Here is a 144,179-nt window from a genome sequence, read left to right on the forward strand (position 1 = left end):
TCATTGGCTAAATCTGATAACTCTACTTGGAGGGCAGAGGGAACAATCTGAGAGTTGTTTGTGGTGCTGTGTGCTGAGCCTCCGGCCCTTTAATTATCTCAGGAAAACTCAAGGGAGTGCTAGTAATGACCATGAATATTCCTATACCATGTGCTGCTGATATTCATCAGAGCAAAGCCTGCTGTTCCCTAATAGGCATACTTTTTAATGTCCCCCTTACTTTAGAAAAGTGAATATCAATAGGCATAACATTTTCTGAGGGTTAGAAGACCCTAGGCTAATCAGTCTTTCTCACTGAGCATCTTAGTTATATGAGATCCTAATCTGGGAACAGCAAAACACTAGGAGCCAGGGCAGTTGTCTTGAGCTTTAACTGGGTGAAATGGATGTTAAATAAAATTTTGTTTAACTTGTTCAGACATCCAGTGAAGAGGCCAGTGTGAAACTTGACTTGCATTTTTCATGACCTGATTATAGAACTAGAGAAATTAAAGGAGGTGGGAGTATCTATTTGTTTTAAATGTTGTTGCAGTAAATAGACCACATCAAAGCCTATATTTTTGGTGATCTTGAGGAATTTATACCTAGGATTTCTTTGTACTTTCAGCAATGTCTAGAGGTGTTCCTTTTCCTTCCTTACAGCACATGTTGATTTTTGTAGTATATGTAAATCTGAAATAGGGAGACCAGCCATTATCTGTATGTGATGTTGAATAATTCTCAAAGAGGAGCCTTACTTGTAAGATAAAGAACTTGGGGCGCCAGGGTGGCTCAGTTGATTAGGTGTCCGACTTCCGCTCAGGTCATGATCTTGCAATTTGTAAGTTCGAACCTCTCATAGGGGTGTGTGCTGACAGCTCAGAGGCTGCTTCAGATTCTGTCTCTCCCCTCTCTGTGCCCTTCCCCCACTCGCACTCTGTCTCTCTCTCTCAAAAATAAATACACATTAAAAAAAGAGAACTAAAAGTTTACACAGTTGAGCATGCAGGACTTAATGGTTTTATCTGTCTTTTTGTAAATGGTGTTTCCTTTATTTCAACCTTCTGTCTATAAGCTGCCATTTTTGTAAAATGTGTCTGCAGGTTCAGCTTCTATTGATTGGTCCAGGGATGTTACTTGATTAAAAACTGGACCAGTCATAATAGACCTTTGTCCTTAACCCTTTCTGTGATCACCTGAGGTGTCTCCAGTATTCTTCCAAAAAAAAAAAAAACCCCAATAAATTTCTGTTTTACTCTAAACCAAAATATTCAAGTTGGATTTGTAAAATTTGCAACCAAAGGAGTCCCAACTAATAAAACCCAGAACTAAATTTTTACAAAATACAGCGTATAAGCCTTTTGGTTGCTTTAAAAAAATAAACAAAAACAAAAAAAATTAAAGCCCAGCCTCCCCTCAGTCTACTCTTGAAAACATTCTGTTTACATTTATTTTAATGCTGGCCCACCCCCAGGAATTTTTTTTTATCATTTTTTTGGAGTTCTTTTTCTTTCAGTAAACTATCAGATTTCACTATTTGTACTAGTCTCATCACACTTAATTCATATTGTATTATATCACAGTTATTTTTGTTCACCTTTTTCTTTTGTACTTGTGAGTAGGGACCAATCTTTTATTCATTTTAGTAGTGCTTGCAATATCTACATTGTAAGGCAAAAAATTATTCATCCATTTGTTAAATGGATGAATAAATATTCTATTGGTTATTTGTTCTTAAGGGAATGTAATAGAGGTTTGGGTTGTTCTATATCCCAGAAAAGCTACTTATGATAAAATTTTTTTTTTGTTACTTAGAGATGTACACATATGCATGTGAATGGTGTATTTAATACAAAATAGAAAAACTCATTTTTAAAAATCTGATTCAAAAGGCAGTAGAAAGATATGTCTGGCTTGTGGAGAAAGGGAGTATTGCTCATCTACGTTCTCTGTATGCTCTGAGAAGGCCAACCTCCATCAGTGACAGAAGACACAGAGGGGCAGAGGGAACTTAATTGTCATGGGCCATTAGAGACAGTGAAAAAGATTCCCAGCCACATCCTTGAGTTGTTTCTGGGAGGAAAGCAGAATGAGGCTCATCAATAAAGTTGGGCTGTGGAATGGATTGGATTCCTAAAGGAAGCCATACTGGAGGGAGGCACAGGAGGGACTTAAGTGAAATCACCCAGAGGGAAGACATCTGGAGATTATCCAGAATACAGTGGCTGGAATGTCAGAGAGAGCATGGCTCCAGGTATAATACCCTGATGGTCTCTAACCCAAGCCACTCATGCTGGCATATTGTGGTGTATAGGGAAGAATTGTGTCTCTGGGGCCTGTGAACTATTCTGTGGGAAAACCCTTAAATAGCTTTTTATGGGAAGTAGAAGGAACTGTTTTCTTGGCCAGAGATGAATGCTAGAAGTTGGCCTTTCTCAAGAGGCCGGCAGAGGTGAGGATAGCTGTAGGAAAGCTCTGGATGGAGATAAGGAGAGTGAGGTGAGGAGGAGAGGGGCTGTGGGGCTCATTTCCATGGCCATCTTCCTTCCAGTTCTCCTCTTCCGTCCATCCTAGAATCAAAGAGAGGACAATTGGGAGAGTGATTCCTGGAAAAGTCTAGACTTAGTAATAATGAAGCCAGCGAAGCTTTATAGGCTAGTTTATGGTAAACATGAGATAGTATACACCACTTATATAGTATTACAGTATATAATATTGTAGCATATAGTATTATAGTATATAGTGTTATCATATTATAATAAATACAGTAAACACATGTTTGTATTCACTGGATGAAGTTAAAGGACATTAGAGTGGCATGTATATGAACCATTAACTATTTCCAATTATCTGACAGTTTGTAATTTTTCATTGTCATCAATAATAAGGCTATGAATTCATTGTATATGTAAATCTCTGTCCTTATCTGATTATTTGCTTAGGATAAGTTCCTGGAAGTAAAGTTAAATCTAACAGTATAAATAATTTTGTGGGTCTTGATACTCACTACAAAGTTACTCTTTAGGAAGGGTGTACTAATTTATATATCAACCCAAAGTATATAACAGTTCCTATTTCAATGATAGCATTATGACCCTCAAGGGTTATCATGAAAATACAAATCTTTGCACAGGTGAAAAATGCGTATGTTATGAATTTCCTGTATGCTTTTTGCTCTATTAATATTTTGGGGAAGGAAAAATATTTCCTCCACCATTCTAGGTTCTTTTGGCTAGCCTGTTAATTAAATTGACATAGATTAACAAGAGAAAAACACATTTAGTTATGTATGTATGGGAGCCACCTAAGAATATGAGACCCACATATGGTCAAGCAGTTGAGGCTTGTATGCCATCATGTGCTGGAGAAGCAGGTAGGGATCTGAGGCTTCAAAGGGGAGGAAGGCAATTTACAGAAATATGAGAAGAGAAAATATTTGGTAGCAAATTTTTGCCATGCAATACAGACACAGTGGGACACAGAGAGGAATTTGATCTCCGAGCCCTGCCAAACTCCCTACAGTTGACCACATCTAGCATATATTCTTTATAGTTATCTGTGGTAATGGTTTTCTTTCTGGACCAGGCCCTCTATCTAAATTCCTCTAAGAAGTTGAAGGGAGGTAAAATCTCTTTCTGAGTCTTTGAGCCTTGATTGACTTCAGCTCAAAGTAATCTATGTGCCAAAGTAACACATTTTGGGAAAGCTTGTTCTGAACCCCTTCAGTATGATGTATTATATTAATAAAATTTCCTTTATTGTACTTCTTAGATAAACCGTATTTGTTTGTGGTAGAATTGTTTTTAAAAAAGAGAAACTTGATTTCCTTTTTATAAAAGAAGTATGTTGAGGATAGAAAATACAGGCAAGCAGAAAGGAGAAAATAAAGATTACCTATAATCCTACCTCCTGGAGATAACCACTATTAAAGTTTAGGTATGTACAGTTGATTCTTGAACAATGAAGGGCTTAGGGCTGCTGACCCCCTACACAGTTGAAAATCCACATATAACTTTTGAGTCTTCAGAAACTTAACTACTAATACCTTACTGTTGACTGGAAGCCTTACTGATAACATAAACATTTGACACATATTTTGTACATATGTATTATATCCTGTATCCTTACAGTAAAGTAAGCTAGAGAAAAGGAAATGTTATTAAGAAAATCATGGGAAAAGAAAATACATTTATAGTGCTGTATTGTGTTTAATGAAAAAAAAATCTGTATGTAAGTGGACCAGTGAAATCCAAACCTGTTTTGTTCAAAGGTCAACTGTATATGTTTAGTCTGTTTTTTAATGAATACATCTCAATGGTTTTCAAGCCTGGTTTCACATCATAATCACCTGTGTTGCTTTAAAAAAAATACAGATGACCAGACCTCATGTGTGGAGATTCACATTCAGTAGGTACTTTCTTAAAACACTTTCTACCACTGTGTTTAATGGTATTGCACTCACCATGCCTTAGAGTTTTATTTACCCACCTTCTCTGGGTCATGTCATCAACTGTCAACTTTTTGATAATCTGTTGAGAAGTAACAATTCCTACCCTTACTCCAGATGGGTCTACCAAGTATGAGAACCCTATATCCCAGCAAGTATTCCCCAACTCAACATGGTGTGCTACAGGTCCCCCAAACTCAAAATATCCAAAACTCATCTCATTACCTAAGAGCAAAAACTGGTCATTACTTCAGTAGTCCCGGTAATTCAACTGTCTACCCTCTAATTCATCTCAATCCACACAGCCAGTCAGACTCAAAGATAGTTCCAATTATCCTTGAATTCTGTCCTTGTGTAATCCATGTCCTTGTAGAATTCCCTCCCCTTGAGTATGAGCTTGCCTAGCAACTTGCTTGTGCCCAATAGATAGCATGTCATTTCCATGATTAAGTTATAAAAATACATTGTGTCTTCTTTCATGCCAGCACAGTCTATCCTTGCCAGCTTTACTGAAGCAAGCTGCTATGTTGCAGAGGAATGTTCTGTATTGCAAGGAACAAAGACCCTCAGTCCAACTGCTGCTAGGAACTAAATCCTGTCAAAACTGCATGAGCTTGAAAGCAGACTCTTGTCCAGTTGGAACCTTCAGATGGGACTCTTGCCCTGGCCAACACTTTGACTGTAGCCTTGTGTGAGACTGTGAAGCAGAAGACATGCCTGGATTCCTGAACCATTGAAACTGAGATAAAAAATGTGTTTGTACTAGATTGGTGGTAATTTGTTATACAGCAATAGATAACTAATATACAATTAATCCCCATGTCCTGTTGTTTCAGTCTCCTTGATATCTCTCAAATATGATGTACTTTTCAAGTCTACAGCCAGCTGTCTAGGTCAGTCATGATCTTGAATCCCCTGAATTGTTATACCACCTTCTCACCCTGTTATTAATCTTGTGGCCTCCATTCTTTCTTTTTTTTTCCCTCTTCATTTTTTCTTTTCAAAATCATCTTTCACAATGGGAATTGGATCATATTCCACTGCTTAAAAATCCTTCAGTACTCTTTGATTGTTCTTGGGTTGAAGTTCAGAGTTTTAAGCATGAGTCACAAGGTTCTCTATGACTTGGGCCCCTGCTTGCCTGTTTTTCAAGTCCTAACTGCATCATGTTCCCTTGGTTCTTGGCTTAACCTTGCTGCTTTCTCTGCTTGAAGTGCTCTCTTACATACTTCCCCCCTTGCCCTGACTCCAGATCTTTCATGTATTGCAACTAATTTTTCACATGCAAACAATTTCCTTTAGTAAGTCTTTCCCAATTGTGGAAATCTGATCTGGATGCCTATGTGGATTATCTGCTGGCTCCATGTTTTTCACCTATTTATCTATCATTGCCATCACCTATTTATTTGTCTCATGTTCCCTATAGACTAAGCTTTGGAGCACAAGGATCAGGCTATTTAATTTCCTAGTTGGTTGGTAATAAATATTTGTTGAATAGATAGATAGATAGATAGATAGATAGATAGATAGATAGATAGATACCAGTAGAGGATCTTTGTTCTCTAGGTTTGGTGAAACCTAGAAACAGAGACCAGTTTTCTATATGCACCATGTCTGGATCAAGCTATGACTTGATACTTACAACCAGTATCCAGCCCACCAGATCTCTGACACTGTGTCAGCTTTCTGCTTTTGTTGTTAAATGGATCCTGGGGCCACATTCTTTCCAGTGTTAATGCTCATGAGGGATGAAATGGAGTGCATTTGGCTCAAGGTTGTCCTAAATCCAGCCCAGGCCTCCAGCTTAGGAATGTCAATAAGCTTCAGCTGGGGCTTCCTTCACTTACATCCTGGGTTTGCTGCTCTTTCTTAGGTAGGGGCTGTGTGAATGGAACACATTCTGGACCTTCTCTCAATATCTTTATCTTTATTAGATGAGAATGTTTTTAAAGTTTTGCCTTATGAATGCTATTCTTCCCTTCCAGGGCTTACTGATAAAGGATGTCCCCTGATTTCATTGGGGAAGTAGGGAGTAAGAAATTAAATGACTGTGCTCAATGCCATTTGACCTGAAAAGAAATTGCAATTATTTAAGCTTTACTTTTTAACTCTGGAATGCTCACCAAAGTCTTCTTATACATGATTACCTGATTTCTAGGTTCCTATTTTTAATTCATCTTTCTTCGTAGGAATGTATCTTCAGTGTAGCTTTAGATTTCTTCCATTTCTGAGAATGTTTTTAACTTTGCTTCAGACATGGATAACAAGTCAGTGGAATAGAAAATATTTAAGGTAGTAACTTTTTCTGTTCGAAGTCTGTAGCTATTCATCTGTAGTCATCTGACCTTTGCCATAAAGAGGAGAAGTCTGAAGCCAGCCCAATATTTTTCCCTTGTGGATCACCTTTTTCTTTTTTTTTCTATCTGGTGGCTAATGTGATTTTTTTATTTATTATTGTAATTAAACTTTTTATTCTAAAACATAATATCAAGGAAGCCTGGGTGGCTCAGTCAGTTAAGTATCTGACTCTTGATATCAGCTCAGGTAGTGATCTTGCGGTCATGAGATCAAGCCCTGCATCAGGCTCTGCGCTAAGCATGGAGCCTGCTTGGGATTCTCTCTCTCTCCTCTTTCTGCCTCTCCCCCACTTGCTCTCTCTTTCTTTTTCTCTCTCAAAAAATAAATAAGTAAACATTAAAGACTTTAAAATGTAATATCAGTTCTTCATTTTTTTCTAGAATGTAGTAAGCCCACTTGGTCTGTATAGGCGTATTTCAGAGATATTGTGGGTTCAGTTCCAAACCTCCGCAGTAAAATGAATATCCCAATGAAGTGAGTCAAATGAATTTTTTGGTTTCCCAGTGCATATAAAAGTTATGTTTATACTACACTGTAGTCTATTAAGTATTTAATATCATTATGTCTAAAAAAAAGCACATACCTTCGTTAGAAAATACTTTAGTGCTAAAAATGCTAAGCATCATCTGAACTTTCAGTGAGTCATAATATTTTTGCTGGTAGAGGATCTTGCCTCAGTGTTGATAGTTACTAACTGATCAGCGTGGTGGTTGTAGAAAGTTGGGGTGGCTGTGTCAATTTCTTAAAATTAGACAACAGTTAAGTTTGTTGCATTGATTGACTCCTCCTTTCATCAATTATTTCTCTGTAGCATGTGATGCTGTTTGATAGCATTTTACCCACAGTAGAACTTATTTCAAAATTGGAGTCAGTCCTCTCAAACCCTGCCATTGTTTCTTTAACGAAGTTTATATGATATTCTAAATCCTTAGTTGTCAATACTCTTTACACCATCTCCACCAGGAGTAGATACTATCTCAAGAAACCACTTTGCTCATTCATAATAAGCAACTCTTCATCCATTAAAGTTTTACCATGAGATTTTAGCAATTCAATCACATCTTCATGCTCCACTTATAATTGTAGTTCTCTTGCTGTTTCCACCACATTTTTGCAGTTACTTTCTCCACTGAAGTCTTGAATCCCTCGAGGTCAGGTCATCCATGAGGGTTAGAACCAACTTCTTCCAAACTCCTGTTAATGCTGATAATTTTGATCTCTTCCTAGAATCACAGATGTTTTTAATGGCATCTCCAATGGTGAATCCTTTCCAGATTTTCAATTTATTTTGCCCACATCCATCAGAGGAATCACTATTGATAGCAGCTATTGCCTTACAAAATGTGTCACTTAAAGAGTAAGACTTGAAAGTTGAAATTACTCCTTGATTGATGGGCTGCAGAATGAATGTTGTGTTGGCAAGCATGAAAACATCCATCTTGTTGTCCATCTCCATCAGAACTCTCAGGTGATCAGGTACATTGTCAGTAAGCAGGAATATTTTGAAAGAAATCTTTTCTGAGCAGTAGGTCTCAACAGTGGGTTTAAAATATTTGGTAAGCCGTGTTGTAAACAGATGTGCTGTTGTCCAGGCCTTGTTGTTGCATTGATAGAACACAAGCAGAATAGATTTAACATAATTCTTAAGGACCCTGGAATTTTCAGCATGGTAAAAGAGCATGGGCTTTAACTTAAAGTCACCAGCTATATTGGCTTGTAACAAGAGAGTCAGCCTATCCTTTGCAGCTTTGAAGCTAGGCATTGACTTCTCCTCTCTAGCTATGAAAGTCCTAGATGGCATCTTCTTCCAACAGAAGGCTGTTTTGTCTATGTTGAAATCTGTTGGTTAGTGGAGCCACCTTCACTAATTATGTTAGCTACATCTTTTGGATAACTAGCTGCAGCTTCTGTATCAGCACTTGTTGCTTCATCTTGTACTTTTATGCAGACTGCTTATTTTTTTAAACTTCATGAACCAATCTCTGTTAGCTTCAGACTTTGCTGCTGCCACCGCTGCTTCTTTAAGTTTATTTGTTTATTTTGAGAGTGAGAAAGAGTGTGAGAGGGAAGGGGGCAGAGAGAGAGGGGCGGGGAGAGAGTGGATCCCAAGCAGGCTCCATGCTGTTAGTGCGGAGCCCAAAGTGGGGAACCACAAGATCATGACCTGAGCCGAAATCAAGAGTCAGAAGCTTAACCAACTGAGCCACCCAGGTGCCCTCCAAACTTTTCTTCTGTAGCTTCCTCAGCCTTCACAGAATTAAAGAGAGTTAGGGCTTTGTTCTGGATTAGGCTTTGGCTTAAGGGAATATTGTGGCTAATTTGATCTTCTATTTAGAAAACTGAAACTTCCTCTGTATTGGCAATAAGGCTGTTTCACTTTCTTATCATTTCTGTGTTCACTGGAGTAGCTCTTTTAATGTCCTTCAAGAGCTGTTCCTTTGCATTCACAACTTGGCTACCTGGACCGAGAGGCCTACCTTTCAGCCTATGTTGGCTTTTGACCTGTCTTCCTGATTAAGCTTCAATCATTTCTAGCTGTTGCTTTAAGCTCAGAAATGTGTGATTCTTCTTTCACTTGGACACTTAGAAGACTCTGAAGGGTTATTAATTAGCCTAATTTCAGTATTGTTGTGTCTAAGGGAATAGGGAAACCCTAGGAGAGGGAGGGGAATGGGGGAATAGCCAGGTGGTGGAACAGTCAGAACACACACATAACATTTATCAATTAAATTTACTGTCTCATATGGGTGTGATTGGTGGCACCCCAAAACAATTACAATAGTAACATCAAAGATCACATGATCATAGATCACCGTATCAAATATGGTAATAATGAAAAGTTTGAAATATTTTGAGAATAACCTAAATGTGACACATAGACACAAAGTAAGCAAATGCTGTTGGAAAAGTGGCACTGATAGATTTGCTTGATGCAGGCTTTAGTTTATAAAAAACACAAAATCTGCAAAGCACAATAAATTGAAGTGCAATAAAATGAGGTATGCCTATATACTCAAGTCATTTTTTTCTACCTTTGGAAAGTAATTTTTAGCCATGTATTGTTGCTTCTGTTTCATTTATATGGGTTTCCTTTTCAGATACACTTATAAATTCTTAGATGGAATCTCCATGTCAGTTGTGAATTTTTTTTTTTTATGTCTGAAGACTGCTTTTGTGCAGAGAAAAGGGCTATGTTTTTATTCAAGGTTTTAATTTAATATTCACTTTATTAAAGGTACAGTTTTTTTTTTTATAAATCTGGCTTCTCTCAAATCTTTAAGTTCACCTTACTGTATTATTTGATTTATGAATCTAGTAAATTTTAACAATTGCTTCCAAGGGAGCCTTTGAATAATGTTTGATCAATTTAAGTTGAACACATTCAACTCCCAAGCAGGTCCCTTTACAACTTAGTTAATAAAATCCCCTTAAGTATTAAAATCCATTTATGCATTTGATACATTCAGTTCTCTTTTTAAGCTTTTCAGATGCTTGACCTACTAGTCAAACCTTAACAACTCCAATAAATCTAATAAGTTAACCTTAAATAACTAATCATATGTTCTCCTAACCATTCCAGTACTTTTAAACTTGATTAAATTTTCTGAATCTTCCCACTTAAAGGTAAAAGTCTAAAATCCATTACTCAATTACACCTTTTAAATGGAAATCCCAAGACTAATCTGTCATATTCCCTGATATGCCACATTCTCTTAAATATTAAACCTTTTTATATACCACACACATAAATATTGTCCCATGATTAGAAACCTGTCCCTACATTTCCCACAAAAGCATTAATTCTGCAGGTTTGATTTATTTTATCATTTCGACATTTAGTGCAAACCTTCCTGGAGGGAAAATACCTATACCCACTAGATTGAAGTATCTAAAATAAATTAAGGTTGCCATTCCAAACAAGTTGGAGTTACCATGTAGGGAGAACTGGATGCTGAGCATGCTTATTGGCCAGAGATTTTTGACCAGGATGCATAAGGGCCTGGTGTGACAACATAGTATTATTGTTATGACAACAGGGGACTCCCAATCCATTGCCTGTAGATGAAGTTGGCTGCTTCTGGTTGAAATTATGTAATGCACTTTCCTCTTAGGACTACCTTTCCTGCATGCCACAGGAGTTGGACTATCATGTTTTCACTTTCACTTGCTTCCATGTATTTTTTTAAATTTCTTTTTTAATTTCCTGGTTAACCCAATCATTCTTTAGTAGGATGTTCTTTAACCTCCATGTGTATAAGGGCTTTCCAAATTTTCTCTTGTGATTTATTTCAATGTTCCCTAGTTTTGTGATCTGAAAATTATGTAGTTCTTCCTTTTGATTTGAGTAGGTGGGATCCTGCAGTCCCCTCACCCCCCCCCCCCCAAGGACTGCAACTAATTCCAAAACTGCCTGTTTGAAGTTTGCATTTCTTTGGCTTCTTTAATTATTTTAATGTATTTCTCTTCATCTTTAAGGCCATGTATATAATTCAGATTTGAATAACAGCAGTAACACAACAGCAACTGACTTATGGGGCATTTGCTCTGAACCAGATTCAGTATTTTGTGTGACATAACTCTTTCAGTCCTCACAGCGGTCCCATGAGGAAAGAACTATGATTATTCCCATTTCATAATTATAATTTTAATTTTTTTAGGCAAAAAGAAATAAAGCAACTTGACCAAGGTTGCATAGCAATGAATCCAGGATTTCAACCCTGGCAGTGTCTCTCCAGTGACTCACCATGAGATACCATTTATTTCTCTGTTGTAGCTCAGACCAAATGAGACTTTGTATCCAACTCTTTACAGAGGAGTGACCTCTCCAAATTCAAGGTATGCCTATAGTTTTGTAATACTCCTGGTAAGGTTGTAGTTAACTTCCTTCCCAACTTCTTTGTTGCCAGATTGAACTCTTGATTCATTTGCAGGATCTTCATGCAGTGAGAGCCACTACTTGTAGGATTGCATTGTGATCTCTCCTGAATTGTCTGCATCTGTTATCACAGATGCATGTTAATCATGTGCTATTATTTGCCTAACCTTCTTATCTGTCATTGGTAGAGAAGGCAGTACTCATGTTCTTATCTCTTTCTGATTTGATTTTCTGGAGTGTGAATTCCACTCTTCACCAGGTTCAATGTGAGTTTAAATTTTATTATGGCAATTTTAGTTTTCTTGCAAATCTTCCTTGGGTCATCCAGCTTCTTTTGCACTTAATACACTGTTTTCAAAACTCATCCTGTTGTCTTTTATTCTTGACCCTTTCTCTCCTTGATGGCCTCTTGTCTGGGTGTCCTTAGAGGGCACAGCTTCTTGGACAGTATCCAATTGAGGTTGCCAAACTAATTCTTAGAATTCCTTCTGATTCCTCTAAGGAAAGAATTTTCAAGACTGTGCTCTTCCTCTGAGAGCCTGGATATTTTCCCACCTTTTTCCATGTGATTTTTCCGAGCATTCTTGGGGAAAAGAAGAGTTCTTCCCAGGGTGCAGCAACAGAAAAGGAAGTAATGCAACATTCACTGTCTACTTCTTGCCTTACTATTTTCTGGGAGTATTAGTCTGAGGAAAGTGGTGGATAGAGATTGGTGAGTTGGAAGAGGTGGGGAAGTAAACTGCATCTGGCTCTTCAGGCTTGCAGTCCTTCAGACCAAGGTCTCTGAGGCCCTGCAAGCATACATTTCTAATCCATGTTTGTGAGCCATATGTTTATTTGAAATACTTCTTAGAGTCTAGTGGTAAATTGTCTATAACTCTTATTTTTTTATGGTGGTATGGTTTTATATTTTTCTTTGACCGTATATGTATTTTAGTAAGGAATCAGGAAAGGCCATATCAAGGGTTGCCAGCCAGGCTCCATTTAAATCACATGTATTTTGCTATATTCTTGGAGATCTTTATGGAATATGTTGGATATCCCAAATGACTCATTTCCCGGATTTTATAATGGACTTGGATTTATCTCAATCTTTTTTCTTTTTACCTGAAAGATAATGTTAAAAATCTTGTATTTATAAACATCCAGACCTGAGTATTATTTACTTTTGGTTACTCATTCACGGGAATCCAAGCAATGTATGTGACTTGAAAAGACACACATGAAATCTTTAGCTCACCTGTTATGATAGAGAATAGAACAAAGAATGCAACATTAGATTCTATAAGTGTAAGAAATAACAAGAGGACAGTTGGCCAGAATGAGAGGGTAGGGAAGGGAGTGTTCTTGAAGGGTTCTTTAAAATCCCACCAGAAAAACGCCATTAGCTTTCCATGGTAGACAGTAGAGTCTAAATCCCTTTGTCTGGCATTCAAAGCCACCTACCAATTGTATCCTATCTGCTTTCATAACCCTGTCTCTTATCACTTTCCTACGTAGGCCCTGCACTAAAGACTAAACTTGGTTGAACTTTGCAACAAATGGTAGTGTTCTCCGCCCCCTACATCTTGGCTCACACTCTCCCTTGGTTGAATGCTCTCCCAGGGTACCAGAGTCTGCTCATTTCCAAGGCCCAGCTCTTGAAACACTCCAGCATTTACGGTTCAGCACTGCCTTATTGCAGCTCTCTGGGTTCTTTTCTTATCTTTCACCTTGGTTGTACTTTCCAGTCTGACAAGGACCCCACATTGTATTCATGTGGTCCTAAAGCACAGCAATGTGACCTGCACGGAGTAGGACCACAAGGAATAGATCATTTGATTGAAAAGAGAGTTATAGTGAGAAGGCAAATGAAAGGGCAAAAAAATAATAAAATAAAAAGAGAGACAGGGCAGGGGTGCCTGGGTGGCTCAGTGGGTTAAGCATCCAACTCTTGATTTCAGCTCAAGTCATGATCTCATGGTTCGTGAGTTCGAGCCCCACTTGGGGCTGTTTGCTGACAGTGTGCAGCCTGCAGCCTGCTGGGGATTCTTTCTCTCCCTCCCTCCCTGTCCCTACCCCACTCTCTCTCATGAGCTCTCTCTCTCTCTCTTTAAATAAATAAATAAACATTAAAAAAAAAAAGAGAGAAGTAGGGCAGACCAAAAATAGAGATTATAGAAGAAAAAAAAGGAAAAGGCGGATAGGGAGGAGTGAGATACACAGATTTAACTTTCTTTAATTCAAAGATACATATCTTCTTTTCATTGAAATGCTTGTTAGCATATGAGCACCTTCAGCATTGGAGAAAAGAACTGTCTGCTTATATTTACACATTTCGAAGCTTATATTGGAAATAAACATTTATTTTCCCACGGAATACCACAAATTTTGTATTATGTCACAGAATGTGTTAAGATTTTTAAAAGGTATTTTGGAAACTCCAGGACGTCTGTCAATTTTCCTTTTATTCCTGTGAGTCTCTTGGACATTCACGTTCTATCATTTTTGCCTGATCTTTGTTATTTGAGAGATTAGGCCTGTCTCATTTCATAGTACGTGGAAGATTTTATTTGAGACCAGCATTTATTTCATGATGTGGACATGTTTTTAAATCAAAGCTATCATTTTCAAGTATAGCCACTTTTTGTTTTGTTTTAATTGTTCATGGTGGGGATTATATGGAGAAGAAACCAAAAGTAAAACTGCAGAAAATCATCAGGAAGAAATGAGTGGCTCTTGATCGCAGCTCATAAACTGTTCTTGTTAAATCTCTAGAGCTTTAATTTTGAGCTCAGGCATCTCAGAAGCTTGCTGCAGCCAGCTCAGGCTGTGGGTCGTCATGTTACCGCTAGTCCAACACTACCTCATAACAGCTTTCCTCGCGCCAGATGAAATGAAGGCTAAATGTGATTTCTAGGCTACTTTCCACTTTTGCTTACTCTCAGCTTCTAGTCAGTAAGAGACGTAAACATCCCGAAGACTCTGTGATGCATGTCACGCCTCTGATGGGTAGAAGTGACTTGAAGACTTCTTCAGTTTACATCATTCCCTTGTGGGAATGAGTCTTCAGATTTTTCATCTGGGTCCACTGCATAGTGACAGATATTCAGGTGGTGACTCTGGAATCTGGTTGGCAGCCATGTTTCTTCCCCCACTTCTGGGGAAAGGTATTTTTGGTATATCTGGAAGGTGTATCTCTCTGGGAGCTCCGTGAGAAGCCATTGAGCATGGCACGTGGTGGAAAAAGCTTTCAGTGTTATGGTCAGTTCAGAATGAAAGAAACTCCTGCATTACCAACAATTTTGGCATTGGAAAACCATGTTAGAAGATGAGAATACAGCAGTGCAGATGGAGGGTGGGAGAGGAAGAAAGATATTTCAGACAGAGGCATCAGCATTTATAAAGACCCATGGAGAAGTGAGAGTGCGGGTAGACCTGGTGTGCGGTTTGGAGAAATGGAGAAGACGGGTCAGGAGAGATAAAACCCAGGAGCCTTGTAGTCCAAGAGAAGAAATTAGCACTTTGAGTTTCAGAAAATGAGAGCTGGCTGACTCTGTGAAATGGGAGTAATGGTAGAGTGTACCTGAGGATTCAGTTTGGTAACCACAGGCTGGCACAACATTTAGAAAGGGCTTATGTCACAACTGCTGCTCACCTATACAGAGCCTCTGTGTGAGTTAGAAGTAGGTCCTGGTGGATGATGTCCCAGTTATCTGTTGCTGCCATAACTAGCCGTTCCAAAGCAGAGTAGTATAAACAACCATGTTAGTATGCTCTTAGACACTGTGGGTCAGGAATTTGGACAGGGGCCACCAGCGATGGCTTGCCTCTGCTTTACAATGTCTGGGGTATCAGGGCACCTGGGTGGCTCAGTTGGTTGAGCATCCAGCTTACGATTTTGGCTCAGGTCATGATCCCAGGGTTGTGTGATCAAGCCCCATGATGGGCTTTGTACTGAGCATGGAACCTTCTTGGGATTCTCTCTCTCTCCCTCTGCCCCTCTCCCCTGCTTGAGTTCCATTTCCCTCTCTCTCAAAAAAAAAAAAAAAAAGTTATCAGATGGAGAGAGTGGAAGGCTAGGTGTGACCCGACAGCTGAGTGTCATCGGGAGGTGTCTGTACGTGCATGTTTGCGGGGTACACTGGCTATTTGGCTGGCTATTTGGCCAGGACCGTAGCTGAGACTGTCAGGCAGAACACCTGGATGTGGCATCTCCGTGTAGCTATCAGGGAATCGTAACTAGGTTCCAAGAGCGAATATGCCAAAAGGCAGGAAGAGGAAGCTTGCACTGTGTCACTTTGAATTTTCTATTGATCCAGCAGCAAAAATCTTAGATTCACAGGGGATGGACCATAGATCACTTGTTAGGAGGAGTATCAAAGAATTTGGAAGTCATTTTTAAAATTGCCACTTGGTAATTAGAAAAAGATGCTCCTCCAGGCAGACATATCCCTCAGGCAAGGGAAAAAAAACTACCCCTTTCTCCAAACACATACTGTCCCACACCACGGAACACAGGTTGGATTCAGTCGCACTTGTCACCTTCGCTGGGAGCCTTTGTACAGTTCACAACCTGCATGACCATACATAGAAGCCTTGGGCTAAGTGAATCTTAGGCACGCTTCCTCTGTCCTACTCCTCAAAATCAAAAAGAAAGCTACCTTTCTCCATGCAACTTTCAGCCTTGCTCCCTACATCTATTTTTTCCCCATTGTGATTGATTCAATTTACTTAATATTTTTTTTTTCCTGTGGCTTATGGTGACCCTGGGCTTTGGTTGGTCATTTTAAAAAAGACTTATATTGCCTATTGCTGAATATTCTCTTGTTTTCTACTTGATTCCTACACTCCCCTCCCCCCACCCAATCCCTTTTCAGAACATACTTCGAACAATACAAATAACAGGCCTAGTTTCAGTGATTTGAATTTTCTCTCTTAGATCCTTTTGGGGGCAAGTATTTTTAAAGTGCTAATCCTCTTTTCAGAACTTCCAAGTTTTAAATTTTTATCAAGTTAGAGAAGTTAAAAAGTTTTTTAATTAAATCACATTATAGTATGTTTGAACCTTTCCCTAGATCTTCCCTGAAGCAACTGGCATTAGGTGAAAGTGGTCAAGGAAATGAGTTTAAGATAATGTGTACTGGTGAGAAATGGTTATGGAGGTCAAATTAATTGAGCTATAAATAACCGAAGAATGAGGAAATGGGCGGCTAGGATAGCATATTCATGATCCTACTGAAGAAAGAATGGGAAGGTATGAAGAGAATTAGGAGCAGAACACCATCCTGTACCAGCCACTAGCTGACCCTGTTAGGCACGGACAGCTTGGATATTGCACAGGTGGTGGTGGAAGTCGGAGCGGGGAGAGAAGGAATGGAGGCATCATTTGGGGAGGAAAGGACATTGGGGAAGAAAGCGTATACTGAGGGATTGATTAGCAGTACTGCACTCTAAATTAGTCTCTGATTATTTCCTGATTATAAGTTATCCAAGGTCTGGAATTGGGTCATGTACTTTTTTTTTTTTTTATTGTATCCAGAGCCAACACCAGACCTGTAATAAGACCATTAAAATATAGACTAAAATTCAACAGTGATTTCTAACCATCGGGCATTGCAGTGAAAGTGTTTGTCTTTATTCTTTTGTGGATCCTCTTCTCTCTCCTTTTCAGATTAGGAGTTCTTGATCAGTGTGGTGGGAGGACATTAAGGGAAAGGAAAAATGACTTTAGGAGTCATAAATGTAAGTACTGGCTCTAGATGGTCTTAGAATCACCTGAATATTCATATTCTAAGGTCATTGAAAAGTCACAAATACATTCTGTTTATTAGATATAAATTGAAAAGAACTGTTTTTATAGCAAATGGAAAAATTTGTGCAGAAAACATTTCATGCTCCTAAATGCTGACTTTTGGAAAATCCCAGGTGAAATCAGAATGACCTACTATTTTAAATGGGCTCACTGGGAGTCAGCATAAGCGTTCTACTCTCCTGAGCCCTGGAGCCAAATTTCAGTTTCCTGTAAGTATTCAGTTACTTCATAACACCAGAGAAACTGCCTTCCTGGGCCTGCTCTTCCTTCTAGGTGCAGAAGGAAGATTGGTTTGATCAGGGCCTAAAGTTGCTAGTGAGATGATAGCAACTGAGGCAGGAGAAATCCTTTGTTGTCTTGGTCTGGTTGTCTGCCTAAGGGTTGCAGAAGGGACAATGAGATACTCTTATTTAAATTGCCCTCCAATGTGAATTTCAAGGCATGACCTCTCTTTTAATTCACTTATAAGACTATAACACTGTTAGATTATTTGTCTACTGGATGACTCTGTCCTAATAGATCCATTTTTTTCCCTGCACACTTTTTTTTTTCAAACCCACTTAAAAAAATGTGAAAAAGACTACTGATTTTTAAAGCTCTGTCTTCTCTTCAGTTGGATGCACCATTTTCAGTGGGTAAAAAGCACTTTTGAGGGGTATGATATTAATATAATACCCTATGTTATCCACTTGAGGCACCATCATTTTATGTGCCGTTAAGAAAAGAAAAAAAACAAAACCCTGCCAATTAATTGTGAGATATCAGATGCCATCAATTATAAGATGCATTCTGATTTCTGAGATATTAAAAGGAAAAAAAGAATGTCTTAGACTCAGTGAAATAAGATACAAATATTTGGTTTTTTATCACTATATACGTGCATTTAATTTTACAGAACTACAGTATTTCAGTGCAAATTGTTTATCCCCTCCCTCCCCAACTGTTGTTGCTATATCCATCCGTCCATTCATCTATCCATCATCTCATATAATTAAATTGTATAAAATAATGTATAAAGGTGTATATTGTATATAATCCATATTTATTCATATGATCATACAACCATGTGCAAACCTAGGCACACAAACACATAAATGTAACATTTTAGGAAGTTTGATCATTGTTTTATAATACTGTGATTTTATAAGCATTTTTTCTACATTTAGGTTTTATCCCAGTTGGTAGAGCTGTGATTCATTCTTTTTCATGGCCGTATAATATTCCACGATGGATCTAATATCATGGCCATGTTCTATTCCACAGTGGATCTGCTTTATGGATGCTTATTTTTCTCCCATTTTGTTGTAGTTGTCAGTGTTGGCACTTATTGGCTCTTTTACAAACAGTGATGCATTAAACATCCTGTACCACGTTCTTATACGTTTGAGCTTTTATTTCCTTGGCCAAATCCCCAGGAGGGGCAAGTTTTCAGTCAAAGAGGTGTATATTCTTAATAAATGTGGGCAAATTCTTTACCAAAAAAGCTGTTGTAGTTCACATTTCTTTTTAAACATACTTTTACCCTTGGGCACATTTTGTCCTCTTTAAGAAATGTAAAATAGACCTGTTTTAAAAGTTTAACAATAGTAATTATTTTTCTTTCATACTTTGTCAGTCAAATGAGCATAATGGACATTTAATTTACTTCCATTTACATTTCCTGTGCCACTAGGGAAATTGAACATTTTTGAATACTTGTGGCATTAAGTCTTCCTAACTAATAACACGGACCAAATTTTAAGTGACATTGTATTAGCAGGGTTTTTTTTTTTCTGTGATCTTATCACAATTTAGTATTGCAGTAAAGCTAGATTCCACTAGTGAGATTTCCTTCATTTTCTGTGCCCTAGAATAGTTTAAATAACACTGGCATTATCTGTTCATCAGAACATTTGCAGTTGTCCAGGTGTTTTGGTTATCCCAGTGATGGTGGGATGCTAATGTTATTGTGTACCTAGGAGCTAGGAATGGGTTAATGCCAAGCAATGTACAAGACAGTCCTATAATAATAAAGTATTCAAAAATACTGATAATGTCCCAGCTAAAAAAAACACTGGGTGGCTCAGTCAGTTAAGTGTTCGACTTCAGCTCAGGTCACGATCTCACGGTTCATGGGTTTGAGCCCTGCATCGGGCTCTGTGCTGACAGCTCAGAGCCTGGAGCCTGCTTCTCCTTCTGTGTCTCCCTCTCTCTCTCTCTGCCGCTCCCCAACTGGTGTGCGCGCTCAGACACACACTCTCTCTCTCCCCCCCCCCTCTCAAAAATAAATATTAAAAATACTTTAAAAAAACAAACACTGGGTTTGAAAAACTCAGCTGAGAACCCATCAGATTTCAGTGCTTCTTTCTAATGATAGCTTTTTAAAATTTTTTAACCTTTCAAACCTCTGTGCTAATGGATCTCTTTCCCTTAGGTTTAAAAGTACGTTCCCATAGATTTTGGTATGAAACATTCTTCTTTTCAGTTTGTAATTTTTCTTTTGATTCCTCTTTGGTCCAAGAATTTTCTTTAAAAAATTTTTTTTTGAATATTTATTTTTTGAGAGAGAGAGGGAGCAAGTCAGGGAGGGGCAGAGAGAGAAGGAGAGAGAATCCCAAGCAGGCTCTCCACGGTCAGTGAAGAGCCCAACACGGGGCTCAAACTCACAAACTGTGAGATCATGACTTGAGCCAAAACCAAGAGACGGATGCTTAACTGACAGAACCACGCACGTAACCCCTGGTCCAAGAATTTTCTAAAAGTATGTGTCTTAATTTCCTAGTAGTTATACCTTTTTTGGAGGAAACTTTTTATTATTTGTTTCTATTTGTATCATTTTGTAATCAAAGAATGTATCATGTGTCTTTTAAAACTATATTAGAGGTTTGTGGTTAATACTTTTTTTTTACAGATGATCCATTGATCATTTCACTCTCCAATCACACACACACACACACACACACACACACACACACATTCTCTATTTGAGAAGATACTTTCTATTTGTGAATTAACAGATTCAGTATAGATTGTTATTAGTTTGCAAGGCTGTCATAACAAAATACCACATATTGAGTGGGCTTAACAGATATTTCTTCTCCCACAATTCTGGAGGCTAGAAGTCCAAGATCATGATGCCAGCAAGTTTGGTTTCTTCCGAGGCCTCTCTTCTTGGCCTATTGATAGCCACCTTCTCATTGTGCCTTCATGTGGTCTTTTCTCTGAGTATGCATCACTCGTGGCACTTTCTGTGTCCAAATTTCCTCTTCTAATAAGGACACCAGTCAGACTGGGTTATGGCCCAACCGTATGACCTCATTTAATTTTAATTACCACTTAAAAGTCCTATCTCTATATACAGTTACATTCTGATCTTTTAGGATTAAGACTATGTGAATTTCTTTGTGGGAGGTGGGGGAGACACGGTTCAGCCCAATAACATAAGATTTATTAAGTAAAGCTTATAAAATTGAAGTATTCATTTTTTCTCTGATCTTGTTTTTTTTATAAGCTAGAGTTGGGTGATGCTCAAAAGATATATTGATATTTCAAGCTAAACTTACGTTTTTATCAAGGTCTCCCATTTCCAATAATTTTTGCTTTTTATGTTTAGCTTCTACCATATATGAAATTACAGTTATTTTATCTTCCTTATGACTTGTATGAAAACCTAATGACCCTCTATTTCCTTTTTAGGGCTTTTAACATTAAATTCCAATTTGTCTAATGTTAATGTCCTCTTTGCCTTTGTCCATACATTTGTATTCAGCCTTTCTCAATCACTTAGTTGTACAGTTGTTTCTTTTCAATTGCATAAATCAAAGTGTTTTCTTTTAATCCAGCTTGACAGTCTCATGCAGTGGGATAATTTAGTCTAGTTTTAGTGTAGTGACTTAATTTTATTTCTCTCTTCTTCCATTATGATTTGTATTGTTGTTCCACTTTCCCCTTATCCTAATTTTAATTCATTTGATCATCTTCTTATTTATTTGGAAGATCTACTGCACTATTTTGATCCTTTCTCTGTACTTATAATGTTACATGTATTTCTCTAGTATTATTTCCAAAATAAGACACTGTTTACTTTAATCTTAGCAAGCCCTTCTTCTTACCTTCTATTTGATGTCTCCCCTGACATCACTCTTTCCTCTCCATAGTCTGTGGGTGTTAATTCATCATCCTGTGAGTGTGCGTGCTGCAGAGGAGAGGCCTGATACCTGTCTGATTTCTTTTTCCTTTGTGGCAAACTGTTTTGTTTTGCTTCTGTCTAGAAGTTTGTTAAATTTTGTCTTTATCCTTAGAATCTATAAATTTATTGGGATAGTCTTAAACCCTCCTTTTCTTATTAATCTAGGCTTGAACTGTGTCCTTTCATTCTGCAGACTCCAGTCGTTTACTAGTACAGAGAAAATTTTCCCTGTTATTTGTTTAAACACTGTATCTCTGTCCTCTCTTCCCGTCTTCTTCTGGGGTGGGGGAAAGCTAGGTTCTTGACTTTGTCCTCCAAAGCTTTTGTCTTTTCTCGTAATATTTCTGACCTTTTATAATTTCTATGTCTTCATGTTTCTTTTTATTTATTTTTTTCCCATCAGCTTTGTGTTTTGAGATGTTTCTTATACTTGACTTCCAAGTCACTCATTTGGATCTTAACAGTGAACATCCAGTCTTCAAATTCATCTGCTAAATTGTTTATTTGTAAAATCATGGTCTTTGTTTTGATTTTCCTCCAGAAAGGTTATTTTTGCTCTTTGCTTTTATTGTGATTGCTATTACATATTTTTTAATAAAAAAACACATGTATTACATCATTATCATTTATTTTTCGTAGCCATTCTGTTTTCCTAGACATGTATTCTATTTGTTCTGATCTTACTCTCTCTGGCTTTAATATAATTTTTTAAAATATGTATTGTTCATTCACGTATTTATTTTCCAACATCCTCAGCAGCCCTCAGATGTGGCTGTTGGAGATCTCTGGTGGTGGCAGTTCAGGAAGAGAGGGATAGAAGGCAGTGTGGTGTCTACATTCTGGGCAGTTGGTGTATCCCCAGCTTCCCACGGAAGCATCAAAAGAAGCCTCCTGCCCCAATGGTTTTTGATTCTGCAGGGCTGGGGACAGGGAGGACCAGGCCCGCATGCTTTGTAACTTCTTCACCGCTTATCTCCTACTTCTGGTCCGAGGATCCCAGGCATGCTCATGGATGGGGCTTAGAACCTCCTGAGTTCTGTGAGCCGTGCTGTCTCCAGCATCTTAGGAGTTGTGATCCTCATGCTAGGGCTCTCTCACATTTACCTCCTGTAGTCTCTTGCTCCTTTAGTCCCTGTGGGGAAAACTTGAACCATTTCCTTCTTTGAGGACTCACTCTGAGGGGATGCCTCACTTCTACCCAGTACTCCTTGGACCCAATAGAAACAGATACGCTGGAGTTGAGAGTATAGCCGTAACAGACCTTTGCAAGACCTTTGCTGTAACAGACCTCCGTATTTTCACAATCCCTAAGAGGCCTATTCTAAAGTGGTTACCTTATAAATCAGCAAAATCTTAGCAAAATTCAGAGTTTCCTAGCCTTTTAAATCAGGAGAAGTATTCAATCTAGGCTGATTCTTTGCCTTAATGCACACTGGCAATGAGAGCTTAAATGCTAAATGATGTTCTTTCTTTCACATGTGTGAGACAGAGGAACATTTATTGTAAAAGTTAAACAGAGTGACAGCTTGCTTTGGCTAATGTGTAAGAGTTCTTGACTGGGCTGCTTTCCTTTCTTCCATAATAAGTAGTTAATAGAAATTCACTGACCTGCAGTGCAGACTTAATTTATCGCGTATATCAAGTTGATTTAACAGGAATGGAATGTGGTGGAACAATAGCTTCCCTCTCTCCCCACATCTTGGTGATCCTCCAACATTTCCCCTGAAAAGAAAATCAGGTTTAACACCATGTAGAACCTTTGTGATTTTAAATAATTGGACCATGTTTGAAAAAAAAGTATTTAATCAATGGCAATCATCTGTTTATTTGAAAAACTATTGGGTGGGGGAGGTGGTATTTGTCTTTAAATTTTTCGCTTTTGGGAAAAGCTAAAGTGACTGAGTACACTGTGTGCTTCGCACTGTGCAAAAGAAAAACTGAAAATCCTGAATTGCTTCTTTCTTGTGTGGTATGTTCTCTATTTAGAAAATCCTTAATTAATTTTGTGTGAAAGCAGACGGTCAAAGGATTTAAAGAAGCAGAAAAACATCTTGAATTCCCTACTGCTGGCAAAGTGGGGAAAGAGAAAATGGTAAACTGAGTAACAGAAGTCATCTTGAAGTCTGCCATCATAATAAGATGTAAATAACAACAGCCACAAATCTGAATCACTTACAGAAGTTTGCACAGGGTTTTTTCCATTTTAAATGCATTTCTCCCCCAACTTTATTCTCCTGAGACATCAGCCATTTAAAAGCATGATATTGGAACTAACCCAGCATCACTTTTAATTAGCACAGAGATGCTAATTATACTTTTTCTGTGTGATGCTTAATGTGAGCTGTCAGGGCACTGCATTTTTCACATCAGCTGCAGTGAGGTACACATGATCACCAGACCCGTTTTAAAATTATAAAGGCCAAATACATCCAAACTGATTATTATTTTTTAACAGTAGTAATCTGCTAGAAGATACATGAAAATAATGGCATCAAAGTGAAAAAAGTGAGCTTTTTCCAGACACAAGCATATTTTATTTTATTCAATATTTGTGGTCTGAGCAAATCAAATTTCTTGCCATTGCATCATTTAAAATACCATACAAAGCTTGACTTGAAATAAAGCTACACTTTCATGAAAAAGAGTCTGTTTTGAAAAGCAAATTCCCTTCCATTTTATAGGTTTAGGGCTTTGCGTTTTAGATTTTCTTAAAGGAAGGCCTACCTGTGTTCTTGACATGATTTCATTGTTAAAGCTGATAGCTCTAGGAATGCAATGAATACTATCCTTTAATAAAGTCTGTTGTGTGAATTTAATTAAGCACACATTTGATTAAATTTATTTTAATTATTAAAAGACAGTTAGATTGAATTCTTCCCAGTACTCAAACACATAACCCTCCCCTTGACCAGACGTCAAACACAAAATGAAACAAACACATCCAACTATAAATTCTAAGCCTTATGTTTTGCTAACACTTATCAGAATAAGGATGAGAACCTAAATGACGTTAAGGTCTATACTCATTGTGCAATTTATTATATAATTATATCTAACAAAAAGGATTCATTCTACTTTAAATTATTTTTTGAAGTATTGATGTAATGAACACTGGAGTTAGCCAGAAATCTGGGAGGAGTAACTCAACAAAACTGTCTATTTTGGGGGGCACAAGTTTTTTCCTCAGCTAAAGTGAATCCTCTGTAATTTTAACTCACTTGGAGAAAATTCTGAATTATTTTCTAAAAGTCTAAATTGCAGAATATTATAAAAGAAATTGAATTTGATGGCTTTTGGTATACTTGGCCTACTGTATAACGATAATAACACAACAGTGATCACTGTAATGTTTATTCACTGTCTGCTATGGTCCTGGCACTGCACTGTGTGCTTTACATAAAAACCATACCAAGTAAGAGCCATTATTATCTGCATTTTATAACCGAGGACAGTATGGTGCTGGACATTATGGAGCTGGCTCAAGGCTTCGTAGCTAGCAAGTGGCAAGAGTGAGTCGCACCCAGGCCTGTCTGGTACTAAAGCCCATGTTAACCATTGCACTATATGATGAAATTTATGGTTTTGGTCATATGGTAGAAAGTCCTAGATGTATTTTTTTTTCCATCTAAAATCAAGTTTCGTATGACTGCATGATCATGTTTTCACTGTTCTCAGAAGGCCATTTCTTCATATCTATGGTAAAAGCAGATCTCTGTCCAGTATGCTTTGAATGCTGACTGCTATGGACTCAATTCCATAATTTGAGAGACTGCATTCCCCCCAAATTCATATGTTGAAACCCTAACACTTAATGTTATGATATTTGGAGGTGGATGCTTGGGGCGGGGGAGGGGGTAATAATCTAATTATTACATTAAAAGAGAAAAAAAATACCTTTAGGACTTTCTACCATATCCCCCCAAACACTTAAATGAGGTTGTAAGGGTAGGCCCCCATGACGGGATTAGTGCCCTTATAAGAAGAGGAAGAGAGAGGCGCCTTGGGCGTTCAGTAGGTTAAACAACTGACTTCAGCTCAGGTCATGATCTCATGGTTCATGAGTTTGGGCCCGTGTCGGGCCTTCTGCTGACAGCTCAGAGCCTGGAGCCTGCTTCAGCTTCTGTGTCTCCCTCTCTCTCTGCCCCTCCCCCACTTGCATTCTGTCTCTCTCTTTCAAAAATAAGTAAACATTAAAAAAAAAAAAAAAAGAAAGAAAGAAAGAAAAAGAAGAAAAGATACCAGGGTGCCCTCTGTCTCTCTACCATGTGAAGACCCAGCAAGAAGGTAGCCATCTGTAAGCCAGGAAGAGAGCCTTCTTTGGGGAGCCAATGTAGCCCACACCATGATCTTGGCTTTGCAAGCCTCCAGAGCTATGAGAAATAAATTCCTGTTGTATAACCCACACAGTATTTTGTTATGGCAGCCCCAGCTAACTAAGGCACTAATAAAGTGCAAATGAGTGGAATACAGAGGAATAGTCAATGCAGGATGTTAAATGACAAGAATATTAGTATAGCAATATGAAACACTTATGAGTCCTATGTACTGGGCACTGGTCCGTGTGCCTTAACAGTGTAACTTGCTTGACCAGTCCTCATAGTAATCCTGTATGTTACTGTTATTAGTAATGTATAATATATAGTGTCTGTGTGTGTGTGTATATGTATATATATATATATGTATATATATGTATATATATACATATACATATATATGTAGTAATATTACTATAATATTACTGTAGTAACATATATATATATATATATATATATATATATATATATATATATAGTAATATTACCGTAACTAGCATCGTCTTCATTTTACAACTGAAAATACTGATGGACAGAAATGTTGAGCAACTTATCCCAACAGTACACCTCTAGGTGGAACCATAATAGAACTAGAATTCAAACTCAGGCAGTCTAATCCAGAACCTATAGTCTTTCTTTTTCTACCAGAGGGTTTTGTCAGTTTTCATATCTGTAAAATGGGGATAATGGCTGCTTTATTTGTAGGGTAAGGAGAAATAGGTGAGGTCATGAATGTGAAACTACTTAAAAAAGCAGCAAAACACAATATAAGGTATTATTATTTATTAGCATAAGTTTTCAAAATTGATAGTTAGCAAATTTATTTCTACCCTTGCTCCTTCAACAAATAAGTTGAGACAAGCTACAAAAAAAAGGACATAAAAATAAGGCCAGAAAACCAGATTCAAGCAAAGAAGAAAGACAGGACAACAAATAATGGCAAGTCTTCTAATACCCAAGACAAAAGGTGAAACACAAGCTACATAGTTTTATCAATAAAAAAGAAAATAGAGTATTTTCTCAGGAGGAAGAAAGTTTATTTTTTTCCCTACCATTACATTTAAAAAGAAATTTCTCATGTTGGAGCTCCTAAGTGAACATAATGATCAGTGGTTTCACAGAGTAAGCAGTTTGATTGATTACAATATCATCACTTTTGTTTCTCTCTTCTTGTCATGGTGGAGATATTAAGGAGCCATGAAACTTTCAAATTTGGTCAGCAGGAGGGAAATGTTATAGAGTATAAGGATATAGATAATTTAAGACTGGATAATCAACCTTTAAATTGTCAGAAATTGACTATTTTTCAAAGAAGGCCTCCCAAGTGTGCCAGATAGATCTGCCATGGCTGTGACAATGCAAACCACCAGGTCATTTCACACTGATGCCATGTAGGGCATGATGCAGGATGCGTAATTGATGATTCGATGCGGTTTCTGCTCTTGGGGCCCAAATTTTAAATTAGACATAGTGTATTAGTACAGAAAATGGATCAGAATATAGATAAGATATGCATTGTGGAATATTTAGAAAAATATAAAAATAAATAAAAATATGAAGTCAACATTGATCAAATTACCATCGTTGTTATCTTTTGGTGTGTATTTCTTTCTAGTCTCTTATTCTCATTCTCTCTGTAAGTAGACATATAAATATTGAAATGATATAGATAGATATAGATGCACACATGTATTTATACACATGTCCAGAGGTTCAGAGATTCACATGGGTTATGTATCTTTCCCATGGTTTCAGAGCCAATAAGTGGCAAAGATGGAGCTCAGATCCATTTCTGTCTGATGCTAATGCCCCATTCTCTTAATCACTATTCTGTATTTTGAGTATGTCAGGTTTTTGAACCACGTTATTTTATGAAGGTAGAAGCATGCATTATTTAACACTTTGTACTCTTATGCCCTCCCCAATCACCTTGTATTGGGAGCACAGTTTCAGGTTATTAGTGTTTTTCTTTTTTTAAAATTTTTGATGACTTTTGATACTGTTTAGTATTCTGCCATGGACCATCATGTATTTAATTGTATCATTAGGGGTGGCTCAGCCGGTTAAGCATCCGACTCTTGATCTCAGCTCAAGTCATGATCTCATGGTCATGAGATAGAGCCCTGCATTGGGCTCAGGATGGAGCATGGAACCTGCTTGGGATTCTCCCTCTCCCTCTCTCTCTCTGCCCTTTCCCAGCTCATGCTCTCTCTCTCTCTTTCTCTCTCTCAAAATAAATACTCTTTAAAAACTTATATCATTATTTAAAATCTTTAGGTTTCCAGTGTTCCCAAGTTGTTATATATTCCCCATAAAGCAGAGGTGAAAAGCCCTGCTTTTGTTTGTCAAGGAAGGCTTCATGGGAAAGGCAGGCACTAGGGATGGATCTTGAAGTTGCCTGGGGTTGATCAGTCAGACATGTAAGAGAAGAACATACCTAGTGGAAGAAAAAAAAACATGGCAGATCTGGAGAACTAAGAGTAGTTCAGTGTGGCAATATAGTATAAGAGATGAGGCTTTGTTTCCATATACATGCGTCTGAATTCCATTAGCACATCTTAACCGTGTGAATTTGGGTAACTTACTTGGCCTCTTTAAGGCTGGATTTTCTCATCTGTAAAATGAGTATTGCAATAAGGTTGTTGTAAGGGCACAGAGGTCTTTTTATATAGAACCTGGGGCCTCATTAGAACTCAAGAAATATTATTGTTTTTTATCATTGTTAGTATGATATCAACCACTTTAGGGTGTATGTTTGGGGAATGCTGAGAGACAAAGCAGGGCAAATCCTAGAGATCAATAAATGTTCTGCTAGGGAACTTTGTCTTTATGTCACATGTATTCAGGCACTGATAGATTTATAAGCTAGGCAGTGCTGTGATAAGATTGGAATTGCAGTACGGATGCAAGACTGTAAGTAGGGCCATTGCAGTTGCAGGTGAGACATTAATTCATTAATAGTGGTATCTTAAAGGAGACAAGTAAGGGACATGTTAAGGTTAGAGAATCACTGGAACTAAGGGATTCTTTGGATCAAAGGGTGAAGGAAGGAGGGTCCAATATGATATGGAAAAAGTATGTGATGTTTTTGCCTGCACAGTGTTCCTCCTTTTCTTTCTTTCTTTCTTTCTTTCTTTCTTTCTTTCTTTCTTTCTTTCTTTCTTTCTCTTTCTTTTCCTTCCTCCCTCCCTCCCTCCCTCCCTCCCTCCCTCCCTCCCTCCCTTTCTTTCTCTCTTTCTTTCTTTCTTTTTCTTTCTTTTCCTTCCTTCCTTCCTTCCTTCCTTCCTTCCTTCCTTCCTTCCTTCCTGTTGTTGGTGGTGTTGTTGGTGTTGAAATAGTATCTCGGTTTTCCTCTGGGTGATCACTTCTTTCCCATATTCAATTTCCCATTTCCCTTTATCCAAGATGTGTGAGGATGACCCAACAGTTCCATATCCCTGGGCACAGTAAGGACTCAGGAATGAGTCAGTGAACTGAGTTGGTCCAGCAAGACCAGGACTCTTGCTAAAATTATTAGGAGGGAGAACCTCTTTCTTCTGGGATTAAAACAAGATGGATATAAGCTTATCATACACAACCCAAGAGGAGCTAACACTGGAGAAGAGCTGAGCAGAAAAAGAGAGTAGGAGAGTAATTTTATAGTACTGCTTAGCTTTAGACTTCACACCTAAGTGATTCAATAAATTATGTTTTCTAGTCCAGCCAGCTTCAGTTGAATATCTTTACTTGAAACCAAATTTAAAATTCTAGCAAATACAGGTGATTTCCAGATGTTTTCATTGGGCAATTGGGTGGACTAACCACTATGTGAAACATAGAGGAGATACAGGTTTGGGAGAAAATGATCGCTTTGGTTTGGAGCATGTTCAGTCTGGATTACTCACGGGGCAAGTAGGTGGAGATGTCTGATAGACACATGGCTACAGGTATCTGAAACTTAGGAGAAAGATCACAGCTGGAGAAAAAGGTTTGAATCCATCTGATTTTGTGGTTTGGAAAGTGTTTCTTTCTTTTGGAAGTTCTACTTTTGTGGTGCAAGGCTGATGCCATGGCAAGTGGTCAGGATATATTAGTAAACTAGAGGGAGAATGGCAAGCAAATCAATACCATGTGTAGGATTGTTTTGGAATGTGTTGTACATTTGATGTTCATTTGTATCATACTATTGATAGTAGCATTATAAGGTAATTAAGCCATCAGTTTTCCATCTCAGAAAAAACAAAATATGTATTTTTTTTAATTTTTTTTAAAGTTTATTTTTGAGACAGAGAGAGACAGAGCATGAACGGGAGAGGGTCAGAGAGAGGGAGACACAGAATCTGAAACAGGCTGCAGGCTCTGAGCTGTCAGCACAGAGCCCCACGCGGGGCTCAAACACATATCGCGAGATCGTGACCTGAGCCGAAGTCGGCTGCTCAACCGACTGAGCCACCCAGGCGCCCCAAAATATGTATTTTGAAAGCATTCTGTGATTTTCTTTTTAGGGACACAGTAATGGATACCGTACTTTTATAAGACAGAGAAGAACTGTAGTAAGCCTGACTGCTTTTATGGTAGAGGTACAGTAAATAGAGATGAGTTGGTATAAAATGACATTTGGTGTTTTGTAATCACTAGCTATTTAAATTAAATAACATAGCTGTTTAAATATAAAAAATGAGCAGGTATGTCTGCCCTCATTCCTAAGTTGAATGTCTAGCCAATAGCCATGGACAGTGTACATCAGGGCTTCGTTATCATTAGTCTCTGGATGTTTGGTATTTGAATCATCTGGGGAACTTCTTTTTTTTTTTAATTTTTTTCCAACGTTTTTTATTTATTTCTGGGACAGAGAGAGACAGAGCATGAATGGGGGAGGGGCAGAGAGAGAGGGAGACGCAGAATCGGAAACAGGCTCCAGGCTCTGAGCCATCAGCCCAGAGCCTGACACGGGGCTCGAACTCACGGACCGCGAGATCGTGACCTGGCTGAAGTCGGACGCTTAACCGACTGCGCCACCCAGGCGCCCCTGGGGAACTTCTTAAATCCATAAGATTTTGGATTCCACTTCCCTAAGAGTCTGTTTCTGCAAGTCTGTGTGTTCAGGAACTTGTACGTTTATTAATAGGTGAATGATGGTTGGCCAGGTTTGGGAATTAGTTAAAGCTGGGAAGTTATGGATGTAGTCCCCAGTCATGTGTCCTTGAGCTGGCTGTTTTGATTCTTTGCATCTTGCTTCCTCATTGTTAAAGTGAGAGGATTGGAATGATGATCTCTGAGGTGCCTTCCTGCTCTTATCATACCTTCATTTCATTCACCAACCAGTTCTTTTTTCCATTCGTATGTGAGTCTTACAAAGTGTTTCTCCTATTTCATAAAGGAGATAAGACAGATAAAATTCAAACCAGCATTTCAGCTGTCTTTTGACTGCCAACAAGATGACAGATTTAGGAGTGTCTTGGTTTAGTGATGTGTAGTAGTAATGATAGTGAGCTATGTTGTGTATAATTTAATCCTTAAGCATGCATACACCACTTAAAGTTATTTCTATACACGTAAAATGATAAAATTGCAGAATTTTCTTTAACTTTCTCTGTTTTGTTGTTGTATATTGTGCTATTCCCAAAGGAGAAAGTATAGTGATTTTTTTCTTCTTTCTTTTGAAAATCAAGTTCATGCAAAGTGACAGGTTTAGAACTTATTTCTAAATCAAAGAATGACCATTATAGGACTCGATCATACAAGTTACTTCCCTAACTACCATTTATTTGTGCTAAAATTGGCTACATTCCTGATGATAATTCTGCAAGACAGCAGTAGGATATGACTTGCCTTCCCACCGTTTGATATAAATCTCCACTGATATGAATTGAGTTCAGCTGCAGTGAACTTAAATGCTAATGTTGAAAACATAAGGCAGCCTGCTGTTTCATTTATACCAGAAAGTTTTAGCTTCTGCAGTCTTCTGTATCCCCCTGCTCCCACCTTAAGTTAGACCAAATTAGAACTACTCCATTTCTGTCTGAAGGGTGAAATGTGCAAGCATGATTTACATAACTCAACATGAAAATAGAAGAAGGAATTAATCATAAGGATTGGTGGCCCATTCTTGTCCTTGAAAATATACCACAACAGTCATGGGGAAACATTTGGTGGCATAGCATTTATCAGATAGCCAACCAGTATTCGTTGACTACTGACTCTGCCCGGTACTGTGTAAAGCATTCGAGGGTCTGCAAAACAATAATAGTCAAAATGATAGTAAGGGAATTTGTTGAGTGCTCACTATGTATCAGGCATGGAATCCTCAAAGCAACTTTATGAAGTAGGAACCTGTTATTATATAAATTTTACTGATAGAGAAACAGATGCCCCAAGAGATTAAAAAAAAAAAATGGCCCAAGGACTCCAGAAACCAGGATTTAAGCACAGGTATCCATACTCTTGGCCTCTTGATTTTCCCTAACTTTAAAGAGTTTACAACATAGTTTTGAACACAAGAAGCATAGCTCTTCTGGAAAAGGGTCGGCATTGCAAGGTCTGCGTAAAACGAATAGCATCAGGGTTTCTCCCCAGTCATGTGATGTCAACAGAGGTCAAAGTATAATTCTGAAGTGGAACATGGGCCACGTTAAAGAAAAAAACATGAATGGGAAAGAAGAGTCAGTTCAATTGGACAACATTTATTCGGTTCATACCTACGACATTTCCCTCAAGCTTTTTAAGTTCATGTGTTTTTCTCATTGTACTTTTTCTGTGACTCAGAATCGATGTTTGGATACCCTAATATTAGGCACACCTGGAATTTTATATGATCAATATGGCTGATACTCTGAGTTTGGAAGAGAGAATGGGATGAGATGAGATGAGATAAGGAAGGTAGGGGCCAGATGGTGAAAAATTTGATCTGTATCCTAAATGTGGCAGTGGGGTGATGTGCTCAGAATTGGGTTTTGGCAAGATTATTCTGGATGTGGGATGGGGAATAAATTGAAAGAGATACAAGAATGATACACATGAGCAATGATAGTGGTTTAAACCTGAGTTGAGATGGAATAAATGAGACATGTTTGGGAAATATTGAGATAGTGGAGCTATAGGATTTCTGGTTTATGACTTCATCATTCTTTCACACTGCCTTTGTCATTGCTATAGTTACTTACTTTTACATTCCCTTTTTAGTTGACAGTATTCTGGATAGTTGGCCTCTTGACTTTTGGACCCCATTTTTTCTTTTATTGACTTTTCTAATTTTTACCTTATTTTTACCTATTTCTTTTTTTTCTAACCTAACTTTTCAGTCTCTTTTTAATTACTTTGCTCCCTTTTAACCACCCATAATGGAGCTCATCAGGGTTAATTCTATGATTGCTTTCCTTCTCTCTCTATGGTGTAGTGTCTACAGTTTTTCCAGGTGATTTTATTGTCTCTGTGCTGTTGACTCACAACTTTATGTGTCAGCCCTAGACTTCTCCTTGAAGTTAGAGGCTCATTACCCCAACTGCTACTTTCAAAACCCATTTGGAAGCCTAACAGACATTAACTCCGCACATCTAAAACTTACTTATTGGTTCCCTACCTTTCTACAACCTCAGATAATAGCACTACTACCCACCCAGATACTCAGTTGAGAAGCTGGAAATATTCCTTGATTTCTCTCTTACTTTTGATGCCTAAATCCAATCAGTCAGGAAAACCTTTCAATTCTGCCTTCCAAGGTATCTCAGTGTTTTTTTTTTATTTCTTTGTTGCCCCAACTCTAGTCCAGTCATAGTTATCTCTTAACTAGTTTTCTTTTTCTTTGTATTTCTTGCTTTCTTATTTGTCCATTTACTTGTTTAGTAACTACTGTTTTCCACACTAAGCTATAAGTTTCATGAGGGCAGGGAATTCAGCTGTTTTGTTCTCCATGGCACTGAATACAGATGATAGATTCAATAAATGTTTGTGGAATGAAATAATAAACAGTCTTATGGTTGATTTAATGTGAGTGGTGAGAGACAGACAAAGGAGAAAAAGGTGCCAGAAATCATTCCCAGATTTCTGATTTGAGTAAGTGGTTACTTGTTTATGCCATTTACCAAGAAAGGAGCAACTTTGGAGGGAAGAAGTTAAGTTCCTTTATAGACATCCTTAAGTCTATAAGTTCCTTATAGACTTATAAATTTAAGATTCTTGCAAGGCACCAAGTAAAGAGATCTAATTGGCCTTTGGATATATTGGACTAGAGCTTAGAAATCAGTTCTGATCTAGAGATATCGACTGCAAACTCATTAGCCTAAGGATGGTACGTGAAAGCTATAGAAGTGTCTAAGTTCGTTTAAGTGAGAAGAGTGAGCCCAGGGAAACATCAACATTATGGAATCAGTAGAAGATCAAAAGTAGCCAGAGTGGTAGGAAGCAAACTTTAGAGTATGTGCTGTCAAGAAAAAAGAGAATTTCATGAAGGAGGGACTGGACAATAGTGTCATATGCTTCTGCGACATCAGAAAATTGTAACTGAAAAGTGACCATCAGCTTTAGCAATATGGGGGACAGTGACAATCTTGGGAAGCAGTTTCAGTGAAGTGTGAAGAAAAGGTCCAAATTTAAGGGACACAAGGAGTGGTAGACATAAGGAAGATGGCACAAAATTTATTTTTTATAGAAAGACACATTGTCAACCGGAGGTTGGACAGGTTGATGGATTTTTTTTTTTTTTATGTGGAAAGAGATGTAAGCATATTAAATGCTGTCCAGGAAGAGAGAGCAAGTCAGAGGTGGGGAGGAAGAAATGAATAGAGGGGAAGGGGATGGGAGAAAGAGGATAACACAGAATGAAACATTGAGAAGAGAGATAATAACCAGGAGAATCAGAATGTCGGAGAAGATAGAAACCAAAGTACAAGTAGGAGTGGCTTTCCACTGGAGTAGGGCTAGAACCTGTATTCTAACCAAAAGGAGCAGAGGCCATGTGCACTTTTGACTGATAAGTAGATTTGGTCAAAACTGCAAGAGCTCCATCTAATGGCTTCCATTTTCTTTGTGAGGGAGGAATAGAGATCTGTTCTAGGACTACCCATTTTAGGGGCTTCCCTTCCTTGCAATGACTACTCTAAAATATTCTGTCTGGCCAAGTCCTCTTGAGCTACTATCTTTCAGTGGTAGTCCAGAAATGAACCCATATGCTGGACTTACCTCTCTTAGTGACATTACTACTCTATGGAAGATCTTCAGAGAATTGTGACCAGTTTAGTGTTTTTGTGGACAGGCTTTCATCACTCCCATGACTAATATAAAGTTGTCTATTTATTATTCTTTTGTTCCCTCTTCTTTTTTATGGCTATTTTGCATTTCACTTTCCTGTGTGTTGCCAGGCATGATAAGCTGGAGCAGAGATACTTGGTATAATGGTTTCAAATTATAATATCAGTACACTTTTGATGCCCCTAGATAATTAATGCTGAAATTCACAGCCAGCAGTGGTAACAAGAGTCAAAAACAACTCTTAAGAATAATGCAGTGTGCTTAATAATTGGTTCATTTTTTTTTCTCTGCCTAGTAATCAACTTTATTTTTACCTGCTATGACAAAGACTGGTTGGGGAAAATTCTTATTATGTGACAGTCTCCTCCTTGACCTCATCCAAGTATGAAAGACATTTTATCTGTTCAGTGGGTGACTGGGAATCCCAGACAGTATTGTAGTCATGGCTTTTCTATTTCTATTTGGAAATAACAGTAACTACAATATCACTCAACTCTTTGGAGACCTGAGCTGCAGCATTAACAGTCATCTCACGTTGGTTTATTGCATGACCATTAAACAACTTTGAAAATCAGATTTTCACTGTTAATAATTAAGTAATTAGAGAGTTACGAGCTTTGACAAGAGTTCTTCATCTTTTGATCCCTACAGGGAAAATAAAAACAACAAAATGAAAGTTAATATACTGAAACCACTCACTGGTTTTCAAGTCCTACAAATGCCCTGCCATTGAAATTTCAGGGAGTGATGGACCAAGCACCTCAAGTATGATTATTTTCCCTTTACTCTTCCAAACTTATGTCTTATTGGAGATATTCTCTGTCTTCTCCCAGAGATAAATATGTGTGACATTGGCTGGGCAACCCTTTGGAAATTTCCCACATTCATTCAGAGGTTTGCAGAATACTGAGAATCCGTTTTGAATGTTGATAGAGTCAGAGGAACGGTGAATGGGGTAAGAATTGAGCACTAGGAAATAAGAAAGACCTTGGAGTGTTATTTTGCCTTGAAGTAACACAAACTGATCTTGAAGGCTCCATGTCTTATTATCTTTCTCTTTGGCAAGTTGCTTAACTTCTCTGACCCTCGGTTTCTTACTTGTATAAAGGGATGATAATACCCGTTTTAGGGATTCCTGGGATTAAATAAAACAGTTTATGATAAGCTCCCAGCATAGGGTCCAGCAAATATAATTCTCAATATATATGAGTTTCTTTGTCCTTCCTTCTCAAAGTAAAATTTCTTTGCAACTCCTGAACACATAAAACTTCCTTTAAAGATTTGTTGCTGTCAGATCTACTCTTGTGACTGTCTCTCGCATCTATATCCTCCTTTCCATTCCTGTTGCCAGGAATGGCAGATTGATATCCCAAGTTCAGATCGAGATCCTTAGGATATGATTCCAGTTATTCGATAGGCCTGCTTTGAAGCCTTCAGTGGTTTTCCATTGCATGCCTGGAAATATCCCAAACCTCTTAGCTCAGGGAGGTGGGGCCTTCCATGTTTGAATCTTCTACTTCCCTTTCCAGCCTCTTCCCTGAGTTCCCTACACATGCTAATTAAATCATGCTATTCCTTTCTTTCTGAACATTGGTCATCCTCATCTGCTTCTTTGCCTTTTCTGCTTTAGAATCTCCTCTTCACCATCTTTACTTGATGAAGTCCTATCCTCAGGGAAGGCCATTGTCAGTGTTCTGCGCAGTCTAGGATGTACCCTCTCTCCTTCCCAATCCCACCTCAGAAGGATTTCTCCCTCTGAAAGCTCCCCTAGCATTTTTTCTTTATTTTACCATGTCTAGAATGTTCTTCCCCATCCTCCCAGCCTTATTATCTCCTATTCATTCCTAAATCATGTGTCCAACTGCTGGGTCTACATCTGTCCCCTGAGGTATATGCAGCCTTCAGGGCACTTCATGTTGTTAGTCTGATTATCCCATTAGTGTTTGTCACCCATTCGCAGGAGTGGAAGCTCTTCTAGGGGAGGAAGGGTGCCTGTTTTTCTCTCTGCTGTTTCCTCAGTGCCTGGCAGAGAAAGCACTCTATAAATGCTTGTTGAATCAATAAGTATACTACTTGCCACATACTGCCTTTCTCTATAGCTATTTGTATCCATGACTGTCACATCTGTGTCACTGAGAACAGGGGCTGTGTCATATTAAACCTAATCAGCCCCACAGCACCTAGTTCAATGCCTTGTTGATCATAACCGTTCACTATTTGTGTGGTAAACACTGAGTGAACACAGAAACAGAGAGTCTTAGGCTGAAGCCTACTGCAGGCACTTTTGAGTGATACAGCAGCTCTCTGTATGGAGCGAGGGGAGACTAAGTCCCCTTCAGGTCTAGTAGGAGTCTTCTCGTTTTAGTAAACAAAACACTTGGCAGTGGCTTATGAAAACCTTGATTTTCAGATCTCATTCATAAATGGCAAAATTTTTTTTCAAGAAAAAAAACCCATTCTTAAAGCAGAGGTTAAAGCATAAACCCTTTAAATAACAAAAACAAAAGCGTGCCCCTTCAGCCCCATGTTTCCGATGGAATGGGCTTTCTCTGGAGATATAATTTCCTGTGTTCACCATCTTTCTTTTAAATTGCCCAATCCATCAGGAGGGGGGATTTGTGCCCCACCTGTGGCGAGACATTTTAAAAAGACGAGACATTTGATTGCTATGTTTAGATTTATGGGGATTGAGGTGACCCTGAAGATTAAATGAAGAAGCAACTCTGAAAAAGAAACCGAAACGGGGAGAAAATTGATTTTTAAGTTGAAGACATATTGGCGTTGAGAGGTTTACTGAGGAGATAGGTCAGAATGATAAGGGCCAGGTAGGTCTGGGAGGGGCACCCTGAGGGGAAGCCACGTTGTTTAATTGCTGCTGGTATAGTCCCGGTTGACCTTCAGGAGGCTCTGAGAATGATGATAGTGTGAGACTTGGGTTTTAGAATCACATTTAGTGAACACCTCACCAGAGCTACAGATGGACCTCGGATTTGATCTTCCTGATGAAGCTGAATTAAGACAGGGTAGAAGACAGATAATCAAGAGTGCCCATGAGATGAAATCCCTCAGAGTTATTTTTCAAAATGAGACAGCCAGCAAAAATACATTGCCTGCTAAAACAAAAGAAATTTAATCAGTGAAGATAAAAATATGATTTTTTTTTTTCCAAAGGGGGGGAGAAATGTCTTGGGAACTTTCCCAAAATATGTGAGTTTCATTAAGGGATATTTACTCCTGCATACCAAAGTTGATTTATTTCTGCTTCCTTTTAGGTCACTGGTCTCTCATCTGTTCTTCTACATTTTGCACTGTAACATCATTCCTTTTTTGCCTTTTCTCCATCATGTTATGGTGACTTCAGAAACACCTCTCCAGGACTGATTGTGGAACTTCAATGGCACCCAGTCACATTCAGTATGTTTTGAGTAATTGCTGTTTACTGTTTAACAATACTGTGGGATTTAAGCTATAGGTCCTGTCCTCAAGAATCTAAAGGACTTTTGAGGATACCAAGCACATACGTGAAATAATGAATAAGCGTTTAATCCGTAGACGTTAACTTAATAGGAGCTCATGAGAAGGAAGAGGGTCCTTTGGGCCGGCCCATCATGGTAAAAGTACCTGAAGTGGATGGGACTTAGCACACTGGAGAACAGAGAAGTCATGGAAAGCTCAGTGTGGGGGGAAGTAGACTAAAAAGTCATGGAGCTCAAATTGAACATGGAGGTGATGAGTGGCCATTGAGGAGATTGACTTGATAAGACTAGAAATTCATTAGTAAGGAAAAGGGAGTATCAAGTGAAGTATAATTTGTGGACTTTGGGTAACTGTAGCAAAGGGAGTTATATGTTCTGAGAACATAATTATATAACTGTTAAATCATTTATATTTTACATTTATGAATTTATGCATAAATACGTGGATGGGAACACTGGATCCTATAATTGTGTTTCTTTGTTTCTCATCCTTGAAGCCATTCTGTTGATACCCGCCCCCCCGCCCCCCACGCACACCTCACACACTATGCAAAGCACTGTGTTAAGCATAAAGCTCCATGCAATGCTTATAAATATGATTGATTTTTCAGGGGGGAGGGGAGATAGCAGATTTTGTTCTGAGCACATCCTTCTTACTAGATAAATGCTCTAAAAAGACTACTATATGGCCTTCTGCATGGGGGATAGAAATTACTAGATACAAAAATTCCATTAATGAATTCAGTGAGAACAAAATTACGGTAACTAAGTGGTTTAAACACCAGATTGTTCTTTAGAAATGTCCACTTAAAAAAAATGGACTAAGATGCTTGGGCAATTAAAAACATACCAGGAATGATATAAGAATATCTCCTGATATATAGGTAAGAGAGATGAGTAAGGAGAAAGAATTTGCATTTAGTTATATTATAAAAAGAATAATGAAGGTTATTCAAGCCCCGAATTTTAAATCATAGCAAACTAGAGTGGTAAAGAATAAGAGAATAAAATTCAGTGGCTATGGAGGCAGCATGAATTATTGAATAAGGGAAGCACTGAACTGAGAATCTATAAAAATTTTGAATTCCTTGTGCAAATTCAGTTCCTCTGTTCTAAAGGGATTCTACAATCATCATCAACAACCTCATCATCACCACCACCACCACCACCATCACCATCACCATCACCATCACCATCACCATCACCATCACCACCACCACCACCACCACCACCATCACCACCACCACCACCACCACCACCACCACCACCACCACCACCACCTTTTCCAGCTAGTTCTTGGGTTATTTGCTCTCAGACCTCTTTCTTAAACTTTTCCTGTTCTACCCTGAGGAGCAGGAGGCCTGACTGCATTTGCAAAGGTCACATGTCAGCAAGCATTTTGCAGTGTTGTCAGGAGATTGGAGGGTGGGAGGAAGGGAGAAGTCAGGTTATTTCTCTACCCAGCTCTCTGCCTTGGCTGCTTCTTCTCCATTATTCTAGTCATTTCAGACTGGCCCTATTGCTCTGGCTTTAGTTAGGTGACCCGGGCCCTGGGCTCTGGAACCACAAGCACCCCTCCTCTACTGGGCTTGGAGGAAGAGACTTCCTGTGTTGCTGAGCTCTCAGTTGCTTCACTGTTTCCTTTGGCTATTCATCTCTTTCATCATCTGTCTATAAAATCCCCTCTGTTAAATTCCCTCTGTTTTAAATACTGTTTTTCTGTTCTTACCCTGACTGCTATGCTGGTTTCCCATGGATAATGCAAAGAATGAAATAGTATAGTAGATCCGTCTTAGATATGTGGAGAAAGGCACTCATACATGTTCAAATAATAATTTTTATATGATACCTCATGAATCTAGAGTAATCATATTTAACACTACAGGCTTTCACAGAAGTATTACAAGGCTTACTCACGGGATAAAAATCTCCTGGTGGCTTGAAATTATCTCTAAGTATTGCTTTCTAGATTGTCATAAAATATTGATAAATTCCCAGGTTCTGGAATGTATCCAATGTATATAATGTGAAAGCAACCCAGATAAATGTTTCTCAGTGTTAAATTTATTTTAGCTCCTTTAATAGGGATACATGCTTATTTTTGTATGGACAAGTTATTGTAATACTTTCTCCGTTGCTTAATTGATTTCGCCAAAGAGCGGCACATCGTGGTTGTATCAGTGTGTACCTTTGTGAATCAAGTATATCTGAAAACAGTACTGCTAATACAGGTAATATTGTTAGAGCTCTGTTAGTCTGATATCCTTAAAGTCCTGATTCTTCTGGGAAGCCTTTTTGTATGTTGTTGCTTATAATGGGTGAACTTGCTTCTGGTCCTCTGGTACTTTGACTCCATATCATTTTTGTCACAAGTGTAGTTAAAAAAAAAAATCTACTCTTATGCTGAAATCACCTGGGTGGGGGGGGGGGTGCTCCTTGTTAAAAACACAAATGCTGAGTCAGAACCTCTGGAAATAAGGCATAAAAACTTAAATTTTAATAATACGATTTTTTTAACGTACTAGAGTTTGCAAAACATTGGGTACCAATGAATGCAGAATTCCCATTAGTCTGTATTTTATCTCCTTAGTGAGATCAGTGGCTTCCAGGGGAAAGTTTTCTTCTGCTAATCTGTCTTCCCTACATTGCCTGGCAGAGTAATAAGCAATTAGTAAATGTGCAGTAAGTATTTGTAGAATTGATTTGAATTCTTTTATCAACCCAAATATGAGGAGTAATTTCTTAAGCATTATCTTAATGATAATGATTATTGTTGTTCTTGAAAACAATGAACAACACTGACATAATTATCTAGCAAAAGCAGGTAAATCTACATTGAAAGAATAGAGTGAGCATTAATAGAAAATTTGCAAGCATTGATGAAACATATAAGGAAAATGATAATGGACATTATAAAACAGGAATTTAAAAAGAACAAATCATGCCAGAAGAATTTGATTGCTTTTTTTGATAGAGCTGCAAGATCAGTAGATAAAAGTGATGTGAAATTGTAGATGCAATCTATCTCAATTTTGGTAAAGTGTTTGATAGTGTCACATGAAATTTTCCATCTTGAATTAATTGAAATTGGCTTTGGTGTGAACCTCTTGTCTGCTAGATGCTACAAAATCTGCTAACACAAAATAATGATACATCTTGTGATGAGATATTTCAGAAATGAGAACTAAGTTTGCCTTCAGTTGCCATCTTAGTGTTTGATTTGGAGACTGTATTTAAAGAAGTCGGTGACATTTTCCGTTTGTGTTGCATTAAAACTTGTTGGAATCACTAAGGAAAGAGAAATTATACTCAGATGTGTTAAAATATCATAAATATTCATGTTTTATACCATTGACAAACTTCGTGCTTTTAAACATTCTACCAACTTGCACAGTTATGTTCACATATAGCCTTTTCTACACTGTGAATATATAAACATATGCCTATTTCAGACATATTAAGGGTTGCCAGATTTATCACATTAGAATACTAAATGCACTAAGAATTCATTCTCAAACACAGATGTATTAGGAGATCCTAAGAAGTAGTTATAAAAAATGCTTATTCATCTAGGGTTGCTGGGTCAATTCTTTTAGGTCTAACCTGCTTTTATGGACTGATAGAAGTGTCTAGTGTGAAGTATAATATGGCTTTCCAAGTAGGTATCTTTGGGTATGAATGAGAAATAGCAGATTGAAAAGGATATTGTAATTTTCCATTTTCTACAATTCTGAGGAAAGTGTTATCTGAATTTAAAAAATCATGTTTGTGGAAAGCGATGGGAATATTTAGCGATGAAGGATTTGATTCACATATGTCAGAGAGATGAAAATAAATTAAAAAATAAATATTTATAGTTGATTAAAATGGTAACTCAAGGGGTGTGGTGGGTTGAGGGGGTTATCTAATAATATCCAAAGGATATGAACACTGAAGAATTAGTTACCATGGTACATAAATATTAATGAATGGCATTAAGTAAATGAAAATTTAAAGAGAGTGATACCAGGGTGAGTTATTTTAATTCTAAAACTCTTCTGAGAAATTATTGGGTATTTAAATATGTTAAATATATATATATGTATATATATATATTTTAGTATATATTTATGAATTTTAATATATTTACATTACACTAAGACCCAGCATATATGCAGAGAGACTTTTAACTAGAGATAACAACTTATTTCTTATTTTCTCTCTAATTGCATTAATTTTATATTTTTCTGTTTAAGAGAGCTAATGATAATCAACTTTAATTCAGTGTTAAGTGTCAGAACTTCACTAAGCACATTTGTGGGGATTAGCATTTTTACAGAGATTTTATGAATCCTCCCCACAACCCAAGAGGTATTCTTATCATCCTCATTTTATAGAGGAATCTGAGGCTTTGATAGTTAAATGACTCGGCCAAGGTCACACAATTTAGAAGCTGGGATATAAGCTGGGATACAGGCCTGCCTGATTCCTAAACCTGTGCCTTTATTTATTTATTTTTATTAGGGTTTTAATTTTAATTACAGTATAGTTAACATATAGTATTATATTAGTTTTAGGTATACAATACAGTGATTCAGCAGTTCTGTATATCATTACTCGGTGCTCATCATGATAAGTATACTCTTAATCCTCTTTACCTGTTTCTCCTATCCCCCACCCACCCCCTGGTATGCTGTATTGTATTGTATTTTTCAAAGTTTTTATTTAAATTCCAGATAGTTGACATACAGTGCAATATTAGTTTCATATGTAGAATTTAGTCATTCATTATTTACATACAACACCTAGTGCTCATCACAACAAGTGCCCTCCTTAACATTGTCAATTTAGCCCATCCCCCTGCCCATCTTCTCTCCAGCAACCCTCTGTTTGTTCTCTATGGTTAAGAGTCTATTTCTTGGTTTGCCTCTCTCCCCCCACCACGTTCATTTGTTCTGTTTCTTAAATTCCATTTACGAGTGAAACCATATAGTATTTGTCTTTCTCTGACTGACTTATTTTCCTTAGCATAATACTCTTTAGCTCCATGCACATCACTGTAAACGGCAAGATTTCATTCTTTTTTATGGCTGAGTAATATTCCATTGTAGATATAAGCCACATTTTCTGTATTGAAATATTTCTCTTTTTTATTTTTATTGTTTATTTTTCTCAGTTTATTTGTTTCTTTCTTTCTTTCTTTTACATCCAAATTAGTTAGCATATATTGCAACAATGATTTCAGGAGTAGAGTCCTTAATGCCCCTTACCCATTTAGCCCATCCCCCCTTCCACAACCCCTCCAGTAACCGTCTGTTTGTTCTCCATATTTAAGAGTCCCTTATGTTTTGTCCCCCTCCCTGTTTTTATATTATTTTTGCTTCCCTTACCTTATGTTCATCTGTTTTGTCTCTTAAAGTCCTCATATGAATGAAGTCATATGATATTTGTCTTTCTCTGACTAATTTTGCTTAGCATGATACACTCCAGTTCCATCCACGTAGTTGCAAATGACAAGATTTTTTGATTGCTGAGTAATACTCCATTGTATATATATACCACATTTTCTTTACCCATTCATCCATTGATGGACATTTGGGCTCTTTCCACACTTTGGCTATTGTTAATAGTGCTGCTATAAACATGGGGGTGCATGTGTCCCTTTGAAACAGCATACCTGTATCCCTTGGATAAATACCTAGTAGTGCAATTGCTGGGTCGTAGGGTAGTTCTATTTTTAATTTTTTTTAGGAACCTCCATACTGTTTTCCAGAGTGGCTACACCAGCTTGCATTCCCACTAACAATGCAAAAGAGATCCTCTTTCTCTGCATCCTCGCCAGCATCTGTTGTTGCCTGCATTGTTAATGTTAGCCATTCTGACAGGTGGTGGAAGGTGGTATCTCACTGTGGTTTTGATTTGTATTTCCCTGATGATGAGTGATGTTAAGCGTTTTTTCATGTGCCGATTTTTGCGTGCTGAGTTTGGTAAGTTCTTTATAGATTTTGGATACTAACCCTTTGTCTGATATGTTGCTTGCAAATATCTTCTCCCATTCTGTCGGTTGCCTTTTAGTTTTGCTGATTGTTTCCTTCTCTCTGCAGAAGCTTTTTATTTTGATCAGGTCCCAGTAGTTCATTTTTGCTTTTGTTTCCCTTGTCTCCAGAGATGTGTTGGGTAACAAGTTGCTGCGACCAAGATCAAAGAGGTTTTTTCCTGCTTTCTCCTCAAGGATTTTGATGGCTTCCTATTTTATGTTTAGGTCTTTCATCCATTTTGAGTTTATTTTTGTGTATGGTCTAGGTTCATTCTTCTACATGTTGCTGTCCAGTTTTCCCAGCACCACCTGCTGAAGAGACTGTCTTTATTCCATTGGATATTCTTTCCTGCTTTGTCAAAGATTAGTTGGGCATACGTTTGTGGGTCCATTTCTGGGTTCTGTATTCTGTTCCATTGATCTGAGTGTCTGTTCTTGTGCCAGTACCATACTGTCTTGATTACAGCTTTGTAGTGTAGCTTGAAGTCTGGGATTGTGATGCCTCCTGCTTTGGTTTTCTTTTTCAAGATTGCTTTGGCTATTCAGGGTCTTTTCTGGTTCCATACAAATTTTAGGATTGTTTGTTCTAGCTCTGTGAAGAATGCTGGTATTATTTTGATAGGGATTGTATTGAATATGTAGATTGCTTTGGGTAGTATTGACATTTTAACAATATTTGTTCTTCCTGTCCAGGAGCATGGAATCTTTTTCCATTTTTTTGTGTCTTTTTCCGTTTCTTTCATAAGCTTTCTATAGTTCTCAGTGTATAGATTTTTCACCTCTTTGGTTAGATTTATTCCTAGGCATTTTATGGTTTTTGGTGCAGTTGTAAATGGGATCAATTCCTTGGTTTCTCTTTCTGTCGCTTCATTGTTGGTGTATAGGAATGCAACCGATTTCTGTACATTGATTTTATATCCTGCAGCTTTGCTGAATTCATGAATCAGTTCTAACAGTTTTTTGGTGGAATCTTTTGGGTTTTCCATATAGAGTATCATGTCATCTGTGAAGAGTGAAAATTTGACCTCTTCCTGGCCGATTTGGATGCCTTGTATATACAAACCACATTTTCTTTATCCATTCATCAGTTGGTGGACATTCGGGCTCTTTCCATAAACATTTGGCTATTGTTGATAATGCTGCTGTAAACATTGAGGTGCTCTTTCTTTGGCTATTGTTGATAATGCTGCTGTAAACATTGAGGTGCATGTGCCCCCTTGAGTCATTTTTGTACAAAAGTATTTTTGTATCCTTTGGGTAAATACCTAGAAAGTTGTGGGGTAGTTCTATTTTTAACTCTTTGAGGGACCCGCACCGTTTTCCAGAGCAGCTGCACCAGATTGTGCAGCAGTGCAAGAGGGCTCCCCTTTCTTCACATCCTCGCCAATACCTGTTGCTTTCTGTGTTGTTAATTTTAGCCATTCCAACAGGTGTGAAGTGGTACCTCATTGTAGTTTTGATTTGCATTTCCCTGATGATGAGTGATGTTGAGCATCTTTTCCTGTGTCTGTTCAGCCATATGTGTGTCTTCTTTGGAAAAATGTCTACCCATTGCTTCTGCCCAGTTTTTAACTAGATTATTTGTCTTTTGCATTAAACCTGTGCCTTTAATCATGATGCTACACAGACTTCCACAAAGACAATGGGGGCTTTGATTCAGTTCACAAAAGAGATTATTATTGTTTTAAACAGTAAACTTCATTGTTGCTTTTGAAATCCTTCAGTTTACTCAAATTTTATTTAAGCACAACTCTTTTTTTTAATGTTCTATATATTTTAAACTTTTATTATGTTTTTATTTAAATTCCAGTGTAGCTAATGTACAGTGTTCTGTTAGTTTCAGGTATACAGTATAGTGGTTGAAGCATAGCTCTTTAAAGGAACAGATCTGTGGGTAAAATGAGATCTATGTCTGCAGTTCTCAGATTTCCCCTGATGGTCAGAGACATCAGTAAACCCTACCTCAGTCATACTCTATATGGATAATTATGTGAGATTCATGAGCATAAACATGCAATTTTTAAAAAATTCCTGTGGATGATCCTTCAGGAGTGGTGCTCCCAGGAAATGTATCCATTCCCTCAGAGGAAAATCTCATAGTTGAGCCTAGTGGAAAATATTTAACCCACAGAAGATCTGACTCTACTTCTCCTGCTCCTTTCTAATACCACTGTACACATAATGGTATTTTAGGGAAAAATGTATTAAAAGGAAAGAAGGGAACCTGGGTGGCTTGGTTGGTTAAGTGTGTGACTCTTGATTTTGGCTCAGGTTATGATCTCATGGTTTGTGGGAGCAAGACCCACTTAGGGCTCTGTGCTGACAGCAAGGAGCCTACTTGGGACCCTCTGTCTGTCTCTCTCTTTCTGCCACTCCCCTCCTTGTGCACGCATGCTCTCTCTCTCTCTCTCTCTCTCTCTCTCTCTCTCTCTCTCTCTCAATAAATAAATAAATAAACAAACAAACATTTAAAAGGTAGGAGATTTTTTTAACCTCTCTGGTCTGAACTACTTCATAAAAATGAGGATAAGCAGTTCTGGTCTCAGGTTCTGAAAACTGAGTGCTTGGCTCCATATCTGAGCTTGAGGACATCTGCTTCTGTCTAATATTGAGTGAAGGAACTAGATTTACCTTCCTTCCTCAAATGTCTAGAAAGTCAGGCAACATATATGATACTGGATAGTTTTTAAGAGATTGGACATCATGTCATGATGGACAGTGATCCTTGAGATATGGGAAACAAATGAGGTGAGTCCTATAATTGCACTTGCTCACTGCCCAGAGAGCTTCCAGGCTAAGGGGTAGGCAGGGGGAAGCTGGGTAGATCAGGGCAGTCTCCCTGACTTAAAAAGACAGAGCTAAGAGTTAAGGGAGGGCAGGGCCAGAATTTATAGAGTAAAATATTGTAGAGAAGAGAGGCAAGGAGAGAGAGCTCCAGAATTCTGCGGAGGGTCCCTCTTGAGTCTTTGGCTGAGTGATAGATAACCAGCTCATTGATGAGAGGAAACTACCAAGGATAGGGAGGGAACTACCTGAAAGTTTTAGGGGGTAATACTAGGAGCTCACACAGGCCTGGGACCAGATCCTGTTTCCAGCAGCCAGAGTATAAAACCGTATAATTAATGGGGTATCAGATGTCTGAAATTCTGAAAAATTTTGCCTTAGTTGAGGAGAATATTTAGCCCTTGATTAAACACTGCTCTGATCATCCCTGCAAAGCTTAAAACCAAGACCTGAAAGAATTGAATTGTTCCCAAGTAACTTTACAGCATTCCAGAACACAGCTCAAGGATACAAAAATATACAACATCCAGCAATGTAAAATTCATAGTAACTTCCAATAAAAAATTGCCAAATCTAAAGTTGACCCCTTACCAGTGGCACCTTGAGTAACTATTCAGATTCTCTAATCCTCTGTTTTCCTTCAAAATAAAGATGATCATAGTACATTTCACAGAACTGTGAAGGGCAAATAACTTCATATAGGTCAAGGACTTAGTGCAGTGCATGGTATATGTTAAGTGCTCTGTAGATAATAATCATATATTACTGTTATGGTTATTTATGAAGAACTGTATCTCTTATGCAGACTTTAGGATTTCTGTTGAAGACCCTTCTACTCATACATCTACATGTTCATGAAGTACAGAACAGTGCTTAACATTGTTTAAAGCCCCCTTCACTATGGTACACTTTGGTTTTTAGCAGCACCCCTCAATTTTCTGATGATTAAGTATTTGGGAATTTACTTAGGATAACAAGAATGTAAATAATTTCTTGACAGACAAAAATCTGAGTTTTGTCAGTTACAGATTTTTATCTGATGGAAATAAAAAATAACAAAAAGAAAATACTGCCATAAAAAAATGTCATTATTTGAGAGCCTTTTCTGACAGGAAAAAGGGAGACCAAGATTGACCAGAAGCTTCTTCTGACTGCATCATATGCCAGAATCTCAGTCAGCTCTGTTATAACTGCCTCTCAGGACCTCTCATCCATCCAGCATCATCCTGTGGTCTCCCATCAGTTTTTTCTCTGTCACCAGTCTTATTTTAATCCCACCAGGATCATGGGACCAAGGGTGCAAGAAGTTCATAATGGAGCCAGTGCTACCTCAGTGCTGATGATCCCGTCTCTGATTCTGATCATTATGATTTGGAATATCTGTGGCCAGATCTATTAATTGTCTTCCTAGTGCAACTATATTTTTAGCAAAACAGAATAGAATCCATTATATTTAATTTGGTGCTATGGAACCTAACATAAAAATGTAAACTAATTGAAGCGATTTTAATTTAGAATGATTTATTTGTTTCCTTTCATTTTAGTGTATGACTGTTAATTTGTAGCATTAAGCAGATTTCCAATACATTTTTTTAAATGTTTAAGGGTCCTACCCTATTATTTCCTTTCATGACCTTTCTTTCTTTGGTTATTGGATTCTTCATTTTATTTTATTTGTTTTTTAGATGCTGGCACACTGCACCTCCAAAGGTTGTTAGCATTTGTCAGCTCACAGAATGACAGTTCTATTCACTATAGGAGACAAGTCATTTTCTTCCTGAAGAAAGGGGAAGCTAATCTCCTCCCACAGTAACATGTTTTGAGAAACATAATGCAGTGGGAAAATGTACCAATTATTTCGCTGCAAATTGTCTCCATTCTGCTAGATAGACAATCATATCAACATTTTTGGACTTTTTTTTTCTTTTTTTTTTTTTTTTTTGCAGTTTTATAACATAACTCGCTTCCTGCAAAGTTAAACTTGATGTTAAAGAAAATGAATGAATGTTCCATGAACTGTATTAGTGATAATGTATTGCTGTGTGGTTCCGGCCAGCTATCATTGAAGATTTCATTCCTGTTGATAGCTTCCATCCAAGCCCTTTAGCAAGAATATTTGTTTTCTATCATACAGGAGCAGGAGTGGGAAAGGCACTGGATCAGTTACTTATTCTTCATGAATTCAGTATAGATAGAGGGTATTTATTATATAGCCACTTCCCTCTGACCTCTTTAATGACTAGAGGGCGGTGGGAAGAAGGGAATAACTTCATTCTTGAGTCCAGGTGCAAACCTGATTGTGCGTAGCTTTAGATTAGAGTCTGACCTGAGTTGAAGTCCTGGCTTCAGCATATGCCTGCTGGGTGGCCTTGGACTAGTTGCCCAGCCTCCCCAAGGCTTACTTTGTGCATCTGCAAAAGGGAGATGGTCATTGTGCCTTCTCCCTGTGGGGCGTTTTGGAAGATTAAGGGCCCAGCATACTCAGTGCCATACCCAGTACTCAGCAGAGGCTTTGGGTCTATGACCACTGTGATCATGACTGTAGTCTTAGGCACATATTTCAGTTAAATGAGTTTAAAATGATTATAGCCATTTTTAATGTAAAATTAGCCCTGCACAAACTAAATTTGGTATTTTTTTCCCCAACAGAGTATACTGATACTGCAGACCTATTCAGTGTATGTAGAGGAGGCTATTACAGTTCCTGATACATCAGAAGTGTCTGGCCCGTGTTATTCCCCTACCATATCTGAAGGCAGGTGAAATTAAATAATGAAAAGTTTAGCTGTTTAAAAATTCAGGTGGGGCGCCTGGGTGGCTCATTCAGTTGAGCGTCTGACTGGCTCAGGTCATGATCTCATGGTTCATGAGTTCGAGCTCCACATCAGGCTGCTCACTGCTGTGAGTGCAGAGCCCTCTTTGGATCCTCTGTCCACCTTCCCCTCCCCCACTTGCACTCTCAAAAATAAACATTAAAAAATACAGGTAAAATTTTTAAAAATACATGTACAGTTTTCAAATTGAGATTAATAATTCAACCTGATAGCTGTAAAGTATTTGTCCTGCTGGGCCCACTTCAACAGTTAGATAAGATCTTAATTTCTAGAGATTGAGGAGACTTCTGTGGCTTATCTATTTCAACCATTGAGTTTGATAATTGAGAAAACTGAGATCTAGAGTGTTTAATTTTTTTTCAAGATTGTGTAATTTCCTATGAACTCAGATTTCTTCCAGCCTAGTTGAGCACTTTTTCTATGGTATTTTCCTATCACCCATTGGCTTTTTTGTAATTTTAGCATCATTTTTATGCAAACAGTGTGCACATCAGGGGTCTCATAAAAATAAAAGTAAGTTACCTATCCTTGCTTACTGTATACCATATTAATTTGCCTAGAATTCTTTGTTCAGTGAAGTTCTAGTCAAAGAGTTACAAATTTGGAATTACTGTTATCCAAATGACTATTACTTTATTTTAATAATGTCTGTAATTTCATTGTTCTTTGCATGGTTTTTAACAGGAAAAATTTCATTTGCATGCCTGTGCATTTTCCAATCTTAAAAAGATAAAAATTAAGCTTTTCATAGATAATAACTCAAGGAGAAACCCAACCAGGTTTTAATTTGACAACATGAGTCACGTGCATGCTAGACTCACAGCTTGCATTTTCCCCCTTACTATGCAATTATCTGTAAATACTATATGTGCTGGGCTAAAATGCTAGGAAGTCTACAATTACATTAATGTGGCTCCTTAATTGCATGTAATGGGATTTTCAGGCTACTGCAACCTATCACATTTATCATATCCCTAATAAAATTACTCAATTTTTTTTGGTCAAAGATCTTTTTATTTACTCATTTAATTTAGAAGACCTTTAAAAATAATTTAATTCTTGAGAAATTAAATCATTTACAATGAAGGAGGAAATTATGCAGTCCAGGTTAAGAGCTGAACCTACTTAAGAGGCAGTTACCCAAAACCCCATGTCTTGTTGATGAGACACTTTTGTGCCCGGGGCAGCAAACACTTAACAAGTGAGTCATGCCAGGACTCTGCTTAGAAGATTCCTAGCTGTCCTTTGGAGAGGAATATGAATGCTCGTAACTCCTTTGATGTCAAAAACAGGTATCCCTTGATTATATAGAGTAGATATATTCCCCTCCAAAAGTTAGCTGCCTTTAAGGCAAATTTCTTCATGTTAGTCCCACTTGTATTGATGGCCATTAAGAAATTCAACTGGTATTTCAAGACCAAAGAGTCTCCAGCATTTATATTTTTGAGTTCCTAATAAGAGAAAGACACTGGTTTATAAGAAAAGGGATTTCAAAAGTCACTGAAAAATACCCATGCTGACCCTCAAAATACCAAACTCGGTTTAAACCTGTAGTGGAGAGGAAGGAGAGAGTCACATACTAAGAAGCTGGATAAGCCAGAGGGAGACACCACAGGGGGGCAGAACCTGTGTGAGGTGGGCACAAAAGTGCCTAGTTATGTACTGACCTGCTTCCTCTCTTCTGTTCTTTCCTGTTCTTTCTCCTTGAATCTCTAACCTCATTGCACTTGTTTGTTTGTTCAAAGCTTTCCATTCTGATTTATCCAACCCTCTGGTTGAATCATCCTCTTCCTATAGTCTGGCTAGAGCCCTTGTGTACAAGTGTGGTGGCAGCCAATCCACTCTTTTTTTTTTTTTTTTTTTTTCCTGCTTCTGGGGAAACCATGGCATAGAATGGAAAGTATGTGCTTGCTTTTTATCTCCCTGGTCTCATCACCTCTGTATTCTGAGACAGTGGTAACCTCTGGCTGCTCTTCCAGGCTTAGTAGAAGCTTCCTCTGGCTTGTGGTCTCTGGCTCCTGAGAGTTTCATTTGTGTCCTGAACCACAAAATTGGTAGAGGAGTAACATCCTGTTCTAGCAGTGCTAAGCTCCTCAGAAAACATCTGGACAGTGATGCTTTGGTCAAGGAGCACTGGGAAAAGGAGAGAGAGAGAAAGGGGATAGGGACAGAAAGAGAGAAATAGTGAGTAAGTACATGTATGTTGAGATGTGGAGGACAGATGGTGATAGGGAGCTATTTAAAGGTAGAAAGTTTCTAATCAAGGTCTGATTCATACAAGTGCATTGAATACCATCCGGGACGGTACAGCATTGAGGTAGCAAGTCCAGGTGCTTGAGCTAAGAGTTATACTCCCATACCAGTTCTTGTTGGCTGTGTCACTTTTGACAAATTAACTCATCCCTCTGTGCCTTGGTTTCATCATCTGGAAAGTGAAGGTAACAACCTTTATAGGGTTGTGGTGAAGCATTCCTAAGGGACAGAGGGGAAGTGTTAATACAGATGAGCCATTATTACTGGCAGCCCCAGAGTAGAATATCCACTTCACTCTTTCTTATTACATGCCTTGTATTAGTTTTAGGGTCAAAATGAATAGACTTGGATTTTTAGCAAATGTAGGTAGTATCTCTTTGCTTCCTATTAACGTGTATACTGTCACTGAGAAATGCTGCTTGGTAGTCTGCTCTATCTTGAGAAATGTTTGCATTATATGCAGTATATATTTAACATACATGGGGGACAAGGATGCTCAAACACTAGAGGCTTTAAATTGTAGCATCTCTAATGATAAAAAAACTTTAAGCCTTTCTTCCCTAGAATTATGTCTGCATATTTTCTATGGACCACATGCCTTCCTTCATGAATTTTTGAAATAATATCTCAGTCACCCCAGTCTCTAATTCTAAGTACTTAATACCACATCTGCTAGTATTATATGGAGGTCAGATGGTGCAAGTCCTTGGATTTATCTTTATTTTACCAAGAACTTATCATTTAGGTCTTATTGGTGAACATAAAGGTGATGAAGTAGATGCTAGGAGAATTTCTTATGTTCAGTTTCTTACTCTTTACCTTTTGTAGGGATTCATATTGTTAGTTAGACAAACAAAAAACAGTAGGAAAGCTTGGGATAATTTTTTTCCTCAAAGTAATGGAATTACAGTTTTGAAAATGTTGAAATAGGGTGTGATGTGTGCAGGAAAGCTCTTTGTGGCTGCCTGGAGAGTGTGAGAATGTTTAGGGCCAGTGCATTATTTGCTAGCCTGCCTGCCTGCTTGACCTGATGCATTGGCATCTGAGAGAAATGAATCTCAGGGGAGAATTTATTTGGGTCACCATAGCAACAGAAGGGGGGTGCAAAGATCAGTCTGGAAACCTATAAAGAATGCACACAAGTCGGTATGACAACTGCAATACCTACTTCGTTGAGTTTAAATGTTTCAGGGAAAGTCTAATATTTAACTTTTCCAGTGGCATTCAAACTTTTCTCTGGCCATTGGTGGTTAATGTGGCATGACTCAGACTTTGATGTCTGATGTCTTTTTAAGAAATTAGATTCCCGTAGGAATTCAGTGACTATTACATTTTGAGTCATAATACTCTTGTGGCAGTCTAGTAGGAATAAACTTTTTCTTTTTTAATTATCTTGTTCTATCTTTTTGGTTTCTGACTAATAAAAAAAAATGTTCTTTTTACCGATGTGTACTAACACCGGGTGCCCTTCTTTATCATCCCATTACTGAGCTGAACATTTTAAATGTCATTTAGAAGAACATCATATTGAGCTGCTCACAAAGAAATGCCTTTCATGTTGAGATTCAATATGGGAATTTAATTCAGTCTTGCACTGAGATACTGGAAAGATTAACAGATTATGGGATGAGAATGGAAATGGAAATGACAGATCAGACAAGTCGAGTAGCTGACGTCTTGAATTCCCCAATAAGAGACGGATGAGTAAAATAAGGCACATGTATTTGAATAAGAGCAGGTATAAAAGCAAATGATACACATTTGTTTGAAATCTCTGTGCTAGAACTTGGGTGTTGGAATATGTAGATACATGGAAATCTGAAGAGGGTGGGGCTTCCAAAACAACAACCTTCTTCCAGCCTTTCATATATTTTTATCTTCACCTTGTCCCAAACTCAGTGTTTTTCCTACTCTGATTTCCTGCTTCAGTTTCTTGAGTTCCTGCATGGCATATACTTTTACTTCCTTCTAGGCACTGAGTAGGTTGACCAGTAGTTCTAGTTTGCCTAGGACTGCCACATTTTTGTTCTCAAAAGTCCCATGAAACTCCACAGTCCCAGTCATACCAGACACGTTTGCTATCCCAGTGCTATGTGTTCTCTGCATATTTCTTCTTGCTTCCCACTCTCTGTTCCTCTCGGGGCTCTGTTCTCTGCCACTTTATGATTTGCAAATGGTCCAGACATGTACTACACAGTATGTTAGCTACTAGCTACATGTGACTATTTAAATTTAAAACAAAGTAAACTAAAAAAGTCAGTTTCCCGGTCTCTCACTAAGTGCTCAACATGTGGGTCAGCACAGATACAGAGCATATCTAGGACCTGAGAACATTATGTTGGACGGTGCTGATCTATATAACTGAGAATGGAGGTAGCGGCATGCGTTGAAGTGTTTCCTACAATCTATGGCTTAGATATAATGTTAGCTGGAAACACGAAATGCTGAAAGAACCAAGTCATCCTTAGGTTCCACTTTCTTTGAATTTCTCCTTATACCAACTATGGAACATGTAATAAGGCTATCTGTCATCCTTATTGGGTCATTCGTCAAACAGGTATTGAGCACCTGTGCTGAGATACCATGATGAATGATGACGTCTGCCTTCTAGTAACTTATGGTCGAAAATGAGAAGAGTTGTGATAGTTATCATATAATAAGACTCTTCATGAGACACATACGAGGGGTTGATGTGTGATTGTGGTTGGTAGCCAGAGAGGGCTTTGCAGAGGAGATGATACAGAGCAAGGAAATGAAGAAGCAGAAAGAGGTCAATGCATGTGTGGTGAAGGGAACAGACATGGAGCTGGACTGTCTGGGTTCGAATCTTGCGTCTTCCCTCCCTCCACCAGTTTACTGGCTGTGTGGCTTTGGGCAAGTTTCCTAACTGATTTGTGCCGTTTTCATCATCTACAGAATGGAGAGAATAATAGTATCTGTCTCACAGGGTTGTAATGATTGAATGAGCTAATACTCACAAAGCTCATTGAATAAGACCTGGCACATAAAAGCTGTATAACTCTTTGTTAACTACAGTAAACAAGAAGGACACGTAATTAAGATGCAGAAGGTGATGAGTGAGATTGCAATAGCATGGGAGGATTAGAGAATCACGGGCTTTCTAGAACTGTAGAGTTAAGATAGTAGTGGTGGCCATGCTGGAGGGTATGTGTGTGGGTGGGTGGGAAGTAGGGTGGGGGGGGGGTATTGAGGAGAGAGGAGAGAGTAGACAGACCTATAAGTGGGGCATGCCAGAGAGTGGGGATATGATTCTGTAAGTGATGGGAAATTGTTGACTTTTTTAAGTAGTGGGGAGGGGGAGGAGATAAGATATACAGTTTACAAGGATCCCAGTCCAGTGGGCTAGGAGGATGCATTTGAGAAGATAGAATATGAAGAGTCCTGAAAGGAAATTACAAATTTGAGAAAGATTCAGGAGGTTAAAAAAAAAAAAAATTGGTGGCGAATTGGCTTACTGGGAATGGGTAAAAGGGTGAAGTCCTGTGTAACAATATAGTGCTAGTTAGCCTAGTATACTTGAAAATAAGAAAAAAAGGTTAAATTTGGGGGATAATTTCAAAGACGGTTTAACCTGCCTCTAGAAGATGTTGTCACAAAAATATGCTTTTATTCTTACTTATTGCTCTATTGTAAACTCGTAAATGGAGTTTTAATTTTTTTTAAGGAAGTTTTCCTGTGATATGGAGAAAGAAAAAGAGAATTTGAGGGTTGAAAGCAATAGAAAGTTTAACATCATTCTGTTATTCTAAGTTATTGCTTTGTCTCTGGAAAAGTAATAAAAGCTTATTTCCCTTATAACTTCATCTGTGTACTCAGGGCTGTCACATTAACCCTACATTAGTATTAGATTTTAATAAAGGACACAATACGGTAGGAAGAAAGATGTTTGCTAAATCTAGAGAGTGGGCCATATAATTTCGTTTTTGGAGGGTTTCTAATATTGTTTTTATTTTTTCATTGTCTTGAAAATGATATTTAACTTTGTCAAATAACTGCAACAGAAAACAAAGGCTGTGTTTGAATAGTACTTGGGAGGTGTTGCTAAACAACATAAGCCGGGGCTTCTGTTTCTTTACTAGTTTACTTCTTGGTAGCATTTTGGAGCCAAAGGGGAGTTGGATCCCTTGCTTGAAACAGAGTTCCTCACATTCATTTCTGGGCTGAGACTTGTTTTTGAGGATGATCTTTGCCAGCGTGCGCCTTTCTTTTCTCCTCCTATTCTTTACTTAGTGAGTTTGGTAATTCCATTTTATGACCTCGTACGATCTCTGAGTCTCCAATGACTAATGAGCTTTGGTTCCCCCCCCCACCCCCCACCGCCCCTCTGAGCTGGTGCCTCATGCTCAGGAAACTCGACACTGTCCTTGGCATGTTCTTTCTGAAGCCCTTCTTTCCTCATAGCTCTTTCTGTGGGTCCCAGGCTTCCTATCCCAGGTCATTCAAGCCCAGGTATTTCTGTGGATGGGGGATCTTTTCATCTCACCCCACTACCCCTGGGTATAGATATACTACGGCTCAGACCATTAGTATTTTTTGTTTCCTCTCTTCATTTTGCTTCTTGGCTTTAAGAAGATTAGAAACAAAGGGAGAAGCATAGGGCTGCATATTTGTATTTCCGATAAGGCTTTTTGGAATATACGGGAGAGGCTGAAAATGTCTGGTGAAATGGAATTAAGCAATGGCCCGTGGACTTCATTTATCTGTGGCATACCTGTCTTTTGGTAATAATAAGCAATTAATGGTTGTGAGATTATTTTGGCATTTTTCCAAAAATATTTCCCTTGAGTTTCTGATTTCAAGTGAGGTCAGTACTTCCATAATTTCCTTCCCATGGCAGGTTCCTTGATCCTTCATTAGTATCAAAATATAATAATGTTAGCAGCTAACATTTTGAATTGCTTCCTGTGTTTCAGACACTGTGCTAAGTACTTTATATTCATTATTTGTTTTAGTCTGTAATATAATCTCCTGAAGTATGTATAATTATTATCTAGACAAGTAAGGAAACTGAAGGTCAGAGAGGTTGATAGATTTATTTATTTAAAAAAAAAATTTTTTTTCAACGTTTATTTATTTTTGGGACAGAGAGAGACAGAGCATGAACGGGCGAGAGGCAGAGAGGGAGGGAGACACAGAATCGGAAACAGGCTCCAGGCTCTGAGCCATCAGCCCAGAGCCCGACGCGGGGCTCGAACTCACAGACCGTGAGATCGTGACCTGGCTGAAGTCGGACGCTTAACCCACTGCGCCACCCAGGCGCCCCGGTTGATAGATTTATTAAAAGCTACCCAGCAGACAGTGGAGGAGCTAGGATTCTGATGTAGGTGGTCTGGCTCTAGCATGCATGCTTTTAACCAGTATTCTCTAAGTATTACTTTCCCTGCCAGCCATGAGCCTTTCCCACATACACCTTGCTTCCTAGGAAGTGCTACATATAGTAATGAAGCCTACAGAGATGTCACTGTTCAGGATCTTGCAGAAGTACGTAGCGTCTTGCAGAAACCAGACTTCCTTTGCTTTTCCTGTTAGTCTCGATGAGCGTCTAAGTCCTGCTTCTCTGTGGATTCCAAAGTGCTCTTTGGAGACAGAGAAAATTGCCAAAACTCAGCACCTAAGTGTTGAGTTTCCACAAGAGTAACTTCTTTTTTAAGTTTAGTTATTTATTTTGAGAGAGGCAGAGACAGCAAGTGGGGGAGGAGCAAGGAGAAGGGAGCATCACAAGCTGGCTCTGTACTGTCAGAACAGAGCCCAACACAGGGCTCGAACCCACGAACCACGAGATCATGACCTAAGTTAAAACCAAGAGTCAGACGCTTATCCAACTGAGCCAGCCAGGCACCTCATGAGTAACATTTTGATAGCAGTAGCTCAGACTCTTTGAGGAGCAACTCACAATATTTATCATCCCCATTTTTATAGATGGAAAAAGGGACCCAAAAAGGCAAAATCACTTCTCCAGGTTTGAGTCGCAAATCTTCAGAGGTGACAGAAGTGTGGCCAGGAGATAAAGGAATCTCAACTTTCTTTCAAAGTCCTCTAAGTTTGGGGCTTATAGGATTCTTTTTGCTTCTTCAGCTTATATAATACCACCTGAGTATCTGACCTGACCTCTCCTTTTTTCCTGGGAGAGCTAATGCAGTCACAGCAACAGGTTCTCCTGTGGGCCCAGGTTGGTTGATTCATTTTAAAAACCGTCTTTTGTTGTGCTCTTTCCACTCAGGAAGGGCTCTCGCTTTTTCTCCTGTGTTTCCTCAGTCATGCTGCCTGCTTGCTGCTGAGAAAGGCCACGGAGTATTTTTATTCTGGTCATTCTCTCATTACCCTTGCATAAAGTAGCCACAGGCACAGTGTAAGGAGCATTTACAGTGCTTTGCAGTAGACTTGGCATTCATTCCTTTCTGTTTTTCCAAAATGCAGCGAAGAAACATCTCCTGATAGTCGGAGAGAATGGAAGCTGCTCACCCATGGGTCAAGTCCTGTTACAAAGAACGCTGCTGCGGCCGAACTACCACCTCTGTGTGATGAAAGGGCCTTTTGGCTAGAGCACCCACCTCTCAGAAAGCAACAGGACAACCATTTACAGCTTCCAGCTACCGTTTCATCTCCTTCCTTTCATCTTGATCACTTTCTGGAGCAGTATTGCATCTCAATATGTGCAATTCCCAGAGCCCCTTTCAGAATAGCTCTTACTCTCCCAAACTGCACGGCGCTCACAGAGCCCATCCCTGTCTACGAAGATTGCTGAAGCCTCCTTCAACCGTTAGATTCAAAGGCAGCTGCTTAGCCCCGCCACCGCTTCTGGTTCTGTGAGCCGCACCTTCATCCTGCCCTGGCCTGCACGCTCTCTGAGCACCTCACACAGTGCCTGGTATGTCATAGGAGCACACAGAGAAGTCGCCCACAGTGACATGGCCTCTGAGGAATGGTCTCAAACGGGCTGCCTGTTATTTCTCTGACAGCCCGTCTATACCTTCTCCTTCTCCCTTAAATACCTCTGGAGCTTTAGCCTGCATGTCTAAGCTCTCTGCCTATTTGTACTCTCTCTCTCTGTCTCTGGATTTATCGTCAATATCCTCTAGCTACAGTTCTCTCTCTCAACCTCTACAGTTCCTCATTTGAGCACCTCTGCTGCTCCTCATCCCCAACCCACACACACACACACACACACACAAGGAAATACACAGACTAAATACTCTTGCAGACTATGTCCACCCAAGGAGTTAAAAGTTTTCTTCCCTTCAGGAAGCAACCTTGTCCCCTTTTCTGATCACATAGTTCCCTCTTCTGTTGACAGATTATGTAAAACTGACTTACCGATTCTGAAGGACTTCGCCCTTCCAACCTCCTGGACCAATGGTCAGCAAATTGTTTTGTGAGGGACCGGATAGTAAATATTTTAGGCTTTGAGGGCTATAGTCTCTGTGGCAACAACCCAACTCTATGATGTGAAGGCAGCCATAGGCAATGAGTAAATGAATGAATGGGTGTGGCTGTGTTCCAATAAAACTTTATTTACGAAACAAAAAAAAGCCAGCAGGCAGGATTTTGTTTGTGGACCATGGTTTGTTAACCTCTGAACCAAACTGTGTGTTTTTTTTTACCCTGCAATCTTTGAACCAGTGAATGGGATTCCCAGAGTAATTTCTGTGATCAGGTCCAATCCAGACAGACTTCTGTGTTTTTTCCACAGCACTGTTATCCCTGAACTCTTCTGGAGTGTTTGCCCAGATACTTTAAAACTTCTCTCTCACCCTAGTTGAAACTCTCCACTGGGTTCTGCTTTCTACTGCTTTTTCAGATCTCTGTTGATTTAATCCTTTCCAGAGTTCTTGCCTTAAGCCAGTTTTTCTGTTTAACTTCCTTGGTTCTTTATACCCTTTCAGCCATAGCTATGTTGCCTTAAAGTCACATCTTTGGTTTTAGGAAGCCGGATACAGATTTGTTTGTTTTTTGCCTCTCTTGCTAATTTATATTAAAAAGACAGTTTGTAATACTGGGAAAAGCATTGGCATGGTAGGTAAAGCATGGAGTCTAGAAGATCCATTGGTTCAGCCTCAATCCTTTAGTTGTAGACAACAGAATTCACTCTAGGTTGTTTAACCTGAAATGGCTATGTTATAGGGTATTGGGAAATTTACATACTTTCCAGGCCTAGGAAACAAGTCTGCTTGCTATGCAGCCGGAAATAATGCAGCCAGCAGAAACATTCCAAAATCACAAGGGTCTTTAGAGAAGACTCCGCTACCAACTCTGCCTTCCACTCATCACTCCTGTGAATTGAACACATAGGCTCCTCCACCACTGCCCTCAAAGAATGAAAGGCTCTGCCCTGTGCTTGCCAGAGAACCCTGTCTCTCCACTTGATGCTCACATCCACCTTCCTTGTCTTGCATGGGTGTATCTACTTGTCAAACCCAGGTCATATATAGAACCAGAGCTATAAGAGGGTCTGGGAACTAGCTCTCTAGTCTCCATAGTACAGAAAGGTACAATGGAAGAGAGTAGAGTGGGTTAATGTAAATAACCATTTACTGGCCACAACCTTGGGTGATTTAGGTTTGAATTTTCCTGTAGGTAAAAATGGGGATAAAAGTACATTTCTTAAGTATTGGTCCAATTATTTTCAAAACACCTAAGACATAGTAAGCCTCAATTAATGGCCATTATAATAAACAGACAATAAATGAGTATTTGTAACTATGTAAGAATACCACGAGCATGTTAAAGAAAGTTTTCCTTACGCTTAGAAGCCTACAAAAATAATAAGAATGGAGCATGCATGTCACCGTTATAATTTGAGTGTTCTCACTTGCTGACATTCCATCCTTTGGTTGGTTCACACGAATGTCAAAATACTCTTAACTCATATATTCACTGACTCCAGTGCCTTCAGTTTAACTCCAACCTCTAATATATACCCACATCTTTTTATTCCTAAAACATGACTATAAAATGTGTATGTGACCACTGTAGAAAAAGTGAAAAGTACAGAGTATAAAGAAGGTAAAGATCACAGGTAATCAGTGTTCATTCATGATAAAATAAAAAGATATTCATGGGTAGCCAGTTGAGGTGTTCATGGCTTGATGCTAATGGAATTGAGGGTCAGGTCCAACAGAAATTCGAGTACAGGCCACTGTGGGTGGTATTTGGACCTATGTTATTGATTTGTTTCTCATTAACAGTTGAGGAGGCAACTGTAATTGTCACCCTCATTTTACAGTGGAAGAAACCATGACAGGAGGAGACCACTGTGTGGTTTCCTAGTTTGCATCTTGAAAAGCCAGGATTCAAGCTTGGGTATTCAGACTCCCCAAGTCCATATCTCTTTCCATTGTCCTGTACTTCCTCTTTTTTTATGAGTTGTGTCTCCCTGTGGTCGATCAGTCATGCACAGGGAGCAATTCCATTATGTTCCTACTGCTTATACTCTCACAGTGAGCCATTCTTATGCAATCTAAGATATAAAGAGTGAATTAGTATCACTCTGGCACTTTAGGACAACAATGTCTTGCCAAAGACTATGCCATTTAGTTACTCAAAAATAACTTTGAGATGTTGACAAAATGACAGCACAGCACAAAAGTCGTTTATTATAATCATGAAAGTGTGAATTTTGTTTTTTGACTACACGTGCTTAGCATATCCTAGCATCTCAGTTAAATATCTTTTGAATTCAATTCACATTTATAACAAAGTATGTGACCTGTGGGAAAACATGTTTCCAAATTGTTTACTAGTAATTGGCCTATCCTCAGGAGTTATTTCCTGATACGTTGATCAAATGGAAATAAAAGACAACAAAGGAGTATCACCTAATTTAAATTTTTGACTGTTTAAAAAATTTTTTTAAATGTTTATTTATTTTTGAGAGAGAGAGATACAGAGGAGGCAAGGAAGGGGCATGGAGAGAGGGAGACAGAATCCCAAGCAGGCTCCACACTGTCAGCACAGAGCCTGGTGCAGGGCTCAAACTCACAAACCATGAGATCGTGGCCTGAGCCGAAATCAAGATTCAGATGCTCAACCTACTGAGCCACTCAGGTGCCCCTGTGTTTTTTTAAATGTTTTAAAATGCATTCCCACATGATACTTGAGTTTATAAGTGGGTAAAGTAAAAATAAAAAGGACACCCTGGATATGTGCAAGATGCATCGATATGTCCCTTTTACATGTTCCTTGTAAGCTGAGCCCCGTCCTTTTCCTTTCCGTATTTAGTGACAGTACATTCAATAAGGTGTCTAAGCCCTGGTGTTAAACCTACACAAGTAGCTCACCATGTATAAATCTGTTCTCAATGGACTTAGTCTCACCAGAGTTAAAAACAAAAATGGAAAGAAGTCACCCTGTGTCGCTGGTTGATAGAGGACGGACCTGATTGATTTCTAGGGACATTGGGTCCCATACCAGGGCTGTGGGAAGCAGAGCTGATTCTCTAAGTGCATCATCAGTCCATGAGATCTGGCAGAGCTAAAAATAGCCTCTGTGTGCCTCAAGTCTAGTCTGTGTGCACTGAGGATGCGTCATCGTCAAGAGAAAATGGCGTGGCTGCCAGGGCAGCAGTTGGGATGCTCTACCATCAAGGCATCTCCTCTCCACTCTTGGTAGGACTGTTTGATTTCCTGTGCTGGATACTCACAGAGCTAGGATTTCTTCTGGAATGCCATATCATCTTAGTCTCTCTAAAGAAATTATTCTTATGAAAAGGCAACTCCTCCTTTAGGAAACTAAATGTCAGATATTTCAACATTTCTTTCTCTCTTGTCGTAGATACATTTATTGTTTTCTGTGAAATTTAATTACTTTGCTCCTTAGCTAGCTTTTTCCTCATTACATTTCATACAACTTAAAAAAAAAAAGGTCACTCAGGGCGCCTGGGTGGCTCAGTCTGTTGAGCGTCTGACTTCGGCTCAGGTCATGATCTCGAGGTTCACGAGTTTGAGCCCCGCGTCAGGCTCTGTGGCGACAGCTCGGAGCCTGGAGCCTGCTTCGATTCTGTGTCTCCCTTTCTTTCTGCTCCTCCCCCACTCACGCTCTGTCTCTGTCCCTCAAAAATATAAATAAACATAAAAATAATTTTTTAAAAAGGTCACTCACAAGACAGAGTGGAGGAGGCAAAAAGGTGTCAGTTTTCTCCTCTCTCACAATCACCTTCTAGTCAACAAGTGTCCTCAAATATGGCTTTACTTTCCACACGGTTGTAGAATTCCTCAGGTGGAAACTTTTCCAAGTTTGGGATCAGTTATCATGATCAGTTTTTTTTTTTAATTTTTTAAAATGTTTATTCATTTTTGAGGGAGGGAGGGAGAGAGGGAAGGAGGGAGAGAGAGACAGAGCGGGGCGGCGGGGGAGGGGCAGAGAGAGAGAGGGAGACACAGAACTTGAAGTAGGCTCCAGGCTCTGCACAGTCAGCATGGAGCCCAACATGGGGCTCAAACTCATGAACAGTGAGATCATGACCTGAGCCAAAGTTGGACACTTAACTGACTGAGCTACCCAGGTGCCCCTGTCAGGATCTATTTTAAGTACAAGCCAACAGGATCTTTTCTTCCTTGAAACGGTGCTTTACTTGTGTTGTTAATAAAATTAGGAAGTGTTTACAGTTGCCAAGTTCTTTAAATTTAGTTGGTGGTAAAAAATAGCAATTAAAGATGAAAACCCACTTAGTTCTTTAATTCTTGGGGGAAAAAACAAATTCCAAATGGGAGCTTAGTTGTTTCTCTAGGTTTAAACTCTGTCTTTAAAAACATGACACTTATAAGCTACTCCTAGCACCCTCATTTTCTTAGAGTAGGCAGGTGGGCATATTTGTTTTAATTCTAGAGCTGTGGTTCCCAGCCTTGGCTGCATGTTAGAGTCACTTGGGGCACTTTACCAGATGTTGGTCACACCATCATAGAGTCCCATTCAGTTGACTTGGGGTGTAGCCTTAGTGCTGGATTTATAAAGCTCCCTGGTGATTCTGTTGTGCCGCCCAAGTTAGGAACCACTGTTCTCGAGCATAGCACAGCACATCGGTTGGATTCTCAGTTTATAGCGATTTAAATGGACTCTTGCAAACTTATGTACAAAAGGAATTTGTTAAAACATAAAGGGAAGCTCACTGATTCAAAGGAAGAGCTATGTTACCAGGTCTCAGAGAGTACAGAAACCAGGACAACCATGGCAACGGAGGCAGCATGAGCTAATGGACAACCTCCTTAGGCACTGCTTGGATGAATCAGCTCCAGCCATTTTCTGTCCTTGAAGCTCTGCTTAAGGTTCTAATACCAGGGAGAGAAAGATGTGCTAAACTCTTAATCCCTATCCTTAGCCAGGATAGGATGGGATGGGGTAGTTCCCCATAGGAAAATTGATTTGCTCTTCTTGGAAGGTGGCACTGTAGTTTCTTGGCAGGCAACACCAACAGATGTCCCCACACCCTGAGACCATTTTGCTTTGGATGGGGAGGATGTAAGGAACATTCCTCTCAGAAGGCAGTTGGCTTAGAATCAGACTCCCTTGGTGTCTGCTAATTTGTGCATGTAGTTATTCATTCATTCAGAAAATGTTTATTGAATATCTATACTATGAAAGGCACTCTATGAACGTCAAGTTGGGGAAGTAGTTGATGCTTTTAGGGTGCTTACAATCTCATAAGGGTAAGAAACATGCAAATGTAAGCATGATATGCCAGGCATATCTCTAAGCATTACTCCATAGAGTAAGACCAGCATCAAACAACCGGTATTTGAGTGCCAGTAATTTGTTAGACCCTCGCCAGTGAAAATAAGATGAGGGACCATCAAATGTCCCTAGACAAGCTTGATTCTTTCACTGGTTACCCATGGCTGAAATTTCTCCTCTTCTGACTGAATCTTTTCCTATTGTTTCTCAGTCTCTTGAACTACTCAGAACTGCCTTCATTCTCCTTGCTTTAGGTGGATTTTCTGGATATAACCTCATGTCCGACTAACTCAAAATCCTTACCAACATTACTACTTTTTTCCTGAACTACTATTCTGACATACGTCCACCTTATTGCTTTGCTTTGTCAAACACAGTCCAAAAAGACAGGCTCTCTCCTTGACTTTGGGCATAGTCATTTTTTATTAAGCATGTTGAATATGCTAGATGGTGGGCAGAAAATATATTCTTAAAACTTCTGTCTGGCCTTTTAGGCTTATGTTCTAAACCCAGAAATGGTCAACTGACTATTATGTTAGACCTATAGTGTGTTTGGGTATATTTTTTCTAATTTCATATTCAAAGTATGGTATAAACCTGCCAGAGCTATCAATGCGGCAGTAATGACAACTAAGAAATCAGAATATATCTGATTTTTAATTAAAATACAAAATTAAAGGATCTAAGTAACAATAATAAAAACAATGACTGGGGCATCTGGGTGACTCCGTCAGTTGAACATCCAACTTCAGCTCAGGTCATGATCTCACGGTTCCTGAGTTCAAGCCTTGCATTGGGCTCACTGCTGTCAGCACAGATCCTGCTTTGGATCCTCTGTTCTCCTCTCTCTCTGTCCCTCCCCCACTCATGCATGTGCTCTCTTTCTCTCTCTCTCAAAAATAAATAAACATTAAAAAAATAATGGCTAATGTTTATTAAATGCACATTCTACCTAGTCCTTGGCATATAGTAAATGCCTCATAAATATTGGTTGTAGTTTTGTGTGGTTTTTGTTGTTGTTGCTGTTACTGTTATGTGGTCTGGCAGGCATTTTATTATATGCAAATACAAAGGTTAGTACTCTGTATTTCCAAACTTATTTAGTCCTTACAACAATCCTATGACATCAAGGTACTCTCATTAGCCACATTTTACAGATGAGGATATTGAGTTATATAGAGAGTAAGAACTTGCCCAAGGTCCCACAGTTAAACTAAGTGCCATAGTTGGGGACTAAACTCAGGTAGTGTGGCTCCATTTTTTTTTTTTTTTTGATCCTAAGATAGTTGTTGGTTATTTTTAATGATATAGTGCCTACGTATGGTTGCTTCATAAATGTTTGCAGAAAAAAAAAGAATGAATGAATGGTGAGTTCTATAGCTGGCTTTTTATAACATGCTCCCTACCGCTGTGTTTTGGAACACAAGAATTTAAATTTATTTTTCGTTTTAATTAAGACATAATCATGATGACAATTTATATTTAAAAAACTACTCTATGCAAAGATTATTACACTTTTTGTTTTTTTAGTTTTGATTTATTTATTATTTTTTCAGCTTTAATGAGATATAATTTCGATAAAACACTGTAAATGTGAGTAAGGTATATAACAGTTGACTTGATATGCTTACATAGTGCTAAATGATGACCACCATAGTTTTAGTAAAAACCTCCATCAGTCTTGTAATTACCATTTTTTTTGTGGTGAGAACATTTGAGATTTACTCTTTTAGCAACTTACAAGTATATACTAGACTACTACTAGCTATATCACCATATTGGATATTAAATCCCTAAAACTTGTTAATCTCATAACTGCCTATCTGTACCCTTTGACCAATATCTTCTTCATTTCCTCCATTCCCCTGCCTCTGGTAATTATCACTCTACTTTCTGTTTCTCTGAGTTCAGCTTTTTCTCAAGTATTTGGTTAATGTAGTTTCTTATGATTTGATTAGTTTGAATCACTGAGCTTTGCTTATCTTCAGAAGAATAATGATCTGTTTGGCCACTGTAGGTAGATAGGCCAGTGCTTTGGGAAAACGCAGCAATAACTAAGACAGGAGATGGGGCTGCTTCATTGTTGTTGTCTTTCTGATTCTTTTTCCTTTGCTTGCTTTTTCTCCAGGCTGGAGATGACTGTCCCTAAAGTTAATTCCTCAATTGTCCTTGCACTGTCAGATGCCTTTCTCTTCTGAAGGATTTCCTTAATCCACAGTGGTTCTTTAAGTGGCTGTCTTGATAACACCAAATGTTGTCTGGCAAGTGAATGACCTTACCTGACTATCCCCATATATTGTCAGAGGAGACTGTGAACTTTGTTTTGGCCTTAATTTTAGGAAACCGAATCCCAAGGCACATACAACAACATGAAGACCTGTCCTATTTCCTGGTCCTGCACTTTGTCTAGAGACTAGTAGAAATTATTGCTCTTTTTCATTTGTGTTGATTTACCTATTTTTGGAAGCGCTACTTATTTTTTTTTTAAGCCACAGAGAAAGAATGCCAGTAAACCAATGCCTGGGTGAATCACGGATTGAAAGTAATCCTGCTGGGGATGTTACAAAGATGCTGCTGTCTCTTTTAACCTAGGAGATGTTGAAGGCAACTATTTACTATATCTCTTTGTAAAGCTTTGCCCTCAGTTTCAGTTGCAATGTGGCAAAACAAATGTCTGTGATAAACACAGGGTTCTAGTCTGGGACAGCAAGAACCAGGTGCATTCCTGAGTGTGGTTTCTAAAAGATGGTTAGTCTTAGAGTCACAGTTAGCCTGGCTCCTGTGCTGGAGCAAGTGTGCAGGCAGAGCATGCAGCTGGGGCAGCCGGGATGGTGGCCATGGGTGGTGGTAGGTGAACCCATACCTGTTACTGCCTAAAATTAAAGAAAGAGAAACTCCCCAGGCATGTGGCTTCTCAAACAATCTGAGGCTAGGAGAGAGACTTCAGGCTCTGGTGAAGGTGAGTTGGAGGAAATGACCTCTGATCTAGGTCTCAAAAAAGTGGGAGTTGGCTCAGCAGAGTAGAGGAGAGCATTCCAGGGAGGGTTACCTGTGTAAAGATTTAAAAAGGGAGGAAGAAACTCAGTGGTTGATGTAACCATGTGTGGAGTAAGGTGGGAGAAGTAAATAAGGACCACATTACAAAGGCCTTCTTTCCCCAAAATGAAGGTTTCTTATTTATCCTGAAGGCTCTAGGAGGGAGATAGAAAAGTGACAGCATTGGATTTTCATTTTGAATCTTCATTCTCATGTGGAGGACAGGTTGGAGGTGGCTGGGAACTAGAGACAGGAAGACCAGCTTCGAAGAGGTAGCAGGATGAAGAGGAGGGGGTTGGTTGGATTTAGGAGATATTGTAGGACGTAAAAATCAATCGAACTTGGTGAGTTACCTTACTTGAGTGCAAGAGAATAAGGATTTCCCCAGGATGGGAGGCTGGGTGAATGGTGGCACTGGTTTTTAAGAGAAAGGCTACAGGAGGGGAAGCAGGTTTGGCAGAAAAGCATACACATACGTCTATCCCTAGAAGCTGACAAGATGTATCTACTGAGCTATTTTTTCAACTCCACCTTACCTCCTGTACATACGTAAGGTACTTCAGGTCTCCACCTTGGTTGCTGCAGTCCACCGGTCCCTGTTAAGATTGTCACTACTGATTCTCTCGTGAATCATTCCAAGACCATGGGAGCTTGAAAGCAGAGACATTTCCCATCTTAGAATGGCTTGAGATTCAGTCTCTTTCGGGCTTGAGCCTTAGAAACTGAGAGCCAAAACAGTGTTTCTGTGAACTGGCCTCTTGGAGAGTAGGCTGGTGGTACAGCTGCCAAACTATAGTCAAACCACTGGATCTAAATGGTCAGGGTCTTTGTCCTCTCAGCCCTGTCACACAGAACCCCCTCACAACATGGGACAGGCTCACTCATTCCTGCTTCTCTCTCCTCCTTCCCTCACAGATTTCCTGAAATAAGGGTACACATCCTGTGCTTTTGGCCACCCTTGGGCCCCTTATAGACCCCAAATTTTATCCTTTCCAAAATTTATCCTTCAGTTTGCAGAGTCTTTCACCAGGTTAATGAGGTGTCAGAAACGATTAACAGAAAATTCTGTGTTTCTTGCCTTAACCTGCAGAGTCCTTTCCAGCAGAGTATCTCCGAGGGTGCCCAGACGATGTTTCACGTGTGCTCACAGGGGTCCTCCTGGTTTCCTGTTTGACTGATCACCACAACTAGCCACCATTGCTGCTCTTGCTGGTGTCCTGCATTTTTTCTGGGAATACTGATGTCTGTACAGAGGGAACTCTAAGAACTCCTGATTCAGCGCTATGATGGTTAAGTGTAGGTCAGCTTTGCTAGGCTGTGGTGCCCAGTTGCTTGGTGAAACACTATTCTTTTTTTTTTTTTAATTTTTTTAATGTTTATTTATTTTTGGAGGAGAGAGAGACAGAGTGTGAGTGGGGGGCGGGGGCAGAGAGAGAGGGAGACACAGAATCCGAAGCAGGCTTCAGGCTCTGAGCTGTCAGCACAGAGCCCAACGCTGGGCTAGAACCCACAAACCGCTAGATCATGACCTGAACCGAAGTCAGACGCTCAACCGACTGAGCCACTCAGGCGCCCCTTTTTTAAAAAAAATTTTTTTTAATGTTCATTTATTTTTGAAGGAGAGAGAGACAGAGTGTGAGTGGGGGGCAGGGGCAGGGAGAGAGGGAGACACAGAATCTGAAGCAGGGTGAAACACTATTCTAAATGTAGCTGTGGAAGTATTTTGTAGATGTGATCAACATTTACAATCGGCGGACTTTCGGTAAGGTGGATTACCTTCATAATGTGGGAGGGCCTCATCCAATCAGTCGAAGGCCTGAAGAGCAAAAACAGGTTTCTTGGAGACAAACACATTCTGCCTCAAAACGATAACACTGAAATCCTGAGTTTCCTGACTTTCTACCTGCAGTCCTGCTCTGTGGATTTCAAACTTTGAAGCCTGTCACAATCACATGAGTCATTTCCTGAAACTGTCTATCATTCTATCTATCCCTTCCATTGGTTCTGTTTCTCTGTAGAACACAGACTGATACACATGTTTATGCCAAGGATACTCTCAGCTTTCTTAGTTGTTAAGGGTTCCAAAGAATTGTGGCTGTATCTGCAAGGAGAAGGCCTGTAGCTGTATGGAAGGCTGAGACCCCATCTGCCTTGTTTATCCATGTGTCCTCAGTCCCTAGCAGAGTACTTACACTTTGAGAGTTTGTTTTTATTTGGGGAGCTGTAATGAGATAGTACATGCAATGTAATTGGTACTAAATAAATATTTGAGGATTGGCACATTGAGACAGACCCTTCCTACTATCCCCTTTTCTGGTCGCTTTCCCTAGATCCAGCAACCCAGATGTAAATCAAGTAGTTCTAGTCCTGCCTACAACCAGCATGCTCAGATCAAGCCCAGGCACCACTTTAGGCTTTACTGAGGGAGTAGAGCTATGCAGTCCTTTCCTTCTCTGGCTGGAATTCATCCTCCACCTGCTGCCTTCCCACACATTGTGGTCATACCGAATCCAGCTCATCTGTCTCATTTTGCATTTCCATTATTTTTTCGCACTGATCTGTCTCCCCAGAAAGTATGGAGTCCTGATATACATATTTTTGCCTTCCTAGTACCTCAGATAGCATCTGGAGCTTCTTAGATGCTAAGATAATTTTTCATAAAGAAAGAATGGATGGAAGGAAGGAGAGAAAGTAACCTGAAAGGATGGGAAAAAGGAAAGAATGAAAGAGGGAAAGAAATACGGAGTTAATTAGAGACACAAATCCCCAGTTTTAAGACAACCTCTACTCTCTCTTGTAATTGCATTTGGTTCTGTCAGATTCTGTGGGTAACAAAGTTTCCCTCATCTGGCAAATGAAGTACTTTGAGAATCCTGCTAGTTTGAAAACTTTAGTGCTATACAGAAACTAGTACTTTTGTGGCTTGAGGGAATAGAAGCTAACTTCAGACCTGAGAATTCATCTCATTGAACCACAGAACCCTAAAATTATTTTTACACTCACAGTCTGGATCAGACACCTAATATTGTAATGGAAAGTAATCATATTGCATGATATATTTTGACTAATGAATGTGTGGGAAGCCCCCCACCCCGCCAGTGACTGCAATGCACATGGCTTTTAATATGGCTAAGTGGGACCGATGCTGATGTGCAGAAATCTCGTGTTAGAATTGTTGTATTTGCAGCCAGATCCTAGAGAGACTCAGACGGAAGAATCTACCACAATTAGAATGTCAAATCACACTTCCCTCTTCACATTGCATTTCTAAAAATAAGATAATGAAAATATGTATTTGTGTGGGAGAGGGCTTATTGTAGAAAGCTGCAAATAAGGCTCAAGAAAATGTGCTCAGAAACCCCATTCAGGAGGCAGCTTTCACTGCAGGGAGCTTCTGTGCCATGAAGAAAGCTGCATAATGTGCTCTGTGCACAAAAAGGTAGCAGCCAAGGATGCTGACTGTGTTTCTAAGCCTCTAGAATAAAAAGGCATGCAGACAACATTGTTTTACCAGTTAGGGCCAGTTTTTTCTTCTCCCTGTCATCTGACTTCAGGCATTCTTTGAGGGGTTGGTGAAAGACTTAATATGGTCTATTAAACCCTGCTACAGCTTTTAAACCTTTAAAATAGTTTATTATTGAAAACTTTGGTGGAATGTGATAGAAGGCATCTAAGGAGTCCAACGGATTTCTCCCATACTTTCTTTTTTTTCCAGGTTTCTATTGTACAGATAAAACTAAAAATAGGAAAAAGATTTAGGATCTTTACTAGTGGCAAGGGAAAGAATCAGCTGGTCTGTGATGATCAGTCCTGTAAGAGGGTCTTCCTCAACAATGAGGATTCTCTGAGTAATCTCTCTTCTGGAATGCATTAAGTCGAAGGAGAGGTTTGAAGGCACCTATCTTCTTAAGATTTAGTTTTCTGGGCACTTGGGTGGCTCAGTCAGTTAGGGGTCCAACTTCGGTTCAGGTCATGATCTCACAGTTTTTGGGTTCAAGCCGCACATTGAGCTCTCTGCTGTCAGTGCAGAGCCCTCTTGGGATCCTCTGTCTCCTCCTCTCTCTGCCCCCCCCCCAACTTGTGTGTGCATGTGCTCTCTCTCTCTCTCTCAAAAATAAATAAACATTTCAGGGCACCACGGTGGCTCAGTTGGTTAGCATCCGACTTCTGCTCAGGTCATGATCTCGTGGTTTGTGGGTTCGAGCACCCTGTTGGGCTCTGTGCTGACAGCTTAGAGCCTGGAGCCTGCTCAGATTCAGTGTCTCTCTCTTTCTCTGCCCTTCTCCTATTCACATTCTCTCTCTCTCTCTCTCTCTCTCTCTCTCCTCCTCCCCCCCCCCCCGTCAAAAATAAATAAACATTAAACAAAAAGATTTAGTTTTCATTTGGGGAGTTGTAATGAAATAGGATCATTTTCAGACCAGAAATAGACATTTGGACTCCCCTTTTCTAACTTTTCTAAGATTATGGATACTTCAGGAACATAAAAATTCTCTGACTTAAGTGAAAATGGAAGTGAAGAAACTATTCATTTGGATTCAAGTGGAGACAATATTACTATTTTTTTAATAGTTAAGCACTTACTAAGAGATAGTCATTGTGCTAGGAACTAGCTGTAAGTTGTTGAACTCCTTGCTGTTCTGGAGAATACTGACAGGCTTTTGAAGATGCAGGCTTTTCATTACTCTCTGCATTTCAGTGTTGCTATTTTAGATATTTTTCTCCTACCTGAAAAAAAAATCATTTTCGTAATTTTATTTTTTAGAAAAAAATCTTCATATTTTAGAAATATTACTTGCTGGGAATGTATTATTTATATTTTTGGAGTTTGCTTATCTTAAAATATCTTAATGTTCCTTTTATTTTTGAATATTGAAATCTTTGTTATTGTCTTCCAATACTTTAAAAGAAGTCATTCCATTGTCTTCTGGTTTTCATCATCTCTCATGAGAAGTTAGCAGATTATCCTACTGTTGCTCTGTTACAGATGAGTCTTTTCTCTCTGCCTAATTTTAGGATTTTTTTTTTCATTTTCTTTGGTTTTCAGAAGTTTGACATGAGATAGCTAGATATATTTTTTTTTGTATCAACTTCATTTAGAGTTCTGAGAATGCTAGGAACTGTGAGTATGGTCTTTTGTGAGTTTGGGAAATTTTCAGTGATTACTGGAATATTTTTCGTTTCTATTGTTCCCTTCCTTCTGGAATATCAAATGCATATATGCTATACTTGTTATACATATGTTTATGCTTTTTTATGAATTTTTTATTCTTTTTCTCTCTGTTCATCATTTTGGATATTTTTATGAATCTGTCTTCCAGTTCAATAATTTTGTCTTCTTCTGTATTAAATCCATTCAATAAATTATTAATTTCAGTAACTGTATTCTTGAGCTCTAGAATTTTCATTTGACTCTTTCTTATACATGTCATTTTTAAAAAATTCTCCTTCTTTCATTTATTTAAAACTTTTTTTCTTTGTTTTCTTGAAGTTATAACACATAGTTATCCTGAAGTGTTTTTTCCTGTTAGTTCTAATATCTGGATCTATATAAACATATTTCCATACCAGTTTTTCTTTGGGTTTTTAGACATACTGTTTAATATCTTGGCATGTCTACTAATTTTTTAATTAAATGCCAGTCCTTGTGTAGAAAAACATTGTGGTTGGCTTCCAGATGTTATCTTCCTCCAGCCAGAGGTTACCCTTTATTCTTCTAGGCCAATTTGGAGCTGATTCTTAATCCAAGTAAAAAGTGTCTTTGAATTTTGGTTTTAGTCTACTTCTGGTGCACCCCCACTCCCAAGGCCTAACCTTCATGAGAGTTTGAGGAGTTCACTGGGTCCCTCACCCAAGCAGGGCCTCAACTCTAATCCTTCCTTCTTAACAACTGAGATGCCTAAAAACTCAACTCTGCTTTTCATTTTATCTGCTTAGCTTCTAAGCCTCCTACCCTCATTTTAGAAATTGGCATATGTGTTAAGGTAAAAGATGACTGTGTATCAGGCTTTGTTCTCTATTCCTCCCTTGTCACCAATGACTTAAAATCTCAAATTTTGTCTCTCTAGCTTCACAAGACAGTAAAAAACTCTGCTTGTCTATCTGTCCCAAGCAGTGGCTTTCTGCGTGGGCACAGCTTAGATTTGCATGCTCTTACTGTGAATCCAGAATCATCAAAACAGTTGCACAATGTCAGTATGTCTTTTTCTAGTTCTGTCCTTTCCAGAATCTTGTACCCTTTAGCTCTGGTTGTGTCAGCAACTTGCAGATGCCTTTAAGAATTTTTTGTTTGTTTAGTTTTTAATTTTAAATGATAAGTTATTTCTGAGAATGTTGACCTTCTATCATGCTGGATTTTTTTTCAGGGAAGAACTGTTTGTATCAGGATCTGAGATGATTCAGATACCGTTTGAGGCACGGGGAGTACAATGGCAAATGGAGTTGATAAATTCTTGGGGTAGATTCTATTTTGTACAGGAATAGGGTCCTAGTAGGGGTTTAACTGCATACCCCTCAAAAAGATATGTTTAAATCCTAACTTGCAGTACCTCAGAATGTGACCTTATTTGGAAATAGGGTCATTGCAGGTATAATTAGTTACTGTGAGCTTATACTGGAGTAAGGTAGGTTCCTAACCCAGTATGACTGCCGTTCTTATAAGAAGACAGCCAAATGAAGACACAAGACCTAGAAGAATGCCATGTGACGATGGAGGCACAAATTGGAGTGATGCACGTACAAGTCAAGGAATGCCAAGGATTGACAGCCAACACCAGAAACTGGGAAGAGTCAAGGAAAGATTCTTCCCTATAGATATCAGAGAGTAGTGACCTGCTGACCCCTGGATTTTTATTTTATTTTATTTTATTTTATTTTATTTTATTTTATTTTATTTTATTTTATTTTATTGAGAGAGAGAGTGCAAACGGGGAGAGGGGCAGAGGAAGAGAGAAATGAGTCTTAAGCAGGTTCCATGCCCAGCACGGAACCTGATGTGGGGCTCGATTTCATGACTGTGAAATCATGACCTGAGCCAAAATCAAGAGTCAGACACTAATCAACAGCCACCCAGGCACCCCAACACCTGGATTTTTTACTTCTAGCCTCTAGAAGCTCTAGGAAACAAATATAGGTCTCTTGTCTTCAGAAGTCAGAGAAACTATTCTGAATAAGAGAGAATTAGGAATTTCTGCGAGATAGAGAAAGGAGGGCATGGCTGGGAGTTAGAGACACAGCAAGTTAGAAATAGTGGCTTCACACAATGCTTCATATTGTCAAGAATGTTTGTGACTTCTAAATCTTTGGTACATCCTAGAAATGGTGATCGATGCAACCAGAAAAGGGCTCAAGAGCAATGTCCAGGTAATTGAGAGCAACAAAACCAGGTTAACATAAATGAGTATCAGAGGGCAGAATAACCTTGGAACTTCTAGGCCCCTGGAATTCACAGAATTCTTAGGGAGAATTTTGAAATTCTTCAATGAGAGTGAGGAGGATTAATTTTAAGAAATTTTACCTTGAACCCAAGCATCATGGCATATGGGTTATTAATGCATTCATTTACTCAAAATTTGTAGCCATTTAGTTCCTTATTTGCTATATTCTTGAGTCGTGTTTTTAGAAGGTTGCTTTTGTCTTGTAGTTATTTTTTCAGGCACAGTCGCCAACTAGATGACTCAGGACAGGCTGGTTATACAGTGGTAATAAATTTACCCTGAAACCTCAGAGGTTTTAATAAAGATTTATTTATTTTTCATCTACTATCTAATGTGGATAGTGATGGGGGGTATTCTGCTCTATATGATCACTCATGGACTTAAGATGATGGAGACTCCACTGCCTGGGTCATCAACATTCACTATGGTGGGTGACTAGAGAACATAGAAAATTGTGTACCAGCTTCTAAAGTTTTTGGTGCTCAATTGACACAATTACTTTTGCTCATAGCCCGTTGACCAGAGCTAGTCATATGATTCACTTCACTGCAAGGCAAATGGGGAACAAATGAGAACACATAGAATATTTTCATAAATGATGATTGTCTCTGCCACTTCACCTTAGCCTGTTACTATCTCCATTGAACAGATGGGGACATTTGAAGCATAGAAAAGTTAGGTAATTTGCACAAGGTGACATAGCTAGTGAGCTTTCAGAGTCAGGACTCAAAGCCAGGCAATCTGCATTTGTAAGCACTGTGCTATTTATTATATGTAGAGGAAAGAATGGTCAGTTTGCTTTGAATTTTGGTCTTCCTAGTGCCCCTTCCCCTTTCTCCCAGAAAAAAAAAAAAAGGGATTTCTTTATCCTTCTGTTCCCTAAAGTAAGATATCAAGAACTGTTGAGTGAAATGTGTTTTTCAATCCTTTTTGGAAAATAAACAAAATAGGTTATTTTCCATGACATCTTTCTTAACGAGCTTAATCTCTTCAGGCTGCTGTATCAGAATACCATTGACTGGGTGGCTCTAACAACAAACATTTATTTCTCCCAGCTCTGGAAGGCTGGGAAGTCTAAGATCAAAGTGCCAGCAGTTCCAGTATCTGGTGAAATTTCACTTCCTGTCTCATAGACAGCAGCCTTCTCACTGTGTCCTCAGATGGCAGGAGTGAGGGAGCTCTCTGGGGTCTCTTTATAAGGAAACTAATCCTATTCACAAGGGCTTCACCCTCATGACCTGTTTATCTCCCAAAGGCCCCAGCTCCTAATACCATCACATTGGTGATTAGGTTTCAACATAATGAATTTTGGAGCACACAGTCTATGTCACTAGCTAAAACTGATCTTTCTTTTCTCTGAACCCTCACTGCACTTGGATTGCATTGCAACAAGGAGGAATTGGGAGAGATTAACTTTTCCATAATCCCATAATCCTATAATATCCATTGGCCTTGCTATCATACACACAATACACATATACCTCTTGTGTAATTGGCACGTCCTCCGTCTTATGTGTAGTGCTAAACAAACATGGTTTCTAACTTCCCTTCTAAACATGTTGTGTCTCCTAAACCACTTCTGTGTAGAAATTCTAGGCTACTGTTCACACACTTGGAGTTTCACTCTTTCCTTAAACAAGTAGCTTTGAGCGCATACCTTGTGCTGCTTACAGTATAGCAGCAAGTAAGACGCATATACATGGTCCCTCTCTACATAGAGTAAAGGTGGGATCAATAAATACACAAAAAATGGTATAATTACTTGTAACTTTCCCTGGTCAATTTCTTCAAATTAACTGTGAATTTCTTGAAGGCATTAGGCACGTCTTATACTGGTTGGGTCCTTGCACCATGCTTGGTTGAACTCTCAGTAACTCTTGGTTGATTATTAATTATCTGACCATCTGGACTTCAGAAGAAATTCTAGGTTTGAGGACTTCTTGGCAGAAGGAGTTCTCTGAGGCTGACACTGATTTCTCATTTGGCTCCAACTTTTCTCTATTTTTTCCCTTAAGAAAATAGTCAAGATTTTGAGATTGGTTTATGATGTGGTCAGAGGTTAATTTATTCTCTTAGAGAATCTGTGTTCACCCATGAAATTCAAAGTATTAGACTGAAGTCAGAGGTGCTGTTTTCTATAATTGACTAAAGCTAAACTGGTGAGTAATACAGTCTCTGATGCAGGTAATAGTGCTGAGCTGGCACAGTGCGGGCTCCACCTCAGAGCAGTAACTTGTCTAAAATAAGCTAGTGGGTTCTTTTAACCAAGTTAAACTCTCCCCTACTTTCTGACCCCTGACAGGGCAGGTTTCATCTTATATTCCAAGACGACATCACTTGTGTTCTCACACTCGGGACTTGGTTAAAGGAACTTTTATTGGACTAGAGCCTCTCATACTGCCCGGAATTCTCTTGTCTTGTTACTTAATAAGGTTAAGGGCTGCATTGATCTTAAAGTGACCACATGGCCCCAGTCCTAGCAACCTGCTGAGAATAAGGCTGGAGCTTTGGCAGAAAGAGCTGTGCCTCTTAACTGAGAGAATGGGCTTATAGTACATCCTAGAAAGGAGGAAGCTGGCAGGAAGAAAATAAGGTCACAACCGCCACTATTCTCCTTTTTATGCCAACCAATTATTGATATAGTTTAAGAGTCTCTTCCTTGAGCAAAGCATTTTCCCTTTACATCATGCTGCTGAGACAATGGAATGTTTCCTGTATGTTCACACAGATCACTGCATTTTGGGCCCCCTTTGCTTTTAAATTAAGGGTATGTCCTGATGAAAGGAAGCACTTGCCTCCTAGATTGTGGGGATCACTGTCACATGTTTTTTCAATATGGATGGGGGACTAGATCGACTATGACCCAGTTAGAAGTTTTTATGTTCGATTCATAGTTAAGACTCTTTCCATTGTCAAGAATACAAATGGAAGTCTGTGGTTCTTTGTCAGTATTGCTTGTTTCATGTAAGCAAGAGTCAGTGTATAGATGTGTTGTTAAAAATCTGAACTACCTGGAGAAAGTTTTTTTTTTTTCCTAACTTTATCAATTCCCTATGACTGTTATAGCAAATTACTGCAAATTGAGTGGCTTAAAACAACACAAATGTATTATCTTATAGTCTGGATATCAGAAGTCCAAAAGGGGTCTCACTAGGCTAAAAGCAAGGTGTTGGCAGATTGTATGCCTTTTTGGAGGCTGTAGGAGAATCTGTCTTCTTGCTTTTTCCAGCTTCTAGAGACCGTCTACATACCTTGGCTCATACCCCTTTCCTCTGTCTTCAAAGCCAACAACACTGGGCTCAATCTTTCTCACACTGTCATCTCTCTGGTTCTCCTTGGTCTTCCCTTTTAAGGACTCTGAAGATTACAGTGCCCCACCCAGGTAAACTAAGGCACTTTCTTGATTAAGATCAGTTGATAGCAACTTTAACTCCATCTGTACCCTTAATTCCCCTTTGCTAAGTAACCTAATACATTCACAGGGTCCAGAGATTAGGTTTGTGGACATCTTTGGGTGGGGGTGGGGGGCATTATTCTGCCTACTAGAGGAATTAGGAGGTGGTTTTTTGTCTTTTAAAATTTGATTTTGGTAATTCCAGGACCTGCACCATGATTGTGGGTTTTTATCTGTCAGATAAAGAATCTTTAAATTTAAATCTTCCCAAAGTCTTTACTGGTCCCAATTCAGTGTAACTTCACAATATTCTCAATCTTGCAATGTAAGCAATCAGACACAGGGGTGGATTATCAACCACCTATTTCATGAGCTTAGAAACTGCTGGTGAATTGCTTATTGATTATGTATGACTGTGACATGATTGTCTTTGCTTTATTGCACATCTTTGTAGTGCTTACGAGAAAGGATCAGATCCAAACTTGTTTCCGATGTGACTTAACATTCCCAGACCACCTTCCCCAATAGGCTGCTTCTTCGAATATCTGGTATTCTTCCAGACACACAGACTGGAGACTTGGGTGTCATCTTTGACAGTCCAAAGTGTGTATTTTAGTTTCCAGGGCCCTGACACACAGGATTCTGAGAACACAGAACTTCTGAGTCACTTGCCCTTATTCTGGTCTTTCACCCCTCTATCCATCCTGCTCACTCCAACTGGAAGAAATTTCCCAAGATATCAGTTTCACAAATAACGAATCCTTGTTCCAGTACTTACTAGCTGTGTCACCTTGCAAAATTAATTTTCTTCTCTGTGAGAAACAGGTGAACTGGAGCTAATACACAGTATTTACCTCTAGGGTTGTTGTGAAGATGAAATTTAATACATGTTAGGTACTTTGAACAGTGTGAGGCATATACTAAGCACTCAACAAACATTTGCAGATATCATGATGATGATCATTATTATTATTAATGGATCAACCAGTGTGCATGCCTCTGCTCCTGCCCACATGGTGCCTGTGGCCCAGTCATCTTTTGTGGAGAGACTGACCTCTCCCCAGTCTTCTTCCCCTCCAGCTTCCCCCTACTTACTACCCACCCACACCCCTTAAGCCCAGGAGCTCTTACCTGCTCTTGAGTGAGGACAGGTGAGAAACTAGCATTTATTTCATGAAGCCTTCCTGCTGTATCCCCTCTGGTTCTAAACTTCTGAAAGGCCAGACTTCTAAAGTCTAAAGACTTTAGAAGGCCAGGCCTTCTAAAAGGCCAGACTTTGAACCTCAAAAAAGCTTCTTCTCTTCTTTTTTGTTCTGACAACCTTCCTGAGTTTGAAGCTTTACTGTTTGGCCTGAATGGGGAAAGTGCCAGAGTGTAAATGAGGAAAATACTAGGGATCCCCCCTACCCAAACACATACATGAACACACACACACCTGTTAAAGTATTAAAATATCACCTGGTGTAAGAAGAGCTTTGAATAACAACAACAAATATTTAAGCTCTTTTTTTGTGTTCGGCACTGTGTTTGGCTCATCACCCACCTGTTCCATCTCACTTCTGGCTACGCTTTCATGGATCCTCTGCCTGTGACCTCCACTTTACTCCCTGACCCTAGATTTGCATTCCCACCACTGAGACTTGGCTTCTGCTATTTCTGCTGTTTGGATTTCCTCCTCTTCCTTGTCTATTTACCCATGCCCTCTCCATCCTTTATGGCCCATCTGTAACACTGACCATTCTAAAACCCGTAGATCCTCCTTCAGCCAGACACTGTGAGAGATACAAGTGAAGTAAAAGGAAAGGATCTTGCCATTGAAAAGCTAACTGAGGAGAAAAGACACAACAGAGAAAACCCCACAATACTGTTAAATTCTGGGGTAAAAATCATAATTGCTGCACAGGTATCCAGAAGTCATAGTCAAGTGACCAGTTATAATACCAAATCAACACATGTATAGAATTGACCAAATCCTTTCATCCTTGAAGCAGGTTTCTTTTAGGAGTTTATGAACCCGTTCCGGTTACTATATAAATTAGTTCAGGAGCTTCCCACTTTCAGTAAATCTGATATATACAAAACAGGATTTAGAAAACACTTTAGGTCATGATTATTTCCACCAAAATACTTACCATAACATTTCTTCTAAGGAGCAAGCAAAGCTTATTGGCTAAATAGATGTAAAACATGATTTGATTTACATAATGGTTTATTTGTACAGAATTTCAGGACAGATAGCCATTGAATAAAAATGAGACAAACCTGTAATTACTCTACGAAATAGCCTGGGGTTTCATGAGTTAATGCAACTCCCTAGTAGTCAACTTAATTCCTTCCCAGGAAGAAATGTGAATTGAAGTTTTGGTAGAAGATATTAACAGAGTATGTCCAAGAGATAATTAAGTGCTCATATTCATCAATTTGGTTGCCCTGGGCGGGGAGTCTCACCTCCATTTTCACTTATTTATGACTTTATTTACGAATAATGAGCCACTACAAAAAAAGCGTTTGAACCAACAGAAAGGAGATCTTGAAATTTAGATTGAGTCTGTCTCTAGAGCAAGGATTCTTAAATGGGATACTCAAATCACGGGTGAGTTGTAGGGAGTTGTCAAACACTGGAGAATGTAAACGAAAAACTGTGTGTGTATGTGTGCTTTTTGGGAGGAGAGGACCAGAACTCTGAACAGATTTTTCAGAGGGATCTATGATATCCTGTTTAAATTTTTTTTTTCAACGTTTATTTATTTTTGGGACAGAGAGAGAGACAGAGCATGAACGGGGGAGGGGCAGAGAGAGAGGGAGACACAGAATCAGAAACAGGCTCCAGGCTCTGAGCCATCAGCCCAGAGCCCGACGCGGGGCTCGAACTCCCGGACCGCGAGATCGTGACCTGGCTGAAGTCGGACGCTTAACCGACTGCGCCACCCAGGCGTCCCAATGATATCCTGTTTAAAAAGCCATTCTTCATTCCCCATGGATGAGCTTCAGGAAGTTCCATCAACTTCCTTGATTTGTATCAAAATCTTACATATCAAATATACCTGGGACAAAGCCAAGTAGGTACCCAAACTCTTAACTGCCCCCCCCCCCCCCCCCCACCGACGGCTTTGCTTTGCTTCTACTCCTTCACCCTTCTCTACTCTGGCATTAACATTTGCCTATTTGGATTCTGAGAACTTGACTTTATACGAAGTTTCATTAAATACATTTTCTTTAGTATTGTCATATGACTAAACTAGAACAATTTAGTAACAAGTTTGATGCCTTTATTGAAGGGAAAACAGCCCATGGACTGGAGGAGCACAATGCCTCATAAGCAGTGGAGCAGTCTTCTTGAGGGATTTTGGGCAAGAGCGGGTTTTATCGAAAGTTAGAAGAGGCAGTATGGAGGCAGGGCATGATTGGCTCAGAGGTCAGGGATTTCCTAATATGGTGAGCAGATCCTATTTTCTAGGGTACAGTAAGCTGGCTAACACTGAGTAGGAGGTTTGTGATTGATGTTAGGTTTCCTAGATAGCGAGGGATTTCTTAGTGCAGGCCAAGTTAGGTGTAGATTTGTGATGTGAGGCCTGCATGTTGTGGGTCCCGATATGCACATAAACTTTTATCAGTGTAGGTGTACTTTGTGAACATTCGAGTGTCTTGAGTGGGATCACCGTATGGTCTTTCTTGAAGTTGTGTATTTGTTGTGAATTGTCCAAATTTATCCTTTCAGAGTGGTCATTTAGTTTTTGTCTGGGATATTTTATATGGCACGGACCTTCTGGTGTCAATTTATTTAGTAAGCGTGAGATTATTTGTATCATTGTTATTGGTTATTACTACTTTACTGTATTTTTTTCTGCGTTAAAGGTTGAATTAACAATACCATTTGTGTACATTTTTGTAAGCATTGTCTAAATCATAAGCTAGAAATAGCTCCATAAAAGACCTCAGAGGGAACAGGGGAACAACCATATTGTAGAATAATTAATGAAGAGAAAACACCTTGTTAGGTTATGTTGTGATAATGAATGTTAACTATTGAGGTAATTAAGCCCATTGTAATGGGATTTGAAGTTGTTTTAACATTAAGTGCCTATCAATTTGGAGAATGGAAACACAAAACTTTTCCCCATTGAAATTGATTGTAATAATATTTTTCAGAAATAGCCCTACAGATTCCTTTTCAGGAACATATTATTCTCCAGTAGATGGTATGACTCTTTTGTTCTTGTTCTGTCTAGTCTCTTTTCCACTGTTAACTGACCTATGACTATATTTACCTCCACTAGTTTTAGGGAAAATGCAATGTATGTGGTAAACATTCTTCCTTGTCATCAAAGGTAGGTGACTTTTTCCTGTTATACATACACAAACGCGCGCGCGCGCGCGCACACACACACACACACACACACACACATACACACACAACTTACACTGTAAATGTGGGTACCAAAGGGAAAAATGAGGATCAGTGATTGCCTTATAGAACTTTATGTAAAATTTCCCTTCCTATAGAATGTCTCAATTTTCCTCAACATTGACCAGAAGTGCAAAAAGACCTCTGTAAGTCTGTTGGGCATGTGTATGTGAGTGTGGTGTATGTGTTGGGGGGTGGTTCACCTGGAGGGATATTGAGAAGAGACAGAAAGATTTCTATTGGTTTGGCAGTGCTACAGGAAGATTTTGATAGATGCTGTTTACTGTTGTCGAAGATCCGACTCAAGCCTTCTGGAGAAAGGTCATTAGTGACACCCAACAAATCACTTTTATGTTGTAGCTGATGTGAAAGTCAAATGGAAATTCTTTTTAAAAGTCAATCAGAGCAAGGCTTACCATAAGTCTGGTTAAATTACCTTTTCTCAAATTTACCAGTGTATGGGCTAAAAAGCCACGACCAAGACAGCAGAAATAATGAAAGAGAAAAAATCCAGCTTCAGTAAACACTGTGGGGATGAGGGCCTAGAAGAGAAAAGTTTTTCAGGGCAATACAGGCTTTCCAGAGCCAGGACAGCACAGCCCCCTTCAGCTTCATGTCAACAATGTGAACACTTAGCACAGAATGCTGCCGGCACTGCCGGATGAAGCCTGGTAGGCAATGACTGCCAGCTCAAGCATAAAGACCAAAGGGAATGGAAGTTCGTGATTAGGAAATTGAAGACTGGCTGAAAACTTGAGATTTCCTGTACTTAGCTGGGGGGCTCATGAGAGATTGATTAGAATGCACACCAAGAGGCCAACTCTTTTGTCTCTACTGCTCTACATTGGACTGAAGTGGTGGGGTGCATTCCTGTGCCATTATTGGATTTGTCTCTGAAGATTTAAAGCATTCAAAAGTAAAATTCCATTGATCTGAGAGGTCAGGAAGGGCAGGAGAAGGCATTATAGGTTTAATTTCCAGTTCTGGGTGACTTCCTAGTACTTTACCTCCATCGCTCAGTACTTCATCCATAAAAGTGGAGGAAATGTTAAAAAAAGAAGGAGGAGGGGGGGAGGAGGAGAAGGAAAGAAAAGATAAAGGAAATATTCATCAGAAACAATGCAAATGAAAAAAAAAGTAAATATGCTAAATACTTCTAAAAGAAGTGAAAACGAACATTGTTAATATCATTTTGGTCAACATCATATAGACGTTATTGCTATAAATAAGAAACAAAAATAAGACAAGAAATTGTGTACAGTAGTAAACTATGGTTGTTACCATAAGAAGTTTTTGATATAAGGAGAAGGAGAAGTTGGGGTTCTACCATAGTGTTGAATCCACACAGTGAAATCCACATATCTAAAAGGAAAAAAAAAAGAGAAAGGACCAGATTAATTTGGGTAGAATTGAGATGCCAACAGATTGTCCACTGTGGGTAACTTGGGTGCTCCTTACAGGTATGTGTGTAGCAAGCTGGGTTACATGTTGCTTCCATATCTCTGGGAGTCCTGATGACAATGAGATGCTTTCCTCTTCACCACTGTGAACTCCTTCCACGTTAGCCCTTTGATTAATTCTGCCAATTTTGTGTACTGCCGGAGTCATTTTGATTTAGTGACATTTAAAATCCATCACCTGTGTTTTCCTCCTCTTTTTGTCTAAAGTCAGCATAGCTGATCTCTTTGATGTACAGTTGCCCTGTGCTTCTGAACTTCAGAATCCCACAGAGAGCCCTGATGTGGTGCATCTGACTTTCCTAATTCAGAAGAAGAAGGCAGAGCTGAAGCACATCTGTAATGGAAAACCTTTTACATAGTAAATATGAATGGCCCTGTTCTCTCCTAGGTCACATTTCATATTTAACATCAATTTCATAAGTCAGCCTTCCTTTCTCTTCTTTCTATTTGATACTTTCATATCAGGATTCTTTCTGATCATTTCCAGCTAAATCAGTTCACACATTGGTGATGGCACAGTATTGTTTACATTCCAACTGCATGTTTATAACAGGGATATACATTGTCAGAATGCTAGAAAAAATGAAGAGGTGAGAAAAGAAGGTATGTGTTCTTCATAATTATGTCCCTAATGCTTATTGTTCCTGCCTAGGTTTGCCCAGCACCTTTCCTGCTGGATATTAGATATTAAATGTGTATTTTCCCCAAGAAGTAATTTCATCTATGGGTGAAAGCACCAATGAGCAAAATGCATAAGAAAACCCAGGTTTCCCAAATCAGTTTTTTAAATTGGGTGTTTCTGACTTTTAGGTGAAAAAGATATTGGTAATATGTTTTGTAATAAGCATCTAAGCCAGAGAAAGCTGTTCTCTCCAATTTGGGGATCCTCTCTGTTCACTCCATGTTTCTTGCCAGTCATTATAAGCAATGGGAAAAATTTTGTCTTCCTTTGGTCAGTAACACTATCAGCACTGTCTGGTGTTACATTTTCTTTCTCAGGCTTTTCTTTTAATTTTTAAGAGTGATTCCATCCTGCTAGTTCCTTACATAAGAGACCCTGGAGTCATCCTATGCTTTTGTTTCTTTCCCCTCTCATTCCCATATCCGATGAATCAACACATCCTATTGACACCACCTTCAAAATATTGAGAATATGACCTTCTTTCACCATCCAGGGTTCAAGCCACCACTGTGGTTTGTCTGGATAGTCACAGTGGCCTCTTGATAGGTCTCCATGAGACTTTTCTCTGAAGCGCGACACCCAGAGTGACTCCTTAAAACCCTCTTGAGTCAGATCATTAAGCCTCTCTGCTTAAAAACATTTATGGCTCCTCATCTCATTCAGAGTAAAAGCCAAAATCCTCGCAGTGGCCTCAGATGTGGTTCAAGTCATCTCTTGGACTCTATCTCGGATCTGCTCTTCCTCCCATGCTCCTTCCTGCTGACCACACTTATCCTTGCAAGGCCGTGAACATGCTGTCCCAGCCTGCACTTGCCATTCCTTCCACCAGGATGCTCTTCCCACACTTACCACCATGTCCCAGACTGCCTTTAGGTATTTCCTCAGATGTTGCCTTCTCCAAAAGTTCTTCTCTGATAACTATATTTGTAGTGGCTGTAAATTCCTGACATTCCCATCCTGGCTTTCTTTTTCCTTGTATCACTTATTGTCATGTGACTTGTATTTTACTTATTTATTGTTAATTGTGGGTCTCTCTCCCTGGAAAGGGAACTCTTTAAAACCTGAGGGCTTCATCTGCTCTGTTCCCTGGAACTCAGCAGGGAACCGACTCGTATTTGTTAAATGAACGAATGAACACTTTCCCACTGTTTTGACCAAGCTGCAATGTTTATCTCCATTAATCTGCCTTTTAATAAGCCAAGTAGACTGATTTTATATATGTATGTACATATATATATATACACATATATATTACTTTTATATATATACATATATATGGTATAGCTTAATGATATGATTTAATATGTATTTAAAAGTAGATGACAGAAAGAAACTCTAACAGATCTATACTCCTCAAATGAATGTAGCTCTGTATGTAATTACTTTAAATTTCATGGGAATCAAACTTATTGATCTAGAATTGCATGCTTCTTTATCAAATTGCCTTAAAACCATTATTCGTACTCTGTTACCTCCTTGAGCCCATCTATTCATATCCCTCATACTTAGAAGTCTAGAGAGATAGTCACATTGCCTGGCTGTGAGGGAGAAAAAAATGCAAGAGGTTTGGAATGTGGTAGAAAAAATGGTTATGGTGATACAGAGGTGGAGTAAATCAGGTGTAATTGATCATTTATTATATGTAAAGGACATTCAGTTTTTGAAAATTATTGTAATGTGCAAACCCTGGAAGATGTTAGTTAAAGCATCATGTCAAAGGTGAAATTATAAAAAGGACTGTGTGAAATCTCTTCTGAATATTTTTTGGCATTACTGATTGAAGAAAGCTGTAACAATATTTCTCATAAATAGTAGTGACTACAGAAAAGCCAGACCTCTTCAAGAGTGGACTGCTCTCAAAAGCCCATTAAAATAGCATTTCAAAGTCCGTTAATAAGCCTAATTAATGGCGTCCTATTTCAGTATTAATGACACAACTCTAACATGGTCTCTGGCTTTGTAACAACAGAATACACAAAGAACAGTGGGATGTGAAAAATAAAAGTGGACAGTGCTTGCCCCTGTTATTCAGCTCAAGAAACTTTGAAATCACTTGAGTTTTATAGCTGAAACTGCTTTCATAGAATTAGTTGCCCCTGTGAATCGATTTCCTTTACCTCTAAATTGTTATATAAATACATTTATGTATTTATGCTTATGTGAATATTGGAGTATAATGAAAGATGATGAATCTAGTAAAATGCTTTATTTGGTGTAGAAGTGTTAGGTGCTCTACAGTCAGCAGAGTCAGGTATTTTTATCTTATTTAACTTGTAAAATTATTGTGTGGACACATAGTATTTTGGGAAGTCCATTTTATTTACCTTTATAAAACACTAATTTATAGTGCCTATACAATGTCAATCTATCATTTTCCCCTTTATTTAAAATAATGCTAAATTTGCTGGTTTTAGTCTACTGTGATTTAAAAAAAAAAATCTTTGTAAAAACAGATATAGAAGAATGCCTTTTTTTTTTTTTGCATTTTTTAAAGTTTTCCATCCAAATCATCACCAACTAATACTAGACAGGTTTACACCTGCCCATAGTATTTTGCAGTTTAGGGTACAATGGCTATTACACACCCATCTCCTGTACTTAGGTGATTAAATTTGTGTCACAAAATGTGTGACAGCAATGGACTTGTGCATAGAAAAGACCTACAACATTATTGACAACCATTGGAAACCCTGAGAGGTAGTGTTGCATTTAGAATTTGAAAAAGAGAGAGGAGGGGATGCTATGGGATGGATTTCAAAATATGTAGCCATTTGCAGCACATTGAATTGGTTTTCTGCAGTCCTTGTTTATTTCCTCATAATGCTCTTCATAAGCATTGACGTGTAGAGCCAGTGCTTTTGCAGATATGAATTTTTCTCTTTGCAAAACAAAACTATTTTAAGAAATTGCTAGTAAGGTAAAACGGAGAGTAGCCAAACAACTAGGGTTCTGAACCTATCTTTGCCACCTACTAGAAGTTTGACTTCGGGCAAGTAGACTAATTTATCTTTGCCACCATTACTTCCTCTGTACAATGGGAATGCTAATTGCATCTACCTTAAAGTCTTGATATAAAGATTAAAAGAGCAAATATGCCTGAAACATAGCTCTATTAAATGAATGAATGTTTGCGCTTTGGATTCAAGATATCAGGATTTGAATCTTTGTTTTAATTATTAGCCATATGATAAGCTATACAACATTTCTTGGCTTTGGTTTTCTCATCTGAAAGATCAGAGGAATCGTTTCTATCTCATAGAATTGTTGTGCAATACCAAATGAAATGTTATTTTTCACTATTAGAGGGGAAAATTTATATATTTAATTCTCTGTACTTTTGGAAGAATATGGGAAAATGGTTCATTTCTATTAGTGGGAATATAAATTGGTACAACTATTTTGGAGGACAATTTGGCGACATCTCCTGTCCTTTAAAGGAGTACCTTTTTTTTTCCAGGAATTTTACTTCTTGAAGTTTATCTTACTGATAAGTAAAAATATATGTGCAAGGATACTTATTATACCACTGTTTATGATAGTAAATAATAAATGATAATCTTTACAATGAGATTATGTAGTCATGAAAAGGAATGAGATTGATACACAGAAATGGAAAGACATCCAAGAATTATTATTATATTAAATAGTTGAAGAATAATAAATGATAGGCATCATGTATACACACATGCATATATATGTGTGTATACACACATGTAGTTAAGTATATATAGACATAAAAATATGTAGTACCTTGTGTGTAACCAGCTTAATATGCTTCACTAACTTGGTACACAGATGAATATATCTCTGTTGTTTTTCCCACTAATTGCTTGTGTCCACCTTCCCTAATGAAGTGATTTAGGCAGTGCAAAAGGGACACGTCAGTCCAGCTCCCAACACCAGGGGGCGCCAGCACAGCAGACTCTTCTCAGCCCTCTCCTGGCCTTCTCATTTCCGGTCTAAGAAGTACTGACTGGTCCTGGCACCAGATGCCAGGTGACACTCACTTGTCCATGCTGTTGGAATGCCTCACTCCCCCAGGATCCTGAGAAGCTGTGATGGCCCATGTCTGTGCTGTGGAAGGATAGCTGCTTTTAGTTTGCACCCACAGGCTCAGTCCTTATTCCCCAGATCAAAGGCCAGTCTTAGCCACGTTCCCTGCAGGAGCCGTTCAGTGGAGACCCTTGGCCCTGCTGGTGAACTGACACCCCTTTTCCCTCCTGGTGAGGCCTCCGTATCCTCTCCTTATGGAACCACCCAACCAGTTTCCCTAACTTCAGGCAGAAGTTCGACTCTGCATTTCCTCTTTCCCAGAAGACAATAGAGACAGAGGTCTTTTCCAGATTGGTCCATCTTCTCTTCACTTTCTGCATACCAAGGATAGGAATGGCTTTTGCTAAATCGCACAGGCCTGAATTGTCTCCTTACACTCTCATCCTAGGGGACTCTTGTGTCTGCTGGCCTTGCATTTGCCTAACTACAAGCAACTTTTTCTTTTCAGAATGAAGAGCTCTCCTTCAAGGTCACTTCTGGATCTGCCTTTTCAAACAGGTGACAACTTGGGGGATATGGATACTTATCCCTGCCTTATGATGCATTCCATTTATCTAGAATGTGAATATTTCTCATGCACACACATTTTATATTTATTTTTTTGTCGATGCCTATATGTATAGAACCTTTCTGGAAGAACACTCAAGAAATTATTAATTCTGTTTATATGAGGAGTAAGAATGGTGTAAGGGGGAAGACTTCTATTTTCTACCTTACCCCTTACTGTTTTGCTTTGATTTTTAAAAAGTTACTTTGTAATAAAAATTTTAAAAAGGCAAAGATAATTTCAAAAAATGAGAAATGAGAAAATATATTTCCCAGCATATGACAAATATTTAAAAATGATTATTTCCTTTCTCTAGCTGTAACTGGCAATTTGTCACCCTGTTATCTGGACAGGAGAGGCTGAGCAGGTCTAACATGTCCAATATTGAGCAAAGTGTTTCTCCATGACAGAAATATGAGAGAAGGGTCAAAGAACTTGCACTGTTTCAAAGTTGGCCAGTGTATATGAGTATTCTTTATCACAGTCTTTGCATACAGGGCTGCCATGTACAGCTGTGTAGGATGTGCACTGAATAAAAGTGTCACACCAAGGGATATGTTCATATAACAGACATAGTAAATTGGTATGTTTATCACTGCCTTTACCTGGAAGTTAAAAAAAGTATCCTGTTCAATAAAAATTATTATATTATGACAATTTCATACAGATGGAAGTAAAGCACATGGGTGCTGTAGAGGAGGTCTGTCATGACCCACTGCCAGAGTGATCATTTCCAACAATGATGGAGAAGTCCCATTGTCTCCTCTTCTCTGACTTCCATTCACTTTCTTAGTTGTACTGTCATCTGCCACTGAATCCTTCTTCTGTCAGAGAAGGAGAAGAAAACAGAGGATGGCATGTACTTTACTCTTCCCTGAGCCCTTTCCTTCTCGAACAAGGTACATTCAGAATTAGTGGATGTGTTTATTGTCATTTTCTGTGAACCAAGATAGAAGCTCTCCTGTGGTCCTTGCCTGTATCAGAGTTCTCTTAAATAGGATGTAAGTGAGTTTAAACAAGGTGATATTTTCGTACCTTCAGACACAAAATCTACTTTCAAATTATTGTTGACTTTGAATGACAAGGAAGCTCAATAGGATTGAGAACCTTTGCTTGAGTTTATCATTTAGTGTATTTGTCAAAACATAAGACACATTGTTAGGACACTGCTTAGAACTTTCCAAAGCATGTTATTTTAATACATTGCTATGTATTAATATTTGTATATGTTGTTTAGGTTTCGGGTAATTTATTTGTAATAGAAGCATTGATAGTTGTGCTTATGTCTTCATTGTGCAAATTTTGGTACTCAGGGTCTAAAAGACAAAATGCTACATAAATACCTATATTTTATGCATTAAAAGGAGTACAGTTCCAAGAGTCTGCCTTGCACAACTGTTAGTCTTATACAGGTACAACAGTTTAGTACTCTGGTAACAAGGCCCCAAAGTAGGATATTAAATAGATATGAGGTTATATCAATTAGGACTCTCAGTTGTAAGGGATAAAAACTTAAGTTGAACAGGCTTAAGCATAAAGGGAATTTATTGGCTCCTACAACAGAGTAGCCCAGAAGCAGTGAAGGTTTCAGGACTGATTTGATCCAGAGGCTCAAACAGTGTAATGAGGAAATAATCTTTCTTTAGGTGAGTTTCATTCTCAGGCTTTATGTGCCAGTAACACAACTGTAAAAAGCTCTTCTCCCTCAGTCTTATTGCATCTCTGTAAGACTAATCATGTGCCCATTCCTGAATCAATTACTGTAGCCAGACAATATGATCTGTGTGCCCAGGAATGAATCACATGCCCAAACCTGGAGCCATGGGGGAGTCAACTCTTCTGTAAATTCATGGTCTGAGATAGGAGGAAAGGTTAGTTCCCCAAATGAATGTTGGGATGTGGGTAACAGAAGAAAAGGCACAGGGAAGCAAAAAGAAACAGTGCCCACTTCAAAGGTGGAGAAGTCTAACAAAAGGAGGGTGGATAGTCTACATTTCCAGATGAACATTTCTCTTTAAGGTGTATAAGAACAGAAATAAAGAACAGCAGCTTGGGCATGCCTCGGGAATGTGCAGTGACATCACTGGTTATGTATGTCCTTCTGTTATGCATTCGTTGTTCATTAGATTTACTTAAATCTTAGTGACCTTTTTGTCTAGATCTGATGGAAAGCACTTGCAACGTTTTTTTATTTTTAAAATAATTTCCCTTTTTAACTTCTTTATTTTTTAATTGAAACATTTGCTTTCCCACCCTCCCCTCTCCCGCAATGCCCCTGCCCCTGCCCCATCCATCATATGTTTCTGTTGAAAACTTGGAAAAATCCCATAAACTAAAAAGAGATGAACAAAAACCACTCAGACTCAGCAACCTAAATATTTTCACTATTACCATCTTGGCATATTTCTTTTTATTCTGTTGCTTTATTTTGCATCAGAAATTATATGAATGATTTGGAAGGATTAATGAAATAATGATAATTCTCGGCTAGTAGCTTGGTATCTAGATATAAAGATTCAGGTATAAAATGTTTCAAGAGCATTTAATGTATGAAAACAAACCTCAAAAGACAACTGCATTTTCTGATGCTGTGTTCTATCCTGCAGGCAAGACATTATTCTTTTTCAGGATATGAAAGGTTATTTCAGTGATATTGGCTTAAATCAAAGAGTCAGGTCAATCTGTCATATGTCCCTGAGTTTTCCAATCAACAGGATTTACAATATTATTAATCACATTTTTATGTTATTTTATCAGCTGTAGAGGTTCTGGATAGGGACCCTGTGAGAATATACAGTGTGTCATACATTTTTAATACACTTGATATTAGACCTTCCACAGACCTCCTTTCCATTCATATTGGTATATTCTTATATTAAATCATTTTTCGAATAACATGAAAGTAAAGCAGGCAGAATTCTGCTTTTACTTCTCTTGATGCTCTTTCCTCCTTTGCAAATGGGATCAAAGGTAATGAAAGGTTGCCTAAGTTATGTTAGCCTTGGGCCCTCATAGCCCAGTTTCTCATACTCATGAAGGGCACGGCTCTCTTTAGTTACTGAACAAGATACAAGTTCCTGTGTTCTTTAGACAAAATCCTGTATTAATTCCTGATGGCTCAGACCTTCCTTTCAATTTTGAATTACTATTCCTAGGGTTTGGTGACCATTTAAGTAGAGACCATAAGTCATGCATATTTAGGTTCATCTGTGGCAGTATTCTCTGGGTGCTACTTATGCCCAGAATATCTCAACTTCATTCCTGTACCTTGATTTTTATGGCTACCTACCTGAATGCTATCTCATTCCTGTTTGTTTAAGGCTTGGTTCCTTGAACAAATTCCTACGTGTTCAATCCCTTAGTACTACAGAATGTTAAGTTGAAAGTATCCTAAAAAGTACCTAATCACGGAATTTGTAAGCTACCAGCATTCTCTTTCTTTCGTCTTCCAACTTCTCAGTATATAACTTCATTGTCACCTACTTAGCCAATCTATAAGGTTCAAAGTCACCTTTGACTTCTTTATCCGCCTCTTCTGTCAGCCCTCTGCCAGCCCCAAACCAGTTGGTGTGAAGTTCTGCCAATTTCATTGCCATAGTGTCTATCCATCTCTGTCACCTACCTGTTTTTCCAGTGCCGCGTCCGATAACAGCGCCCACTCTTCCAGTGGGGAACCAGACCACCTTCATACTAAATCTCTGTGGTTCAGATAGAGCTGACACAACTTGTCTCTCAGTCTTTAAAACATTCATTGTCAATCCATGGGCTTTGTAGGACCTTTGAGAAAAGGCACTCCTCTTTCACTGGGGGTGCTAGTTGGAGCTGCTTTTGACCATTTTTCCAGCACTTGATTAGAGCCTGTCTGAAAGTAGAGCTAGGGAGAGTGAGAGGGAATTCCTAGAGACATGCAGAGGTGCCTGGATCCTACTGCATCAGCCTCCGGATTGATTATAGTCCTTTCTTTCCTTAGTTGATGTGAATTTGGTTTCTGTCATTTGCAAGACAGAGTCCTAACCAATACAGAGCCTATGAGCATGTAAATATACCCAATTTTAGTGAAAAATCCTTCCTTGATCCTGTGTCTTGTCTTCAGCTGCTGTCCTTTTCTGTCATCTCCTTCATAGCCACAACTCTTAAAGGAGTAGCTTACCATAGTTTTCATAGCATCCAGTTTATGCAATTCACTGCACTCTGCCTTCTGCCCATTCTGCTCCTCAACCCCACCGACATTGCTTTTCCCAAGATCCCAAACTCTCTCCTTAGCAACAGCTCCTGAGTTTGCCATGCTTATTTACTCTGCTGGTGATGTTTGATACTGAAGACTGTTTTCTCCATCTTCATATTCTCTCCATTTTTCCTGGCTATTCTCCTGCCTCTCTGGATATCTTTCTCAGTCTCAGCCTCCTTTGTGGGTTTTTAATGTCTGGGATCCTGAGGACTCTATCCCAGGTATACTTTCCTTCTCACTCTACACATTTCCCCCTGGGTGATCTTGTCGACTTCAGTGACTTTAATTACCATAAAAATATTGACGATCCTGTATTAGTCAATATTCTCTGGATTTCAATAGACATAGCCCCAATACAAAGTGGCTTAGGTTTAAAGAAAAAGAAAAAGATAATCTCTTGGTTTACATATTGGAAATATACAGTGCTTGACCTGCATCAAGTCTGGTTGTATCTGTGTGCTCATACCATAGCATCTGAGTCCATTGCTTCTATCTCTCGTGCAAGGTTTCCTTATGCCCATTTAGAAATCCCGGTGGAGAATGAGAGTTTTCTTCCCATCTCCAGGAATGACTTTGATTGGTCCATCTCTGAACCTATCACTATGGCTAGAGTGATGAGTGTTCTGATTGGCCAGATCTAGATCACATGGAACAAGGGGATGGTGTTAGCCCCATTTGAACTATGCAAAATAAATTCTCTGTGGCAAAAAGTGTCCTGTTACTAAAAAAGAAAGAAGGAGATATTGGGTGGGTAAAGCCATCAGTGTTCAAAATGACTCCCAAGGATAGGATTTCAGTTTAGATCTCTTTCCCAGGCAAGATTGCTGTATAACCAGCCACCTAATTGACAACTTTTCTTTCTCAGAGGAGGTTGTTCTTTCTCCCATGATTACTGTTTTGGGAAATTTTTTCACTTCCATGCACATGACAAGACCAGTATCATCCTTGGTTCTTGCTCCCCTTTCCCTCCATATCAGAAACCAAGTCTTGTCCATCATGCATTGTAAATATCTCATGTGACAATTAAGGAGAGCCTAGAAAATCACAGAACACCAGTGCAGCCAGTTTGGAACCACACATAAACACTAGCCCACCTCATTTCTTGTTTATATAAGAAAAATAACCCCTATTTGTTTAAGCCACCATCATTTGTATTTTCTTTTCCTTGCAGCTGAAAGCATTCCTAATTGATACAGTGCCCCTGCTATGTGCTCTAATCTGTACACTAATCTCATCTCATATATCATTTATATTTTATTACAATTTGTTATCTAATTTTTTGTCTTCTTAGCTAGAAGGCAAGCAAACTTTAGTGCGTATCTGTCTTGATTGCCGCTGTACCTCCCAAACCTAGCAGAGTGCCAAAAAACAGAGTGCCAGAATAAATCTGATAAAACTGAACCCACATTTTTAGCTGAAGTTGTGTAGTAAGTGAACCTCTAAAGAAGAGACATCAGTAATCAATTTCCCATAGTCTTCACCATTTATATTTTATCCCTGTCATTGATGCCAAGTGTCAGTGGCCACATCAACTGTGCTTATACTGCTGTCTAGCTTCCGGTAGAGAACAGTCTTTGTACCTTTGTGACTACAGGTGAGTGATTAAGGCGTAGCTATAGGTACGTGATTAATAAGTATTTGTTAAATGAATATGTGGCTTGTACCAGGTCCTATACCATCAGTAGTCTCATTCCCTAGGATACTAGAAGCAACTTAAAGGAGGCAAATGCTAATTAGAAACCAGGTAATTCTGGTATCTGGGGTTACACTATGGAAGTGGCAGAAGGCTTTAAAAAGCTAACTTCTGCTTTTACCCATGCATTAGGTCTTGGCTCAAATATCACTTTCTTGGGAGGCCTACCTTAAACTTCCCTTTTCTTTGGGGTTAGAAATCCAAATGCAAAACAGGGAATATAGATGAGTATGACGAGATGATATAAGCAGAAGGGCATCTTAAGCTGTATTCTTCCAGCACAGACACTGTATTTGCATTAAAAACATGGAGAAGTTCATCGTTTCCATAAAGAAAGAGGCTATTTTTCCTGAAATGAGCTGCTTTCTCCATCTTTCTCTTACTTTCTCATTTTTGGTAGTTCAGTACGAAGACAGTGTCCTCTATAGGAAGTTAGTCAGCAGGGTAAGCACAGTGATGGTGGCCACTAACAATTAGCCTCAATGTCAGGGACAAAGTGTAAATGATGAGGACTTTGGGAAATTTGCTATCGATGCCTCTTTTTCACGGGTTTATCTACTAACTCAGCTTTGGCTGGAAATGTGGGTCCAGTTTTGCCAGATCTGATTTTTCAGAGAAGATTTTTATGTGGAACCTATCCATTTTAAAGTTTGGGTCAAATTAAAACAAACAAGTAAACAAAATAAGCTGTGCCAAATGTAGCTGGAGTTCAGATCTGTCCATGGCTCCTGAGTTTGCAACCTCTGTTCAAAGAATCAAACTCTGGCAGCCATTACTTAACACACTTGACAGAGTAGGTGATGAGCATAAAGATGAATGAAGTGTTGGTCTTTCTGCTTCTAATTTCTTCTCCTTTCAGTCTGTCTTCTATGTAGTTGACAGAATGATATTTATAAAATCTAAATCGGGTCACGTTGTTCCTACTTAAACACCAGAACTTTCCTTGTCATTCATTACCTTTAAGTTAGAATGCAAATCAACTAGCATGGTCTTACCTGACTCTTGACCCACCCATGTATCTCATGGTCCAGGCAGGTTGGCCTACTCACCACTGCCTTGGATAGCTGAGTTTGTTCTAATTTTATTCTTACAATTCCCTCAGGCTAGAATGCTTTTCTCCTCATCACAGCCATATTAAATCATGCTTATCCTGCAATTCCATATTAGTTGTAACCTCCTGTATGAAGCCTTTACAGACATATGAGACAGAATTAATGGCTCCCTCTGTCTTCTCACATCACTTTTTCTTATGTCACTGATGTAGCATGGGCTCTGTTTTAATATAGATCTATTTTTAACTGTCTGCCTCTCCAGTTATGTTATGAAACACTCAAAGATAGGGGCCAGATTTGTATCTCTTCTTGAGTAATCTCTTGTATCTTACTGCTACTTTGCTTTTTAAACTTAATTTTTCATGGGCCTGTCAATGCCTTAGCTTCCCAATTAAGTTGGAAACTCACTAGGGTAGAGATTGTATAGCTCATAAGACATCATTCTCTGGTGTACCTAGAGTACATGTTACATAATTATCTTTAAAAGTGTCTGAATGATTGCATCAAAGTCTTTTGGAAAAGAATAATGAAGATGCTATGTAAGACCAGTGATATGCTCTGTTCTCTTTAAAGTAAATTTATTCTAACGACCATTAAACTGGGCTTGTTATTTTTAATATAGTCCAATTTCATTTTTTTAAAAAAACTATAAAACCGGAATTTTAAGTTTTGTAAGGAAATTCTATATTTGTTACATTCAAGTACATGAAACAACAGTGCTTTTTAAATCAGCCCACCCATACTCCATATAACTGTTTTATGAGTGATTAAAAGTTTGCTGCCTTTTGGGCTTACGGAGACAAAATTTGGCCGTCTGGGTGGTGGCTCAGTGGGTTAAATGTCCGACTTCAGCGCAGGACATGATCTCATAGTTTGTGGGTTCGAGCCCCATGTTGGGCTTGTGCTGACAGCTCAGAGCCTGGAGCCTGCTTCAGATTCTGTCTCTATCTCTCTCTGCCCCTCCCCCTCTCATGCTGGTGTTCTGTCTCTGTCTCTCAAAATTGAATAAATGTCTTAAAAATAAAAAGACCAAATTTCACCTTTGTTTGCATTGTTTGTTTGCTCAGCAATGAATACTTTGTCCCATCTTCTGCCCACATTCAGTACAAAGGCAAATATCATCAGGATATGATTGCTTCACTATGATTATTACTACTACACTGGAGACTCATATCTGTGGTGCCCCTGTTGAACCATCCTATGACATATTCTAGTGTGGATCCATCTTAAAGTAATATATAATGTCTGTTATTTAGGATTCTTTGGTTACAAGAAACAGAAATTGGCTCTGCCCGATTTTTATTAGATTGTCAGGTATCTCATAGAATCAATGGGCTTGATCTTTCTAATTCTTGAAAATTCTGACTATATGTTATTTTCATGTCTCTTTTTCCTTTAGATAAATGATATCATAAGAAACTTAACCTTAATTTTGAGTGTAGCAGAATATCTCGTCGTCTCCTTAATTGGAGAACCTCAACGAGAAATAGCTATCCCATCATAACCTTGTGCTCCTCAGCCCTGACTTTCTTCCTCTTTGTTTTGTACTCCATGGAAAAAATGAAGTAATACCAGGAAAGAAGACTTCTCCATTCTTTTAATAGGCACAACTGCATTCCAGACTGTAAGTGAGTTTCAATTCAAGACTAGTGGAAGGTCAAACTCAGGATATTAATGAGAACCATATTTTTTCTTCCTTGGTGGCTATTAAAATGATAGATGCCAGTGGAGTGGGCTAGAGGAAACCCACTCAAGACCTTGAATGTTACCGTACATCGTTAAATCTCACACATACACGTGTCATTTTACATGAGCAGTGTAAGTGCAGCCAAGCTAAGGCCATGGCTGCTTCCTTGTCCTGTCTGTCACTGTGCTGTCAAATCCCATGCAAACAAAGAAGCTTCCCTTATTATTTATTCCATGAGGAACAGTGAGGAAGAGCTGGAGCCAGATCTTGGTGGATGCATTCCTGGGCTGGGTTCAAGCCAGGTCAGAAGGGCAGCAGTCAGGCAGCAAAGCAAATTATCCCATGCAGAATGCTGGCCTGAAAGGTGATCTGCAGAGGTGGAGCTCTGTTTACCCAAATGGTCTTGATCTCTGAATCTTACCTTTCTGTCAACCGTTCTTATGTTTGGTGACAGTTTTAAGGGCTGCTGCTTTACTAGACAGCGGTTATATTTGGTATTTGAAATTAGAGTGGGGAAAAAAAAAGGAAACGTGTATTAGGAGAGTCAGAGTGAGAAAGTGGAGAAGAAGGAAGAATTTGGATAGGTGGTTAACATGCCATGAGTCCACTGTCTAAGTTGATTCATCATTTGTTTACTCAGTCAACCTTTATGGAACACCCTTATGTGCCAGACACGTGCTAAGTGCTGCCTGTGTCAGTGGTCCCCAGGGCTACCCTGAAATTTGATGATTCACTGGAAGGACTCACAGGGCTCAGAAAAGCTGTTACATTTATGTTTATGGCTTATTATATCAAAAGATACACATTAAAATCAGTAAAGGATAAAAGCATGTGAGGTGGAATCCAGGACAGACCAGTTCAGGTTTCTAGTTGTCCCTTTTCAGAGTAGACAGATGGTGCTTAGTTCTCCCCACAATGATGTATGACAACATATGTGAAGTAATATCAACCAGGAGAGGCTCAACTGAGCTCTGTGTCCAAGCCTTTTATTGGGGGTCAGTCTCATAGGCATGGAGCACCACGTAACTGATCTTAGCTGCCTGAGTCTCCAGCCCCCACAGAGGTCAAATTGATACCGTGGGATGCAGGGCCCAAAGCAAACAAAAACAGGCACTCACCGTAAATTACATTATTGGCATGAACTATCCAGTGTGGCCCAAGACTCCAGATATACAAAGACACTTTATCAGGCAGGATATCACAAGGCTTTAGAGGTTATCTCCCCAAAGCTGGTCAAGGACCAGTTCTTATTCAAGACAAGTGGAATGTGCAGGGTTCAACACCCCAAACCTGCTGAATTAACCCTTTACTGCACACTGGGGATGGAGCTCTTTCTCCCAAGAGCCCGGAAGTCTCGTTATACAAACAAATACACATACAGTAACACAGCCAATACTGTATTCTGTTACTTTGACCTAGCTTCATTTCTTTATCTTCAATAGCTAGAGTATCTGTGCCTGTAGCTGCTATAGTTACTGGGGATAAAACAGTTTTCTAACCATCACCCCTGCTCTCATGGAGCTTCTGACTCTAGCTGGGGGAGGTAGACCATAGGCAGATATATTAATAGATATATCACATATCAGATCTTATGAAAAAAGTAAAGCAAGGTGTAAGGGGGGGGTAGTGGGAGATGGGGATATGGAGGCTGGTGTTTTATGTGGGGTATTGAGAGTAGGTCCCACCAATAAGATGGTATTTGAGCCAAGACTTGAGGTAAGAGAGAGGGAATCAAGTGGACATCTCAGGAAGGGATGTTCCAGGTAGAGGAACAGTGGGTATAAAGGCCAGGAGGTAGGAGCATGCTTGTTTTCAAGGAAGAACAAGGAAGCCAGTAGCGCGGCAGCAGAGGGAGGAAGGAGAGTGAGGAGGAGATGGGTTACAGAGGGGTTGAGGCCTGGATGGAGAGATGGGAAGACTTGAGAAGGTATTGAGAAGAGGAATGGCATGGTCTGCATTATGTTTCCAAAGGATCTCTTTCATGCCTGTGAGGAAGATAGACTTTAGAGAGCAGGAATGAAAACAGATGAGATTGGAGGATGGGGGGGAGGGCGGGGGAAGCACTAATGTAATGAGGTGGTGGCTTAGACTAGGCTTATGGTGGCTGAAGTGGGATGGTTAGAACGAGTCCCAGTCTGTATCAATCTCAGAGGTAGAGCTGCAGGATTTTCAGACGGAATAGATGTGGAATGTGGAGGAATGAAGGAAGGAGTAAAGATGACTCTACTAAGATAAGTAGTTTCTCAGTCTGAATTGCCCAATAACCTTTAACGTATAAAATATTTACCTGGTGCTTTAGGATGAAACACCTAAAGATCAAATGGAATTAACACTTAGGTGGAGTTTTATGATTAAGAAAATTTTATTTAATTGTGGAGCTGTGACTTGGTATATGAATTAATACTTCCATTTTATAGATGTGACATAATGCCAGGAGTCAAGTTCTAGGCATTAGTGAAATCTAGCAGGCATGATTGGTTCATCCCTACATCTTACCTTTTCATGTATGACATCTCTTTATTCTTTTAGCCTCTGCATCTTTAGAATGCCTTTGGCTACAGGTAGTAGAAAGCTGAGTCAAATTAGCTTAAATATTAAAAACATTGCTTATGTTACATAATTTCAAGTCCAGAGATGGGATGAGATGCGGTTATGGTATGATCAGGGCTTAAAGACGTCATTGAAGACCCAGGTTCTTTCTGTCTCTCTAATTTTTAACATGGACTCCCTGATAGCACTAATTTTCCTTGTGGCTGCAAATGGCTGCCAGTGGCAATCTGGGCTCCATGCTTTCTTGTTCAAGGGAAACTTAAGAGGGAAACTTATCCTGCAAATGTGGGGTCAAAGTCTTTCTCATTAGTCTTACTGGAGCACCTTACCATCCCAGGATCAATGGCTGCCACCAGCTAATGTCATGCTCCAATTGGCTTTATTAGGCGGGATCTATCCCTGAATCTGGGAAGGAAATCACCATCCTCTGACTCATGTATGTGGCAGGCAATGGGCACAGTTAAAGCAAAGGTCCTAAAGAGCATGCCTGGAACATTCCAGAAATGACAAGATTAGAGTGGCTGAAAAGAAATGAATTGGGGATTGAGTAGTAGGGAATGAGGTTTGAGGGTGAGAGAGGCAGACAATGTAGGACCCTGTCATATAATGAAATGGGAAGCTATTGCAGGGTTTTGAAGAATGGCATGAGCTGACTTATATTTTAAAAGGATTCCTTTGACTGTTATGATAGAAATAGATTATAGGGGACAAAGGTAAAAGTAGAGGGACCTACTCGAAGGCTAATGCAGTTATCCAGGCAAGAGGAATTGGTGGCTGACACAAAGGTGGTAAGCAGTTGAGGTTGTGAGAAGTGACTGGATTCTAGATATACTGTGAATGCAGAGCCAACAGAATTTCTGAAAAGATTAGATGTAGGGTGTGAAAGAAGGAAAGGTCAAGGGTGTCTCTACTGTAAGATGGAATTACCATGAACTGTAACGGAGATTTAGGTAGAATAGGTTTTAGAGTTCTGTTTAGATATGCTGATTTTGAGATGTCTTAGATGCCAAAGTAGGAGCACTAAGTAGGCAGCTTGTTGTTCAGAGAAGTCAAGGCTAGAGATATAAATGGGGACCCGTCTGCATGCACATGACATGTAAATCCATGAGATTAGGCAGGAGCATGGAGGGAGCCAGAGTAAATGAAGAAGAGGACCAAGGACTGAGCTCAGAGGCACTTTACATTTATAAGGTTATGGAGGAGGGGGAGGAACCAAGATGTGACAAGTGACCAAGAGGAAACTTAGGAGAATGTGGTGCTCTGGAAGCCAAGAGCAGAGGGGGCAGCATAGAGGCAGAAGTCATGAAGGTGCCACAGGCCACCATGGGGAGGTCTTTGGTGACCCCGACAAAGTGCAGTAGAAGGAGCAAAGTCCTGATTAGAGTGGTTTGCTATCATTATTGTTATTTGACTCATAAAACCACCTTTTAAAGCTCCTAACGTAGCTACTCAAGGCATTGAATGTTGGTAACTGTGTATACAGAGCTCTCTATCCCCCAAAACTCAGGCATTACAATTCTACATATAATTTTACCCCCTTTCTATTGGAGTACTTTCCTTTTGGTGGAGAAGCTTGCACACATTGCTATGGGCAGTAGATTCTTCTTGATATCCAAAATATGAACAGAAAAGATAGATAAATGAAAGGTTTCTAATACTGAGGGCTAACATTAAAAAAAAAGTTTTTTAATGCTTTTTTTTTTTTTTTTTTTTTTTTTTAGTTCCAAGAGACAGAGCGTGAGCAGGGAGGAGCAGAGAGAGAGAGAGGGAGACACAGAATGCGAAGCAGGCTCCAGGCTCTGAGCTGTCGGCACAGAGCCCAATGCAGGGCTCTGAAACTCACGAACCGTGAGATCATGACCTGAGCCAAAGTCAGACATTCAACTGACTGAGCCACCCAGACGCCCCAGTGAGGGCTAACATTTATTAAGAACTGTGATAAACACATGGACTCTTCCATTTGGTAACCTAGGCAATAGATACAACTATTGTTCCCATTTTAGACACAGTGTAGCTAGGATTAGAGAAGTTATGTTACCTAGCAAAGTTTTCATTGCTTCTGATGGTAAGATGGCAGACCTGTGATTTGAAACAGGTCTTCTTTATATAATTAGTTCTCCTGATATTATGAAATTTGAATCGCAAAATTTAGTTTATGTAAAATGGATGGTGCCTAATAAAATTGTAAGAGCTACAAAAACCCCTGTTGAATTTTATCGAACTGAATTACATTATTGGGAATATTGAGATACCCAAGCCGTGCCCAGCTTGCAGTATCCTTTGGCCAGCTACCCGTTTTCCCAGTTGAGGTAGTTTCCCCCCTTCTCCCTGTTGCACCAGGCAGACATGATTTCAGGTTGCCTGGTTTAAAAGCAATTATACCTCCAGAGAATCTTGTTGCCTCTGATTTCTAAGTGCTGGTTGTTTATAGAATTACTGCTCAGATCCCTTTAGTTCGAAATGAACATGCCAATGAAACTGAAATGAGAATCTGCACTTCTAAATTGGATTATCGGCTTCCCTGGTGTACCAGTTTGCACCATTCCTCCCTCAGCAAAGTTGCCAGTGATTCTCAGCAGTTTAGTTTTATGGCGTATGCTGGATGGCTGGAGCTAGGTGCATCTAGTTAACTTATTAGTTATGCTGTGTCTTGGGGATGACTGTTGCCACAGTAACAGACCAACAGATCTTCCTAACCTTTTTAAATAGGTTCTAAACCTTTTCAAAAAAAAAAAAAAAGAAAGAAAGAAAAGAAAACTATATTGAGAGGAGGATAAAATCCAACTATACATTCTAAATTCGTGTGCTTCTGTAGGGGAGGAAAACCTTTCCCTTCTTGCCTTCTAGGTTCTTTGGCTGGTCTAATAAATAGACATAAACAGATTAACATGGGAAAAAACAAATTTAATTTTGTATACATGGGAGCCTCAAAGATACAGGCACAAAAGAGGTGACCAAAGCAGGCAGCTTTTATATGTTTCAGACAAAGAAACAATAATTTGAAGAACTGACAAAACAAAGGGGTTTGGGCTTGGGGTAGCTAATTAGTGAAGTAGTAACAAGGTCTGTTTATATAGCTTTCTCAGCCCTGAAATTCCTATCTCTGGTGATAAGGATGTCTCTCTACTTCCTGGTATAGAGAAGGTACATTTCACATGAGAGATTTATTTCCTGCTTTTGGGGGTCAGGGGGAGAAGAGAGGGTCAGTGTGTACTTCTTGCACCTACATTTCTTAAGGAACTTTAATTCAAAATAAACAATATGCCAAAGTGGTGTATTTAGGGGTGGCATATTTTGTTCCTCTTCACTCCAGTGCAGAAATTTTTAAAAACCCAACAAACAAAAAAACAGAATTTTCTGTTGCTTTTTTCCCCTCTTTCTGCTTGGAAAACCCTTGTCTGCATAAAACAGAGCTGAAATCAATACGGCTATTTTGAGGCAGCAGTTCATACAGCATGTTTTCATTGTTAACTATTTTTGTTTGGCACTAGCATAATTGACTAATGTCAACAGAGCTGGGTTAGTGTTTATCAGTTAACTGCTGCTACAGAATTGTACGGAGGAGACAACACAATGCAGTGTTTTCATGAACTTGATAAAAAGAGTAGGTGGGTGGCTTAATTTCCCCTGAATAGAGAATTAAAGGAATTAACAGACTTTATGGAACACAGTAAGATTAGCTTTCAGGTAAATCAGGCTTGGGTCTAATTTCAGACAAATTACCTTTTCATTTCTAGAAAAGGATTTAACTAAAGGACTTGTTGAGGACGCCTTTGTTTTTGTTTTTTTTTTTAAATACATTTCCTGTGAAGTACTTTATATTTATAATTAAATACTAAGAAAAAACTCACTATATTCCCAGGATTTTGAAAAAAACAATATGGAAAGACACTGTGGCCTGATGCCAGAGTTGAAGAAACCAAACATGCGGATAGATAAGTGGCCTGAAAGCTGGACCCCAAGATCATGTGGAGAATAATTTATGCTCTTGTGTGGTCAGAGGGAAGGATGCTGCTGGATGCTGATGATCCACATACCATCTTGGCCATCCTCTTGATTGGCACATACTCTTTAGGGAGCAATTTGCCTTCCCTGGCAAGGGAAATAAAAATATGGCAACACATTGGCAGCTGCTAATGAGAACGAGGAGGCCAAATGGGAAAAATGGAATATGTTATATTTACTTAGCTGGTTTTAGACCGGCTTTAAAAGATATTGTGTATCAAATGCCGCTTACCCTTCCAGAATAGAAAATGTTTTCCTTCCTTTAAAAATAGGAACTAAAGCGAAGGGATCTATGCTCACTAGTGAGCTTAGATTTACCCCGTGACTCATCACACCTCTGCTTGCTTACCCTGTTTCGCCTACACACCGAAAGGGATGAAGCCCTCGGCTCAACCCTGACTGCGCATCAGAATTGCCTGGATAGCTTTCAGAAATCTTAAAGCCCACATCAAATTAATCAGAGTCTCCAGCGCTCTTATTTAAAAAAAAAAAAAAAAAAATCCAAGGTGATTCTAATGTGCAACCAAGGTTGAAAACCATAGGTTTCAGGATCACACTCTCCTGGCTGCCCAAAAAGGGCAGGACAGGTGGAGGTCTTCATTGTGTAGAGCATCCACTAATTATGGGGAGAAAGCATGTTTTGTCATGAGAATCAGAAGAAAATATTTCCCATGTACATGATGTACAACTATTTTAATTAGGAAAATACTTTTAAATGGAGATAAATTCTGGGCAGAAGAGGTGATAATGACAAATGCCATTTGTTAGCACTTTAACTTTGTCCAAGGGACATGAACAGATACTTTTATGTGATGTGTCTTTCAGTCTTCATAGCAAATCCTATAAGGTAGCTGGATTTATCCACTTGACAGATGAAGAAATACAGTCTTGGGGAAGAATAAGTTAAGCTTACACAGCTAGTGGATCTGCAGCCAACATCTGGCACTGAGAGGTTCCCATACTGCTTTCGTGATACTCACTGCTCTTCCCGCAGCCTAACTTTAGAGAGAAGCTGTGCAGTCCTCGGCTTCCTCTATTTGAGCATCTCTCAAAGCCAGAGAAACACTGGTGCCATTCTGCATTCTTCATGTTATTTGAAATTGCCTGTTTTCCTCCCTGTTAGTCCCTCTTCGCTTCTGTTTCATTTTCCTATCGTATCATATTTCTGCTCTTTTTGCTTTCCCTGCTAAGGCCAATATTAGAATATTTAAGTTGTACATTGCAAAAGCTGTTTTCTGGCACATTGAATACTTTTTTTTTTTTAACCATTATTTTCATACATTCACTCACAACACCCGTTTCATTAAACGGATGGGGAACTGAGGGGAAGCGATCTCATTGTTTCTCTCCATGAGAAGGAATGAAGTATTTTACTCAATGTAAGAATTTGACCATACATCTCCCATACTGTAAAACTTTGCTGTTACTGAAAGGCTCCACACTATAAATGAGGGACAAAAAGCAAACGACCAAATTCCTCCCACACTGTTGGTTTCTGTAGTTGGCAATTTGCACACCCTGGGTAAGTAAGTGCCTGCTGTTTGCGTTTGTCTGGGGGAAGCACACTGAGATGCTATGGGTATGCCCTAAAATGATGATTTGAAGAATGATGTGAAATCGAGGTGGGTCCTTGTGCGAGACTTGATGAATAATGCCTTTGTCTGCAAATGGATGATTAGCCGCAACTGAGATTCCTGTTTCCAGTATAGTTCAGGAGAAGACCTATTACAACACCAATAAGCTGCATCCATTTATATAGCGTTGTGGCAAATATAATTGGTGAGTTTCTCATTTTCCCATGTTCTTCTTCCCCCTGACTTATTTATGAGTGTTACACAGTAATGAAAGAGATAGGCTGTAATGAACAACTGCTATGTGGAACATTTTTCCAGTGTTGCTAAGTTTCTTTTCTTTTGGACAAAATTGTACCTTTCTTTCTCCCCCTGCTCTGTATTTTGATGAAAAGAACCCCAGAAAGTTGACTATCCATAATTAATACATGTTTACCATGCCAAATGATTTCTTGCTAGAGAAAACAGTGGCAGGAAACAGTAAAAGAAGGGCTTCAGTTCTGTGACTCTCAATTAGCAAAGCCACTTTAGTTACCTATGTAGAGGGCTGGTATCTTAAATAGCTGTGATTTGAAGTAGGATGCCACAACTGAGTTTATTTGAGTTGGATTTCCTGGGATACTCAAGGCATTTACTGCATGTCTCGGTTCTTTTCTTTTCTTTTTTCTTTTTGACATAATTAAAAGGTACAGGCAAAGTGGAAACAGATCTGAAAAAAAATAATTACACCAGCAGCTACAAATTTGAAAAGCCAAACCAAACAGTACAGTTGTCCAATATGGCAATTCCCGTTGGCATTCCTAAAAAAAGATTGATACTAGTCACCATTTTGGAACATTGGCTTATTCGTACTTTCTACATTGAAAAAAGTTCAAACATTTTTGATGGAAATCAGAGGTAATGTATGGCTTGCCTCAAGAATGATAGTTTTGTATCTGTTCCTAGAAATCATTAAGCCTCATCTTCTCTCTGCTATATAACCCCATGTTGTGCCAGAGCCATAGAATTTTCATCCTGCTCCTTTTTATTTGTGGTATTTATGCGTTTTATTGATTATGTGACATAATAAAACATAGCAAGTCAGAGCCGTATGTGCTATATATTTTGTTCAGCAGCGATACAGAATGTTAGGGCTCTGCTCTCCACTTGGAGAAACATCTTGCTGGGATATAAATAGATTTATAATGACTGCTAGGCTATGTGCCTGCAAAATATCCTGGTAGGTAGCTCATTATAGAGCTAACATCATTAATAAAATAGCTGAAAAATTTCACAAGTACAGGAATATCTTTTATATCAGTAGCTGTAAGGAAAATACCTAGCGTATGCATAATTTGAGACTCATTTTAAAGCTATAATTTATCATCATTATCTACATATTATAATGGCAAAACAGGTTTAATTGCTTTTGACTGGACTGGCATGATGATGAGGAAAAAAGTTAGTAGCAGATGGCCCCACTGTCAAAACTGCGTCTCTTAGCCCAAAATAAAGTAACAGACTGAAGAGAGGACGTTTCTGGTTTCTAGCTCCAGCTTATCTTGATAAGTATGAATTAGCATTTTCTGGTATTATAATTGTCTAGAGAAAAGTAGAAATAGTAATTATTTACAGAAGGCTAAAATAGCTGTGAAATTTAACTATAGCAGGTTTAAATTGTCTAACATTTCTGGATTAACAGAAGTATTTACTTTTGGTGTGATTTAGTAGCTTTCCAAAATATTTCCATTCCAGCTTTACAATATTAAATTGCTGGCATGTGGACACTGTAGAGCGTGTCCTGTTGGTATTGCATCATATTTATTCTTCAGATCCTCCTATCGCGTTCTCCATTTTGTTAATCATATCAGTGACAACAATTATTTTGTTTGGAATAACCAGCCTGTATGTGAAGAAATAACTTATCCAGTGACCCTTACAGATACACCCTTTTTGTATCTCACTGTGTTTGAAATTTCAGTATAGCTACATCAGTTACAACATGAAAGGGTCCTCCTATTTTAAACACAACACAGATGGATAAATGCGATTTAAGAAAAAAAGTCTCACCCTACCCGTCATCGAGTTCCTCAGCAAATCAAAGAATTTAAGATCAAATCATAAGAATTCAAACGATAAAATTGCCAAAAATTAAGTCTTCTTCTTTGTCTCGTAAGACTTTGGTGGCCTGAGAACACAATTATCAGGTGGTAGATTACACTGTTGGCTGGTCAATGCAAGTAAATTAACTGCTTCAGCTGATAGAAGAGAAATGCCAGCTGTAGCAACTTAAGTGAAGGTGACATGCTATCTGCAAAATAATGTGAATTCGAAAGTGCAGTTTAACCCCAAAGTAAAGAGAAAAAAAAAGAATGGAGCAATCTGCCAGACTAAAATAATGTGCGACAGAAAAATTATTCGGAAAGGGAACTGGTTATAGAGATACAGATTTATTATTTGGTTGCTGTCATGATAAATTTGCCTCAGCTATGCCCATACATGTTACAGTATTCATGTCTGAGATGAGTGGAGATGTTGCAAAAGGCTTTGCACAATTGAAAATTCATTCTGAAAGTATAAATGAATAAATACTTTCTCTTAAGAGTGGGTACGCACACACACACACATACGCGCACGTGTGCATGTGCACACACACACATGTATATTTTGAATTTAAAATGGTCAGTTAGTGGATTGAGATGCCCACACAACATAAGGGATTTGGGAATATAAAATGAGGTTATTATTATTGTTACCTATTTGTATAAATGGTTTAGAAAGCCATTGCAATGGCCATAACATGGTTATTTCTGATCTACTACTACCAAACAGTGACTTTCGACCCTAGACACCATGTGGATCAACATTAATTATAAGTATTGCTCATTGCTTGTTAGTAACATATTTAACCTAAATAATTCAATTGAATCTAACCACATTTTTCTTGGTTTTGTCTTCACATATAGCAATTTCTCTATTGTGTGATATATTCATCATGAAGTAGACTTAGCTAAATGTTATGAAAAGCAAAGGATTGAGAGGACATGTAATTACTTTTGGTATAGGAGAGAAATGAGATAATTCTCTAGCTGGGGTTCCTGGAGCCTCTCATTCTTGGGAAACCATAATTTTTTGGCATGTTTGGGGAGAAGACTCACAGTTTGTTTGATAGACTTTCATTAACAAATCATACTACGATCTTCTTTTCTACTGATCTGTTTTCTCCGAGAAATTTGGCGCATATGGCTCCAGTCTGGACAGTTCCAATGATAGGAAGCTTGCTTCTGCACTTTGAAGTTTTCTGTTGAATGATTATTGTCATTCCTTAGCAGAGTTTATCTTCTAGTCGTTCTTTGGTATCGGCTTTCCTTGTGGAACTGTCTGAGGCACCTGTGGCTCCACCATTGTCTTCGTCTCCTCACCCTTTCATTTTAACTAAACATATATCCTGACTCCTCTTTTTTCAGTCACTTTTGCCTGTAACACAAAGGCATTTTATGTACCTCCCACCTAAAACACTGTATTTTGCATTAAATGCAGGGGATGAAAATGAAAAAAAAAATCTTTTTTTCTCGATTCATTTTAGGTTCCTTGGCTGGGCCATTGCAAATTGGACTGAGAAAAGACAGATCAACAGGAGAAAAACAAGTTTATTAACACATGCATCACACATACATGTGGGAATACTCAGTGATTAATAACTCAAAAGAGTAGTTAGAACTCAGGGCTATATAGCATCTTAATAGAAGAACAATAAAATTATAGAGACGTGACAAGAAAATGGAAGAGGACTTAGAGCTTCTAGAGGCAGCAAATTGTGGGGAGGTAAATGTATATGGGGGATCTAATAGTAGATAAAGGCTAGTTAGTAAGATTTGTATGTGTAGATTCATTCTTTTTTTTTTAATTTTTTTTCAACATTTTTATTTATTTTTGGGACAGAGAGAGACAGAGCATGAACGGGGGAGGGGCAGAGAGAGAGGGAGACACAGAATCGGAAACAGGCTCCAGGCTCCGAGCCATCAGCCCAGAGCCTGATGCGGGGCTCGAACTCACGGACCGCGAGATCGTGACCTGGCTGAAGTCGGACGCTTAACCGACTGCGCCACCCAGGCGCCCCTGTGTAGATTCATTCTTGGTGCCATCTTGTCTCTGTGTTAAGGCTGTCCCCTGCCTGATATGGGATTTGAGGGAAAGGGTGGTAGGAAAACACCCTTCAAAAGGAATTTGTGTTCTGTTTTCCAGTAGATAGGAGGAGAGTAGAAAGCTAGTTCCGTTATCTGCTTTTTCTCAATTCCCTTCAGCGCAAAACAGTCAAGATGCCAAAGTGGCATATTGTGGGTGGCATATTCTCCTACCCTTCACAAGTGATAGAATGACAAACTATATTCTACATGTGTATCTGTGTCCATTTCTGGACATCTTAAACTTTGGTTTCCAGGCATCAAGAAGATCATTTCAGGTATATTCAAACATAGTATTTTGTGGGGCATGAATCCACAGTAACAGCATTGTTACCTCCCTCATCATCTTCATTGCTTCATCCTTACCACATAAATTAACTGACAGCTTATAATATGCATACACTACCTCAGTATGTATGATCACATTTGAATCAGCAGCTCAGGGATATAGATGCTTTTATGATTCCCCAATATCAGGAAACCAAGGCTTACAGGGTGAAAGTGCCTAAGGCTACACAGTAAGAGTGACTTCAGATTCCAGCCCATATCACTTGGACTCCAAAGTCTATGCTGTTAACGACTAACCTTTGCTGTTGTTTTAGAATTTCAGAATTCGGGTTCCTTATCATTAAATGTAATCATATATTCTTAGTCCATATACAGTTTTTGGTGTTACCATCATCCTGGAGCTATGATTTTGTTTCTTTTATTTGTGAAATATATATATGTATGTAACTTATCAATTCACTTTTATTTAGACTCTTTTTACAAAATTGAAAAGTTTTTCATGTTTATTTATTTTTGAGAGACAGAGCATGAGTGGGGGAGGGGCAGAGAGAGAGGGAGACACAGAATCCAGTGGGCTCCAGGCCCCAGTTGTCAGCACAGAGCCTGATGCGGGGCTTGAACTCACGAACTGCGAGATCATGACCTGAGCCGAAATTGGACGCTTAACCAACTGAGCCACCCAAGCGTCCCTATATTTACAAAATTTAAAATGACAGATTTTCCTACAAATAGCCTCTTTCATCTTTAAACTTATCTTAAATATATAGGACTGGTTAGAGTCATTGAAATCACAATAAAAGCTTATTGGAAAAAATAAAAAAAAAAAAGGAAAAGTAAGACTATGAAAAGGGAGAATAGTAAGTCACATCTTTTTGTTTTATTACAGTGGACTTGTTTTATGTTTTGAACAAATTGGAAACAACAATCAAATTAATGTAAAGCAGAAGCTATTAGTGTTGGGGGCAAGACGAGGGAGTTTTACTGTAATAAAATCTATTTCATCTAACTCCTGAGTGGTGATTTATAACGTTTTCCTCTAGAACAATACAAAAAGAGCATTTTGGAACCATGCTGTTGGAAATGCACATTTTACCACTGTAATGTATAATTATAACCTACTATAGCAGCTTACATTATCCTTTAAATATTTATCCCTTTGAATAATTGGATTTAGGAGATTCGAATTCATTTGGTGAATATGCCATTAATTTTTCATATTTTTTGATAGTCTACCAATCGTTCGCTTGCCTAGCATCTAGTAAATGTAACTGAATAGCATGGAGCTTTACAGCAAATTATTCATCTTTCTGGATCCTTTCAAATATTTATATCCAAAATAAAATACCCATTACAAACTAGAAAAATTCAGTTACTGACTTACTTCTGGTGGCTAAAAATTAATTTGACTAGCCCTCTGTTTTACTTTCCTTTGTAGTTGAAAGTAATGGTTAAAAATAAATGAAGACAATATTACATCAAAACCATTCCAAAAGCTCAAAGAGGTTTATAGGCTGTTTCCATGGTACCCAGTGTGGCAGCTCACCAACAGAGTTTGGCAATAGCCGCCTCAACAAAATGGGCCTAACTTTTGTTTTCTACAGGAACAGTCAGACTCCAAAGGCTTGTGTTGACAGGTAATGAGATTTAATTCATAAGGGGACAAAAAAAAGGGGGGGGGGATATCCATATTCATTGCTTAATCAAATAAAATTCTTTCAGAGGATTCTGGGAATTCTCTCCAGTTGCTTCCAAAGCTTCCCTTTGATAGCTGTAAACAAATTACCTTACGAATAACTTCTTAATCAGGGAAAAGATGCACAGTTCTCTACTTGATCTTTCCCTTTGGGTGGTCCCAGCCAGAGAGCACAGTCTTCCTCCCATAGCTAGGCCTCTGAAAAGCCATATAGCATTACGCTGACAGCTGTAGACCTCTTTTTTGTTAGGATAACAAACATCCTGTGTTGAGGACAGCATCGAGCCAGCTTGCAGTATGCCCAATTAGAGAAGCTAAAATCTCATTTGTTTCACCATGGGAGCCCCCTGAAAGCACACCGTTTTGGCCTCATTACAGTATTTTTAACTTTACAAAAACAATTTCATTATGGAAATTAAAGAAGCTCATTTGGCCTTAGCGTGTATACTGAAGTTAATAAATTCCAGAAGTATTTCAACTGCCACAGCATGTAGTTTTGTCTTCACTTAATCACAGCCAATGGTTGCTTTGTAGAAAACATGGATCCAAAGAAAATTATCATTTTCATTTGTTGTTTGCTGTGCTTTGATTAAAAAACAAACAAACCTGCAAGAAAATATTAACTTCAACTGTGTTGGAATAGAATGGATTCCTGAAATTGGTGTCTTTGTGGATATGTTGATTGCACAAAGACGTAAGCCTGGCATGCTCTGTTTATGTGTAACTTCTTTGGAAGGTACCCACAACCTAAAGAATGAAATCAAAATAAGATTTTCTAACCACCTAGTGCACATGAAGTTGATGTTGGATGTTTAAAGAAAGTACTAAGAATTTCCACAGTTACTATTATTTGAAAAGAGAGGGATTTTGCTCCTTCAAAAGCAGTAGTTGGCTTTTGATATTCCAGCTAGAGGGAAAATACAGTAGTCCTTCCTTATCCAGGGTTTCACTTATTACCTGTGATCAGCTAAGGTCATCAGCTAAGCAGATGATCTTCCTTCTAATGAATTGTCAGAAAGTCAGTAATGCCTATGTCGTTCACCTCACTTCATTTCACCATGTAGGCATTTTATCATCTCATAGCATCACAAGAAAAAGAAGAGTGAGTACAGGACAATAAGATAATGGGACAGTGAAAGAGACCATGTTGCCATACCTTTTTTTTTTTATAGTATACTGTTATAAGTTGTAATTGTTCTGTTTTATTATTACTCTCTTATTATGCATAATTTATAAATTAAATTTAATTCCTTCCTTCCATCCATCCATCCATCCATCCATCCATCCATCCATCCATCTATGATCTCTATCTGGAGAATAGCTGGATAGTTACTGATAATGTTCTTTGTAACATAATGTCTGTCTGAGTAACTTTTATCAGTGAGTGCTTTCCATTTGATGCCTCCTCTATAGGGGTGTAGAAGAACTCATAAGTGATGCAAACCTAGGAGAGATTAGTTCCATTGTCAGATGGTATCTTTCTTCCATGAAGATAATTTTGCTGCCTCACAGTGGAAAGTTCTGTCAGTGTCTCCAAAAATGTTACTAGCAATTTAAGCTAAATATTCATGGTGTTTCTCTTATCCTCAAAGAGAATGAACTGCAACTTGATATAATAGATAACTAAGTTGGAGTCAGAAGACTTGAGTTCTGGTCTAACTCTGAGTATTGGTTAACTATTGCTGCATAACATATTGTACCAAAACTCAGTGGCTTAAAACAATAAACATTTATTATTTTACACACTGTCTGCAGATCAGAAATTCAGGAGTGGCTTCTCTGGATGGTTTTGGTTTGTGTTCATTTTCTAGGGTTGTTGTAACAAAATACCACAAACTGAGAGGCTTAAAACAATAGACACCGACTCACAGTTCTGGAGGCTATAAATCCAGAATTAAGTTGTTGGCAAAGCCATGCTCCCTCTAAAACTCTTAGGGGAAAACCTCTTCTTGCCTCTTCTATGTCCTGATGTGTGCTGGTAATATTTGGCATTCTTCAGTTTGTAGATGCATCACTGTTGTCCCTGCCTCCATTATCACATGACTGTCTTCTGGTAGGTGTCTACGTTAGCTTCCCTCTGCATCTGTCTGTTCCAATTTCCCCTTTTTATAAGGACACCAGTTATGGTGGATTAGGGCCCACCCTAATGACCTCACTGAAACCTGAGTACATCTACAAACACCCTATTTCCAAATGAGGTCACATTCACAGGTACTGGAGGTTGAGACTTCAACATGTCTTTTTGAGGGGGATAAAATTCACCTCCTAAGAGGCTTCTTTCCTGAAGCTGCAGTGATGATGTTGGCCAGGCTGCAGCCATCCAAAGTCTTGACTGGGGCTAGCAAATCTGCTAGCCGGTCACGGCTAGTGTGAATCTGCCACCGCAAAATATGTCTCTGTGGCATAAGGATTGATTATTTTGAGACGGAAGACAAGGGAGAAGCTCTGAAGACAGAGAATAAATTCCCCTTTTGCAACAGATATTTACATTTGTAAAAGAAATCTCCATTTGTAAGGATCTCTCCCTTTCTGTACCAGGAAGAGAAGGATGACTCTTAATCACAGAAGCCTTAAAAATGGAGAAGGCATAGATTTAAATCTGAATAACAAACCTTAACCTTGTTTACTATACTTTTCCTGGTCACCTTTCCAAAGCTTGCCCAGAAACCCAACTCCCTTTTCCTTTGTTTTAGCCCAAGTGGGGATTTAACTCAAGTTCTAACCACCCCTTTGAGTTACTCATCCCTGAGTTTCTCCCATGGATATATGAGATGTACATGTTAATAAAATTCTGTTTTTCTCTTGTTGATCTGTGTTTTGTTACAAAGTCCCAGCTAAGAACCAGGAAGGGTAGAAGGAAAATATTTTTTTTCTCCCCTACACTGGCATGTGGATGCTGGTTGTCTCAAGAAACATCATTTTTCCCCCCTTTGGGCCTCACTAGAGGCTGCTGGAAGCTCCTCACAATATGGCAGCTGACTTTCTTCAAAACAGGCAGTCCAAGAGAAGGCAAAGCAGAGGTGGTAATATCTTTTGTGGTCTAAATTTAGAGTCCTATACCATCACTTCCACCACATTCTGTTTGTTGGAAGTGAGTCACTAAGTCCAGCCCATATTCATAGAGAGGGCAATGAGACTCTCTCCTTTGAAAGGAGGTGTGTCAAAGAATTTGTAAAGATATTTTAAAATCACCCTACTCTGCTATTCAGTAGCTATGTGATCTTGGAAAAGCCATGTTGTATTTGGACCTATGACATCAACTCAATTATCCTGAAGTTATGAGTACTATTTGGCTGTTTTATATACCTGGATAACCATAGTCCCAGCTGTAGAATCAGAGCTGAGAGGGCCTTAAACACCCTTTCTTCTAAATAGTTCATGTTGTACATAAGAGTTATAATCTCAAAGCAACAAAGTCCTTTTGCAAGTATTTCATCTACCTTTCTAGAATGGTTGGATGAGAGATTTCCCATCTTCAAATCAGGCCTATGGGAGTGCTTTCCTATTCTATCAAGCTCAACATGTCCATTTTTGTCCCTGGTGCTGGGAGTAGACATGAAGTTCAACCTTCGGATGGGGTAATGGTCTCACTAACTTTATAAGTCAAGGTTAAGTGAAGAAACAAAAACACTAGATATTTCAAGCACAGATGGATTTAATACCTGAACTACAAGTTTTTACAAAATCAAGGGGTAATGGTTAGTTTTATATATCAACTTGACTGGGCTAAGCGATGCCCAGATAGCTAATAAAACATTTCTGGGCATGCCTGTGAGGGTGTTTCTGGAAGAGATTGACATTTGAGTCAGTAGACTAAGTACAGATCCTCCCCCTGCCCCCACCACCACTACCAATATGATATAATCTAATCCATTGAGGGCCTGAATAGAATAAAAAAGGTGGAGGAAGGACATATTTGTTCTCTGCCTGAGTTGAGACACCCACCTTCTCCTCCCTTCAGACATTGGTATTCCTACTTCTCAGGCCTCAGACTAAGACCAGGACTTACTCTATTGGTGGCAGATCACGGGACTTCTCAGTCTCTATAATCTCATGTATATGATTTTAGAAAGAAGGGAAGGAAAGGAGGGAGAAAGAGTTGGAGGGAGGAGGTGGGTGTTTGAATGAACCTAGAGAGTTATGAGGAGAAAACACACAAATGTATTGTTTCTCTGGAGAACTCTGGACAAGCTGGAAAGGCAGAAAGAAGTCAGTAGGGCTCTAGCAGACTGCTGGGTGAATGTTCAGCACTTAGCTATAATCTAGGCACCAAAACACTGCTGTGACAACTGCCATATACCCATGGAGTAGGCCTACATAGAATGAAGTCCACCATTGTAAACACTATGTTTGGAGGTTGCTTTTAGCAGCCAGCCACACCCACAGGAAGATGACCACTACCTCACCATGCTAGTACAGTCTTAATCTCTTAAAAGTGTATCTAGTTAGCAAACAATTCACACTAAAAAATCCTAGCTGCAAGGGAGTCTGGGATATGTCCTTTTACATTTTTGAAAGTATGCAAATAGAAGTGAGATGAAATGAAGATTGAGAGTGCCAATGCAAGGTCTTACCACATCATGCAATCCAACTCAAGACTTAACGATGACCACAGTCACATACCATGATAACTAATTTTTGTGGCAATGACCTGAAACTTTGCTTCCACTACCATGCCCCCAGTCCCTTCCCATGAGTGTTAGTCTCTCAATAGTTGCTAGTGATTGTGAACCCCGCACCTAACCACCCACTAGCTGGGTTGCAAAATTTTGAAGCCACAGACCTTGTCTGACATTTTCATCACAGCACCCCCAGCATCTGATTCAGTGTTTTTGCTTATGAGGAACTCAACACAAATCTGATACATGAATGAAGAATTGAGAACTGTCAGTAAGTCTTCAGGCTCTTTGTGCCTTCTTGTTGGTGAGGATAGGGGGTGCAAAGCATTTATAAGGAGCAGAACTTCCCTCAGCAGCAGAACCAGTGCAGATGTAATTCTGAAGAATGGTCTGTGGAGGCTTATGTAATAAAGAAACTGATTTTCAGTTTGGTCGTCTTCAAAACATATGATGGTCAACTATCTGGGTCAATTTAGTTGAAGAGTTTTCTTATTGAGTGCCATTATCCTATACTTTGAAATTTCACTTAATCCTGGATTAGCTTTCAACTAGCTTGTGATACCTTTTTTAATGGCATGACTTATTTATCTGCTTTTTACTTATGCATCTTTTTCAGAGTCTGTCTATCTTAAAAGGTCCTTTGTAGGAGACCAGGGCAGTCATTTAGTTGAGCCGTGTGACCCAGTGTTTCATCTTCAACATTGTTAATGACAATAGTGCTTATAAAAACAAACATATACCAAATAAATCCTCCTTGGGACTATATGCCTAGAGTAGTTAACAACTTAATTAATGGTCTACCCATTTTCACTTCAATTAAGATACTTCAGCATCTCTACCTTACTTCTGGACATGGTACCATTTGCATTTGTGATTTCAGGGACCCACAAAATATGTGTTTTTGGTCTCATAGATGCCTCTTCCCTTGCTTCTCCCTTATTTACCATGTGTTTCCATTAAAAGGGAAAAATAAGAATTAAAAAATAATATTCTCAAAATGTATGTGATTCAGACTCTAAATCATATCAAAAGGATTTTTCAGGGGCACCTGGGTGGCTCAGTCGGTTAAGCATCTAACTTCGGCTCAGGTCATGATCTTATAGTTTGTGGGTTTGAGCCCCACTTCAGGCTGTGTGCTGACAGCTCAGAGCCTGGAGCTTGCTTTGGATTTTGTCTTTCTGTCTGTCCCTCCTCTGTTCATGTTCTTTGCCTCTCTCTCAAAATGAATAAATTTAAAAAAAATTTAGAAAACAAGGATTTTTCCTATATATGCCACATGAATCAGTTCTGTTTTATTTGTCTCTCCTGTTTATACTTGAAGCTTAGGTATTTGCATTAGTGGTTCCAGAATTTTACGTTGGAGGGGTTGAAGAATAGAAGTCTAGCCCATGTTTTTATAGCTGTATGTATACTGGGGGAAGAGGTATGTGCATATTTACATATGTGGGTGAGTGCCAAAGAGTTTTTTTCTGGAAATTGCATTTACATAGCAAGCATGGATATTCTATGTAGGTTGTCTGTTCTGTTTTGGCTTCCTCTGGAGAGCTGGTGGAGATTTGGGGAGAAAGTATTCAATGCCCCTTCAAGCCATGTCATGGTGTACCCATTAGGAATTTGATTTCAGCCCCCAGAAAAATAGTACTCTGAGTCTGAAAGACTGGACTTTGCATCTAACATATTGATGCATCTAACAATATGCATGTAACATATTGATAAAATGGAAATACTAGAATTCTAGAATATCAGAACTGCATGAGACTTTAAGAGATTTTCCAGTTTTATTCTCTCACTTTACAAATGAGAAAACTGGGGTCCAGAGAAGTTAAGTGATTTGTAGGAGAAAAATGAAAAAACACAGTTGGGAGAGTTGATCCATTTTTGGAACACCCAAGCTAGATGAATGTACTTTCCATTACAGCTCTACTGACTCCAATGTTACAAGACAAATAGCCTTTCATTGTCTTCCATTGCCACTCAGCAGTGGGAAAATTAATTCAAAAGGCCTGAGATATACTAAACATCAATAGTCTAGGCCTATGAGTACTTATATTAACTCATTTAGGAGAGACAGGCTATTGATAAATAGATTTGGCTGCTGTGGCAAGTGTAAATAGCTTCTTCATTGTCTTAGAAGTCAACGATTCTTTTTAAACATTACACATACCTCCTGAGAGATACAATTATCGCTCCTGGACATTACTGAAGAATTTGAGGCTTTGAAGAAAGTTTAAATAAAAATCAAAAGAAGGAACTAATACTGTGCAGTAGGCAGTCTACCCTATGTGCCATGTGATTCCTAGGAGGAACATTGTTTTATAGATCAAGGGTTCCACGTTCATACCCTATACACCAATAAATCTGAAAAGTAAAGTTGTTTTTTTTTTTCCTCTCTCTCTCTCTCTAAACTGAGGCCGAATTTCAAATAGAGGCATTCTCATGATACTAAATATTTTTTAACAAAGTTGTAGAAAATATCATACAAAGCAATCATCAACCAAATATAAGATTTTGATAAGTCACTTAACTTCCCTAGTCTCCAGTTCTGCACTCATATAATTAAGTTCTTGATGCCTTCAAAGGAATTCGAATAAACAGTGATTTATTCATTCATTTACTCATTTACTCATTTAACCGTCCTTCAACAAAAAATTGAGGCTCTTTGATGATTTTTATCTAAAAGTACCCTGTCTCTCACAAAGTGAGAGACAAAGTGAGATTGTATTGTAATTATTTCCTCCTGAACCTCTCCTGCTCCCACCAGACTGTAAGCCCCCTGAAGTTAGGCACTATATCTTTCTTACTGATTGACAAATTCTGAGTACCCAAGAGACTACCTGTCACATAGAAGTTATTCAATCAATTGAAATCAGTGAATGCAAGCATATATATGTATATGTGTGTGTGTATATATATATATATATATATATATATATATATATATATACACTAACATACCAGACACAGAGAAAACCACATAGACAACATTCATGGCTGTCAGTTACGGGCTATAGAAGAAATATACATTCAGTTTTAAGAAAGCAAAAAAGGAGAAGCATTGATGCTAGCTTGATGGAATCAGGAAGAAAGTATTAAATCTGTATAAAAACTGGGAGGAGAGAGGTGCTATTCTAGTCACTTGTATAGGTGAGGAAAATGAAGCTCAACACTCTTAAGACCCAAGGATCTCACCATCAGAAAGTACTGAATCTGGTTCTTGAATTCCTGTGTCTGTATCCAGACCTTTCCCCTGACTCTGTTCTATCTCTTTCTCAGAAGGTCCACAAATTCCTCTTTCCTAGGGATGTGGCCTAGAGCTCTGTGAGCTTCTGAATCACTTGAGGTGGAGGAGGTTTTGTGTTTTGTCTTTGAGCTGATAGAATGCTTCCAGGCTTATTCTCCTGTTTCAGGTGGTCCTCCTGAAGGCAGGCAGTCTGACAGGTACAGCACTCTTGTATTTCTAGTCCAGATTGTCCACATAATGGCCAAGACTGTTACTTTTTTTTTTTTTTTTTTTTTTACCATCTGGTATATATTGATTGATGGATCCATAACGTGCCTTTTCTTTTCATTCCATGTTTACAAAATGAAAGTATTTAAATCCCCAAAACAAGATTAGTGTTTCCACCTTCTTTCCTTGTAATTTATATCTTCTTTTTGGATCCCTCATGCTTCAGATATCCTTTCAGTGGTTTCCAAAAGGTTACTTCAATGTCATTGGTTACCAATTTAATGATGGCTTTTCCGTTTTCTATCCACTGGATCAAAATGCTGACGGACCTTTGTCTCTACCATAAATCCCATCAAAGTGTTTACATCTACCCCCAAATCGCTTTTAAATGCAAATAAATAAGTTCAGCAGACACAAACACCACGTGGATCGTTAACTGCAGCCTGAAGACTGTTCCAATCGTTAACTGCAGCTTGCAGAGATTCTTGACAAAAAAGAAAAAAGAAAGAAAAAGTGCGGATGGTCTCTTTAATGAGGTTTTCCCTCTCATTTATCAAAGATGGCGTAGCTTTGCCCAGCTGGCCTGGTTTGAAAATTGGAAAATAGCTTAATCCGATTCACACAGAAGACCTTTCTATCAGGTAAAGAAGTACATGTATTAAGGTGTATGTTTCTTTGATTTGTTTTTTTTTAAAACATGCCCTTGACATGAGTCAACTCTATGATGGAGATGATTAAAGGACACAAAATATTTAGCCATTTGAGTCGTGCCCTATTGAGTAGAAAATATATTTTTTTTCTTTCTGATTATTTCTCAAATGTCCTCCCAATCAGGATTGTTGGGCAAGTGTTAGAGTGGAATTATGGGGCTGGAGAGCCCTTAGAAATTCTCCAATTTGAATCCCCCATTTCCTAGATAAGAATCCTCAGACATCTACACCAACCCAGTGTCTTGACCACCTTCTAACAGATAGGGGCACTGGTGGAACCAGAAAGCAAGTCTTCCCATTCTTGACCAGAACCCATTCCCACTGCTTTATAGTGATAAGATAGGCATGAAAAGGGTTACAGTATTTCCTTCTTTGGAGGGTGAAATACACAATACAGTTGAACATCTCTTTGGCTTGGTCTGTTTAGAAAAGGATGCACAAAAAGTCCAGCTCAAATGGGCTTAAATGAAGAAAACAGAACTTAGTGGCTCCTCAAACCTCAAACTCTAGGGCTTAACATGGACCCAGGCCTCTCTTAAATTCTAATCTCCTCCATAGTGGTGGCTTTACTATAGGCTCCCTGCAGTGACTAATGGCTGCCCTCAGTGTCAGGACTACATCCTCCCAGGTTCAAACCCAAGGCAAAAGAGAACTACCTTCTTACCCAGCAGTTTGAACTTATCATTCCACTTCCAAACTTATCATTATGATCCAGGGGAGTGCGATGCTTTCCGTGGGCAGGCCTGAATCACAGGCCCTCCTGTGGAGCTGAGAACTTCATCAATTCTAATAGAAGCATTGAAAGTGAGGGATAAGATGATTCTCTAGAGGAATACTGGGGTATGTATACTTCAGAAAGGTTGAATGGATGTGGACAGAACAAATAACAAATAATTGTTACAAATGGCATTTTGTGAGTCTTTTCAGAAGTCAACATCTTCCTTCCCTTTGTTCATTTGTACATTTCTGTCAGCTTTAGCCCAGCAGAATCATAAATATGCAAAGAATAGTTAAAGTCCTGTGGGAAAGAGTATGCTTGAATATGATAATGATCCTTTCATTAAAATGTGAGTTATTATTTTAGAAAAAAAAATACATGGTGAAATTTGAAAGCAGTAACTTGAGTTGACCACTAATAGGCTACAGAACTCCGGGTGCACCGGCAGAGGTCTCTGGAGCAGAGGAATTTCTTCAAGCTCTGCTGAGTCTCTCTTCCCCACAGCTCACATTGTGCTCCTCAATGAATGTTACGGCAGTAAGTGGGCTTTTTGGCATTCGACTGTGCAGAGTTTCCTGGTTGTTCTTCTGACCCTCCTCCTCCTCCTCCTCCTCCAGCACACAGGGAACAAGTCACCACACACTGACTGAGAGACTTTCTGTCTCCCTTTTCTTTTCTGTCTGGTTGCATAGGTAAAAGGAGTTTAGATCTAGTTTGACCTTAGAAAAATCCAGTGGGCTTGACAGGAGTCTTCCCGGTCTTTTGTAGTATCTTTTAGATCCCCAAGTCTCTTCTGGTTTGGTGGGGTACACCCTCTAAGTCTTGGTATTTCGAAGACTTTTTTTCTGTTTGTCCTGAGGATGAGAGGAAGGACTTGTGTGGCCACAGGGTGATGTACTCTGAGACACTCCGTTTGGGAACTGATGGGGCCTCTGGAAAACGGACCCCATCCGTGTCTTCAGGATGAAAGTGGCTTCGTATGCCTGGGGTCCATGCTACTGTTTGTGGTATCCCTTTCATATGCAAGGCTGAAAATGAGTCATTTAAAATCCCACCTGGAACTATTCAGACAGGTGTCTGTCCATGCTGATGAGCTCTCATTTTCACACTCAGAAAGCCCTCTGGAATTGGAATGGATAGGATAGTGTTATTTAACCCATTCAAATATCCATTAATTAGCAAGAATGTCTATGTGCCTCTACCATACATTCTGCTTGTTAAGTAAGCTTGTATGCAGATAATATTCTCCAGCTAAGTTGACCCTCAATGAGTGAGAGATTGGTTAGAAGCTGAATACCATAGTAGCAACCCAAAGCATCTTTACCTGTGAAATCTCTCATTTGGGCACAGCGTGAATATACTTTTAGTATTCAGCCAAAAATGGGAGATTTGCTTGAAGCCTTTGATTAATGCAAATAATTGCTGCACTAGAGCAGCTCTGATGCTTGGTAGGCCATTAGTGGTGCACAGCTGCCATCACCAGGAACAAGCTGTGCATACAAAGATGATACATGGACTGATTCTGTGGCGGGGGCATACCGTGTGCCCTGGCGTTTGGTCCGGATAACTCTGAGGGTTGAACAGTGTGTGCATGGGCGTGGGGGATGCAGGTAGCTGGGGGAGGGTGCCAGCAGAGGTGGTAGAGTAAAATGGGCCTGAAGGAAATGTCTTCAATAACAATTTCTTCTGTTATAGTTCTGGCACATTATAGTCGATCTATTTTGTCTTAGATTCTCACCATGTGGTGGAAGTAAGAGAGTATTCATCGTCTCCATTTTACCACTAAGGAAAATGAGGACTATGAATATTAATGACTTGTTCAGAATCACAGTGATGACAGTTGGTGGAATTGGGACACAAATCAAGACTGTCTGAATCAAAGTCCACTGTTCTTCCTGTTCTACCGAGTAGTACCAGTGGTCTCTGGCTGGACCTAAGGATGTATGTGACTTCATCCCTTAAATATCATGACTGAAGGGATGGGGCATGAGAAGTAGGTGAAAGGTATACAAATTCTGTATGAATATTGAATGCTGTGCTCAAAAATAAATACCCAATTGGCCAGATATGAACATGATTATGTATGAAATATAGGCTTAATTGCATGGGTCGTCCCTGTACAGTTCTTGGCAAATACCTTGAAACCTGCAAGCTGACTAGTCAGTCTGTGCAAAATGCATTTATTTTTGGAAAAGACTGATATTAATTAAATTTTCAGAGACCAGGATGCCAAATTATTAGTTTATCATAAGAAATATAAGTTTGGGAAGGGTAGAATGACCCAGTCTCTTCCTGTGCTTGTGCTGCACGGGATGATTTTTTTTGGTGTGTGTATTATTTGTTCACAGTTCTTCCTTCTTTCCCTGCCATTGGCATGATTGAGAGCAAAATATATTTATCTGCTCCCACTGACTTTGGGCTTAGCCCTGTGTCCTGACTTGGTCAATGGAATATGAGAGGCATACTGTACAAAACATTCAGCTCAAAGTTTTAAACGTCCCTGTGTGGTTTGTCTTGCACTTGTATTCCTGCCCTGAATAATGAGAAGAGTATGTGCAAGTAGCCATGCTCCTTCAACCTGAGTCGTGGAATGAGAGACACATGGAATAGATCTAAACCCAACCTGGAGTCTAAAACAGAGCAACCACAGCCAACCCAAAGATCTATGAACAAGAAACAGGTGTTTGCTATTGAAAGCTTCTGAGGTTTTTACATTGTTATGGAGCATTGTGTAACAGTAGCTAGCCAATGTAGGTGCCAAGTCATAATCAGAAAGGTACTCCTTGAGCATGGGATGGGATGAGATGGTTCAAGGCCTCAGCCTCATTTATCTCCTCCTGGGGGACATATCTACCACCCGGTCCAGATGCTTAAGTCTTGGATCTGATTACCTTCTCTCCTGAATCCCATGATAGCTTCCTTTTCCTTTGTTGCTATGGCTTACTAACTCCCCTTCTGATCAGCCTAGTCTTTTGTTTGCTTGCTTGTTTGTTTGTTTATTTGTTGATAAGGAATATTTTTAAGTGAATTCATCTCTTTTATGTTTATTTTAAATTTTTAGTTCTGGAAAGTAACTGGATGTTTCTCTGATTTCTAGTTGGATAAAACTTTGCTTCATTTGAGCCTCATTGTAGCAATATCTACTATAGTTAAGTCCAGACCATTTGGTAGGTGTGAAGGAAGCCTCTGCTAAGCTCCAATCATGGTTAAAATTAAACTACAGTTAATACTAGCCCTTTAAAAATTATTATTTAGAAATAATAATATCCCAGTAGCAATTAGCACATCTAATACTGGATCTTGTTTTCTAAATACCATTTCCCACTCAAAGCAACCAGAGCTCATTAGAGAAGTGACTAATTGCACATTTGAGTCAAGGAACAGTATGAGCAAGGGGCATGTTGTGCTAGAAGACAAAGAAACTCTAAAGGCTAACAGGAGCACTTCGGAGAACTTAAGAGCCAAATCCTTGAGGCTTCCACTGGTCCAAATTTATGGCAGTGTGAGCATCAAAAGAATAATGATTATAATTGCATATAAAACATCAAATAAATAAAAACCATGAATCCAGACTAAGCAAGAGTCCTTTGATGATATTGGAAGTGGTTATTACAATAAGCTCTTTACATTGAAATGCAGTGGTTAAAAATAAGAAAAAAATAATAAAAATAAGGGATTTACTTTATGCTTTTTAGGAAGAACTACAGTTCATCCTAATTCATCCCTTATTGTTGAGGGAAAGCTCTTCTCTACCAAAAAAGAAAAAAAAAATAAAAAATAAATCCCACAACTAAATGCAGAAGAATGGTGGGGTTAGAAAGTCATCATTCTGTGGTCTCCAGTGAAAGTCTTGATTTGGACCTGGATGATAAATGGATGAGAAAAATCATTAGTTGAGAGGTTGCTGGCATATGGGGTATTCACCTGGTGCCAAAAGAGCAGCCCACAGGTTGCTGATTGCAAAGGCAGAACATAACTTTATCATCAGATGATGTGGCAAGGCTGATACACATACTCTCCTTCATACTAGGACAGCCTAACTGTATGTGTCTGTCTGGTGATGCAGTCTGAAGACACAGTATTTCCTATAAGTACTCTTGCCCAAAATATTTAACCTGAGCCAAATCAATGTTTAGATCTTAGTTCCAGTTGATAGTAAGTGAAGGGAATGGCGAAGTCTGTTAAACAATGCTGTGAGGAAACATTAAGTCAAATCTAAGATGTAAAACTCTCTGCCAAGGAGATGTTAAGGTCTTTTCAAAAAGTCAGTGTCATGAGCAAAACATAAAGGTGGATCTACTGTTGTAGAATAAAGAGACCAAAGGCACAGAGCAAATGCAAATGCAATGTGAGAACCTTGATTTTCCATGTAAAAAAAAAAAAAAAAAGAACTTTAGAAGTCATATTGGGCATGATAAGAAAATGAAATATACACTGGATGATCAAGGATATTATGGAATTATTGTAATTTTCTTAGGTGTGATGGCAGAATTATGTTTATGTAGGAGAATGTATTTTTTAGGAGCTGCATACTCAAGTATTTATGGGTAAAGTGTTTTGTCATCTGCAATTTACTTTCGACTGATCTAGCAAAAAAAATGTGTATATTTATAGGTAAAGGAAACATGAAGAATATAAATAATTGTTGAATCTAGGTGTCACTTAAATTGATATTCATTTGACCTAATTCTTAAAATTATTCTATATGTTTGAATTTTTTTGGTAATATAAAGTTGGAAATAAATAGGGACTCTGCTGTTTTTAGTGATTTTAATGATTTTGAAATGTCTATATTGTTGACAAGCTCTTCTATTAGATTTTAGTCAAGTGTAAACCACATTAATGCCACCACTAATAGTGTAGATTTGTCTATTATAGAATGTATTTCTTTGCTATTAATAGTAATTTCCAGGCAAGATGAGCTGTGAGGAGATCCATCCTTTAGTAACACTGGTTTATGTTTTGTTTTTCTGTAACTGTCAGAATCCAAAAGAAAACCCATGTAGCCCTCATGTCACCACTGATCAAGTTTGAGAGGATGTCATATTTCTTTTCTCAGAACCGTTTGAATAAGTCAGATTCCATGTAAAAGAAAGCTTGTTTGCAAAACTCATACATTAGAGCCCTTATGCACCCTTTGGGGATTGAGGGGCTTACTGAGCCCCCTCCTCTTTTTTTAATGGGCTTAGTATTCAAGTGATTTGGTTTAGGGATCCAATGAGATAAAAAAAAAAAAAAAACTAGGAACATTCATTCCAGAAATAAGGCAGATCAGGATTAGTTTTCATACCATCTCAGGTGCCTTGGCGTAATCCTGACTGTAAGATTCTGCCCTAGCAAACATTTCTGAGCACTGTGCATTAACTAGGGCAGAAGAGTCTGAGAGGAGGATGTCATGTTTTTCCATCTGTGTGATTCCTTCAGTGCTTTCTTGTGTATGGTCTGCATTTGTGTGTGCAAAAACATGTGTGTGTTTGTTATCCATATATATTCCCTTCCAGATCTTACTCCTCACCCTCCACCCCTTCCCTACTGCAGCAGAACTCAACTCACTCATTCTCTTTCCCTCCCCCTCCGCCTCACTTCCCTTCCAATAGCTGGACTCCAGCTGTCAATCATTATATGCTCAAGCATTCCTGAGAGTTTGGGCTCCCATCTTGGCAAGGCTTTCCTGTCACTCAGCTTAGCTGGGAACTGGACTTCCTGGAGAAAATTGAATCTGCAGACAGTCCAGAAGGGCATGGTTAGCCTGTTACTGCTGCTCTGCTGCTTTGAGTTCCCCAGCAAGGAAAAAAGAATTCAGAGGTGGAACCTCTGGGTCACGTAAGCAGAGGCTTTCAAGTGAGACCTAACTACTTACAAAAAGAGGCATCGTGAGGATGAATCACAGGGTAATTTTCTTAAAACAAACAAAAACCAAACCATCCCAAAACACAAGGACCAAGTTGCTTGTATTATTTCATTAGAAGTGGTTATTTGCAAAAAAGAAATATTGGAAAGATAAAACAGAAACTCATCTCCTCATTTAATGACTTTAATTTGTTTTTAAAACCTTGCCACTAAGTGAAAAGCCATTAAAAACATTTTTTTTTTCTGTTGAGTTTAATTGGAAAAAGTTGTGATGCATTCCACCTAACCCAAAATACCCAAACATTATTCACAGGTAGAAAAATATTATCAATTGAATAATATAAATAAGTTTCTATTAACTCTTAACAATTTGAAAGTAAATAAGTGTCATTTATTTAAAACATGGAATGTAATGAAGTTTTATTGTAATGATTACTCACCAATGAGAAGAGAAGATGGATTGGGGTGTCAGGAGATCATTCTTTGGAAGATCATGAAAAGTCGGGCAGTCAACTTCCAGATGGGCAGACTTCTGGTACTAGGGTTGTCTCGCTCTCAAGTTGCACATGAAAATACAATTATAGCATTTACAGAACTCTAGGGCAAAATCAAGCTAAACATGAGAGCGCTACAAGACATATAGAATGGACATACAAAACACAGTACAAAGTCAGAAAATGCTACCTGTTCATCTCTCTCACTTGGTATATGAATACAAAGTAAAATGGGGTTTATCCAAATATATCACACAATATAAACACATTCCATATGATATTCTCTGACCAGAAACCACCGAGTCAAGTAAATTAGTGGGCTTATCTTTGTCTAGAACCATAGTGTCAAGATAGCCTTTCTTATAGCGCATTTATTTGGTGTCTTTGGCTGAAAATGTTGATTTATCAGCAAAAAGCGAGTTGTTCAAAAGTTGTGTGGTTTTTCATGTGCCTTCATGATGAAGCTCCTGATTAACTCAGTGGCTGTTAGGTGAACATATGTATGTGTCACCGTTGGTGACAATATCTTTCTTAAAATGTGTTCAACTCTTTTTTTTATTTCACTTGGGATGATAGTAGCACTTATTAGCTCCCTCATAAGATTGAAACTGTAGTTGAAGTATCTCTACTTAGAAACTTCGTTTAATCATAAGCACCACGTTTCCTCTATCTTAGGGGATGTGAACATGAGTGAAACCAACGGAGCCCTGTTTCAGAGTCATCTGACTAGTCTGTTGAGTTCCCAGGGTCTTGATCCTCCAGGCTGTTCCACTGGCTGCCTACGTACCTGGCATATAGCAGAGCCTCCTCCCCACTGTACCTCCCCCCAAGATGATTGCATGAGTAAATAAGGGTTGGCCAGAGCTCTTTGCACCTGTTACTCAGAGACTTGGCCTCTCACCTACCTTCACTGACCTTTACCACTTGGACTTCCTGTCTGATGGTCTGGGTGGTTTTGCTACTTTCTGCAACTCAGGGCTCGCTGTGGGGAAGCAGACTAACTTCATTTGGAATTTCATCTGCATAGAGACAACCCTGGAGGGAAACAAAGACCTGTACTTCCTACGCTCTTTCCAAGACATGGAACATCTAACAATCAACTGTTTACATCCAGGCAAATTTCCATCAGACATTTGGAACTCAAATGTCAAAACCTGAATCCATTATCTTCTCCCTTTCTGTCATTCCTGCTCTAACATGTTCCCTATCTAGGGAAATATAATCACCATCTGGCTGGTTACCTTAACCAGAAACCTGGGGTTATTCTTCCTGAATGTTTCCTAGTGTCTTAATCCCCATTAATTCAATTTCTGCCGATTCTGCATCCCAAGTATCTCTGGTACCCTTTTTCACTTTCCTACCTGTGCTGCTATTGCCCTTGTTTAAGGCTTCTTCACAACAGCAGTAGCTTCCTATTTGCAATCCTATAGGATTTATCTTTCATTAGTTCACTCATTCATTCATTTAGTCAATAAATACTTATTGAGGATTTACTATTAGCAGGAACTATTCTGAGCACAGGGCTTATAGCAGTGAACAAAATAAACAAGAATTCCGGCCCTCATGGCTCTTATCTTCTGGTGGGAGGAGACAAATGATAAAAAAAAAATAGGTAAGTTACATAGTATATTAGAAAATGATAAGTGTTTATATGATAAAGCAAGGAAGGAGCATATACAAGTATTGGGGAGACAGAGATGAGATTTTAGATAGGGCAGTTAGGGATGGTCTTTCTGCAAATGTGGCATCTGAGCAAGGCTTTGGGAGAACTAAGCACTGATCGGTGCAAGTATCTGGGGGACAGGTGTGATTAAGAGGAAAGAGGTACAGCGTCCACCTGTGGAATGGAGAAGACAAGAAGGGAGAGCGGTAGAAGAGGTAAAAGTTCCTAAGGACCGTATCATATAGAATCTCACAGGTCATAGCAAGGACCTGGACTTCTGTTTCTCTGGGATAGGAGCACTTGGCCATTTTGAACAGATGTGATGATCTGAGTTATGTTTTACCAAGATGAGTTTGGCCGCGCTGTTGAGACTACACTAGGAAGAGAAGGACAGAGAGGGAGGAAACCATTATAATACTCTAGATCCCAGAATGATCTTATTAACATACGTATCCAACCACGTCATCCTCTGACTCAGATTTCTCCAATGGTTTCCCAACATGGATAGGATAAATTGAAATTTCTTTGAATAGCTTCTAAGGTTGGTCATGATTTAGTGCCTTCTACTATTTTGCCCCATCGTTTGCTAATGCTGCCTCCCATCCACCGTTCTCTGATCTGATTTGCCATCTGATAAATGCTTATTGAGTCCTTAAGTTACAAATGCTTCCTTTTCTGTGAAGATTTCCCTGAATTTACCCATTTTCCTATCCTACATTCAATTTGAACACTTGGTTCTTTTAATACTAATGCTTTTGGTTCTCACCACTATAATGTGTACTTCCTGACATCAAGAATTTGCTTTTCATGGGGTGCCTGGGTGGCTCAGTCGGTTAAGCATCAGACTTCGGCTCAGGTCATGATCTCACAGTTTGTGAGTTGGAGCCCTGTGTGGGGCTCTGTGATGACAGCTCAGAGCCTGGAGCCTGTTTCAGATTCTGTGTCTCCGTCTCTCTCTCTGCCCCTCCCCCACTCAGGTTCTGTTTCTGACTTTCAAAACTAAACATTAAAAAAAAAAGAATTTGCTTTTCATCTTGTTACATAGAAATGACAAAAAAAATAAATGAATGACTTTAATCATGGAGTATGTTTTGGCTTTCTATATAGAGTTCAGGGCAGGGGAGGTGGAGGGAGAGTGGAAGAGAAGTACTGGATTTTGAGGTCATGTGAATTACCAAATTCTCTTTTTTAATCTTAGTCTTAAAAAATTCAAGAGGCCACTGAAATCCTTCTTACCTGGGGGTGGAGAATGTGATTTACAAATGCTACCTCTATCTGCTAATGTCATTTCCTCCTCCCCTTTAAAAAAAGTCAGATCCCTTTCTATTGTTCCTTGTATTCATCCTATACCAGAGTTCTCTCACTAATACCCCAAGAGATAAAGAAAAACTGAAGAGGAAAAAAATGACTTTTATGAAGTAGCTGCTACTTCATAATTCCCTGTGGTTATTTATTTATATATTAGTTTTGTTGGGGGAACAGATTGTCCTAGGCATCTAGACTAGCATTTAATTTCATGGTTGGGTTAAATGTTTGTTTTACTCAAATCTCTAAGAATGCTGTTTTATAAGACTAAAGAAACACATTTCCTCTAAATCTTGTAAACCATTTTCCCCAAAATATCAGCTACTAAGGTGTTTCTTTCCAGTTGTTTCTGCATATTTATTTTCTTGTTGCAAGCCTCTCAGTTGAGACTGGAATTCACAGCATCTCCCCACAGTTTCTTCAATAACATTCATTAAGATACTCTTTTGTCTCATCATGCAGATCATTAATGAAGCTGTTAACTAACACCAGAGTTTCACTGATTCCTGGGGCACGGCCACCAGACACCTCTGTAATGTCACACATCGCCTTTATCCTTGGTTTCTATGTCACTAGACCTCAGCTTTGAGCCAGTATAGAATGCCAGAGTTCAAATCCAATCCAATTTGAATTCATTTTGCAAGTAAGACTTTATTAGATACTGTATTAAGTGCTTTACTGAAATTAGGTTATGTTACATCTTCATTTTCTCTCTCTCTTTTATTAATCATGAAATTCCCACTGCCTTTTTTAAAAAAAGAAAAAGAAAAGAAAAAAAAAGCAATTAGGTTTGCCCATCTTGATTCAGTCTTAAAATCCAGGCTGCTTACTGCCCCTGGTTCCATTATAACCTAAATGCTTCCAGATGCTAACTGTCAGGCTCCCTCCTCTTGCATCTCTGTGAAATCAGTGCCGGATCAACTTCTATCAAAACTTCACACCTCCTTAAGCCTCAGTTGTTTTTAGACTGAAAGTCCCACCTGATTAACAATGCTTGGCACTGGAAGTCTCCCCAGAGACATCGAATAATGTGGTTTTCAAAGTGCTTTTCAGGAACTTCTGTTTCCCCAAAGATGCCTTAGGGACCACAAGGGAATGATAAAGCAGAAGCTCAGAGGAGAGGGTTCCATCCCTGCTTTCACGAAAGCAACAGTTTTCCTGTGCCTTATGTATTAGTGTCCCATGCAGGGTTACCTCTAGTTCTTATGGAGCCTTTGTGCAAATTAGAAAATGTCACCCTTCCTCTGGGTGCGACATAGTGACCATGGTTTTTACAATATCTGGTTTCCAAAAGGGGGCTCTGCTGCTACGAGTTACTTTGGAGAACGTTTAACCTAGGCCAACTTCTTATTATACCAAGACAAAGACAAAACCGAGACCGCCTTATCACCATTCTACAGCAAGGCAGTGCATTCGGCTCCTTCCATCTTGATTATGTAAATATTTTTGTAATTTTTAGTGGATAGGCAGTGCACTGCTGCCTTGACCACACATTCATGCTCCCAGATAAACGAATTCATTCAGCACATATTTATTGAACATTCACAAAGTCCATGAAACGTATATTCTGGAGGAAGAAGACAAGTAAAAAACAAAATCATACATAAATGAAATGTCAGGTGGTATAATGAACTACAAAGGAAAATGAGGCAGAATAGGGGAGTGCTATTTCAGGTATCCCATAGAACAGTAATCTCAGAGTGGAGAATTTGTCTTTTAATTTTTAATTTTTCTATGTTACAAAGTAAAAAAAAAAAAGCAAACATATTCCCCTTCTTCACTTAGTGTTCATAATATACTGCAATAATAAAATATATACAAAGCATACAATGATTTTTTATTCATTCAATAAATTTTACTGAGTAGACACTGAAAGGAATACATACATGCAAACGAATAAGATGTGCAATAAAAACATATTTCCTGTCCTCAAGGAGCTTGGTGTCTAGTGATAGATTTCTATCACATTTAAACATTCCAATGCATTCCTATACATTTAACCAACTACAACATATTTCATATTGAAATAATTGTTCAAAGGTCTTTTGCAATGAATTTGAAACAAATATATTGTATTAGTCAACATATCGACTAGTAGTATATTGGATATATAATACAAATATATTGTGTTAGGGCTCTCCAGAGAAACAGAACCAATAAAATGTGTGTGTAGATAATAAATATTTATACATCTATATATATATATATACTTTAACATATATTAAATATAATTGTATTAATATTTATAGATATTATATATAATGTTATAAGCATATTTAAATATATAAATATATATTATATATGGGAGGAATCTATATATTATACATGTAAGAGACAACAATATTTATCATATATAAATATTTATCATACAATATTTATCATATATAAAATATATGTGGTATATGCACATGTGTATATATGCATATATGTAATATATATGCGGTATATGTTGTACATATACATGTATATATAACATATATGTGTGTGCACATTTATGTGTATATATAAAACTGGTGTGCATATACACAGATAACATATATGTGTACATATACACACACATATATAACGTGTGTGTGCATATACATGTATATATATAACGTGTGTATGTATACGTGTGTGTACACGTATGTGTATATATATGTGACATGTATACGTACACACACACACACATACACACACAGATTTATTGTAACAAATTGGCTCATGCAATCATGGGAGCTGGCAAGTCCAAAATCTGCAGGGTAGAGTGCAGGGACTGGATGATGTCTGCTAGCAGAACACTCTATCTTCCTCATGATAGATCAGTCTTTTTCTCTTAAGGTCTTCAACTGGTTGAATGAGGCCCACACACATTATGGAGGGTAATCTGCTTTGCTCAGAGTCTTAATATAAATGTTAATCTCATCTGAAAAGTACCTTGACAGCAACATCTAGATTAGTAATTGACCAAATTATCTGGTTAATGTAGCCTAGTCGAGTTGACAACATGATATTCACCATCAGACATCTTTCTACCGTTTTGTTTGTGGTGCTCAATAGATGCTCGGTAAACAGATTTAGCACTGGCCTCAGCAAGTGACAGGTTTGTGGACAGTGTAAGTTGTAGCCCGTAGCCAAATGATGGGAATGGAGAAAGGGTCTGATATGTTTCAAGAGAAGGCACTGTCCAGGAGCTCAGTACTTCCCAGTCACTAACCTGCTTAGGACATGCCTGGAAATCTTGTTAAATGCGGATTCTGATTTTGTAGGCCTGAAGTAAGGTCCAAGAGTGTCATTGTTGATAAGGGATGCTGATACCATTGGTCCATGGTCCACACTTAGGGCAGCAAATCAGTAGAATTTTCAAAGCTCTAATTTTGGCAAGATGGATGCGATATAGCCTGGGTTCTATAGTGGAAGAGGGGCCCTCTGAATTACGATTTCAGAGGTAACAACACTTCTCTGTGGTGTCTGTTTGAAGATAGTGGTTATCAGACTGTTATGTCTCATAGTAACCTGGGGAGCTTATAAAATGTAGATACTCTGTGTCCAGAGCTTGTGACTAAGTGTGTCTAGTTTAAGGCCCGGACTCCCTGTTAACAATAATAATCCTAGAAGATTTTGGTGCAGATATGGGACTACCTTTGAGAAACACTGGTTTAAAATTTTAAGACTCAGAAAAAAACCACAAGTATATTTTTTTGGAAAAATCTTTGAGTCATTTGCAATCATGTTTGGTAGAAAAAAAAAGTGGAAGGGTGGAAAGTAGATTTTGGCCACTTTAGAATTTTACTGAGGATGAGAGGATACAGAGCCCTGGGGAAACATCAGTCTAAAGCTAGATATATGGAAAAATTTCCTAGCCAGACTGGATGTTGATTCCTTTTCCACTCCATGGCTTACTCAGGGCAAGGACAAGGAATGGTCCCCAAGACTTAGATACAGAAAGTCTCTGGTTGTACTGGTTGTAGTACTCAGGATTAGATCTAGCTGTGATATAATGGTTAATGGTTATTTCTAGCTGAAATAATGGTTACTGAGATCTTTTTTTCTCTCATAGGAGATAAAAGGAAGGAGAAAAAGGAAGTCTGGCAGTAAGTTGTAGTATGGCGTGGCTGGGATGGGGACTCCAGAAAACTCAGGAGCACAGACTTCTTCTATCCTTAACATATTGCCTCATGGTGCAGTATGGCTGCTAGAGAACCAGCCATCACTTCCCCATCTGAAGCAAGAGAGTGGAAGGATTGAAGAAGGGTATATATTTTTGCTTTTAAGAAGACTCACCAAAAGTGCCATATAGTATTTATGTTATAGTTATTTATAGTTTATGTTATAGTATTTATGTTATAGTATGTGTACGTTTCAATGACTGTAATTATTCAAATGGCCAGTTTAGCTGGAGTATGGGAAATATCTCCCTGTCTTCTACCTTATTTTGGTATATTCTGCTAAAACTCTAGTATTCTTTCACAAAAGTAAAGGGAAGAATGAACATCGGGAGGCAGCTACAAGTCTTTACTATAGGAGTTGCTAGAGGTTAATCAGTCCGTAGAGATGCCAGAGGGGTGGGTAGAAGTAAGGAGGTAGTTAATGAAATCACCTAGGATGGAATAATATATAAAAAGGGATTCTGCAGCTAATTTTGCAGTCATTCTGGCCTTTATGCTATTCATTTATTCAAAAAATGCTGATGGAATTCCTTCACCGTGCCATGCCCTGTACTTACTGTTCAGTGATACAACCATGAATAAGGTACGGTCCCTGTCATTCAGGAGCTTCATTTCTAGTGAGAATTACTGATAAATTTACAGGCTATTACAGTGTGTCAGTTGCAACATTAGTGCTAAACAATGGTGTGGAAGTGGTCCCTTGGAGTAATATTTAACCTGGTTTTGGGGATCAAGGTTGATGTTCTAGGTGAGGTGAGGGGTACACTGAGAGCTGGGGGGTGAAGAGGAGTTAGTAGGAGTGTGTGCATATGTATGTGTGTCTGTGCTTTTGTGTGTCTCTGTGTGTGTCCGTGTGTTTGTGTGTGTGCACACATGTACATACTGGGGCTGTTCCAGAAGCAGAGAGGTGCCTTGCACTGAACGTGGAAAGATGTTAAAGGGATCCAGTATGACAGGCTGCAAAGAAAGTTGGCCAGATCCTGAACTGCAATATGCATGTGCATCTAAACCAAACGGTAAGCCAGGGAGTGTGTGTGCTCCTGTGTGCAAGCATGCTCACCTAGGTGCTTTCATAGAAAGGTGAGGTTTAGCTTGGGGTAAGGCTCAGACACACAGTTATTTGCACGATGAAGTAGGTAATCATATTTTCAACATTCTCTGTACAAAATAAAATAAGTAGATGATAAAAGACTTTTCATACATAAGGGATCATGGTCCTGTGATTGTGACAGTACAGTAAAGGGTCAGGGTAGGGAGATAGAGCAAAATCCAAACCTGCAACCTTGTGCACTTTTTTTTTAATCTTTATTTTATTATTTGTGAGAGAGTGAGAGAGAGACAGAGTGAGAGCAGGAGAGGAACAGAGAGAGAGGGAGACACAGAATCCGAGGCAGGCTCCAGGCTCTGAGCTGTCAGCACAGAGCCCGACGCAGGGCTCGAACTCATGGACCGTGAGATCGTGACCTGAGCTGAAGTCAGACGCTCAACCGACTGAGTCACCTGAGCGCCCCATGCACTTTAACATGTATGCATGCAAAAAGGCTAGAGTAGTTCTTTTAGGGTCATTTTTCCAAAAATGGAATTTTACATTCAAAAGAGCAAGAAGAGCCATTGAAATCAAGGATTAATTTCTTTTTAACGAAACCAAATTTGAAAAGTTAAAAATTTGGTGAAAAGTGCTTTAATCATTGAGGTCTCTCTGGTCCACTGGAGTGGATTCATCACAAATCCTAAAAACCTCCGATGGAACTATAGCAAACTGATAAAATTCATCCACAACCCCAAAGATGCTGTCATAATTAAGCGGTTTTTGTTTCTCCTAATGGAGTTTGATGGTCTTAGTTTATCAGCAACCTTTGAATTGAATTAACAACACGAAACTAATTAATCCTGGTATACCCTAGCAATCCACTTAGAAGTGGCATGCAAAATTCAATTAAGTCCCTTTGCCTTTTATGAAGCATGCACACTCGAGAAGCTTCGGTTTACAGCTGAGAATTAGGTAACAAACAAACAAAAAAAAGAGCTTGTCATGTTTTTCAAACCCAACTTTTGAAATTAGACAATGGGTTTTAGAATTCTCCCCTGATTTGGAAAGTTGGAATCTAAAAGAACAGAACAAAAACCCTCCCTCCCTGAGCTAATCAGCCCTTTCCTCTCTCGCCTTTCCTTAGATCAGAAGAGAAAGATGATGGTATGTGCCTCTGCCTCGCTGGCCCTAGTTTGTCACCAGAACCTTATACTTCGGGCTGTTTCTTGAATGCTTTTTGCAAACTCTTCTTTTCCTGGCTTCTGGCATGCTCTGTGCTGTCAGTCTTATTGATTAAAACCCTTAGTGGATTTCAAGACCTTCTCACCCTGTATTGTCACAGATCTACTTAAAATGGATTTTCTCTCTTTGCCAGACCTGCATTTCTCAGTTGGTCGAGCAGATGCAAAGCAGGTGGTTCTGAGATTTCAAATAGAAGCTGTTTCTAGTTACTGGGGAATCAATGGTGGCATTATAACTTCTTTTGTTTTCTTGTCTTTTAACATTTTTATTTATCTAAAAAATCTTTATACCTTTCAGTGTATATGGTTAATTCAAATAAGTAGCATTTATTGCTGTTAATAAAAGAGTATTTGGAAGGGGTAACAATCTGGGCTTTGAACATCTGAGGCCCAATGTGAGAAAGATGTGATAATACACTACAAAACAGAAAATGTGTTGTGTGGCCTACTAGGTGCCTGCTAGGTGCCCATCTTTATTTTCCTTTTCCCCTTCCCAACAGTCCTTGGTACTGGAAAAAAAATTCATGGAATCTGGTAAATTTGACTTTAGGTTTAGAACCCATGACGTAGGAAAAGTTCGATCATTTCTTCCCCCCGCCATACTGAATGGTTTAGGAACTAACAGTGAGCAAGATAGAATCTAATGGTCCTAACAGAGTGAACCTCAGGACTTTCATTTGGAGTGATGGGATAAAGGCACTCTTCTTCTCTTTTTTTTTCTCTAGATGAAATATGCAAGGTTAAGTATGCAAATAGCAGGCTCAGAACTTCTCCTGCCATTTTGCACCAAGAGAGTGGCTTCTGGCAAAGCTCATATGTGAAAGAGTCCAGAGACCACAGACTACAGAGAGATTTGCAGAGATTTTTCAGAGGACATGCCGAACCTCTGGGTCAAACTGTACTTGAAGCCAGAGCTATCTCTGGACCTTTCCATTTTGGTGAAATAATACATTTTTCCCTTTATGTTTTTAAAAATGCTTATTTTATTTTGAGTGAGAGAGATACAGAGAGGGAGCATGCATGCACAAGTGGGAGAGAGGCAGAGAGAAAAGAAGACAGAGAATCCCAAGCAGGCTCCACGCTGTCAGCGCAGAGCCCGATGCAGGGTTCAGTCTCACAAACTGTGAGATCATGACCTGAGCAGAAATCAAGAGTTGGATGCTTAACCGACTGAGCCATCCAGGCACCCCAAAACAATACATTTTTTAAATGCTTAAGCTGGTTAGGGTCATATTTTATGTTACCTGAAATGGAAAACATTCTAACAATATGGGTCAGCTTTTGCTACATAACAAAACAGCCCAAACTCCAATGGCTTATTAAAAATAAATAACACGGGGCGCCTGGGTGGCGCAGTCGGTTAAGCGTCCGACTTCAGCCAGGTCACGATCTCGCGGTCCGTGAGTTTGAGCCCCGCGTCAGGCTCTGGGCTGATGGCTCGGAGCCTGGAGCCTGTTTCCCATTCTGTGTCTCCCTCTCTCTCTGCCCCTCCCCCATTCATGCTCTGTCTCTCTCTGTCCCAAAAATAAATAAACGTTGAAAAAAAATTTTTTTTAATAAATAACATAATTTATTAATATGGTACGACTGCCTAAGAGTTGGTTAAGGTCAGTTGATCCAGGCTTAGTTCTGCTGGGCTGCTCTGTTTATATTTCCTGGGCTTGTTCATGAGCCTACCATGGGCCAGCTAGCTTGTTCATTCTTCTGCGGATAAACTGGAACTCTGTTTGAGTCTGAGGATGGCCGAGGCCACTTGCTGGCATTTCTCCATTCTCTGAGTTTCTCATTCCCTCAGGACTAGAGGACTAAAAAGCTAGCATAGTTTTGGTGGTGTGTGTGTGTGTGTGTATGTGTGTGTGTGTGTACGTATGTATTGGCCAAAGCAGATCACATGACAAAACCTAGCGTCAAGAGGTGAAAAAATAGACTTGACCTCATTAGAGAGGAAGTGCAAAGTCACATGATAAAGGGCAGGGAAAGAGGAGTGAAAAATTGGGGCCAGTAGTACAATCTGCCACACTGATACATGATTCAGGCACCAACATTTATTGCTATCTTGATAGCTCAAGATGGTGAGAAAACTATGTTGTAAAACTATATAAAAAGTTGTTATGCCAGATGTGGCAACCATTTCACAGCTACCCTATGTTAGGTAATCTATACCTATATTTGTGGCGATTTTTCTTTCGGTGAAAAAGCAAATTTAATTTTGAGTTCTGCCTTGGCTTCTATATAAGCTGGTCTCTGTTCAGATGTGAATTAATCATACTCTAGATTTAAAATTTTTATTTTCCCTGTATATGCTATTGATTTAGTGATTGTAAAAACTTTTTTTGTAAAAATGACACTTTTATGTATTTATGGAGCTCACAGCACACCTTTACATATGCACCTATTTGATTTGCTTTACTGGGAAAAGGCACAGATATTGAAAGTCTTGGAATGAACTTTCACCTTCCTCATTCAGTTTATACTCAATATTCTGCTGACATTATGAGTGAAACACTAACAACAACAACAATAATACTAGTTGATGCTTACATCATAGCTGTTATGGGCCAGACACTGTCCTAAAGTGCTCTACATAAATGACATCATTTAATCTCACAACACCCTTATGAAGCGCAATTATTATCCTCATTATACAGACAAGGAAGCTGAGGTACAAAGTTAGATACCTGGTAAATGACACATCTGGGATTCAAGCACAGTTTGTTTCCAGATTTCATAATCTTAATATGATCAGAAATGGCAACTGAAACACTCATTTTTCTCACCCAAATTAGTAACCACCGTCATTAAAGTGATTATTAGAAAATACAAGGCAGAGTGTGTTTTCAAGCATCCATACCACAAATTATACTTCCAATTGAATGCTGTCTTTCAAACATGGGGAGGCAGTCTCCTCTAGTCCTAGTTTGCTGCCTGTGGGCACAACATTTTTACATTTTCCTTGAAGGAGATATCACTCTCCCAGACATACATTTGGGTATGCTTGTTAAAAGTCATTCACGTTACTTTGTAGTCACGTGCTCGTATTTCATTAAGGTCAAAAGATGACATCTAGAAAAACAAGAGATGACAGAAGAAAAATATTAACTTTATTGAACTAATGAGATGATATGGTGAGCTGAGGGATGTGATAGCAAAACAAGAGTTTCAGAGTATTTCTTAGAGTCCCTAGCTACAGGTCAGTGATAAATATGTCAGTTACAAGACTGGGCCTCATCTGCATTTTGCCGTGAAAGATTGCATTTTCAAAGGACTCTTTTTAGGTGTTACTGTCTTTGATTTATATTCCATAACGTCTAAGTAGGTGGCTTGATAGAAGAGTTGGAAGTTTGCCTCAAACACCTATCATTTTGAAGCCTGTTGCATGAACAGTCTCTAAAAGCAAGTACCATTATCCTGTGTACCTTCATAATAAGGACATTTTGACATTTGTCTAATGAACTATTGATAAGTGCATTGAGAGATTAAAAGAGCTATGTCACTGCTATTATCAAACTTTAAGCATCTTGTAGTTCATTTTTTTAATGTCCACTATTATTGTCCTTCTTTAGGTCATAGAAATGATGAGAATTCTCTATGTTCATTAGAATTTGTATCTAACATGGTCTTTGAGCTTTTGGGGCTTCTGTGGAAAGTACCAATTATAAAAGAGAAGTTCAGGACTTTATATGAAATGTTTATTTTCTCTCTCATAACATTTTTAGAGATCCCCCTCTTCCTCACTCCAGAATAAGGATTATATCAAGAGATTTTAAAATATAGCTTTCCATCATGATTATTCTTTCAGCTATATCACAGTTCTATATATCATAGTTATTGTTACACCTATGACCAAACTTCCCTTCTAGAAGCTTCCCATTTTTCTCTTAAGCACATTTTACAAATCGTTTTAAGGAACCACCCCCATTTCCTTGTGGGAAACTGTATTCTGCTCCACAGTTGCAATTTACCATATTCAGCCTCTACTTGGGTTTTACCACCATAAAACCCAGGTCCTGGGGATTTAAATTACAGATTTATGTGTCTTCTTATTCATTCTGATTTCCTTTTTTTTTTTTTTTTTTTTTTACTGCCTCTAAGCAATTACCTACCTTGTTCAATGGTACATTTATTACTATGTCTTCTTTTATTATGGACTCACCTTCCCTCACTTTTAGACATTCCACCCCCCCCAACCTTTTTTTTTTTTAACCAAGATCCAAAGAATTCTCCTAAAAATGTGAGCAAGAATAAAATCCTCTGGAGATTGAGTGTATACAGGAATTCACCTAATTAATAAATGCAACTTTAAAAATTATAGATGACATGGGAAAATGAAAAAGATTGTTTTCTGTGATAAAATATCCTCTCCCCTCTGACCCCTGTCCTGCCAGGTATATGAGAGTATAAAACAGGGGAAAGAAAGTAGCCCTCTCATCTCAACACTGTCATCTTGTTATTGCCATTTTAGGTTGTAGCTTTGACTCGGACACTGGCAGTCGTCATTATGAAATATGTGGATTAGAGAGAGAGTGACAAGAGCCAGTGAAAAGATTCTGGGTGCATCAAGGAGAGGGGCTTCTAAAAGCTCTGCTGCTCACTAAAAAAGGCTTTTGTTAAAATGGAAATCTCCAGTCATCTTTGAAATAATTGATTGGCAAATACAATGAGTGACCTAGCTGAACCAGAAAGAACTTGAAAAGTACCAACAACAAAATTATATCCTTTTAGCCAAATATGTTTTCTTTTCACTGAAATATGATTGACTCATAATAATGCTAATTATGCCTAATTATCATCTCAATTATTTTACCCTCACAAGAACATTTCATCATTGTGGTGTTTATCAGTTATCTAATAATAATTTATATTCTTTCCACTTTTTTCAAAGAAAAGTTGCATTGGTTTAAACACACTACCATAGTTTGGTGAGATATATAATTATTAATATTGGCTTTTATTCGATTGTAGGCCTTTGATGAGTTAGAACAGAATTTCTCTAAACTCTTCTACAATAGGTTCTATCCAGAGACTAGTTTAAATAGCATAACTGGGCCTCTGTGGGAAGGCCACCTGTGGCTTGACTCGTTAATTGGGAGAATTGAATTATCTTTTTATGGGATGAAAGTGACCAAGGACCTAATACAGAAGCAATAAGAAGAAAGCATCAAGCCACTACTATAGCCTCAGAATTGCTAAAACACAAACCAACAAACAACCCAAAAAAACAGAAAAAAACCCACAAAACTTACAGACTATTAAAAGGGAGAATTGCACCTTAACATCTCTGTCATGTGTTCAGCTGGTCAGCCTTTGAACATCTCCAGACTCAAGGTTAAGTCAGTTGACTGAAATAGCCCTTCCCCTCAGTGAAGAGTCCTCTTCTCTGAATAGAAATGCTTCTGGCTCTTAGTTCCAGCTCTACCTCTTGGTGCCACACAGGACACATCTAAAACCTCTTCGACATGACAGGTCTTCAACTTTAATAATGATACTTAACATTTGTAAAGCATTTGCTCGTGGACAAAGTGGTTTCACATACATTATCACATTTAATCCTATCAGCGGCCCTGTGACATAAGCAAAGTTAACCTCCAATTCACTGAACATTTTTCTCCTTCTGCTGTCTCATCTTCACTTTCCTCCAAACCTGTCTCACTCAACTTTCAAGTCTTTGAAAGTCCTTCTGTTCCGGCTGCTCTCTGAATTCTTTCTCTCTTTGCTGCTTTTCTTTGTTTAAAAGCATAACTCTGAGAACTGGATGTCCTGCTTTATGCTTAGTGGTCACGAACCGTGATTTTACCTAGTA

The 144,179-nt window shown here is 38.9% G+C and overlaps 2 long non-coding RNA genes across 4 annotated transcripts; one reads left to right on the plus strand and one right to left on the minus strand.

Annotated features, from left to right (window-relative positions):
• Window positions 1-1,830: 1,830 nt before the first annotated feature.
• On the minus strand, window positions 1,831-60,210 carry LOC123386694. The gene is made up of 3 exons (XR_006600990.1): window positions 59,859-60,210; window positions 23,231-23,344; window positions 1,831-2,549 (listed from the first exon to the last, which is right to left on the minus strand). It is a non-coding gene; the product is annotated as an uncharacterized LOC123386694 (long non-coding RNA).
• On the plus strand, window positions 31,081-100,871 carry LOC123386693. Of its 3 annotated transcripts, none has more exons than XR_006600989.1 (3): window positions 31,081-35,925; window positions 38,433-38,574; window positions 90,125-100,871. It is a non-coding gene; the product is annotated as an uncharacterized LOC123386693 (long non-coding RNA). The 3 variants fall into 3 exon arrangements; XR_006600987.1 differs by lacking the exon at window positions 90,125-100,871 and adding an exon at window positions 58,962-59,865; XR_006600988.1 differs by lacking the exon at window positions 90,125-100,871 and adding an exon at window positions 50,086-50,180.
• Window positions 100,872-144,179: the final 43,308 nt, after the last annotated feature.

The sequence above is a fragment of the Felis catus genome, chromosome B4, assembly GCF_018350175.1.
Source record: "Felis catus isolate Fca126 chromosome B4, F.catus_Fca126_mat1.0, whole genome shotgun sequence".
Lineage (NCBI taxonomy): Eukaryota > Metazoa > Chordata > Mammalia > Carnivora > Felidae > Felis > Felis catus.